General features: G+C 44.9%; 1 protein-coding gene across 1 annotated transcript; it reads left to right on the top strand.

Annotated features, from left to right (window-relative positions):
* Positions 1-51477: 51477 nt before the first annotated feature.
* Positions 51478-112981, top strand: LOC126048137 (E3 ubiquitin-protein ligase rnf213-alpha-like). Its single transcript, XM_049822720.1, has 68 exons — positions 51478-51632; positions 52728-52810; positions 53191-53287; positions 53763-53875; positions 55556-55619; positions 56218-56257; positions 56574-56642; positions 56756-56932; positions 57563-57777; positions 58413-58702; positions 62046-62251; positions 63134-63307; positions 63850-64048; positions 64931-64995; positions 65948-66143; positions 66531-66641; positions 66739-66837; positions 67060-67188; positions 67393-67594; positions 68371-68550; positions 70126-70257; positions 71174-71751; positions 72776-72941; positions 73137-73354; positions 73940-74077; positions 74608-74787; positions 75724-77194; positions 78006-78199; positions 78860-79015; positions 79970-83536; positions 84531-84664; positions 84806-84901; positions 86236-86351; positions 87909-88037; positions 88723-88787; positions 89256-89400; positions 90636-90777; positions 90999-91172; positions 91849-91982; positions 92193-92350; positions 92623-92823; positions 93997-94193; positions 95098-95218; positions 95627-95727; positions 96262-96435; positions 96988-97163; positions 97242-97338; positions 97421-97535; positions 98175-98355; positions 99548-99759; positions 100354-100455; positions 100659-100874; positions 101681-101762; positions 102154-102188; positions 102287-102381; positions 102758-102908; positions 103046-103211; positions 103378-103469; positions 103890-104144; positions 104357-104489; positions 105479-105562; positions 105814-105982; positions 106117-106312; positions 109069-109146; positions 109688-109888; positions 110090-110179; positions 110586-110746; positions 112131-112981. The coding sequence occupies exons 1-68, from the start codon at positions 51527-51529 to the stop codon at positions 112285-112287; spliced, it is 14946 nt and encodes a 4981-aa protein (XP_049678677.1). The 5' UTR covers positions 51478-51526; the 3' UTR covers positions 112288-112981.
* Positions 112982-144179: the final 31198 nt, after the last annotated feature.

The following is a 144179-nucleotide window of genomic DNA, read 5'->3' as shown; positions in this document are numbered from 1 at the left end:
AGAAAGTAAGCAGAGGTTATATATGTGCAAACACACCTTGTTTATACTCTGCCTTCTGTATAGGAGTGTCCTGAAATTTGGTATGTTCCAGACCTGTGGTTCTGTGAAAATCCTCTTTGTCACTGAGTTTCATAGCACTGAGACTCTTTTGGAAGGACACCAGGATGCCTCATTGGGCCAAACTGGGCCCATGGTGCAGCTGCAAAAAGACTGGGACACCTGCAAGGAATTAGGCAGAGCACAGAGTGCAGGATCCAACCAAACAGGACTACATCTGGCCTGCAAAGAGCTAAAAGATTTCCCCCAGCTGTACCAGCTGGTCACCCTAATCCCAGTCTGAGACAGCATGGAAGGTCTGCAACCCCATGCTGAGACCAGCCCTTGGGCCAGTCCCAGGCTAGCAGCAGCTGTTTGGAGAGGACCAGTGTTTCCATCTTGCCCCCAGTTCCCAGCTCCAGTTGAAGCCTCTCGGTCTCCGATTCACCAGTGTCTTATAAATAACATGCTGAGTCTCAAGGGCTTTTGCATTTCTGAAGCCCTCGTATTCAAGAAGGATGCTCTTCATCTCCTCTGCAACTGGGAGGAGTGGCTGGCTGTCCTCTAGGTCATGACAGACTGTCCCTTCCACTCACATGCCATGGGAGAAGGGCATTTGGAAGAATGAAAGAATTTGGAGGAATTAAACATTTACACAAGTTGGTTTTGTAAACTGAGAGCTTCAAAAGCATCAGAGTTTGATTCAGCTGTGAGAGTAGCCCCAAGGACTGGATGTTTATTGGAGCTGCTCTTGGAGGTGATGTGTCAAACCCTGCTCCCAGGGTCAAAGCAGGCGGCACAGGAGCCTGCCACACACCACCATGGGAAACGCTGACATAAGGCAACCTGCTGGCTGTCTGAGGAGCTACTATCCATTCTCAACATTTTATCCTGATTGCTGGTTCACTCATTTGCACTTGCATGCTTCCTTGAAATTCCTACGGAAGAGAGGATTGCATTAGGAAGTCATAAAGCCTGTCAGAGTAAATACGGCTCCTCTTAACTTTGCAAATGAGAACATCTCCCCCATTTTCAAAAATCTCTTCCAGTCTTATCCAGGTGTTGTGGTTTAACCGCAGCCAGCAACTAGGCACCACACAGCTGCTCACTTACTTCCCCCCCACCCAGGGGGATGGGGGAGAGAATTAGAAGGAAAAAGGTAAAACTCGTGGGTTGAGTAAGAACAGTGTAAGAGGACAGAAAGGAAGACAATAATAATGATAATAATAACAATAATAAAATGACAATAATAATAATAAAAGGATTGGAATATACAAAACAAGAGATGCACAACGCAATTGCTCACCACTTGCTGACCAATGCCCAGTTATTTCCTGAGCAGCGATCCCTCCCCAGGCCAACTCCCCCCAGTTTATATACTGGTCACACGGTATGGAATACCCCTTTGGCCAGTTGGGGTCAGCTGTCCTGGCTGTGTCCCCTCCCAACTTCTTGTGCCCCTCCAGCCTTCTTCCTGGCTGGGCATGAGAAGTTGAAAAATCCTTGACTGAGTATAAACAACACTTAGCAACAACTAAAAACATCAGTGTGTTATCAACAATCTTCTCATTCTAAATCCAAAACATAACACTATACCAGCTGCTAGAAAGAAACTTAACTCTATCCCAGGCAAAACCAGGACACCAGGTTTTTGAATTCGAGTCACCGTTAGAAACTAAAGTGCCAAAAACCTGTAATAATAGCATTTTTGTCTACTGTTTCTACCCCCATCCAACAATGGCAATCCAAGAGAGGTAGGATCCAGAGGAGAGCTTGTTCCCACAAGATTTCTAATGTTGTGAAGCCCAGGGTTTTACAAACTGCTCTGAGGATATTGAGGAGTTTTATGAGCCCACATGTTGAACCTTTTAGTTTTGTCCATTGGCATCCTCAAAAATGGCTTGCTTGGTCTAAATTTGCATTGTGTTTGATTCACTAGCTCCCAAAAATGACTTTGTCTTTGCTTCCATCTCCAGCTGAACACTATTCAGATGAATGCAGAACTGCTGAATTTAATCTCAGCATGTATCAGCTTTCAAAAACAGGGACACTTGGGAAACATTGTTCTTATTTAAAAAAAACTTTGCAGTTTCTCCAGCTTTCCCAAGGACATCTTGCTTCTGTAGGACTCACCATCCCTGTTCCCTGCATCATGTAACCAGGCTCTCTCTAAGAAGGATTACATATGCATGAAAAGCAGAGCCTGTAACCTTTCTGCATGGTCAAACCAGCATCACAACGTGCTGGCTATGGGAAATGTGGGATGGGAAGGGACTTTTGGAATTATTAGGCTCCATCCCTTGATATCATATGCCACCACATTATATAATCCTTTTCTTAAAAATATTGTATTGCAACTTAAAAGTAACTTTCTTTTTTGCTCACATTGTTCCTGTTGAAAAGCTGTTGCCAGGACTTCATTCTTATGGGTGGAAATGGTTTAATTTTCTGCTGCTATCTATTCATGGCTATACTCATTTGTTCTTCTGCTAGCACTGCCCTGCAGCTTTTCTCTTGGTAGATGTCTACCCCCTGTTGTTACACATAAATCAAAAACATTTCTCTTCTCAGTCTTTACTTTTCTGGGTTAAACAATCCAAATTCTTCCTGTCATCTTTTGTATAATCATCTCTGCATTCCCCACTTCTCCTAGGTGTATAACCTGGACTTGAGCCAGGCTGAATTTATTTTTCTTGAACATGAAAACCAATATGCATATAGGAAACAAAGTGCATATGGCTTTTACAATGCTGTAGCTATTTGTCATTTGTAATTATACTATATTGCCCCTCTAGACAACATTTTAGCAATACAAAGGTGATCTTCTTGTACAGGAATAGCATCTGTTACATCAACACAGTTGTATACATGGTGAGGAGTCTAAAACTGCCACATCCCTGGTTTTACCTTTATTTCTTTGCTATCAGAGTCTACTGTGCATCAGGTTCACATGTCTGGGTTTTCTAAATCCTCTTCAGAGGTATTTAAAAGACATGTAGATGTGATGCTTAGGGACGTGGTTTAGTGGTGGACTTGGCAGTGTTACTTTAATGGTTAGACTGGATGATCTTAAAGGTCTTTTCCAACCTAAACAATTCTATTATTTTCTTCAAAAGCCAAAGGGGTTCAAGCATATGGGGGTCTTGCCTACCGGGCCCTTGGGGAAAAATACATTTACCTGTAGAAGGGGTGTTGAAGATAGGCAGTATGACTTCTTCTGAGGAAGGAATTGGCTCAGGACAAAGCCTGGAGACTGGTGTAAATTATGTGCTTAACTTTGGAGGAGTTGACCAGATGTATTCCACCTGTGGGGATGGGAAACAGAGCAGGCTGAGCAGACAGGCTTGAATTTGCTCTCTTCTGTGGTCTACCTTTGTATTTTTAAGACAGTGGTTTGTAACTCATTTTTTCAGTATGTATTTTCCTGGCCAGCCTAAAACCATGGAGGAAGTTTTATTTCTGAGGTAGGCAGGGGGGGCTAAATATTGCCTCTCCAGGCAGCTATAAAGAGATATTTTGATTTTATACTTGCTGTATGCTCAGTTGACATGGAAAGAGAATAGTAATATTTTACATGTAACAGAAATACCTCTTTCCCATCACTGCTGTCTACATCAAACCATTGCTGCCTATACTCTCCTGTTCTCTGTTCGGCCTTCCGAATTATAATCTGCTGTGTTCATTAAGAGTCCATTAAAATCGATGGGCCATTAAAGCCTGCACAGTAAATCTGGCAGCAGTCAACAGATTAAATTCAAGGTCCAGCCAAACATATTAGAAACAGTTTCTTGCTGACCACAGCCACTCCAACTGAGACTTGTGTCTGAAAATGAAATACTGTAATCTCTCTGGCTGTCAGCTAGCCTGCTGTTATTTGTGCTAAGGCTTCCCCTGCTGTGAAGATAGCTATATTTACAGTGGTTATTTATGCAGCACCATATTATGTTTAGCTATTAATCATATGGTGACATACTCTTTTTTCAGTTGGTTAACTGGAAGAGAACACCTCGTGTATAAAGCACAACCTTCCATTCATCTTTTCTTTTCCAACTTGAATTGCCTGGTCTTGATAAAATAAAATTAAGTTTTAGAGTTTTAAACAATTTCCTCCTACCAAGGTCTCTTCTGTGGGAAAGGGCAAATGCAAAGAAAATTTCCTACTGTTTACTACTTATACCCCATATAACCCTGCGTACACTTACAGTTGTACCTCTGTTCACAGAATCAGTTCTCCTGACATGAGCAGGACTGTTCCCAGGGCTTAAGTTATGCACCTTCAGAAGCACTTGTAAGATCTCAGCCATAGATGATATTTATTACTGTGTTGTTTTCACATTTTATTAATTACACTTTACTCTTCTTATGAACTAAGTTTCCTGGGTATAAGTAGAATTTCTTATATCCTCACAAATGCAATTCAAGCTGTCTAAAAGTAAAGCATCCAGTTCAAGTGAGTTGACTAGGGTTTCCAGCAGTCAAAGAGAGAGAAGCCTGTGTAAATGGCAAACCATTCTGGGGTTTGGAGCAAAAGCTCCTTCTGGAAGTACTATATGGCTTATTCTAGGCAGCTAGTATTTTGAGGATGAAAGCAAGTGGAAGGAATTCCCTCCTATCTCACAGTTGAATATTATTTCAGAAAATAACAGCCTGCTACACAAAACAAAATAATAACACTGTAGAGGCCTTGCTTCATTTTTATAGGACAAACTAACTCTTCACTAGATTTTTTTCTTGTTTTTACATAAGTCTATTTTTAGTTCTCTCAACACTGAAGAAAACTGACTAGATGGAGATAGGGTCATAATGCTTTTTCAGTTTTAACCCAGAACTACTTATTCACCTAAAAAGAGAATAATTATCTCATACCAATTTTTATTCATTGCACAGAAAACTAATGCATATAAAAGTATGGGATAGAACAGAGATAAATATGAACAAGTAGCAGCATAGTAGAGCCATAGAATAGCTTATGGCATGACTAGAAGCAATATTTGATCATTTCTGAAAAGCTATTTCTTAAATTAAATCGCACAGGCTTTTGGGTACAACACCTTGTTTCTGTTTGGCAAAGATGTAGGTATAGCCTTATTTTATTACTCAGATCTTACCTAAAGTAATTAAAATAGACTATAAAATCAACTATCCGAACTCATGTTCAGTTAGATGGAAGCAAACAGATGAAACTGATAGTCATTTTTTCCAGGCAATTTGCAGGCTGGAACTAATTAATATAAAAATGATTACAGGAAATGTACTGTAGTATTAACCTCTAGCTTAGATTTGTTCAGGACGCTAATAAGTTATTAGTAGCTTCAGATAAGTTAACTGCTATTGTAATTTTTATGGTGACACAAATATAGCACCTTTTCTCAGTTTAATCATCTTCATTCCAATCTTTTATCCACACCCACCAGTGGGTCTCAGTTGAGCAACATGCATTTTGCAGCAAAGAATAGCTATTTAATAAAGCATTCATCAGTGTGTAGCTGCCAGCTGTTGTTCCAAGTCTGCACCCTGAGATATGGCAAAGGCCTTCATCTCTCTTTAGCTTCCGCAGGACATATAGATGTTCCATTAACTGGCTGATTGACCTGTAAAAGGGATGGTATTTCACTTGCAGTACTTATAGTATCCTGACCAGTCCTGTAATGTCAATCAAATTTCTGTCATTTGGGTTTGTGAGGGTTTGTACATGGAGCCACATATATTTCAATACGTTCTCCAGGAATCCCAACAAAATTTGTTCCAGGAGAAATTGCATGATTTTATTTGATTATTTTTTTTCTTCCTAGGAGTGTATGAGGAGCTGCGCTTGACATTTGCATTTTGTTTTTTCAGTGTGAAGTTGTAAATTAGTCCCAGATGTCTTGCAGTTTGGACATGGAGACTCATGAACTTCTGTAAACCTTTTGATGTTCTCTGTCTGTGATTAAAAGACTATAATAAATCTATCCACAAAGAAGATTTTAAAAAGCTGAAGATGCAGCAACTTCTTAAGAACAGCCTAATCATCTCTCTAAAAATATGGGCTTGCATCAAACAGGCAAACATTTCTTTGCTATAATTTCCCAGATTATCAGATTTTACACAGGGAGCTCTACACAGTGATACACGAAACACCCTCATTTTCTCTCACAACACCTGATGGCGACAGAAGAGAAAATGCTTTTTCACATAAGCTGGAATTGCTGTATCATAATGTTGTGGTCAACTGCTGAATGAATATCAGACATACCTGGGTGTAATGACTAATGATAATCTGGGAGATTATTTTTAAGACCATGTCTAGCTTTAGAGGCCTAAAAAAGGTCTTCTTTATTATCTTGTTCTAAAACAACTTCAAAACAACACCTTCAGAAAAGGCCAGAGGACAACCCAGGGAACTACAAACCAGTCAGTTTCCCTTTGGTCCCTGGAAAGGTCATGAAGCGAGTCCTCTCTGAGCACATTTGTGTAGGAAGTAGAAGAGAGTGACTGGTAGCAGTCAGCATGTTTTACCAAGAGTCAGTCATGCCTAGCCAAGCTGATTGCCTGCTATGATAAAATGACTTGCGTTTTAGCATTAGGGGAGAGCAGTAGATGTCATTTTCATTGAGTTCAGCAAGGCATTCAAGGTTCTTTCCCATCATATTCTTGTACCCAAGATGGGATGCTGTGGTAGGGATGGGAAAAAAGTCAGATGGTTTATAATCTGGATGGCTGGTTGGGTTTAGAGGGTAATGGGTAATAACTCATCTCTACCTGGAGACTGGCAACAAGGGGAACATCGTAGTGGTCTGTCCTGGAACCTGTCCCAGGGACCTGTTTCAAATCTTTACCAATGGGTGGGAGGAGGCAACATTGTTCTTGGTCATGAGGTTTGCAATGACATGAAATTGAGCTACCACTTGATATGTTCAAGGGCAGGGCCCAAGGGACCTAAAGGAATGGGCTGACAGGGACATCATGAAATTCAGCAATGAAAAATGCAAAGTCCTTCACTGGGATGGAAAGACCCTTTGCAACAACATGGGCTTGAGACTGCCCAAGGAGCAGCTCTGTGGGAAAGGTCCCTGGAGTTCCTGGTGGGCAGCAACCATGGCATAGGCCAGCAGCAAGCCCAAGCAGCAGTGATGGCCAACAGCAGCCTGGGCTGTATGAACAGGGACAGAAACAGAGAACAAGGGAAGTCCTTATTCTCCTCTATTTAGCACTCATTAGACCACATCTAGACACCACATCCAGTTTTGTCCCTCTAGTAGAAAAACACATTGATAAATGAGTGAGTTCAGGTGAGGCCCCCAAGATGATAGGGAACCTGGGCTTGTTCAGCCTGGAGCAGAGACAGCTTTGGGGTCACCTAACAGCAGACCCCAGTGCCTATGGACAGGTCCTTGAGGAGATGGAGATGGGCTTTTCACAGTCGTGCAGGGAGGCAGGATGAGAAACAAAAAGAAGCTGAAACAGGAGAGGTTCAGCCTGGATATAAGGATAAAGTTCTCCCCACAAGGACAGTCAGACAGATGTGCAGGTTGTGCAGTCTTTGGAGGTTTTCAAGCCCCCATTGGATGAAGCCCTGAGCAGCCTGGTCTGACCTCAGAGCTGAGCCTGCTCTGAGCAGGAGTTTGGACCAGAGGTCTCCTGAGGTCCCTTCCAGTCTGAGCTCTCCTGTCATCCTGTGACTTCATACTGGTCTTCTTTTGAGACAGAGCATGGGCCAGTGTACCCCCTGAACTGGTCTGTCATTCTTTTTTAGGCAGACCATCCTGCCATTGCCATGACAATGATCTTGGGATTTGGATAACCATTGACTGTTTCTTTTCTGTGGCTCCACTGTTTTCATGCTATGTAAGGCCAAAGCCCAAACAGAAACATTGTCAGGTGAAGGGCAGATGGGCCATTGGGGAAAATGAATGAGCCCAAAGTCAGTCACTCAAGTGAACAGCCAGGAACAGGCTGGGGTGGCAAGAGGAATACCTGTCCCCTGTGGCCAGGCAAATGTCCCCTGTGCATGTACTGTCTGCGTTGGGTAGGTTCCCTAAAGCCAGGTTCCCTCTGTCACCACTCAGACACTGGTTTTTCATGGGACTATTCCTAAGGACATAGTTTAGACTCATGTCACTATGAACCCTTCACAATCCTCCCTAATACTTCCTTTCAAGTTATACTGTTACATTCAGGCAACAGAAAATTCCCACTTAAGGCAAATATTAAAGAGCTCCCCAGAAACTCATCTCATTTAGCTGCTTTGGGGCTTTCCTTTTTTTGCTGTACATCCATTAGGTATTAACTGAAAAAGATCCCATCACTTCCATCAGTTGAGGACAGAGTCCTTAGTACCCCGTTGAGAGGTCTGTAAGGAGCAATTCTCATTGTTCAGCTGTTGTTTAATGTTTTCATTCTTTCTGTGAATGTAAAATATCTCATACTTAATTTTCAAGGACCTTTTTATTATTATGATGGCTCAAATCCTCACTAAAGTCAGAACGCCCACAGCACACTCAGGGGCTTAGAACGATAAAGGCAGATTACAGTTTTTTGGTGTTTTTTTTTAACCCACATGTTGTGATGGTGTGCTTTGCAAGGCAGTTCACCATGTGCTACCTAGCCTGGCCTCTGCTTCCTCTAACTTTATTTACTACATCTTATTTCATTTAGGTAGGAGGCTGGTGACCATCCATGCGCTTTTTCCTTCACCATTGTCTCTTTTTTATACATATGTCTTTCTGCAGCAACAGCCTCTCAGAAAATATGCAATATGTGTGAATTTATCCCAGTTCTGCCGCTCTGTGTGATCAGATTGACATTGGGATGGTTGTGCCAGAGTGATGCTGAAACAAGGCTGACTTTGCCAGCATGCTGGCAGTAAAGTGCAAAGTGGATGTGTCACCCCTGAGCAGATCAGTCAGGTCATTCACGGGCACAAACTCTGCTGAACTGAATCGAAAACCTCACAGACACGAAGACACTTGCTTGTGTAAATATTTGCCAGTTATGGTCTTAAGAAGTAAAGGCAGGAAGCCCTAGGGCATAACAGGAAATTTAAGACATACAGATTCTGAAAATGCCCTGGCTCTTTGGGAGCTTTGTTCTGATTCATCACTTTGTGTTTTGTACTTCATGTAAGAAGTGACAGCAATTTTGCACATTTATTTGGTAAAGAAATATTTTTTCCCATGACTTCTATTTGATTTGTTTGGTTTATCAGTAGCATCCTGTAGTCAAGTGCCTAGGAGTGCATACAGCTATCCAACTGCAATCTTTCCTAAAGACATATAAAAAAGAATAATTACTTCTCTGGCCTTATAAATGATACCCCATAGTATAATATGCCAAAAGACTTTGTCTTCCGCAGCAGAAATCACAGTGCATGCTCATATTTAGCATGTTTAATTTGTTATCTATCAACTCCAAAATTAGTAAGTTATTAGTAACTTTGGAGCTTCCTGAACCCTCTGGGACTCTTCCCTTTAGATATAAGCATCAGCCTCATTAATGCCATTATAATTTATTCATCACTCCCTAATGTTCTGTTAAATTCCTCTCTACTTTCAAAGTTAGAATTAAATATGTGTATGAACCATGTTCATTTCTGACTGAGTAGAGGCCCTCCAGGAACTGATGAATTTGACATTTAGTTGGTGAATGACAGTCAGTCCCTTGCAGCAAGCTCAGTTATCAGTTAGATTATGAATTTTGGAGGGTGAAAATTATTGGCTGTTTTTCTTTTTCTTTAGCATGATCTTTCACCACTGATGTCAAAGGATGTTGCGCATCTGATGTCAGTGAACTGATACCAGGAATTCATGTTATCTTTTATTTTCAGAAACGAACCTTATTCATGGCATAGCAGGAGATGCAGTAGGTCCCATGTTGTTTGGAGTCATTAAATCTGCTCTGGTTGGTAATACAAGAGGCATGTTATTTTTCAGCCACAACTTCTTAGGCTGTATGGGAAACGTCCATTGATCCTCCAACTCCTCTGTTAAGCCAAAGATAAGAGGACATTATAATTAATTTTGGGCTAAAATCTACCCAAGTAATAAAGTCTTAGATTGTTCTGATTTTATTAGTGTCCTGGTTTTAGCTGGGATAGAGTTAATTATCTTCCTAGTAGCTGGTACAGTGCTATGTTTTGAGTTCAGCATAAGACTGTTGATAACACTAATGTTTTCAGTTGTTGCTAAGTAATGTTTAGTCTAAAGTCAAGGATTTTTCAGCTTCTCATGCCCAGCCAGTGAGAAAGCTGGAGGGGCACAAGAAGTTGGCCCAGGACACAGCCAGGACAGCTGACCCAAACCGGCTAATGGGGTATTCCATACCATGGGATGTGACATCTAGTATATAAACTGAGGGGAGTGGGGACGGAGGGATTGCTGCTTGGGGACTAACTGGGTGTCGATCTGTGGGTGGTGAGCAATTGCACTGCGCATCATTTGTACATTCCAATCCTTTTATTATTGCTGTTGTCATTTTATTAGTGTTATCATTATCATTATTAGTTTCTTCTTTTCTGTTCTATTAAACTGTTGTTATCTCAACCCACGAGTTTTACTTCTTTTCCCAATTTTCTCCCCCATCCCACTGGGTGGGGGGGAGTGAGTGAGTTGCTGCATGGTGCTTAGTTGCTGGCTGGGGTTAAACCACGACAATTAGGAAGCACTTCTGCACACGGGCTGGCAACAGACCCTTAGCTACTGCCTGCTGAAGTCAGTGGCTCTGCTCGCCAAGGGTCGGGGAACAGCAGCAGAAACCCTGTAGAAGCCCACCTGACTGCAGCTTGGATTTCATGGCCAAACTTCACAGGGACCAGTTAATCATCCTTTTGCCCTTGTGCCTAGAGACCACATTCAGCAGGCACCTCCAATGGTGAGGAGGTGTTGGGAAGGATGAAATATGGGAAGAGGCTTGCCAGCATCCCCCTATGATCCGTCTGCCACTGCTGCAGAGAGAGCTGCCGCAATGTCGGGGGCTGTCTGCACATGCCGCTGCAGGGCAGTGGCAGGTTGCAGTGCCCTGGAGGAACCAGTTTCCCCTCTGGAGACAAGGACATGCCTCCCCATGGTGAGAGGGGACTGTAAAGACGAGAGGCCTGCCATCTCTAGGGATGTAATTTCTGAAGTGCTGAAAGAAAGCAATTGTTAGCAATTTTCTGGGAGAGAAACAGCATGCAAGTTATTGATTGATTCTTATTGTCAGGTAATCTGAGTGCAAACTTTCTGCGAGGAAAGGCCAAAGTGTCAAATACATATTTCACCATTTTTGAGAACGTCTACATCAAACTGATGACAGGCAGAACTAGAGTCCCCTCACTTCATGTAATATATGCTTCCAAAGTTCAATAGCATTGTCATATAATCCAAGTGTTTGCTTCAATCATCATTCATATCTTCTGTTAGTGCTGGAGTGGGGAAAATAATGAAAATATTATTCATAGAATGTATTAGTCCCCAAATTCCATGAATCTCATTGAATAAATTATTCAACTATTATTATCTTCCTCTTCCCCTTCACTCCTCCTCCCTGTCCCCAGGGATTTTCAGATGACTACCCACAAGGAGGAATAGGTTCAGATGCAGGTGTTGGCCCAAGGTGGAGATGCTGCAGCTGTCTTGTATGAGCCAGGTGGATGGACATGAACATGCAACGCACAGTGTGTGTGGCTCCTCCATTTCATTTTATGTATGGGACCCCAAAAGCTATTTTTGTACAAAAGCCAGAAATGACGTCAGATGCCTAGGCATAGAGAACTGAATCACATCCTGAATAATATTTAAATAAATACACTTTCTTCAGAGGCAGATAGTGTCTGAGGTGGCCCTGCTTGTCACTCCCCAGAGACTGATGGGACAGCGGCAGCTTCTGCTTGGTGTCTGCAGCTGAGCTGTGGTTTTGTTGCTTCTGGGAAGGCACCAGACAGGAGAGAAGCAGTGCTCTTCCAAATATGTTGTGGCAGTACGGGAAGCCTGTGCTCTCTAATAAATGGTATTTATTCTGATAAATTTATAAGCTCAGGGCTTAATTTTAGACTATTCACACTTATTGGTATTAAAGGTGAATTCTTCATCCCCTCCGGTGAAGGAAGCTTTAGGACAACCCTGCCGTCCCAGGTGGAAGTATCTTGAAGTTATGGGCTTCACATGTTTGCAACCAGGAAGGTACTTGCAACATTGCATGCCCTGTCCATACCAGCTGAATTGTGGGAAAAATCTGAGAGCCATGTGTACCTTATGGGGTGGAGTACAGGATCTGATCAAGAGGGCACTGACCTGAAGCTCCTAGTGCCAGTCTACCACAGGCCAGCTCTATGGGCAGGTCCCGGCACTGCTCCTCCTCTTCGTCTTGCCTGTCTAGGTGTCAGGAGCTTTGGGTAGATGCTTCTTCATAGCATCTTGTACAAGGTGACATACTGACAGTTGCACTGAGTTCTGCTCCCTCTCACAGCTCAAATGAAAGGCAAGACAGGAGGAGAAGATTCACTTTCCCTAAGCCTGTATGTCTACAGGGCAGGCAACTGCAACCCAGGCTCCCTTTGGATCTCAGTGGGGTTCTTACCTGATGAGAGGAACTGGAGAGCGTGGGGCCTTGTTTTACCCTTTCTGAAAGGTATGGACAGGACAAATTGCATCCCTGTGGCCCCTGTTTCTCTCTATTGGTTGTATAGAGACCAGATCAGACACAGACACCCACTCCTGCTGTGTGGATATCAACTGTTGATCCCATAAAAACCATGGGTGTATGGCCTTGGTCATTCCAACACCACACTGAGCCCTGTGTGTCCATGGGAGTTTCTCCACACCACAGGGGACCAAGGAGCTACAGGACAGCCTGTAGCATCTCTCTTGAGGGACTAATTCCATTTAGTCAGGGCAACTGGTGATCTACCCTGCAGGCTTGGCTGTTTGCAAATGAACCATTTCACATGTTTGCCCCTGTCATTACCACTGAGAAGGAACTGTCTAAGCAAAAAGAGTCCTTATTGCTCAGCTAATAGTTTGTGTTTCTCCCGCTCTGTCTGAAGTGTGTGATAGATGACAGCTGCCCAAGAGCCTTCTCTATCTCCCTGTAATCATCACTAGGTACAAGCATCTGTTCAACACTGCAGGTGTCAGGCTTGCAGAAGCTAAGCTGTGTTTGTGGATAGGAACACCAACCTGCAGGAGTTACATGTTGCCTTTATGGTTCCCCCTGATCATTTACAATTTACTTTTCAAAGTCTGTCTGTAACAAGTGATGTTCACCTCCTTTCAGCTCTCTGTAGCCTGGTCCACTCCCCTGCCCCTCGCCCAGTGAGGGGGGCATCCTCCTTATGCCATTTCACTTGGTGTGGTGAGAAATGAATATAACTGCTACTCACCCCAAGGCTCTGAGTGATTTATCTGAGAGGAAAATATTGATGAGACTATTTTCACCATGCAACTTGCAAAAATGTTTTTTTCCAAAGGCTTAGTTATTCATTATCCAACTATCACAAGCATTTCCATTATGCCCTTCTGCATGTGGCTGCTCTTAGGCTTTCGTCTGTCTGTCTGCCATGGTTTCAGCCCAGCCGGTAACAAAGGACCACACAGCCGCTGGCTCACTCCTCCTGCCCAGCTCTGGTGGGGTGGGGAGGAGAATCAGAAAGGAGAAAAGAAAAGAAAAAAAAAGGAACTTTGAGGGTTGAGAAAAGGACAATTTACTGGGACAACACAAAAAGAGAAATTTCAACAACAACAATGGTACTAATAAAAGAATATACAAAAACGAGTGATGCACAGTGCAACTGCTCACCGCCAGGAACCTGACGCTCCGCCACTTCCTCCACCAAAAGTCAAGAGCACGCCCCCCAGCCCGCTCCCCATTTATATACTGGGCATAATGGCACATGGTATGGAATAGCTCCTTGGCTAGTCCAGGTCAGCTGCCCCGGCTGTGCCCGCCACCTCCCAGGTTCCTGTAAACATTAACTCTATCCCAGCTGAACCCAGGACACTGTCTCTCTCCCTTCCTCAACTCTTGGTTTGCATGGGATGCTTCAGAAACTCCCATAATTTCTAATGTCGAGCATTGGTTCAGGTCAGTGGCAGTGGGGAGAAGCAGTGTTCGCATTCAAAGACGCATAAACATGTGTTTAACTTGTAGTCTTATAGATGTCAGCTTGTAATCTGCATGTAAGTGCTTTGCAGAAATAAAGCTGTAGGACAAAAGCAAGGTGAAGTGTTAGTTATGAGGCTGTGGAGATGGTGCACCAACCCAGGTCCTCTGTAATGTGGTGTAGCCTAGCTGTTTTGCCCTGACAGGAGAGTTGTCCCAAGGGAAAAGTGAAGCCAGTCCTTCGTGAGTTGCAAACGAAAGCACAGACTTTGCTTTTCAAGCTGTGATAGACTAAAATGAAATGGGCAGAAAACACTTAATAGACACAAATTCCTTTGAGTTTTCCCTCCCAGACACTGCAAGTTTTCAAAGAGCTGTTGATGGCTGCTCTGCTGTTTAGTTGTCCATGCCCTTGCTGTCCGAGCAGTGCACAAGGACCCTACAGCTAGCAGTACCTTGTTTGCCAGCTGCACGGTGCTCCTAGCCTGAGGACTCAGGGAACATGCAGAAACCAGGGGGGAACATGTTTCTTACCTCCTTTTTTAATGACTGCTCACTTCATAGCAATCCCTGCAGCTGCTTGCAGAAGGTGCACAGGATGAACAGTGCCAGCTCACCCAGTGGGCCTTTCAGTCATGACCTGTCAGCACAGGGTAGAGTTTACTGAAATGCTTCTCTCAGGCACGGCGTGGGCAGAATTGCTCATCACATTCACTCATTTCAGCCAAAGAAAGGAGACAACTTGTCTGGAGATGCCTTTGGTGATGAATGTCTGCAAAGGGGGCTGTAATCACAACCCCTGAAATGGCACCCATCTTTTTATCTCACTGAAACTCTGCATGCTTCAGTGCATGCCTGCAAGCTTCCTTCATGCTCTGACTAAAACCTACCATGAAGCCAGTTTCAGCACATTATGGGTGCCTTATCATAAGAAGGGAATTAGCCTTAGTAGGGTTGCAATCTGGACTAGAGGGCTGCATATGAGCCCAAAGAGGAGATAAAATCCCCTGGCTGACCTGAATGGACCACCACCTGGATCATGGGTGTGAATGTAAAGCAAGCGTCTTCTCACCCACAACCTCCCATCACAGGATGAGGAGCAGAGCCCACCTGAACCAGTGGAGCTGCAATGGTCAATAGTTGTCTTCACTAGAGCTCAGCATGGAGCACACAGTGAAAGAGTTTCCCCCAGCATGGCTGCCTGTCCTGCTGTGGTGCAGGTTAGGAGTGTGTTGCAAGGTGTGGGTTTGAGAAAAAAATTCCTGCATGAGTACAAGAGCTGCAAGGTCCACACCATGCTCCTCCAAGGGGACTCCCAGAGTGGTTCCTGGGAGGGAGTTGCAGGTGTGTGGTTGGTCTCATCCAGCCCTGGTGAGCTGTGATGGCTCTCTCCCTCTTGCAGCCTCCCCTCAAGCTGTGCAATATGCCCCCTGCCTGGGACCTGCCCTCATGCTGCTGGTGAATTGCCTGTGGCTCAAGGAGGTCAGCTTTGCTGCCCCTGCCGAGTCCTGCGTGAGAGCTGGGGCAGCACTGGGGCATCTTGTACCCTTTCTTTTTCCGTAAGAGCTCCGCTATCCTCACTCAGCTCAAGTGGTTTAAATCAAATCAGGATCAAAGAAATTTTTAGATTTTTTAATGACACATAATTAACTGGCAATCAGTGAACTGTACATGCAGGATCAATATCAGTAATATGACAGACAAACCACAGCACTAGATGCCTATGAAATGTTAATAAACACCTACAAATTTCAAAAAAGCACTCATAACTAATCCCCGAAAGCTCTAATCCCACAGTGTGCACTGTTATGTGCACACCGCCTCCTCAGAGGCCACGTGGGCCACCAGCACTCACTCGTCTACTGGAAGTGGGGTCTCCCCTACTCTCACACCCCTCCTGTGAGATGTGGGTGCTCCCCATCACACCAGTGACAAAGGCTCCCCAGAGCTCACACACAGGCACTCCAGGTGTGCGTTTCCACTGTGGCACTCGGTGCTGTAACCCCACCCCACCCCACTAGAATAGAATAGAACAGAACAGAACCATTTCAGTTGGAAGGGACCTACAATGATCACCTACTCCAACTGCCTGACCAAGTCAGGGCTGTCCAAAAGTTAAAGCATGTTGTTAAGGGCAGTGTCCAAATGCCTCTTAAACACTGACAGGCTTGGGGCAGCCTGTTCCAGTGTTCCACCCGCTTGGTAAAGAAATACTTCCTAATGTCCAGTCTAAACCTCCCCTGGTGCAGCTTTGAACCATTCCCACGCATCCTGTCACTGGGTACCAGGGAGAAGAGATCAGCACCTCCCTCTCTGCTTCCCCTCCTCAGGAAGCTGTGGAGAGCAATGAGGTTGTCCCTCACCCTCCTTTTCTCCAAACTAGACAAGCCCAAAGTCCTTAGCTGCTCCTTATTGGACATTCCTTCCAGCCCTTTCACCGTCTTTGTTGCCCTCCTCCAGACACATTCAAGGACCTTCACATCCTTCTTAAATTGTGCGGCCCAGAACTGCACACTGTATTCAATGTGAGGCCACACCAACGCTGAATACAGCGCGATAATCACCTCTTTTGACCAGCTGGTTATGCTGTGTTTGATGCACCCCAGAATGCAGTTTGCCCTCTTGGCTGCCAGGGCACACTGCTGACTCACACTGAGCCTGCTGTTGACCAGCACCCCCAGGTCCCTTTCTGCAGGGCTGCTCTCCAGCCACTCCTCTCCCAATTTATACTTGTGCCACGTGCTACTCCATCCTAGGTGTCAAAATCCAGCATTTTGACTTGTCAAATTTAATCCCATTAATTAATAGCCCAATGCTCCAATCTATGTAGATCCCCCTGCAAGGCAACTTGTCCCTCAAGAGAGTCAACAGCAGCTCCCAGTTTGGTATCATCAGCAGACTTGCTAATGGTGCAATTCAACTCCTGCATCCAAATTGTTGAGAAATATATTGAACAGAACTGGCTCTAGAATTGAACCCTGAAGAACACCACTGCTGACTGGTTGCCAGCTGGATATAGCCCCATTCACTACAACCCTTTAAGCTCTGCCCTTCAGCCAGTTCTTCACCCAGCTGTGAACCCACTTATCCCACAGTTGGACAACTTGTCCAGAAGGATGCTGTGAGGCACAGTATCAAAAGCCTTACTGAAATCCAGAAAAAACTACATCCACCACCTTCCCTTCATCCACTAGGCAGGTGACCTTATCATAGAAGGGTATCAAATTAGTTAAACAGGACTTTCCCTTTGTGACCCCATGTTGACAGCAACACTAGGCGGATGCTGGCTCCTCCTGGTGTCCAACAGGATGGCTGCTCTGCCCAGCCTTGGCAGAGGTTGGGATGCTGGTGGTACTTCTGGCAGCATCACACCAACTTTTGGCTGCTGCTGTTACCACTTCAAGGGCTCTCCCTGCTGCTACAAATTTTTATACTTCACTCTAAGCCTTCTTTTAGAATTCTCTCTGTAATTCCCTGGTCACTGTTCAATCCAGCTAGTTGCTGCTGTCTTTTTTAACATGCTCAGTTTTAGGCAAGTGAAGGCAGTTTGGGGTATTTTGTTCCCACATGATGTATGCACTCACCTTTCTATCTTAACAGCTGTTTTCAACTGGGCCATTCTGCCAAGACCAGGCTTTGTGAGCACCTCGACAGTTCTGCAAAGGGGGGAGCTCTGTGGATTTGCCTGCACCACCAATTGCAGTGAAACTCTGCAGCCTGTCCTACCCTGTCCACTGGGCCACTAGTCCCTGTGCCACAAAACTCTGTTTTACCTGTTCACTGACTGCTGACCTCTACTCTCTTCTTTGCTGTGCAAAAAGGGCTGTGAGACCTCTGGGGGTCCCACCTGACACCTCTGTCTCCTCCCTCTCCTCCATCTCTCCTCCCTGGCGTGGAGACCTACCTTCTCTCCCTGCCTTCTTCCTCCTCCCCAGACCTGAGATACCCATCATCCCTTCCTTGCCCATGGCCACATGTGCCATCCTTTCCAGGTCTTTAGACTGTGGCCCTGCTTCTTCTCTTCCTCTTTGGGGAAAGATTCAGTCATAACCATATAAAAGTCTCTTGGGCAGGCCTGAGCGAAGTATGTACTTCTCCTGGAAGGTGCCCAAAAATACCTTCCCCTTCCAGATTTACAGTCTTCCAGATTTCACAGAAAACAAGATAGAGTTCTGTCCATTTTTGCCCAGAACATCCTCTTTGAAGTTGTGGAAGAAATTTGAAACACTGTTGAAAAAGTATTCTGTCATAGTCAGATAGAGATGAGACACTTTTGGCCAGAAAAGCACCATCAAGATTTGGCAGGCTGAGTCAGTTCCTACGGTTTCTCTTCCCTTGAACTCCAGCCCTCCCTTTAGCTCCAGTTCCTTCAGAGTGGGCTGATTTTCAGAGGGTGATTTTGTAGTGTGTGTGTGTGTGTGTGTGTATGTGTATGTTGTGTATGTTTGTGCACGTGTTTACTTTTCTGTAATGACTGCTGTAAATGCAGTATTAAAGAAAACAGGACTACCATTCAGTTACACACTGCTAGGCATTTGACTACAGTGGTCTGCATTTCTCATCAATAATTTTTATTATGTTTTCTTAGCCTTATTCCCAACTATGTGCCTTGATATACTTTGTTCTTGTCCTGATTTTTTTTTAAGCAAATCCCCAAAAGCAAATCATAAGGATTAAATTGAGTTAGGTAGCAACAGTAAACTGAAGATATTAATAGTCCTCAACTTAGCATTTATGAGAGATGAGGATTATTTTTTGAAGTGGTACCCAGTGAATAGTCAAAACAGTTTCTCAAGTAACACTGTTAGGAAAAAATGCTGGGTATTGCCATGTGGCTTGATTTGTGTAAATGGGTCATGGAATGATTTTTCTGTAGGTCTCTGCAGCAAAAGGCATTTGCTGCACAACCTACTGCTCCTCCTCCAGTTTCAAATCAAGCAGAAGACAATTCAAAAGACTGGTTTGGGGCTTATCCTATTTTTGGATGCTATTGTACAGTTTAACACAATTTGTATTTAAAGGGGACAGATATATCTTATTTGCATAAGTGAACACTGTATGTGGCCTTCTGCAGCAGACATGTGACTAACTCCCATGTGCATCGCGACCGACTAGGTAGGCGGGTCGGCACTAGAGACTGCCGCTGCTACCGGCTGGTATCGGTTGCACTGCGTAAGTTTTGCGAAGCGTGTTCACACTGCGGCTGAGCCGTCCACCTACCTCTCCCTCCCTTTTAATTTCCATCTGTTTTATTGTTCTGCCTGAAAGGCCTCCAGCCCTTACCCTGGCCCCACTGCTGGAAAACATCAGTTGCCCAGGGATGGCCTGGAAGCAGCGCGGCAGAGGCTGAGCACCACGGCGGGCATGGGCAGGCGTTGAAGGTGCCAGTGCTGTCACCCTGTCCTCAGTGGAGGTACCTGTCTGCATGGGTTCCCTCTGCTCGCAGCGGTCCTTCTGGGCACAGCCTCACACTTCACTGCCACTTCTGCCTCTGCACCAAGGAGAAAAAAAAAGCAGCAGCGAAACAGTCCAACTCACCCCACACCCTCCTGTGCACTGAGCCTATGGCCCCTTTACCTTCCCTTTCCTCCTCCTTTGTTAGGGAAGGTCTTCTTCAGCTATGAGGATAGTCCGAGTGGAGTGCCGTTCCCCTCCTGGAGTAAAGCCCATTATTTCATACAGTCAGGGACAGCTCAGGCAAGAAAGAGCGTTTCAGTTGTTAATTGTTTATCCTTTCTTCCACCGCAGCAGGAAAATCCTATCAAAAGGAAGTTAATTATTTAAAAGCCTCTTCCATTTGAATTGCTCATTCAGAGCTGTTTCTTACACCTCAGTCACCCTGAGGCTTTTCCTGCTTTGAGCAAACCTGTCATGGTTTTATATTATTTACCAAATAGCGCTGCCGCTGACCACAAATTTAGTAAGGATCTACTGGAGACAAAGCAGGCACTGTATTACAATACAATTTTATTCTGCACTGACTTAAAAAATGTTGTATTGTGCTGAAGATAATCGCACAGAGGGCAATTATAGAAGCTGGGAGGATCAAACACCGTAATAGGGATATAAAAGGAAACTTGCATTCTTTATACGCTACTCCCCATGCATGTGAATGCTTCCCTTTTATCTTTCTTTTTACAGATGTTTCAAATTACATAGTAATTACAAATTTGAAAGGATTTTTTTCACACAAAACCATCTAATCTTAGCCACTCTCCTGAGTAACATTGGAGCAGCTTCCCAAGGCTTGCAGTTAAGTTATCCATCACTGCAAACACAGGATGGTTTTGTACAAGTTATGGTGTAGTTCCTTCTGGGCTCAGATCTTGACCCAGAGCCTTCTGCAGGGGTCAGAATAGGTGATCACAGTGGCTTCTTCTGGTTTTATTGCCTACGAAGATATAAATAATATCTTGGGCAGTGTGTACGGAAGGGTTAAAAGATGGAATTTTGGTCCGTGGATGAACACTGAGTAAGAAATAGATAACTAAAACCATAGTCAGCACAGGGAACAGATAGTTTATTGTCTATTATTTGAAATGCTGACCGTAGGGATAAGAAAGTAGAGCAAGGTTAGGGGAGGTAGTACATGCAATAATGGAGGAATACAAGGCACCACACATAATTTTGCTTACCTTGCAAAAGTCCTGCTATTGGTTAGAGAATAGTGGACGTGACTGATGGATTATGGTAATTTGCTGCATGCACAGAGCCCATGAACCAACAGAAGGGATGACTATGGCACATGCAGAGTGCCTGGCCAGCGGGCGCATGTGCCCTAGGCTTCCTATGTTGCAATTGAGGCTTGTTTCAGCACTCATTGGCCGCGAGTGTCGACACCCATTCCTCCACATATGTATAAAATACCGGAGTTTTCTGAAGAGCAGTGGGCTGGTGTACGGCAAGGTCACTGTTGCCTCCATGGGGACGCCCACATAAAGCTGGCATCTACCGACTGCTGGACTGGGCTCGCGGTGCAAGGCGGCACAAGAATGTACGATGGTTCATCTTCTTCACAGTCCTTGGGTTGGTATGTTAATAGGTTTTTTGGCTTTGTAAAATACCCTTAGCATAATGCATGTGTGTAGTTAATAAAAAGCTTGCTTTTTCCCTTACGGTCAGTGTGTGTGTGTTTACCTTCTCGGGAATCCTCAAAACCACCCTAAAACAGGCAGAAAGTTGATTGACCTGAATATTACTAAAGTATCATTATAATCTAAATCAATAGTCAACTGACTGAGAATGCAGTGAAGGTTCAGGATAATTATGCAAGTTAGTTGTCATTTATAGCTGCTGTAGAAGATTTGTCCTACTACCTAGGATAAAAAATCAGCGCTAGTGATTACAACGCAACTTCGGGAGGTGCGAAAGAGTGGATCAGTGACCAAGGAGTGCAAAAACACTGTGTGAGGAAAGGTGATTAATAGGCACAGGGAGAGCCTTCAGTTTAGATCTGAATCAATTCTGCTCAAAACCTGTTAGCAAGTTGGCAAGTCTGTGGAGCACACAGGACTGCATTTCCTTGTACAACTTGCATATGGAGACTTCCATGGGTGCATGTCTATGCATTACTGGAATTTGGTTCAACAGGCAGATAAGAGACAATGACAGATACCATTCGCTTGTGAGCCTCTTCAAGGAGAACTCTGTTGCAAAGGTAGTCAAGGCACTCAGTCCAAATCACCCTGAAATGAGTTTTTCCATTTGCTTCTATGGGCCAAGGCCCATTTATCATGTGCACTGAGAGCCACTGAAAGGGAGGAGGGCTGCGCCTGTTCCCTGGTCCAGAGCACGCTCACGCAGGCAAGCAGTGCTAGTGGAGAGAGGGAAGAGGAAGGTAGTAGGCGAGGTTTAAGACCCCCTAAGTCATCCTACTAAATTTATCCCTGTGCACTGCATTTGTAGTTAAATTCTTCCAAAACCAACTGTTCTGAAAAATGTTGCCATGTATTTTCTTTGCAGCTTCTACAAGACTGCTATTCTTCGTTTGTGTGAGGAGTTACAGGAAGTATTTTCTCACTATTATGCTGCTATCTGTCAGAATATTTCCCAGAATTGTTTTATACCATACCAGATAGGAGTGATCATAACAAATTGCCAATCTTGCACCTTGAACTTTTACCTTGCTTGTTTGTCAGCAAGGTCAAGCACATAACCAGAGCCTCTTCAAACTCTCATCAAGTCCTGTGCTTGAGACTCACTTCCATATCCTCTGAGATGCCTAAAAACATGAATTTGTCTCTCTCTCTCTTTTTTTTTCTTCAGTATTCTCAATCAGGTTCAAGGATCAGCTTTTTGGAGTATCATATTCCATGAAATAGGAATGGCCAAGAAGTTTCTCTTCTGGAAGTCTCTCCTTCTGTCTCTCTCTGAAAGCAGATTCATATGTCATATGTGACTATCTATAGACTTCTTAGAAAATATCATGATCAGAAAATAATATTGCAAGAGAGAGAACCTGTTGTTTCTCATACCTGTACTCCATGTAACATAGGCAAGTTAATCACCTAAACAAAACAAAAATTTGAATGACATGCTAGCATTAATTTCACAAATAGGTATCTCATGATCAATTTTGTATGATGTTTTTGTGCTTCTGATCACATGAAAAATGGATGTCCTTTATGTCTTCCATGATAAAGGACAGTATCTCTTGAAAGATCATTGAAAGATCATGACAATATGCCCATAGCACACATGGCATACAGCAGATGTGAATACAGGATGAAGACCCTTCCCTGTGTTCAGCTCCCCTTGCACACCCTGAAGAGGATGGCCCACCAGCTGCTGTGACCCACAGTGTCTTTGCAAGCACCAGAGATGTCTTCTGTTTGGCTGATGGAATCTTCTCTTTCTCACTTCCCTGAAATAAAGTGTGTGAAAGAAAAAAAGAGAAGAAAGATAAAGGGAACACCCAAACTTTCCATTTTCATTTGTCTTCTAGTGATTTATGTTGCCTTGTTTCTAATATTTCTTCCATTGCTAGGAACTGGCTCTAATTCCTTGGCTACTTCCTGGGAGTAATGATCAAACCAGCAGACAACACTTGTACAGGAGAGAGATTTGGTGTCTTCACTCACTGTAAAGGTATGTGTTGGTCTGGATATATACTCCTATGTATCTAAGCCTCTGGGCAGAATTGAGTTTGAAGATAGAAAAGTCTTTAATTATATTAATACCATCAGTCATTAATTAGGAAGATGATTTTCTGTTTAAAGAGAGGGATCAGAATACATGGCATAAGCTTTTGCCAGCTTATGATCTTCATGCAGGGTCTTTTTCAGTGTGATTTATATTGCAAGGTCTCTGGGGTTCTTTCATCATCACCAACTATTTTTATTTATACTGTAAACAATAAATTGTATAAATGTCTCTTTTGCTGTTATGCCACAGAAATATTGTAAATGCGCTGTGCACCAAGACCCCTTCCTGACAGCCTGATATCGCTGTTTCACTCTACCATGTGTTGCTTCTTCATTTATACATAGGTTGTTACTTGTTTGAGACAGAGTCTTTTCATGCTTGCTTTTATACAGTAGCTAACACAATGAGGGGATGGTCCCACTGAAGAAAGATGCGCTATACCATGCTCCAATTGGAAAAAGGGACAGGATCGGTACTGTTTTGTTGGGATTTCAGCTGTCTGACTTCCTAATGACTCACTTCATCAGGAAATGAGGCACTACGAATACACACACACATGTGAACCCTTAGATTAATAGAGGATGAGTTGGCAGCAAGGTATGTACCAAGGATGCTCACTGGCTCTGGATCATAACCCCTGAGCCTGATTTATTATCACTAAGCAGGGTGCCAAGAGGTGATTCTGACATACTGGGAGCTGTGGACATACCGAAGAGTGAAGAAATACTATGAAGCATCTCAAGATATGTTGTGTGCGAATGTATTTGTGGGTTATCTGGTATGCATTTTGGTTGCAGTAATGTATTTCTGTTGATATAAAATAATCAGGGTAGAATTGGACACTTAAAAGATTAATCTAAATGTGTTTTAAAAGAAAGCAGCAGTAGAATCAGCAGGGAAAGCACTTGGTTTCTTCTTCTCTTCTTCTCTGTACCACAGAAGAGTCATCTATGCACAACTGTGATAGCCTTTTCTCCCTTTGATGCTGGACTAGCAGCAGAGGAACTCCAGGGCCATGTTTCTGGACACCACCAAAGGCCAGTTTGTGTTTAGCAGTACTTATTGGCAGTTCTCTCAGCTGTGCTTTAAAGGCCTAGGCTTTCTGGGTAGAGACCAGGATCATGGAGACATGATCACCCAAACTCCACAGTTATGGCTCAATCAGGCTTTGAATGGAAGTGTTAGGGCACAAGATATGACCCAGAAAACAGCAGTAGCTGAGACACAATAATGCTTTTTTCTGTATTAGCCTCTAGCTGGAAAGCAAGGCAGGCAAATTGTCTTTGTTTAGGAGAGACTTTTACAAGATCACTTGGTTGACCAGTGGTTGACCACTGTCTTCAGCGTTTCTTGGTGGATTTGCTAATATGGCAAGGCTCTTGGACTCCACTTCTGAAAACAAGAGCCCTCAGCTAACTCAGGGCATACATTAACAGTCCAACTGATGTGTCTGTTCTCTGTTGTCTCCTATTCTGCGTTCTCTGCCCTGTGCGACGAAAGAAATACATTGATAAAGTGTCTGTGAGTGCAAAAGTAAGCTGGGAAAAAGTCATGAGAATACCAGAAATTTCTCGTTTTCTCTACCACCTTGCCCTGAAGACAATGCAGATGTGTTCACAAACTGCATCTTTTGGTTTGTCAATATCTGATGCAGCCATTAATCATAGCTCAAATGGAAAAAAGATACAGCCCAAACCACAAAGATCTACAGGATTTTTCTGCTGTGCTTTGTAATGCCCCACCAGCATGCTGTGCAGTTCTGCCACCTGCCCTGTAGATTGTGTCCACATGTGTCACTGTGCCCACAACAGGGCAAATGTACATCACGAGTGGTGGCACTGAAAAAGGAGGAATTAGTGCACACCTGCAACAACTTCCAAGTTAGACAGGTAAACTCTGAACACAGTAAAATGGTGGTGAAAGCTGTTGATCAGTTATTTAGCAGCAATATGACTTACATGCTAAATCCATCTGGTGATTAGCATCACCCTTCATCTGAGGAAGGCAGGCTCCCGTGTATTTTTCTGACTCGATTAATAATTTATTTGGCATCTGGAAGTCACCGCAAAACAGCTTATATGGAAAGGAGGATGTAAATTGTCTGCCTCTCCCAGGCACTAGTAGGTTATTATTCACAGCTAAAATACTATTTGTAAAATACTTGTGTATTTAACATTTTAAAGAGCAGCTCTGGCACTCGAGGTGATTTCAGCATTCTTGAGGTGGAGGAGGCTGTGTGTGTGTGCTACAGATACTGTCATCTGGAAGACACACTCTCATCACCAACTGTACCAGCCAAAAGAGGATTTTAGCATGCAAGGGAGCAGGGACTAGAAAAGGGGAGATTAATGGGAGCTTAGTGCCTTTTGAATGAAGGTTGTCATCCATGGAAGACAAGGGAAACCTTTCCAAGCTGGGACTCCAGTCACACACAGAGGGCACACTCTGCCTACCCCAAACAGGGTGTTGCTGGAGCTCAGGACAGAGCATATCAAATGCAAGAAAGTTTCTTACAGGTTTTACAGCTCTACAGGTGATATATTACTGTCTTTCTGCAGGTATCACTCAGTAATGACCTCAATCAGGTTGTGACAGCTTCCCCAATCATCTTCTAGGAATTCATCTGCTAAAATAGCAGTATTTTAACCTACTTCTACTGCCATGCCACTTAGTCCCTGTATGATATCTGCAGTATTTCTTCTCAGAGTTGTAATTCTATTTACCAACCACAGATTCTCATGAGTTGCTAATAGCTCTTATTGTCTTATCAAGAGGTTTTTAATAGAGGAGACCACTTAATCAACTGAAAAGGGAAAGAAAACCACTAAATGTTGTGTCATATTCAAGCTACAATTCTGTTTGTTTGTTTTTCCTTTTGAAGAGATTGAAGTTGCAGTAGATGAAAAGGGGTAGCTTCTGTGCTCATTCTTGGCTTTCACAGCCACGAAGTTCAGAGTGCCCAAGTTTATAAACCTAAATCCACCATTTGACCTACAACAGTAACAGAAACCAAATATTCTCTTCTGTTTATTTAACCCTGGCATGTGGACCGTACTCTCCTCATTGTTTACAACTTCCACGGGGCAGCATCCATTGAGTCCAATCCAGACCAGCTTTTCCCTACATCACACTATGCAGATATGTAGCCCAAGATATTGAAGAACAGTTTGGTTGGGGTGGGAGGGTGGACTAGATGACCTCTCAAGCTCCCTGTGAAGACTTGGTGTGCAAGGGTGGTGGCTGGTGACAGTGCTGACCTGAATGGCAGTGTGTCCAGACTCATGGCTATGTCGTGTGAAAAACTGTACCTTGCAGTGGCAGTCTTAAGGATGTGAATTACAGATGCCTAAACAAGCATCTGGACCCTAGGCAGTATCCCAGAAACAAAGATGACAAAGATGGGAAAGGAAGCAGAGGGGAGATGAGCAGTGAGTTTGTGGCACAGCCAAGCAAGACTTATCAAGCAGTCTGGTGGCTATTCATTTAACCATGCTGCCTCTCCTGGCTAATTTGATGGCCTGAATGAAATTGTCAGTGAGGAAAGCAGTGTGAGCATGCACAGTACGCTGTGATTAGAAAGGGCACTGCTGGGGAGAGGAGCATCAGAGCAGCCGAGCAGAAGTTTTCTGTGTAGTCCCTCTGCCTTTTCTCCTGAGAGGTACTTGCCTTTTATTTCCAGCTCCTTCACTTTCAGTTCTGTAGTTGCAGCTTGCACCTCTTCTCTAAAATGTAAAATGCAGCTACTTTCAGTGCAATGGAAGCAAAGGGACCTAATGTTCCTTCTGCTCCTGGGTGGATAAAAATGCCACAGCATTGATTCTGCATTGCAGGGCAGGGACAACCTAGCTCTCAATAACGAAAACCAAATCATACAGTTATTGAAATGTTTGGGATCACTGGTTTTCAAGATTTTTTTCCCAAATTCTCCCCATACAGAATATAAGTGCCCCATAAAAAAAATCACTGCTTGTTGGTGTTTGGCCATATTTGTAAGTCGGTTGTCAGTAGCTAAATCAAACCACTGTTGGAATGATTTAACCCTGAATACAACTGAATGCACTGGCCTTTGGCTATTCCACCCTGCTTTAAGAAGAAAAGTAATCCAAAGGTTTTTCCTAACAAATTGGAGATGATGTGGGCTTGTCCATCCCTTGCTGTAACTGTTTAGGAGCATGAATTAGAGCTGTTGTGTTCTGGAAGGGGGAACGCGGTTTCAGCAGAGGCTCCCAGAGCCATTTCACTTTGGCAGGTCTGAGAGGTGCTGGGTGAACGTGTCTTCCTTGCTGTGGAGGAAGCAAAGCAGGGGTTGGTAGCAGACCCAGGACAGTTTGGTGGCATATTCATTCTCTGTTACTCCTAGGGTGTAACTGGGGATCACAGTCAATGGTCAGGATTTGGTGTCCCTGACTCGAAGAGGTCCCATGTGCTGCCTAGGGTCAGCTCATCTCCTTGTCACATTCTTGGAGTGCCATCACCTATTTTTGTTGTCCTCTCCTTAGTAACAGCATCTGGGCTGGACATAGAGGCTTCCTGCACCCTGTCCCTCCCCAGTGCACTGGCTGGGCACAGATGTGATTTAATCTCATGAAATCTCCTGCTGTATCTGAAGGGGAAAAAAGGAAACAACTTTTGAGGTAGCCTGCAAGTGTGCACAAATGCATTGAAGAGTGTTGTGCACCTGGCAGTGTCTGGGTGGTCAGTGGGGAAAACAGGTGGAATTTGTTTAGCTTAACACAAAAGGCACAAGGTTGAAAAACCACAGCGTGCCCCTGTTCTTTTAAGGATCCAAATTCCTTTTTTTTTGGTGGCAGAAGAGCAAGAACTTAGGAAAGAAGAACAAGATTTATGTATTTAACCCCTTCAGCCTGGTGAAGGGATGAGCTGTATTCCAAAGCAGACTTTCGGAAGCTGAGAGCACAACAGTGATTGACTGCATATTAATCCACAATAAACATTTTCCAGGACAAATGGCACAGTTCAGAAGATATGAAGAGGGACAACACCCTGCAAAGCACTAGGAAGCAAGCAAGCAGATACAGCAGAAAATGCAATTATAGTAAAGCCAGCTCTGAAAAGAATGGAGACCTTACAAGCCAGGGTTACTTTAGCCTGCAGTAAGGGAAGATTAATAATGAACATAGATTGCTCAAATGAATCATATCATAATGGATGCCCCGAATGTCTTGTGATGGATGGCTAGACAGCATTTAGTGCCACTAACACCGGTGATTGAACTGGAATACAAAGCAGGTAGGAAGGAGGTTTCGGTCAGAGAAGGGCACAGGCAGCGTCTGTCAGTAGGAGGGCAAAAACCACCTCCTGGGGAACAGCCATACCCTCCAACCTGTGATACAGGGGAGAAAACCAATGAAAAGAGAACAGCCATTGCTGGGACAAGGACAGCAATGTCAGGTAGTGCAGAGACTGATGAATGTGTTCAGGAGCTACCTTTATCACCTGGAGCTTCAGTGTGGACAGCGGCAGAGTTACATTGCATTAGGAGCTTGCATGAAACTGATATTCTGCCCTGTGGTCTGCTCAATCCGAAGAGCATTTTGAATTTGCAGTTTGGGTAGAAGGCTGGGTATTTCACATTGATTCACTGTAGCCAGAGATAAGACTATTAATAGGTGCTCTGTATATAATACCTTTTTCCCAATATAGCAGTGGCTCTTCAATTTACTGGCAAAGGTAGCAGAGTTTGCTAACTGGCACCTGATAAATGCCATGTCTGCCTCCCTGGGACACCTGCCAGTAAACAAATTCAGTGCAAGCTATTGAAACATTGCTAGGTGGTGAACAAATGTCATGCAGGGCTGGCTGCCTGGACCAGAGGAGCCACAGAATTTCAGAGACTGCCCCCCACTGCATGCCACTACCAGTCCCACCGGGGCCAGTTGTGTTCTTCTCTCACGTCTCTTCCCCAGGCCATGAAAAGTGTAGCTGACCCAATGGAAAAAAGTCAGAACCTGTGAAACTGGTAAGAGCTACAAGAAAAGAAGAAGAAGAAGGAAAAAAAAAAAAAAAAAGAGCATAGCAAATTATTTCCTGCACTGATGATAGGCACAATCTGAAAAAAATGCAGAAAACCAAACAGAAAGAAAGAGGCTCTCATTACGCTCCTTGCTGGGTAGAAGCAATACTAATTAAAAAAGCAGCAGGAGAAGGGGCATGCCACAAAATCTCACTGCAAAAGCATGGGCCCTTTCTTCTTTTTTTTTGCCAAAATTTTTATAAGTTTTCAAGTCCTGCACATCAGAAGCTGTAGGTGACAAACTCAAATAAGTTGCTAGACCCTGTCTTCTCTTTTGGGATCAATGTTTCTGCAAATGTGAAGCTAGAAATGGAGACGTTCCCAGCTGCACCATGATTGCTCTTCCCCTTCTGACTGCACCATAGCCTGTTGGCAACTGTAGCCACTGCTAATGGGGAAAGAAATTTAAAAAGGCAGAGTGTATCAGCAGTCTTTGGATGCCATTCCAGTGACAACACATAAAATGAAGCCAAGCTCACAAAAGTTGGTCAGCTCACCATGGACCTCCAGCAACTGGTACCTGTGTCAGCACACCACAGGGGCAGAGGGAGAGTGGGAACAGGGAAAGAAGGAAGGAAGGAAGAAAGGAAGGAAGGAGAGGGAGGGAGGGAGGGAGGGAGGGAGGAAGGGAGGAAAGAAAAGAGCAAAGAGGAAAGTATTACTCTACTAAAGACATGGGAACTGTTTGTTATACAGTGTCATAGATACACCAGTAAGCAGCATTATTATAAGCAACCTATTGCCCTAACAGGCTCTATGATTAACAAATGTAACTGCGAAGCATCAATTCCCCTGTTAAAAACCGTCCAATAAGTGTATGACCAAAGTCTCACTGTGGTCCTGCAATATGTGTGAAGTAAGCACAGCCCTTCAAATGTATTCTTAGTCTGATGCAACCTTTCCTTCTCCAGGCACTGACTCTTTGTCATGTCTGCTGTATTGAAAGTATGAAAAAAAATAGCAGGTCTGAAAATTTTGGTCTGAAAAGCAACTCTACCAGACTATGCACTCCTATATTCAGCAGATCTGCCTCTCTGTCAGTCAGATCCTCTCTGAAGTGATTAAAACAAGCTCTCACTCACAGGAGAGCTGACACAGCCCAGAAAATTATTTACATAATGCAGAAGGAGAAGAATTTATTCATTATGTTTCTGCTGTGATTAAGACTGTAATATGAGCTGACCACTCAAATATTCTCCCCCAAACAATCGAGGTCTAAGCCTGCGCTCTCAGTTTGGGGAAGGGGCCATGGGACCTGCTTCCCCGCAAGATACCACTGTCATGTATTCTCCGGCTGCAGGGCCAGGCCAGTGCATCCAAGCTGTAGGGTCAGGAGAGGGAGAAAAGCCATAATAAATACCTGCAGTTTGGGCTTGGACATTGTAAACACAGGCAAAGCAGTAAACACTGTGAGCATCTGGCCTGGTGCATGTAGTCTGGCTATTCTGAGCCCTGTATATAATTAAAGAGCACCTTATATTTCATATACATCAGAGCTATGCAGCAGCACAGGAGCTGCTTTCCAGGTAGCACTCCAGGCCACTATCTTTTCTACAGCAGCAAACAAGCCCATTTGCCTCAGGGGAATAGACAGCAGTGCCTGGAGGGACAAGCACGCAGAAAACTGTCTCACCCAGATCATAAGTCTTTATTCATCTTCAGCTCTGCTCGCCAGAGCAGGTGAGTTTCACATCTTTAAAAGCCCTTTGCTTCAGTTATCTTTTATCATCCTGGATATGTTTATGGGTTTCCGTGCTCTTTCTGTGCACACTTAAATTGAATTTATTCCTGTGCTTCCTCTCTCCTTTCCTTCCACTCCTCCCCACACCTTCCCCTTCAGAAAGCTTGTCCTGAGGAGACTCCCATTTGGGGGCAAACCCCTTGTCTGATTTTATGAGGATGTTTGTATGTATACACAGTCTCTGCAAGTCTGGGTGTGTTGGCATGTTCTACATGTCCTATTTTACTGATTTTTGAAGCTTAGAGCTGGGTTTCCCCATCCTCTTTTGGGATCCTAATATGCAGTCTGAATTTCAAGGTTGTAAAGCTCTCTAGAGATCTCACCGAAATCTGAAATAAAGCCCCCGGGAGCATGGTCTCAGAGAATAGAATAGAATAATTTAGGTTGGAAAAGAGCTTTAAGATCATCAAGTCAAATCGTAAACCTAGCACTGCCAAGTCCACCACTAAACCATTTCCCAAAGCAACACATCTACACATCTTTTAAATACCTTCAGGGATGGTGACTCCACCACTTCCCTGGGCAGCCTGTTCCAATGCTTGACAACCCTTTTAGTGAAGAAATTTTTCCTAATATTCAATCTAAACCTCCCCTGGAGCAACTTGAGGCCATTTTCCTCTTGTCCTATCACTTGTTACTTGAAAAAAAGAGACCCTTTCCCCTGAGCCTCCTTTTCTCCAGGTTAAACAACCCCAGTTCCCTCAGCCGCTCCTCATAAGACTTGTGCTCCAGACCCTTCACCAGCTCCGTTGCCCTTCTCTGGACACGCTCCAGCACCTCCATGTCTTTCCTCTAGTGAGGGGCCCAAACCTGAACACAGGACTCAAGGTGCGGCCTCACCAGTGCCCAGTACAGGGGGATGATCACTGCCCTAGTCCTGCTGGCCACATGATTTCTGGTACAAGCCAGGGTGCTCAGCAGAGGTGTAACAGAAGAGACTTTACCTCAGACTCATTTCTAGGTTTGAATTGTTTCACTGTAGCTGCAAAACACAGTAGTAGGGTCTCTGTGAGCCTCCCAGCTATAAAAAAAAAGATGATGCCTGTTAGTGTTGCTATAGAGCCAGTGTGGCATTTTAGGATTTAAAGAGATATGCAATATCTCAGAAATTTTCTGCCTGCCCTAGGGAGCGAAATAAGCAATGGGGTGCTGGAGCCCTTTGTCAGGGATGGGAAGGGTTAGGGGCACAAGGCTCAAGAATATGCTGACGCCCCTCTGCTGGCCTTGGGTTTTGACTACAACTATTTGGTAGCACCTTATACCAAGTAAAGATGCAAAAAAAGTTCAGGAGCCAGGCTTCCTGTGGAGAGAGGTTGTGGAGGGCTGCTGAATACGTACACAAGTCCTGGCTGAACAAAGGGCTGCCTAGCTTTCAGTATCAGAGGAGACACCCGATTTCAGCTGTGGGAGAGCTGCCCAACAAGTAATTGCCTGGAAACAGAGCCTCTGTAAGCACTGTGGGGTTGTCAGACAGAAAGGAAAGAAGGGATACAAGAGATGGGAAAGGTCACTGAGCGTATGAAAAACAGTGCCGTTTTGACACACAGGATTTGCAGGTCGCAGAAACTGACAATGTCTAATGAGGCAATCCAGAGGTTGAACAGGGGACCGAAGGTCTTCTTGAACTATTAATTACCAGTCACCAGGGTAGATTCTTTCAGCTCCTCTAAAAACATAACTGTCCTTTATTTCATATTGCAGTAAGGCTGAGTTTAATACTTTTGTTGCCGAATTACTTTTTTTGGCTTTGTTGCTTTTACATTGCCAAGACTTTATTTCTGTTCAGCAGCATGTACACCTCACCTTGTTGCATGCTGTACTAATCATGCTTTTATTATGTATTTTTAGATCCTTCCCACAGTGTGCAGAGATCTGTGGGGCTTTTTTAGCCCAGAATATCAATAAAGCTTACTGCCAAAGCTCCTGGTAGAGGTACTGCATCTACTTACTCTGATCGTCCCTTGAAAAAATTAAATTGTTGCAATGTGAGTGCAGAGCAGGGTTCAAGGTCCACTGCATATGAAAATGGAATTGATTACTCCCAATGAACAGAGGCTTGCAGCTCTTAAGAACATTATACGATAAATATGTTGGCACATACTATGCATTTGGCATGCTAAGTAGTTTACTGAACTACTCCCTGCAGCATATTTTAATGAAATGCTGACGGTTTTGGCATCTTATTGGATAACTGCATTCAGTGGCATTGGTCACAAATGGCAGATGTTAAGGAAGGCATACAAAGTACTCCATAAGACGGCAGCTCCTCCGCGACTTTCTGCTCTGTGTTGCTGCACTCTTGGAATTTATCATGGTCAGCAGTTAGAAATCAATAAGGAGCACATGGCATTCCTCCAGTTTGGCATCTAGAAACTTCTGTCTCTAAGCTCCCACAAAAAAAATTGCATGGAGAGTATTTTTGCTAAAGAATTTGGCCTTATCTGCTAAAGGGATGCCATTAGCATCCCATGTTAGATGAGGTGTGAGAAAGAACAACTTGCTGATGGAAGGGCTCTGCCTCTCACTCAGGTCCTACTTTGCTGGCTGGTGCTTGTGGCAATGCAGCCGAAGATGGAGGGAGGAGGGGAGCTGCAAGGACCACTCCTGACTCCAGCAGTCTCTGAGATGTGGACAACACTGGCACAGAGCCTGGGACTGGCCCTACATCTCCACTGCTTTTCTGTCTCTTCTTTTCTCTGCCTGAGGAGAAGGTTTATTCATGACAACAGGATTAAAAAAAACTTTAATCACAGGTGGGGGTTTTTTCAGCTGTAATAGTTCCACAGTGGAAGTAATCAAACTTTACAGACAGTTCTTCCTATCTTATATCCTCACCTGCTCCTAATCCTACCATTACCTGAGGTCTCCTGCTAGAATAATATTTTTCTTAAGATTCACTGCATCAAGACTATAAACAAACAAACCGATAGCACCTCACCTCTCCCAGGATCACAACTCCCTTCGAACAAGAAAAGGCTAGAGAAGTGGCCCTGATTCATTATATTGTTGGTGCCACCCAGTGATCAAAGACTGGAAGTGGCACTGCAAAGGCACACGCTCGAGAAGTCACAGGCGACCAATACCTCTGGTGCATATTCTGCAGCTGTAACCACACTGCCAGACCTGTTGTGACCATGCACTGTCTGAAGACCAAAGTGCAGGGAAGAACCAGGAGATGAGGGGTTTTTTGAATTTCAGATGCTGATTGAGATCACTTGGCATGAAAATGTGTATGGATGGGCGACAGGTATTTAGTATCTACAGTAACTGAAGATCTCTCAAGTTATTCTCCTCTCAGTATGCAACTTTATGCACTGGGATGCCTGGCTGGAGCGCATTCACTACACACTGAAATGTAGTGACATGTGATAAATTCACATGTGTGCCTGGTCCCATGTCTCAGGTGAAGGTCCCCATGCCGAGGATGCCTTGTCACAGGGGCCCCCTGTGTGCAGGCAACATGGTGAGGAAGGAAGGAACCGGGCATCTCAGGCAGAACCTGTGAGGTATTAAGTAAGAGCCCATACATGCCAAAAAATTAACAGCTAGGTCCCATTCCCAATAACTGATGTGCCTTTCAGATGGGCTAAAATCTTTTAAAAGGACATGGTGTCTTTCTACACAGTCTTTAGTGACCACCTCTCCCATAGTCAGCCAGAGATGTGCTTTAAGCAGGAGTCTTTTCCAGGTTACTTCCACCCATATGTCTCCATCCAAAGGCTCATCTGATGTTTACCTAGGTATGAGGAGAGTGACTGTGGAGGACACCAGTTGGTGTTCCCATGTGCGTTGAGTGGGGTTTAGGACCCATATTGACAGGAAAGGCTAAAAGTTCAGAAGCCCATAGGAAATACACTTAGGACTTCTGGTATATAAGTCATGCCAATTTTGGTGACTGACTTACCCTTAAATCCAGCCTGGCCTAACTCTGTGAACACTTGCATCACTTGCAGCACATGCACCGTTACAAATTCAGGTTGAAGGAAAATGGAGAGCATCACCTTGGCGATGCAGAGTGAGAGTCCTAACTTCATTCTTTTAGAAGTACAAACAGCATATTTCACTTTTTTGGGAACATTGAGCAGGGGGATTGTGGGGGTGCAGGTAGTACAAATACTGGTTGCAAAAAAATATGTTATGACCTCTTTATACAAAAACTGTTACTGGGTAGAGTCTAAGTCAGGCTATGAAAAACGAAGAGCATCTCCATACAAAAAGGAAGAGAAAGATGGCCTAGTGATATCCTGCAACTTGCCACCGAATCAGGTGTGGATGGTACTGACAATGGTCCAAAATGGACCAGTCCCCCCTAAACGTGACCTTCTCCAGCACAACACATATTCCCATCCGAGATGGATTATATCTATTTTTGGTAGACACCTGAGCAGTTTATCTCCTTTCTGATGTTGGCAGCATTGTGCAGGTTGCTATGCCAGTTCACTTCTCTCTGAATTGAACTGAGCTACCCCCATGAGACATTCCTCGCAGACTGTGTTGAGCCTGCGAAGTTAGTTGGGCTTCAGATTTACATCCAGTGAGAAAGTGAGGCATTTCCTGCCTCAGTGTCGTTTTGACCTTGAAAGACAGCTGTAAAGCCACTCTTACAGGAATGAGTACACAGATGCCTTAGGGAAGAAGTGTCAAAGAGGGCATTGAAAGACTGCATCTTTTCCCAGCAGTACTTTGTCTGATTTTGGTGCAACCGCTCTGCATTTCATCCATCAGAGAAAGGAGCCAAGCACCAGTACTGGAAACCAAAGCTGCTGATATACGGCCACAGAGCAAATGCATTATACATCCTTGTTAAGAAAGGATGAGCATGAGAAAATATCTGGGCAGTAGCAAAGGTCGAGATTTTTCTGAAAATCAGTGGAACTGCAGCTCTGAATTAGGGTGCTTCCAATATTAAGGGCTATCATTCACACCTTCTGAAGACTCCTCATACCCTTTTTCTTAGTTCTTTCATATTACTTCCTCAGTTCTGACAGATGGAGCCATCCACTGTGTTCACCTGTCCAGACAGAAGCTCCCTTTTCTCCACCTGAACATTCTGCTGCACTTCCAGGTCTTCTGGATACAGATTGTCCTCTTGTCACTGACTTTGCTAAATAGTTTGCACCTTTCGCTCCAACTTAGGCCTCTTCCTAAATACAGACCTTTTGATCAAGAAGCCATAACTTTCCTTGTGACCCACAAAATCATCCCAGTAGGTTTCTTCTCTATTTTTCAGAAGTCCTGTACTTGGATTGTCCTTGCTTGGATTTCACTTGTTGAACTGTGGTCTTAAACCAGCTTCTTCCACAGACACCATGACTTCAACTTTCTCTGATGGAACTAGGCAACTCTAGTAGGATATAGTTCTTCCTCTGAGGTGTTCTTCTCTTTTCCTGTTTAGTGCTAAGAGGCAATTTTCCCTGGAGGGTTTCAAGGATCCTGGTCCCAAACATTAAGGGGATGGTATCATCTTTAAGAATGATTTTGGGGATCTGTCATCCCAGATGCAATGTTACCCCACTGTCATTAGTTACCCTCATATGCAGTTTCAGCCAAGAGGAGTAACACAGGACCTCCATGCACACCATCCAGAGTTTTGCATCGTTAGTGTTTATTGATATGAGACGGATAAGAGATGTGGGTTGGTGCACGTACATATGTTTCAGAGTATCGTGGTGACTGAGTCACTAGAAGAAAGTATTCCTTCCTGAGCAATCAGTTGATAACTGTTTGCCTAAAAGTATGAGAAAAGACATCTGACCTGAGAGAGGAGCACGAGAGTCTCTAAGCTTACTACTGCCCACTCCCCAGATCTCAAATCTAACTATTCCCCACCTTCCTTTTCCTTTGTTCCATATGAGTCTCTGCTCTTCCAGTGGCCATCATCTGCTCCTGAACACCAGGGACTATGGCAGACCATGCTGTACAACAGCGTTTGTCTGGCCTATTGCCCTGTGACGGGCCAGACCTCACCTTCACTCACCCCTTGTCAAAGGACTCATGCTGCTCATATGGATCAGCTGTCCCAAGTTAGCTGCAGAGGTGAAAAGACATGTTGTGGCTTCTGGATCACTGTAACCGGTTTATTCTTGGATTGCCAGGGCACCATAAGGTCTGACCCATTCATTCACACTTTTCAGTCACACTTTGGCCATAGATTCTCACTCTGTCCAGTTAGCTGATATCTCTTTCCTAGGCCTTAACAGAATAATCCCAGAAACAAGCATTGCTGGAGGAAGACATGGTTTTGTCGTGTGTCCACTTTGCTCTTTTAGAGGTTGTTACATAGTGGTGACAGAAGTTAGAGTGGCTGTTTTAGTATGTTTTACAATTTTCCCTTTTTCATTTATACTGTTTTTGACACAAGCCTGTCTCAGCAGTAACTCACTGCACTGCCAGCTGGCAGCATGTATAAGCCCCGGTTTGCAATCACAAACCCTGGACAAATGGACAGTCATGGGTTACAAGGTATGGTTTTGACTGAAATGCCTTACATGCAGTTTGTTAATGCATGGACACTGGCATAAACTCTCAGCTGCAGAGGGTCCTTTTCCAGTCCTGTTCCCCAGAAGGATGCTGGCAGCAGCACAAAGCAGCAATAAATCAATCAGCCAGCCAGTCTGTAAGTGCATTGCATAACCAGGTAAATAAACAAGTACTAGAAACAATAAAATACTGTAGCTATTTTCACCTTGTCAGGCCAAGCCATTCCAGACAATCAATAGGGAGTATAGGAAAGGTCACTGACTGCCTGAATAAATCTCATCAAAAAAGAGCGGCCAAACAGCAGTAGCTGCCTTTGAGAAGAGAAAGCCATGGCCTTTAACAGAATAAATGCAACATTACAAAGTGGCAGTGAACAAATATTAAAGCATAAACACTACAGACTGCAGAAAAGTAGGATATTCAAAGCATTGACCTTTTTTCTCAGTTTCTTACAGCTACAGAGGTCTCTATTCCCTTTTGACACATGGAAGAGAAGGTTTGGAGGAAAACACTTGCTGACCTAACCTGATGGATGCACTTGTAAAGTAATAGCTTTACATATGTTTTGATGTTCTGAAGAGTTTTTTAGTTAAAAAAAAAAATAATATATCTAAATACATTTAAAGCCCTAAACATATTGCCCAGACTAGCATATTTTTACATAGGTCAAGTACTGGTTTTAAGCCATTTCAGGAGAGATTTTGAAGTCACCAAAGACACCTTCACTGAAGCAAATCCCTCAGGAATCAAGTACTACTAAAGTCAGTCTCTTGCCTAGTGCTTAAGAAAAGTTTGGCTGACCACTTTTCCCCTGCCCAGAGATGGTGATGCTGACCACAACAGTCACACACCTTGGTAGATGCACTGGGGAAGGCTAACACTAACAATAATGCTAAGAAAGCTACTACTTGCCAGCCTGTGTTCATTGAAAAGGTACAAGCTTCAGCTGTGAACCATTCATTGCTGATCTTAACCTACTGTCTGGCACAGCTGCTGTCTGCTGCTCCATGCCAGTCCAAAGCACGGAACATTTATTACCCTGCTGTGTGTTACAGTACAACCACAGTCCAGAAAATCTGCAGCTTTATGGAAAGCTCCGTGTCACTGTGGCTCTGCATGGGCCACACAAGGGCCTGCAACATGGCAGCAGGTGCTGCTATATGATCATTTACATCTTCCAAGCACCCTCCAGCAGAGTCCACGATTCTGCTTGGGTGTTAGGCAGTAGCCACCAGCTCTATGTCCATCTGTGCTGCTAAAAGCTAAAGTGATTGTCTATTAGACTCAGACGTTTGTTGACAGTTATAGACAGGCATTACAGTTTCTTTATGTCCATAAACATGCAGAGACCAGACCAGCGATCAGCCCTGCCCATTCAGTGTGCTGAACCAACAGTAGATTGGTATCTCTGAGTACTTAGAATAAAACAATTATCATAGCTGTTTCATCTCTCTCTGTCAACATCAGCAACAAACTATTCCTCTGACAGGGTGAAGCCTTGATGAAAATCTGAGGGAAAAGGGGAACCATGCTATCTGAGCTGGGTGTCCAGGTGTCGTGGTTTAACCCAGTAGGCAGCTCAGCACCACACAGCTGCTCACTCACTCACTGCCCCCACAGTGGGATGGGGGAGAGAATCAGAAAGGTAAAAGTGAGAAAACTTGGGGGTTGAGATAAAGGCATTTAAACAGGTAAAGCAAAAGCCACACATACGCAAGCAAAGCAAAACAAGGAATTTATTCACTGCTTCCCATGGGCAGGCAGGTGTTCAGCCATCTCCAGGAAAGCAGGGATCCATCACACGTAACACCATAACTCCAAACTTCTCTCCCCACCAGCTTTTTTTTGCTGAGCATGACATCATATGGTCTGGAATACCCCTTTGGTCAGCTAAGGTTTGCTGCCCCAGCTGCATCATCTCCCAGCTCCATGTGCATCCCCAGCCTACTCGCTGGTGGGGCAGCGTGCAAGGAATAAAACACCTTAGTGTTGTGTAAGCATGGCTCAGCAATAACTAAAACATCCCTGTGTTATCAACACTGTTTTCATCACAAATCCAAAACATTAGCACCATACAAGATACTATGAATATATTTAACTCTCAGCTAAAACCAGCACACCAGAAGTGCTCAGTACTTTTTTTTTTGTTACCTTGTTAAACACTTGGGTTTTAGTAAAAAACTTATACTAGCAATAGTTAAAGCCTTTAATGACTCTATAACTGTGAAAACAGGAGTTAGTGAGGGTAAATATGGCCAAACACCTGGCTTTTATTTAGGTACCTAAATGGGATTCTCTCCCTCCCCCCCCCCCCCCCCTTATTAGCAACATTATTTAAGTAAACAAGTAATTAACAGCAAATTACAGGAGTACACCTGCAATACACCTGAGGATAACTTGCACTAAGTGACAAATAATCTTCACAGAGACAAATTAAATTAATTGAGGTAATCAGGTATCACAGGCACAAAAAAGGGGTGAGCTGCGCTGTAGTTGTTGCTTGTGACAAACACAGTCTCACCATGTTGTCCTGTGACTGTATGTGGGACTGAGGCACAGAGAGAAGTGTTTTCAGCAGCGCTCAATGAAGTGCTGATGACATTTGAATAAGGTGCCTGTATGAAACCTCTGAAGCCTTCATATGAGGAAAGCCTTGGTCCTTATTGAGTGATAAGTTGCTTGCTGTCCTTTAGCAGCAAGTGCTTGCTTGTTCTTGGCAACCTGCAGGAGGGAGAGAGTGCTATCTATATCTGTGCAGGCTAATGCCTCCCTGCAGAAGAACTCACTGAGCCTTTGGGCTAACAAAATATTCCCCATGCCCAGTCTGAAACATTGGGTGAAAATCATTAAAGGGGATGCACTGTTGTCTAGCCAATAGCACTGTAGGCCTAGTGGACCCTGGATAGGTCAGGACCAGGAGCATTTTATGCCTCTCAGGAGAAGGTCACCCTGGGCTGGGAGGTTGCCATAGCAGGGTAAGACATGTCACCTGCCCAGTCATGGTGGAAGTGATGCTATCTGGTGAGTGAGCAACTTGCTGGGTGGGGGAATCTCTGTTAACATATAGAAAGTGCAACATCAGGCAACAGTTGGATCTGTTATTTGTGTGTGAGCATGACTACAAACAAGGTGAGCAGGTCCTGAGCTACCTACGCACCAGCTGTGTAGCTCCGATTTATACCATCTGGAAGGACCTGAGCTGGGCAGCACCAGCAGTAACTGTACACTCTCTTCTGCAGTGAAAAGTGGTGCCAGGAGTGTACATTTGGGCAATCACTTAAGATTAAACATGGAGAAATATTAACTGTGCTGTAAACCCCAATGACAAAAGGAAAATGTGCCCAAGTATAACAACATAAGCATAGGCCAAGTACCCTCAAAGTGACTGTCCTGGTTTCAGCTGGGATAGAGTTAACTGTCTTCCTAGTAGCTGGTACAGTGCTATGTTTTGAGTTCAGCATGCGAAGAATGTTGATAACACTGATGTTTTCAGTTGTTGCTCAGTAGTGTTTAGACTATGGTCAAGGATTTTTCAGCTTCTCATGCCCAGCCAGGGCACAAGAAGTTGGCACAGGACACAGCCAGGGCACCTGACCCAAACTGGCCAACGGTGTATTCCATACCATGGGACGTCCCATCTAGTTTAGGAACTGGGAAGTGGGGGCAGGGAATGGCCGCTCGGGGACTGGCGGGGTGTCGGTTAGCAGGTGGTGAGCAATTGCCCTGCGCATCATTTGTACATTCAATCCTTTTATTACTACTGTTGTCATTTTATTAGTGTTATCATTATCATTATTAGCTTCTTCTTTTCTGTTCTATTAAACCGTTCTTATCTCAACACAGGAGTTTTACTTCTTTTCCTGATTTTCTCCCCCATCCCTTTGGGTGGGGAGGAGTGAGTGAGCGGCTGCGTGGTGCTCAGTTGCTGGCTGGGGTTAAACCATGACAGTCCATTTTGGCGCCCAACACGGGGCACAAATGATTGAGATAATGACAAACCTGACCAGAGCTTGTTAAAACAAATTTGTTATAAGCATTCATTATATTGGTCTAATAGTCGCTGGTCATTATGTTGATTTATGTGTTCCTAGAGGTTTTGCTCTGATTTTTAAAGTGCTGTTATGTATCACCTCGCTTGCTGTATGTAGTCCCTCTTCTGCTGCTTATCATCTGTGGGAGGTGGATTAAGGTTTTCACTTTGATGTATTGTATAACACTGGTTTATGGTATGCTAAAGTCATCGGCTGTGGGATTAATCCAGTATTTGCACTCAGCATTGTCACCTTTATACTGTGGGAGCCATCTGTGGGAAACTATTAATAATTATACCATTTACCTTTCCTCCTTGGAAAGCCAGTCTATGAGTGGGGTACCTTTCTTCCCCTCTCCTTTCTCCTTCAGTCCAGTTACAATGGTGTTTGAGAATTTTGGAAAATTTGAATACTCCTGGAATGTTGGGACTAGCACGGTCCTGGCCCTACTGCTAGGAATTAACATGCTTCTGAATGTGGTTCAGCTCTCGTTTAAGGTTAAACAACTATTTAAGAAGATCACCCAGAGATCTGCCCCAAGGCTGGATAATTATGAGTGGCAGGGTGTGTGGGGCAGTATGGGCAAGTACCTAGAAAAGTGGGCACCTCCAGTGTTTTGGAAATTCACCCCTGAACAAGTGCAGAATCCAGAAGAACAAGTTAAATATTTGGAAAAGGTATGCTGTCACCCCAGCAGCTCCAGAGAGATACAAATCACTGCAATGTGCTGGGGCCTGGCCCATGCCTATCGAGCCCTGTTTGACACCACTCAGGACCCTCAAGGGGAAGAGAAGGTCTCTGGACCTAACAACAAAACGATGAGCACTGTGGTCACCCAAACTCTGGCAACGGGCGCTGCGGCCCCTCCAGCCCCGGCAACAAGAACTGGGGCTACCCAAACCTCAGCAACGGGCACTGCGGCCCCTCCAGCCCCTGCGACAAGAACTGTTGCTACCCAAACCTCAGCAACGGGCACTGCGGCCCTTTCAGCCCCTGCGACAAGAACTGTTGCTACCCAAACCTCAGCAACGGGCACTGCGGCCCCTCCAGCCCCAGCAACGAGCACTGCTGCTACCCAAACCTTGGCAACAGACGCTGTGGTTATCCAAAACCCGGCGAGCGATACTGCAACTGAACCAGCGGACCAACATGCACCAGTATCAGTTGCCCCTGTACATAAAAAGAAATATACAAAAAAATCAGTTCACTTAGCGAAGGATGAAGGTGAACCAGGGTCATCACGAGAACAGGAGGAAGAGGCAGAACCAGAGGTAATAACCCGGTCCCTATCCTTGAGTGAGCTGCGGGATTTGTGAAAAGATTTTGGCCACTATATAGGTGAGCATATTATCACCTGGCTCCTCTGATGCTGGGACAATGCGGCTAATAGCTTGGAATTAGAAGGTAGGGAAGCCAAGGAGCTGGGATTGCTTGCCAGGGAAGGTGGCATTGACAAGGCAATTAGAAAAGGGACACAAGCCATCAGCCTCTGGAGGCAACTCCTGTCAAGTGTGAAGGAAAGGTACCCCTTTAAGGAAGACGTTATATGTCAATCAAGCAAGTAGACCACCATGAAAAGAGGTATCCAATATCTGAGGGAATTAGCTGTGCTAGAGACAATTCATCATGACCCAGACAACCCACAGTTACCCAAAGATCCAGATGAAGTCCAATGCACACGACCCATGTGGCAGAAGTTTGTATGGAGCGCACCATCATCCCATGCCAACACGCTGGCAATAATGACCTGGAAAGACAAAGAGGCACCAACAGTGGATGAAGTGGCTCGCCAACTCCGTCAATACAAAGAAAATCTCTCCTCCTCAAACCATGACAGTGACCTGCTCTTTGAAAAGGTATTGCTTTTTGCCATCAGAAAAAAGATCATCACACAGAGACTACACTGAAAATGCCCTAAGGGAAGGAAAAGGCACATTGGTCAATGGTAAGTGCAGAGACAGAATAATTCAAATTATAACAGAGGGGAAAGAGTTTCACTGTTCTATTCTTAATATGCCGAAATGATTTAACAGAGACTTTAGTTACATGAAGGATTTAAGAGTTTATTTCTCTTTCTTAAGAAAGAAAGATTACTGATGAGATGCAGCCAGGGGAGCATGCCACACTAAGACAATAACCTTTGCTAAAATACTTGGGAGAACAGAGCTACAGTTTGAACTCTGCCCATTGAAAACAAGATTAAAGGTATTGCTCATTACAACTGCATGGTAAGAAAACAGAAGGACTTGTGTTGATATTCACAGGGCTAAAAATGGTTTGCAGAATTAGAAATTGAGATTTCTGTAAGTTTTATGGGAGTGAGGAAAAATCTACATGGCTGCAGACCAAGCATGTCTCCTCGGTCTCTGCATGCACAAACAAGTAAATTGCACCCACAATTTATCAGATTAATCCCTAAACTTGGCATATGAATTTTGCTGATTTCATTCTGAATATTTTGCAGAACTTTAGGGAGTGTTGTAAGCATGATGTCAGTGAAGAATTAGGAGAGAAAATACTGACAATAAAATAAGCTTCAGAACAAGCTATGAAAATTGCGTAGCACAGCCTGCACAAGATCTTTCAGGAACAGCACCAAAGTGTCTCTGTCTGAGCTCCTGTACTGCTTGAGAGGTGCCTTAGTGCACACATATGTACGTAGTACTGTATTACCTGCATGTGCTGTCAGTCTCTCAGAATTGAGGTGCCAGAAACCAGAAGCAGGGGCATTTAGCTCCATCTTCTAACCTTACCCAAAGGAGGCAAGAGGCTCTAGAGTTAAAATGTGTCCTCTGTGCCTACTACATAACCCTCACATAACCCACTGGTACAGCTGTGCTGTGGGCCAATTGCAAACCTGTAATTTCCTCCTGCAGATGAAGCCCCTGGGACAATTTACAATGCAAGCAGTTGCTCTGGCTTGCTTTCAGCATTTTGAATCAGATCCTGTCATTGTTTTGCACACATCCATTTTGCGCAGCGCTAAGAATACAGTGTCTGATGGCCTGAGGCAGAATTCCTAATTTGTCCAAATAACATTCAGCATAAGCTCCATATGATAATTAATCAGTGGTCATTAAAGCAAGAGATACCTGTGACATCTCTGATGTTTATTAAAGCCTTTTCATGGCATTTTAATCACAGCATTGCCATGGCAGGATTTCCTTTTATTTAAAACAAATGTTGTGCTTTGCAAAATGTTTTAGGGTGGGTTTCTTTCACATTCCTGAGAGTCATTCCTAATGATTCTTTCTCTTTCTTAATAGTTTAGTAAAATGATTGTGAAAGCAGCACCATGATTAAAATAGTCCCTAGATCAGGAGCCTCATAAATTTCAGATGCAAATGTTTGGCTTTGTTTACACTTTGGTACAGACATTAGGCAGCACTACTACACCAGAACATTCACTCCCCAGAAAATGCAACAGGGCTAAGGCTCTCTGAAATAAGAACAGATAAAGTAAAATAAGAAAAGAAAGGCAAGGGGACACAAAATCAATGACATCAGGGAATAAAAAAAGGAACATCAGATTTTCCAGAATTGCAAACTCATGATTTAAAGCACAATGATTTTGAATTCTACACTTGTATCGAATCAAGAAGGATTTGATTTTTTTATGAGGAAAATGAAGGGTTATCCTGCTGCATGTTTCCGTGTCTTGAACACCAGTTTCAAAAGCTTATTTTCAAGAGGCATCATGGGGACCAGATCCTCAATGTTATTTAGTTATGAAACTTTGACTGAAATCACCAACAGTAAAGGGAAAGGGACGGAAGCCGAGCAGTTGGCTGTAGTGACTCCTCAGCCCTCTCGGAGACTGGTGCGAGTAAGAGGGGCCTAAGAATTGTGTCTTCTAGACACAACTCCTGAGTAGTGAGGACAGGGAATCTTTAAGATGTCTGGTGTGTGGAGCAAGAACTGGGCTATTCAAGAGAGCAGAGGGTAAACTTTACAGGAAGTTTAAACAAGGTAGTTTGTGTTATTTCTGTCCTGTTAAACTCTCTCAAATTTTCCTTCAGGAGGTCCTATGTTCACACAACAAAAAGTGAACACAGACATGAGTTAATACCTCTTCACTACTAAGTCAAAGCAGTTGCTTTCCATCAAGGGCTAAAATGTAGCCACAAGACCAACTTTATCTCATGACCTGTCATGGCATGCTAGTACTCTTTAGCTTTCTAACATGGCATGGCAAAGCAAGATGCTAATTACAGTGGCAAGCTAAGGGGAAGATTTAGAAACATATCGAAACATATATATAATTTCTACACATGCCTTTTCACCTCTATGTTACCGAAATCCGGAATAAAACTCCTTAACAGCAATGAGAAGTTAAGAAGGAGGCACTTCGTTTATTGCAGCGCTGGGGACATGCGGGATCACTCCTCCAAAGGCATGTCCAACTTAGTATTAAAATCCATCAGGTTTTGTAGAGTTTTTCTGTCAGGTCATTGTTACGTAAGCTCTCTACATAAAAATGCATACTGTGCTCACTCTTAAATTTAACCTTTATAATGATTGGTCCTTTGATTATATAACCTTATCAATATTCTTACTTAAAAACAATCATTGGTCAGTTACACTTAGCTCTACTGATTGGAATCTTTGATACTCAAATTAAGATGGGAAGGGTAAGGTGGTTTTGAAGCAGCAAACTGGTGTCCATGATGGTTTCCTTAGTTTCTTGAAACAAAACATAGAAAAACCAGTAACTTCCTGGTGAGGTTTCTATGGTTAGCTATTTCAAACTTTAACAATGTTAAGGTTCCTATAGTCACACATAACACAGTTCCTAAAGTTTCTATGGCTACATTTCAAACTTAACAATCCTATACATTATGCGTCACAATTTTACTTCTTAATCAAACCTAACTCTTCTATGTGGTTAAATTTTGATTTCTTTACCAGAATATTTGCAACATTTACACATTTATTTTTTTCAAGCCTCTCCTGATCTAGTTTTTCTTTCTGCACTACAGTATCTGAATTTTACAGGTTAACCATGTCTCTCATGTGCATCATACCAGCTTCAGCACTTTTTGACATTATAATAGTATTATTTTACAGCTTAAAGCTTGCACTTGGTTGCTACACAAAACCAATCCTCCAAAGTAAGCCCAAGCATTGTAAGTTTACAGAAATGCCATGTCTTCAGGAGGGATATTTTTCTAAGAAGCAAAAATCACTTTACTCTTTTTTTGGTAAAGAACTAGCTGCGGCATATATCATCCTATCCACAATTCATTCGCTTACATCGAATGATATGGACCTCTCAAGCAGCTAGTTTATTCTGCTTGTACTGCAGAGCTGAAAACCTTTTAAGGGCTGACACCCACTAAGACCCCATTTCAAGAAACTGCTATTTCAGTCAGATAATCTGTATCTGTTGCCATACAAATCATTCCCCAGGGTATTGCTTTTGGTGGTAAGATAAAGTGGCAGCTCCTAACAAGATCAGCAGATAAGATATCAAACTACATAATCTCTTTTAGCTCAAGGGGCTCAGACTTTTTGTAAGTAATTACTTTAGCCCATCATCAGGACTAAATAACTTTGCTACTTGAAAACCCCAGAAGAAGAGCTCCTCCTACCTAACCCGTGCCACATACACACACACAAAAGGATTACTCAGGCAAGAATAATTTGAGTAAATAAAAATGACAGGCCATTCAGCTGATGTGCTCATAGGCTACTATACCTGCTACTTGCTATAGTGATATGGATTTTAACATGATAACTTGGAATATTTCCCTATTCTTAAAATTTGGTACAGTGATGAAATAACATTAATGTGATAAAGCAAATGTCAATTTAAAGTTAACAGAGGCAGTACTCTCCTAGATATTGTAGTTTATGTTACAGAACTAGGTTTGTCTTTGTTTTTTTGTTAAGGAAACAGGCAAAATATATCCTGTAATATCTGCTGCTCTGTTTGCAGAATCCCTTGATGCATAGAGCTTGTGTAAAATGATGTATTGTAATACTGATTTCTGTGCTTCTCAGCAGGATTTAGGGCTTTGAACACTGAAAACTCTACAGGGGGATTTGAGTTTTCCAGTGTCTTCTTTTGATGAGCTGGTTGGTTGGCTTCTTTAAAAAAAAAAAAGAAAAGGAAAAGAATGAGGCTTAAATACAAGCTTTAGAATAATGTAAAACCTAAAAGGTAAACCAAGAAAGAGCTTCAATAGAGTAACACAAAAATACATTCAAAGAGAACATTATAATGCTCTGTTTTTGCTTCAAGCTCAGCATTCTTCCGTTCTCACCCTTGTAGCTGTATAAAGTAGCAAATATGGGGAAAAAAAGTCAATGCTGGCAGCTTTTGAACTCTGTTTCTTATAAGCTGTTTTCAGTGACAGGCTGGCAGGTCCTGTGTGCTTTTCCTGAACAGTCTAGAAGATGCCTTTTCTCTGAGTTTGGCTGGCAGGTACAGCAGATCTCATCCTGGCAGAAAGTACCAGAAGCGGTGGTTGTTCTGCTGGAGGGCACTTGTGAGTCCTGGGACCAGGAGTAGGTCTCAGCAGCCAGCTCTGCATGTGCCTTTCACCACCTGTGGGCCTCGGGGCTGGGCGCTGGCCACCCCACATATGGGTACAAAGCTCAGAAGTGCAGAGGACCTCCTCAGGCTGGGGGCGAAGCCTGAGGAGCTCAGCATGGAGACCAGCCATCCTGACCGAGCAGTCAGCACTCTGAGGTGAAGCATGAGCTGAGCTGGGGACTGTGGCAGTTTGCCTGTTCAGTGAGGTTGGATAAGGCTGCAATGGGGAAAAGATGCTCGCCAGCAACTGCTTGACAGCTCAGCATCTCTGTTGTCGTAAAAGGGGGAGCAAGCGTTGCACAGTCAATGTTTGCCCATGGGCTGCAGTCCTCCTGGCCCTGTTTGCACATCTCCTTGGTTCATTGATATGTCAGTCTCTCCCTAGTCGTCTGAGACAGCAGTCTTATTGCTATGCTGATCTTTCATCCCACTGCTCTTCGCCTTGCTCCAAACATGCTTTCTATGGGTAGGGTCCTCCTCCTGGACAGAAGAGGTCCAGCTGCCATTATGCTCTGCTGAATTTACAAATGCCTCGTATTTAACTTGCCTGCTATTCTCCCTCAGGTCTTGACATAGTGTAGGGTTTAGGGTTATTCCATGCAGGACCCAGACCACAGGACACTAATATGATGATTAAAGTCACCAGTTTATTGAGCCTAGCTGATCATTCTTATACAATTCTCTAAGTTGCTTAGAAGCTTTGATTGGCTGCTGCATGCAAGCATTTGGTGTCCATGCGCACAAGCATAAAATGTGATTGGTTATATCGACATTGTACACGCATATAAACATAAGATAGTTAGTTATACTCACTCTGTACACGCGCATTAACACAGGACATAATTGGCTATATTAACTAGAGCATGCGAAACTTGTCTCAGTCTAATTGGTCAAGATAAACTGCCGAATTGAGGTTGTTTGTGCCAAGTTCCCTTTATCATGGAATGCGCACCTGTGTTTTTCTAATTGGGATCTTTCTTTTTCTGTCTTCTTGTTCATTCTGTTCAAGGCCTTCTAAAGGCGTCTGGAATGCTCTTGCAACCATGAGCTACTTTCAGGCCCAGTAAATAACTTCCATATAATTGACCCCTACAACATAGTTTCTTCATTCCAAGTCACAGAAGAGAGAATGAAGTAAACCTTGTACTACAATGACTGGGGCATGGACTGTGGGTGGGGAGGCTGAGTCTGGACAAACGTATCTTCTGTCTTTTTAGCAGGAAGCAAAGTTGAATTTTCTGAATTCACAGAGTTATAGCTTCATATGACCAAAACCAATACTATAAAGGTCTAACTTCAATAGACACCTGGGTCCCCTGTGGAGCAACCCAGGCACCGTGTCACCCACCGTGGGTGAGGATGAGCTGGGTCACTCGCTGAGCAGTCCAGGGCTATCAGTCAGGACCTCGAGGGATGTGCAGCGGAGGCTGCACATCAGGGCTCCCTGCAGGAGCCTGAGGATTGCCCCTGAGCAGCCCCAGGGCCTGATGCCCTCCTGATGGCAGCCTTGCTGGTGGCCTTCGGCATGTTCTTCAGCTGGCACTGCTCCACCATGCTGGGCAGTGGGACATTGAGGTCTGGCTTTTGGCCCCAGGTGCAAGGACAGAAGGTCATGGCTGCAATCTAGAGCATCCCTTGGGCCAGGAAGGGGCTGAGGGACCCTGGGCCATGAAGAGATCTATGGGACAAAGACACATCAACAGTATCTGGGGACTTGTGTGGAAGGACCACATGGGACATGTGGCAGGGACCTCATGATCCTGGAGACAGCCAGAGCTGGGGGGGAGGAGCAGGGGGAGAGAAAGCCGAGAGGTCCCTGGAGGCACAAAGGTATTTGCAGAGCTGAGATACCCTGAGGATCCCTGGGGCACAGAGGGATAGGCATGTGGGGCGGGGGAATACCTGTGGGGTAAGGAGCCCTGGGGCCACAGGAGGATCTGTGGTACAGAGACACCAGCAGGATCACTGGGGAACCCAGGGGAATGTGGGAGGGGGGTGAGAGCCGTGGGGCTGATGCACCCCAGGACCTCTGGGGCAGGGGGAGACCTGTGGGGCTGAGGCACCCCCCACACGACATCTGTGCCAGGGAAGCACAGGGCTGCCCCACGGCATGGCAGGGCGACAACACACCCCAGCGAGGCCTCACACCACTCTGGGCCCTATCTTTTGTTCTTGTTGGGGTATTTCCTCCTCCACCCTGTGATGGGAAACAAACAGCGCTCTGCTGCCTCTTGACTCTTTGCTTTCACTTTCCACCCATTTCCAAGAAATAGCGGCCAGCAGACCCAGACGGCTATAAGAGGCAGAGACAGCCCAGCCCCATAGGGAGATGCACCTGAGGCGGCCACAGCACAAGGTAGGGGCTGGGGCAGGGTCCTGTCCGGGGGGTTTTCTCAGGTCTTTATGGACTTTAAACCAAAGGGAAGTGGGAAGCTCTGGGGGAATGTTTCTGTGGGTGCTTTCCCTCCGCAGAGTGTCCAGGGAGCCCTGTGTCTCTCCTGTGCCTTGACCCACTCTTTCCCACACAGCTTGGCCGTGGGGCTCACCATGCAGAGCCTGAGCTGCCCCCGAGCTGCTGCCTCCAGCCTCTGGTCTGGCCAGGCACCCAGTGGGGCAGAGGGAGCCTCACCGCCTGGGTGAGGGCAAGGGGAGACCGTCCCTGCCTCGGTTTCCCCTGTTCCAGTTCATAACCATGCCAGAACAGGGCGCCTGGTCTCCCCGTGCACCTGAAGCAGGGACAGGAGGCTTTTGAGGGCTGTTCGAAACGTGCCGCTCTCACCCCTTCCTGCATTGCAGGAAAAATACTTGGTGGGAAAGAGGAAAAATTAATTGCCTTTTGAATTGTCTTCTAATTTTGCTGTTTCAGAAGAAAAAACATAACTGCAAGCACGGGGAAGGGATTGAGCATGTTTTAATCTTTTAGAGACCAAGCTGCAGAGACAGAGGCAAGCAATGCACATTATGGCTGAAAGCGGTATCGGGGAGGAGGAAAAGAAGGACACCAGAAAATGGGTGAAGCGGTGCACAGAGAGAGAGTCCAGGACAGAAACTTCAGCTCTTTTTCTTTTGCTTTTACAAAGCAGAGCTGGACTGAGCTGAACTGAGTTTATGTGGAAAGTCCTAGTCCCTAGAAGTTTCTCAAAATGTGCCCATGAAGTCACATTGCCAGGCAAGGGTGTAAAAACCACCTGATTTTTCCATGCTCCTGAGCATTCTCAGAGGTGCTGGCAAACCCCTACATGGCTGGAAGAGGGGTTTGAAACCAATGAGGTTGTAACCACTAAATGAGGTTCTCATCCTCATTGCATGGGGCAGGGGGGGAGAGAGGGGGAGGTAAAATGACCAGACCTGGGCTTCTCAGGCTGGTGTTTGTTATCTTGTAAACTTTCCTTCAGACCTTTAGCTTTGAAGTTTCAAGTCTTGTTGCTGAAGTTTTCTCCTTGACTGCCCAGGTTTGAGCGGCTGCGATGGAGAGTGCAGAGAGCGACAGAGAGGGTGAAAGCAGAGAGAAACCTCATCCTGTGCCTCCACCTGTCCAGGAAGGCAGCAGCAATGTGCTACTTGAGAAAGGAGGTAACAGAAAATGTTGTGGGTGGAGGCGATGTAAACAGCCACCAACCCATCTCCGGTGTCTCTAACCTAGCAACTTCCTCCTCTATAAAGTAGGGGAAAGCCCAGTAAAACTAACTATAAAAGGGTACTTGCCTATTGAAGACTTCCAGCTCCTGTAAAGGAGGGTGAACTTTATCCTGTATTTAAAATACCTGAATGTTATTTATAAGGAAATGTATATAAATGTGTATAAAGCTGATCTCCCATCAGTGCTACTGGAAAAAAAGGCTGCTTCACTTGGTAAAAGAAAAAAGAAGAAGATGGCAAACTGTCCCTAGGCCCAAAGAAAAGCTGTCTGCAAGAAGCAGCAGGTCACACTTGTGTGACAGCCAGTCTCTTACTTTCTACGCCAGGGATTTAACAGGGAGTCTGCAGAAGTAGAAGCAGAAGATGCTGCAGCTTGCGCTAAAGGCTCTGTAATAAACTTTGTCCGCAGTGGGGGACAAACAACCGGGAGGAGCAGTGGGGAACAAACAATGGGGAGGAGCAGTGCTGATGTGCACATTTTTATGGTGCTGTCAGCAGGCTGGATGGCCGGCTGAGCATTACATAGAAGGCACGGTCTGCTCTTACCACACGATTTTGACACAGGCAAGTTTGTTCCTGGGTGGTTTTCCTTGAAAGGGGCATAAAAATTGGCAGAATTTCAGCAGCAGGAATCAGAGCTTCCTGGCTTCATAAAACTTGGTACAAGCCCTGCCCCAGATCAGTCCTTCTTGTCTTCTTTTCCATGTGCTTCTCTTTTATCCTTTTCAATTACATTTTCTTTTGCTGCACTATTGTTAACTTGTCTCTACAAAATCTAGCTAACTGGCTTGGATTAGATGTGCCAGCTTTTAGCTGGCTCATCTGAGTCCACCCACTAGGGTGGAAATCTGGGCTCTGTGACTGCTGGCCCAGCTCAGACCTTTCAGCAGATTCTAGCTGGAAAAGGGGAGCATTTTAAAAGCAACTGATGCTCCTTCATCATTAGGAGCAAAATAAGAAGGCTTAGCATCATTGTAGCAAATATGGTGAAGATAGACACTGCTCAATATATGCATTTTCTTGCACCAGGAATGGAATCTGCAGCACCGAAAAGCAACAAGCAGCAATCTCCCTGCACAGAACATCTGACAGATACCGTGCTTGCATCCCAGGTATAAGCTCTAGGACTAAACGTTGAGACAGGAACCCTGTTTCTCTAGGTCCAGGGTGGTCAAGTTACATGATTTCTGAGCATCACTTAGCCAGGATCTGGAGCTGCAGGCAATCCAGGGACCTGTCCTGTAAGACCTGAGCTTCACCCTGTTTGGTGTCCCACAGAGAAGCTGGCAAAATGAGTGGATGCTTGCAGGTTGTACAATACCTTAACCACAGCTGGCTGGAAAGGGGCTTATGGCAGGGAAGGGTAGCTGGGAATTACACAACCACATTCATTAGATCCTCAGAGCTGGAATTCACAGTCCTTCCCTCTGAAACCTGCTCCCCCATTATCTTGTCTGAAGAGTGTATCCTGATTTCTGAAATATTCCCAAAGGGAGGCTGTGATACCACTTCATCTCCGGGACGGGTGAGAAGCGACCCCTCAACTGCATATAACAGCAGCTCCCCGGAGATACTGTCCACCGATTCAGGTATGTTGTAACTGGGGAATATCTTGATGAGACAGAAATGGTTAGGAAAACCCAGGCAAAAAGAAGGTCAGTATTCAATCTTGAGGAGTAGAAGGGCATTTCTACTCTCTCCTATATATTACTGTGCTGCTGCTCCCCTCACTGCCTGTGTTGCAGCACCATTATTCACTTCCTGACTCCCAAAAAGTCAGTGTGTGAGACAAAAGATGGGGCCAGCCCTGGGATTTGTCCTTTCGAGGGAACACCCCTAAAAAGTGGCTTGGTTGAGACCCCTCCTGGATGATCTTTGCTCTACCCAGCTCTCTGACAAGTTAGTCTGCAGCTCCCTGCAGTCAGTGTCATGGACTGCAGGGCTTCCTGTGTGCCTCTCTGCTGGCCAGCTGGTGGCTTTGGGTCGTAGAGGGAAGGGTGGGCACCAGTGATGGGATCAGGTGGAAACCTTGATCTCACTTGGTGCTCACCTCAAATGCTGTAGAGGAAGAGAAACTCCAGGCGCGCACGACAGGTGCAGAACTCTCAGGAGATCATTGTGCTGGACAGAAATCAGCCCCGCAGTCCAGAGATGACACCTCTGCCAGAGCTACTGAGGTGAGAGTTTTTAATTGATCATCACTGATGTCAAATGAACATAGTCACGCCAAAAAACTTGTGACAGAAGTCACGCAGAGAGAAATTCAGGCTTTACTTAGGGCACTTTCCTGTTATTGGTGATTGAAACCCTTAAACTGACATATTTAATGATAAAGAAGAGATTTGTCTCTTCCTGTCTCACTCAAAAGGCCCCATTAAGAAGCCTGAGTATGGTTCTTGCTTGCTTTTCCAAGGTGGTGATCCCAAATAGATGCTGTGCCCCAGCACTGGGCTCTGGGAATGTTTTTTGGGGTGAAAGAAGCAGAAATAAAAGGGTGGCTCTGACAACAACACAGAGCAGCTTGTAGTCTGAAGAGATCTCCATGTGGCTGTGTCCACCCAATATCCAGTTGTTTTATGTCTTCAGGATAGTTCTGGGAACTTTTTATTTGCCTTTGCCTTCTTTATCACCATCATCATGGCAAATGAAATCAGGTGTCTTGCTTCTTTTTCTTCATCCATATAAAACAAACAAAAATTTAAAATTTGAGGTCTGACCTATTTTTTTGCCATGGAAGAAATCCATCATGAGAAAACAGTTTGGAGAAAGACAATTTCTGCCAAAAGGCCATTTGATTTTGTTCACATAAAAAGAAAAATCTTCTCTTGAAAAGTCAAGATTTCCCACTGAATTTGTCTTCCTTCTGCTGCTGATCAACCCCACTGCCAAACTATAAAAGTTCTGGTCTAACAGATGGTATTGATGTATTACAGTCTAGGAGCAGGGTAAAAATTCTGAGTGCAAGTACGCCTTCAAATTTCAGAACTTCTCGTGAACATTTGGGCATTACTGGATTGGGCTAAAATATCCTAAGAGCCTGGGATTTCTGTGATACCAGTATTCCTGCTTTGAGACAAACAATATTACGCCCTACACTGTTTATGTCTTTTTTTTTTTCCTGCTCCAGTAGGCGTTATGGCTGTGGCCAGGCCAGGAAATGCTTTGCTTTGACATGTTCTCAAATGCTGGAGATTCTCCAAAAGCCCTTTGGCACTGATGGAGACCTGGGCGGATGCAGCACACAGCAGGGAAACTCTAACTATGGCCATTAGTACACATATTCTTCTCCTTTCTATGGCCCAGCAGTCCCACCCTGGGAGGAGACCCATACCCAACAAGACCCAGCATATCAACAGCAGTCTGCTTTGTCAGTGGAGAGGGAGCATTATTTGAGTGCTGGTCCCAGTCAAGTAGGGCTATCAGAAACCCAGGACCCCTAGCATTCAAGGAAGCCAGAACACCTTCTGAGTGGGAATCACACTGCAACTGTCAAAGAGCAAACTCAGTCATGGCTGAACTGCTTGGGGACCCCTGAGGACAATGGATGAGGGCTGTATTTTCCACCCTAATAGCATGTTGGATAGCATTGTTCTTTTGGGTGTGGGGGGTCACTAGCACGCAGTTTGCAAGGTGACACCCTGAGTTCACTTGCAGTTATGCTGAGATGCAGCTCTGCTCTTTGCACTCATAATTTGCTGTGTGCAAAGCAAAAGCCATGAAAAGAAATATTGGAAGAAAGGCTGAATGGCTTCTTCTGCTCTGCACCCTCCCTGGCCCTGTGCCCCTTGTGTCATTTGGGCTTTTTGGTTTGAATCATTGCTGGGGGTCTCTTTAACTTTAAAACTTTATTTTCCAAGAAAAAGATCCTGGGTCACCAGACAAGAGACGAACCAGTGGAGCAAAGAAACTGTAACAAAAGAGGTACTGACAAAGTGTATTTTAGCATTCCCATCTCTGCTGTAATGCAAATCTGTTGCTGACTACTGTGAAGAGCAGGCCTGAGTGTGCAGGGTCTGGCTGGGAGTCAGAGGCTCCTGGCAATGCCACATGTAAATTGTTTGAATGCCTAGAGGTACTTGGCTTGCTATCATGAACTGCCCATGGAGGAGAAAGACAATTGGTGAGAGAAGCCTCAAAGCTGATTGTTCAACGTAATTGTACGTGTTGTCCTTCCACTCATTGCCCCCATCCATAACTCCACCAATGTGGGGTGTGCTAACTATTGTCCTCAGGCTGATTCCCTGCTCCCACCCTCACCCCCAGCAGCACAGATTGCTCTATGACCCTATCCGCAGGAAAGCTGTACCAAGCATTGGTGGAGCTTGGCAAGATAGGTGGGAGGTCACACAACAAGTGGGCTGGATTTCTTGGTTCAAAGACCCAGAGAACCATACCCAAGCTGTGAGGATTTTAACTTCAAGAGCTTCTCTCCCATTCCCAGTATGCAACTGTCTTCTAGTTTTTCTTGGTGTGGTGCATTTTCTGCTGATGTTAACCCAAGCATTCTCCTCACTTACAGATGACCATGAAAGCAAAGAAAACCTAGGACACAATAGCAGGTTTGTTGATGTGGAGATCTAAGCTGTGGGATTTTCCCATCAGACCTCAAGGAGCTTGCTGGGAAAAGAGCTGTCTTTGGGAAGAGATGTAGCTTTAGTACTCTAAGGCTACTCCACCCTTAAACTCCTTCCTCCACCAGCAGATGGAGATGGAGACAGGTAGAGGCCCTCCAGGACAGGAGTTGGTCTCTTTGTAATGCCCCTTGCTCTACAGCATGCTGTCTGTATGGGAGTTATTCACATAGCGGCTTGATACTTCCATGCAGGCAGCTGGGACCACTGTAAATGCTTTATGGTAATCAGGATATTTGTACAGGACTGGAAGAAATGATGCAGAAAATACTCATCTGCCAGGAGCTGCAGCCAGAGGCTGGAAGAAATGCATGTGAGTGTCTGAAAGCTGCCCTGAAGTCCTGAGGTGGATCAGGTGAAAATAGCAATAGAGTGGTGTAAGGGGGCTTGATGTTGGCATTACAGTATTTCTTTCCCTTCCAATAGCTGCCTGGAGAATCCGTATCTGTCCAATGAAAGACTTCGAACAGAAGAGACAATGACCCTAGAGTTTGTTGCTGTAATGTCAAAAAAATCCAGGTTTTCTGAAGAGTTATCCAAGATCTGTGTTGCTTTGTACAAGCAACCTGGACAATACCAGGAATTTGCTGTTCTTAAAAAAAGGTAAAAATGATACATAAATGTAGGTTGATATCACATTTTTGGAAACCCTACAGCTCACCCCACATTTAGGGTTCCAGCCTGGGCTTCAGCTCCAGACAAAGACACCTAAACTTAGGTGTCTGTAGGAGTTACAGTGTTAAGTCTAACCTCTGTAGGTCCTGTGTCAGATCTGCCAGATCTGCCAGGAGGTCTAAAACATTACGGAGCTTCTCAAATGTCACCAGATGCCTTGCATGAGAGAATATAGAGTCAATAGAGTCACCTCAGTTCTGGTACAGCTGCAGCACTCAGCAGGAATATTTCTAGATATATTTCCCTTTTTTTTTGCAAGGCAGCTGCAAATTTGGCTAGAACCAGGGTTGCTCACTAGAACCAGGGTTGTTCGCTTCTTACCAGTTATTTTTATTTCTCTCCTGTCTCATTAACCTTCAAGCTCAGGTCAGAACATCAAATATTTATCTGCCATTATAAAGGCCAAAGGCATTTTGTTGAACTTTGCATTTTGAATGTGGGTGTTGGTTGCTCATTCTTGCTGCATTAACTGATCTGTACAGCTAAAGTCCACCTGGGGTTGAACCTGATGGAAGGTCCTTATGGTGTAGTAACTAATTAATCTTTATTCTATTCTAGAAAAAACGTGATCGTGGGCCATGCAATGATCCCCATTTCTGACCTACAGAGAGGACCAATTTTTTATAAATATGCTATCCTTAACAATGTGCTCTCAACTGACTGTGACATGAGATTATGTGATTTAGAGCATATTTATGGAATGGACTCCAAGAATATAGAGAGTCAATTACATCGAGTCATAAACATTCCCAAGGAAGAGATCAAAGCAGATGGTAAGTGTTGTACTTTCTTCAAAGGTAGGACTGGGGTGAAGTATGACCAACAAATCTTTGCACGCAGCAGATGAATATAAACTCTCCTTTGTTTTGCTTCGCAGTGGGGCACCACCTGCTTCCTACAACAGAAGCATTGTGATGTGGGGATTTTTGCACATAGGCTTATAGGGTGTTTTTTTAATACAAACAAATTCTTTATATAACACAGATGGCAAGTGTTATATATCACAAAGGAGAGTGTGTAATGAAGCCTTGAATCACCTTTGCATCTACCATCAGGATTTCACTTGCCATTCCAGAAAGGTGCAGGTGAGCTGGTGCTCCAGTGTCAGATCAGCCACCCTGTATAGATGTTTTGAATATGCCAGGATGACTCAAAAAGTAGTGGACACCTATTATTGGGGCAATTGAATCAGCCATGGGCTATGCATACCAGGCCCATCTAAAGTGCAGGTGAGATATCTAGGGCTGAATTTAAATATGCATGGTGAGTTTTGTGCGTTAGTGGCTCAGTTATGGCTCAGCTGGGCTTGACACTCATATAAAGCAATTGGTCTCATTAGCTCAGGGCCAGTTTAAGACTCATCCTTTAAAGTTTGAAGGTTCATTCACAAACACTGATTCATCCCCAGGAACATGGACCATCTTTGAAAACATGAAGTGCTATTTTCAAGAAAAAAAAACCCAAAACATCAAATACTTGTCTTCCTTCAAGTCATGGTCTTCAACAATGCCCCAAAACTCAGTCAACTGTAGTATCATAGAACACCTTGCAGATGAATTTCTCCGGCCCATCAGGCTCCAGAATGGCTTTAAGAATATAGAAAGGAAACTGAAGATCTACACGGAGACCTTCAAAATCTATCTTGGGGATGCTGCAAAAGGCGAACCCTATTCTCCAACTGATCTTACTGAGCAAGTGGTAAGTATACACCAAGCCAAAGTAGCAAGCAGCTCCCAGGTAGGCAGACCCCTGAAAAGAAATTTCTGCAGCTACCTCTAATTCCACATAGGTCTCTGAACCACAGCCAGAGAACATCAAACGGCTAGACCTTTTATTCATTGCTTTTTCCAATTTCTGAGTTGGACCCAAAGCCTGATGAGGTCAAAGGAGGTCTTCTGTTGGAATCAGAGCCAAATGGTGTCATTTGCAGAACTAGCCTTGAGGGTGGGTCATGGAAAGACTACCTTGTTTTTGAGAATCCTGCGTGGAAAAAAAAGAACTTCATATGCAGTTTCTGGCTTCAAAGCCTCATTTCAAAGTTTAAAATTAGATTCCCACTTGACTTATTTCTCAGGGGTATGAACCAAAGGTAGGATTAAGTTTAAGGTTGCAGACACCTAAAATAAAACTAGCATACTGAAAAATAACTAGGTGCATACATGCTGAATGTCTTGGCTCCTGATGTAGGTGCTGAGAAGTAGTCAACAGAGTCACTGAAGGATTGGAGAGAGAGTCAACCATTCAGTAGGCACTGATGTTTAGTCAGAGGAACAGTTTACCAGTCCTTATCAACTGCAATGATGGATCCTCTCTGGGCTGGAATTGCTTCTTTCAGGTGTTTACTCTCCTGAGCTGAGTACTACTTTCAGTGTGAACAGGTCCAGCTGAGCAAGCCCCCCCTCCCCAGCTCCCGTTATTACCAGCAGAGATCCATCTGCAAGTAGTAAAGGGGAGGATGTTTGACTTATCCTAAGGTGGACAGGTGGAATTTTGCCCTGGACACATCCATCTCTTGCCATGGATTGAGCAGGATTCCTGGAAGAAAAGTTGAAGTCAATATTCTCACTGTTCATGGAAGTGAAACCCTGTCCTGTAAATGCAGTAACAAGGCAAAATCTCCATGGCTAAAGGAGATGACTGATGTCCACTCCCATCCCAGCCTGACTTCTCTCTGAGATGGTACTAGGTGTGGCTGGGATGAAGTTAACTTTCTTCATAACATATGGTGCTGTGTCTTGCATTTGTGGCTAAAACAGTGTTGATAACAAATGAATGTTTTGGCTATTGCTGAACAGTGCTTGTGCACCATCAAGGCTTCCTCTCTCCCCTGGCTCCCCACAGTGAGTATGCTGGTGGTGGACAAGAGTTTGGGAGGGGACATAGCCAAGACAGCTGACCCAGATTGACCAAAGGGATATTCCATACCATATGATGTTGTCCTCAGCAATAATAGCTCTGAGAAATGAGGAGGAATCAGGGATGTTCACAAGTTACGGCATTTGTCTTCCCAAGCAACTGTTACGCATGCTGAGGCCCTGCCACCCAAAAAGGGGCTGGACATCTTCCTGCCAATGAGAAGTAGTGTATGAATTCTTCTTTTTTGCTTTGTTTATGTGCACAGCTTTTGCTTTCCCTGTTTAACTGTCTTTATCTCAGTTCATGAGTCTTCTCACCTTCCTTCTGTTTTCATCCTGGTCCACAGGAGAAGAGATTAAGTGAGAAGCCTGGTGGGTGTTTGGCTGTTGGCTGGGCTCAACCCACCAATGCTGTTTAATGAAAGCCCTGTTTGAACTGAGGTGCCACATCCACCTGGCATGGTCTGGGGCTTGCCTCAGAGGGAGTCAGCAGGGTATATCCAGAAGAGGACTGGGTACCTAGGATACAGACATCTAGGTGGGGATGTTGTCTTACACTGTGGATGTGTCCTAATAGGTCACACATAGTGGAAAGCCTAAAATACACCTGGGCTACACAGGATACAGAGCAATGCCTTGAATTCATCTGTAGGGAAATCCCAAAGAGAGGAGTTGAGTGATAGGTGCTGCATCTCTGTTTAGGTGAAAGTTGTTTAAGTGCCCTTTGGGTTTCTCAGTCATGGAGTCATACTCCTATACTATCGGGTCACAAGTGGTGTTCCCCAGGGCTCAGTATTGGGGCCAGTTCTGTTTAATATCTTTATCAATGATCTGGATGAGAAGATCGAGTGCACCCTCAGCAAGTGTGCAGATGACACCAAGTTGAGAGGGAGGGTTGATCTGCTTGAGGGTAGGAAGGCTCTACAGAGGTATCTGGACAGGCTGGATCCATGGGCCAAAGCCAATTAGATGAGGTTCAACAAGGCCAAGTGCCGGGTCCTGCACTTGGGTCACACCAACCCCATGCAGCACTACAGGCTTGGGGAAGAGTGGCTGGAAAGCTGCCCGGTGGAGAAGGACCTGGGGGTGTTGGTTGACAGCCAGCTGAATATGAGCCAGCAGTGTGCCCAGGTGGCCAAGAAGGCCAACACCATCCTGGCCTGCATCAGAGATAGTGTGGCCAGCAGGAGCAGGGAGGTGGTTGTTCCCCTGTACTCGGCACTGGTGAGGCCGCACCTCGAGTCCTGTGTTCAGTTTTGGGCCCCTCACTACAGGAAAGACATGGAGGTGCTGGAGCATGTCCAGAGAAGGGCAACCAAGTTGGTGAGGGGCCTGGAGCACAAGTCTTATGAGCAGCGGCTGAGGGAACTGGGGCTGTTTAGTGTGGAGAAGAGGAGGCTGAGGGGAGACCTGATTGCTCTCTACAACTACCTGAAAGGGGCTTGTAGTGAGGTGGGTGCTGGTCTCTTCTGTCAGGTGGCTGGAGATAAGACAAAAGAAAATGGCCTCAAGTTGTGGCAGGGGAGATTTAGGTTGGATATTAGGAAAAATTTCTTTACTGAAAGGGTTGTCAATCATTGGAACATGCTGCCTGGGGAAGTGGTTGAGTCACCATCCCTGGAGGTATTCAAAAAGTGCGTAGACAAGGTACTCCAGATCATGGTTTAGTGGGCATGGAAAATGATTGGACTCGATGATCTTGAAGGTCTTTTCCGACCTAAATGATGCTATGATTCTATGATTCTACTAAGCTAGGCCTCTGAGAGAATCTCCACTATTCCTTTTGATTCTCTTTGATTTCCCAGCTCAGCTGGGAGACTGAAGATCTGTTTACCTATACTTCATCTGTGGTAGGGCTTGAGCATCCTAGAATGGGTGGCCAGTAGGCTCCTGCTGCCGACGTGGATTCAGCACATAAGAACTACTTGGTAAACTTGTGACAGCAAGGAAAACATTCTCCCTGTGGTAGTGCCAGGGTAATACAACACAATGGAAGCTAAGAAATTTGTTAGCTGTTGCAAAGACAGGAACCTGTCTTTAGGTAAGTGGTCTAACTGCGAGTCTTTTGCCTCCAAATAATGATTCTTAGCAACTTCCATCCTCCTTCCTGAACCCTTCCCAGCTCCTCAAGTAAAATTGTCTTGTCTAGCTTGGTGAAACTCACCTTCCTTATTCTCATTGTCCAGTTGCACAATAACATGATAAAGTTCATGGACAAGATTGTTGGATACCTGGAAGAAGTGGAGCATAAAGATGATGGGCTGCTTTTTGCTTTACACACTTCATTTTGTTATGACATCCCACTAAGCAAAGGGTTAATAATCAAGGCTGAAAAACTCTTCCAGGACATTGGCCCGTTTCAAGGCAAATTCAAGCATCTGAGAGGAAAGAGGTAATTAAAAGTGTCCTCCTACTTTCTTGAGTTACAGATCCTTCTATAGTCATTCAGTTCATTGGGCCATTTTCTCTATGGAGCAATTATGTGAAGACAGAGGTAGAATGTGGTGCCCCAACCCTTTTTCCCCTTCACTTCAATGCTTCCTAGCTATATTTCTGCCACTGGCTGCATAACCTGTGCAGCCTGTCCCTTCTGCCAGGTCTCCGATGGAAGGAGAGCCACGGGTCTTATTTTTGGCAGGGACTGGCTTGAGATTCAGACCCTTGCATTTATGCACATCTGTAGGTGTCTGGGTTTCTGTTATAATCTTTGGAGATCCAAGACTCAGCTGGGCATCAGTGTCATTTTAGATGTCATGTGCTAACTCACCAAGCCTCCTGCTGACAATTTGAAAGGATCAGTATCTCCCAGAAGTTCTGGTTCATATCTGAAAACCCTGCAGGTCTGTCTTGGATGTCCCAGACATTTCAAAGAGAATTAGACACTTTTGTGTAGACCACTGAATTGAGCCCTATATAAATGGATATATATTAGACCACAAAGTCAGATTACTGTATTCTCTTATGCTGTTTTGATATAACCTATAGCATTTGTGTTATTTTTCTTCTGATTTTCCTTTACTACATAAAACTTATGGAGGGAGACTGTTTGGGGAAAGCTGGGGTGGGATTCATTTGTTGTACATGAATGTCTGCTGATAAGGTCCCTAGAACCAAGCTCTCCCTCTCTCTCACACACCTTCATGCAGCTACATGTTGGCAAGATGAATGTCATTGGGTTGAAGGGAAAGCACACAGCTCCCACTGCCATCCTAGGGGGTGGTTATGGGAGCTCTGAGCACTAATGGAGATTTTTGGTGGTTCTCTTTCTTTTCAGCAATTACATTTCTGCTGTGAAGGAAATTTGCTTAAGTAATAAAGGCAACACCTTGTGTATTTGGCTGATTCCATTGCTGTATGCAATCACAGAGAAGATGGAGGACCCCTTTTTTCCACAAACCATTCACTTACAAGACATGTCGCAGCTAAGAAATGATGAAGAGAAGCAGAGGTAGGTTTGAAAGGGAGAGAGCATTCAAGGCTGGGTCAGGGAAATAAGCAGTTGTACTGTTAGAATAATTTTTCATTGCTTTTGCTTGTGGACTTCCAACGACCAGAAACTTTGTGTTTCTTCCCTGAGATGCAAGCCATTGCCTCTCGCATACATCCTACTCCTGCCCTGGGCTCTACCCAGGAGAAAAGGAGGATGTTTGAAGGTGAGCTGGAGGAAGGGGAAGACTGAGCTGAGAACTGTGCAGCCTCATTCAGACAGCCTGTTGGGAGTGAACTACCCCTAGATCCTCATTTGGGTGTTGTTTCACAGGGAGAAAGGCGGACTCACTCCAAAATATCCTGTCTGCAGGCAAACTGCACAGGGAGCAAAGGCACATATATGCACTCACACAAGATGGTGTCCCCTGGACTGAAAGTCTCAAACAGAGAATTTCTTCTTTAAAAGCCTCAAAAACAAAAACAAAAAAAAAAAAAAAAGAAGGCACAAAGTGCCTCCTGATGCTTCAAAGTGCATCTGCTCTTGATGGTCTATTTTTATAGGAAAATCCTGGCAATGATAAAGATTCACAAGTCATTCATTGAAAGCTGCTCCCCACTGGCAAAGACAGTCTTGGAGATGTTGTCACTGAAGAATTTCACCAAGGACTCCATGCTGCAAATCAAGCTTCCACCTCAGCTCCTCCTGGATACTGTGTACCAACGCATTGTTAATGTCGTCGGTAAACCATCCCAAGTGCATGTAAGGCAATCAGACAATACACACAGCAATAGATAAACTTCTTGTTAGTGTTTCTTTCCTAGCTTATGGAAAGTTGTGCAACTTTGTACAGGTGAGCCAGAAAGTCTCCCTGGCTCCTGAAGAAATTTTCAACAAATCCAAAGGGGTTGAATCATAGGAACCTGGAGTGAGAGCTCAATACCCATATTTTGAGAGAACTGGCAAAAGAGAAAGGGCAAGGGGATCTCACTGGTTTTTGCCCTGGTTGAAAAATGACTAGCAAATGCTGTATCAAGTGAATTTTAATCAGAATCTTTAAGCAATTTTTATATCCTGTCTCCAAAAGCAGTACCCAAAATGAACTCTGTGGGGATCAAGCAATTGGAACTTTGTTTAAAGATGGAAAGGATGAAAGAAGGAAGTTAAAGTTCTAACTTGTATTTGGGAGGGTGATTATTTTTAAATTTAAATTGGACTTGTTTGTGGGAACCTACTTTCTATCATTCTCACTTATGTTTTAACTAGACTGTTGTAATATTCTCTGAGGCCCTGGAGAGGAATTCCACTTAAAATCTAATTCTTGGTGTTTCTTATAGGGTTTACCCCCAACACACTCTGATTTGTACTTGAAAAAATCTGAGCTAAGCCCTCCCACACCATCCTCTGAACTCCAGACATCTTGGATACAGCTGGCTTCTGTGGGATTTGAAGTGACTGTTTTAATAGGAGCTAGATCTGCCTTTCCATCTGGAAGCACTGGGTTGTTTTTTTTAATCAAACATTGGCAGAAAAAAATTCTCTGAAGGTTTCACACTTACCAGTTTTCATAGGAGACTGCCTCAGCTCTAGGAATGGATGTGTTTTCACAGTTGTTTTCAGTGTATTTTTTTACCCTCTATTCAGGAAACAGATTTGAATGGAGTTTTGGACAACATTGCTGAAAGGATGGCATTCTGGCTCAAGGACTTGTAAGTGCTAACCTTTTGAGTGGAGGTATACTAGGACAGCTCTGTGGAGGAGGTGGGAAGGAATGGCTAGACTTGTGGTTGAGCAGAACAAGGGAGGTTGTAGTAATTTTCTTTGTTAGTTCTATGTATGTGTGTATGTATGTATGTATGTACATATGAGACCCCACCTGGAGTCCTGTGTTCAGCTCTTGGGTCCCCAACATAAAGACATAGATGTGATGGAGTGAGTCCAGAGGAGGGCCATGAAGATGATCAGAGGGCTGGAGCACCTCTCCTATGAAGACAGGCTGAGAGAGTTGGGGTTGTTCAGCCTGGAGAAGAGAAGGCTCCAGGGAGACCTTATAGCAGCCTTCCAGTACCTAAAAGGGGCCTACAGAAAAGATGGGGAGGGACTTTTTACAAGGGCATGTAGTGGTAGAACAAGGGGTAATGGCTTTAAACTGAAAGATGGTAGATTTAGACTAGATGTAAGGAAGAAATTCTTCACTGTGAGGGTGGTGAGACACTGGAACAGGTTGCCCAGAGAGGCTGTGGATGCCCCATCCCTGGAAGTGTTCAAGGCCAAGTTGGATGGGGCTTTGAGCAACCTGGTCTAGTGGAAGGTGTCCCTGACCATGGCAGGGGTGTTGGAACTAGATGATTTTTAATGTCCCTTCCAACCCAAACCATTCTATTATTCTATGTCATAATCTTTTAAACCCCTCTGGGGCTGAGGATTATCATGTGGGAAGAAGGTCCACAGGGGAATCTGTTCTGTCAGACAGTGTATATCCATCTCCTGTTGTAGGATTCAGCTCCAAATTCAGACACATAAGTGGCTCTGGTTGGCTGAGATTGCATAGTATTGTCCAGCAAATGAAGGACACTTAAGCTCAAGGTTGTGTTGACTGTTTTTTAAATGCTAGTGTTAGAATTAGCACAAGAGGTGTACAGTGCTTTTCTGTGTCCACAGGTGCCTGCCAGGGGGTACAGAGCAGCTGATGAAGCCCGCAAATAAGGAGGATATCATGTCATGTGTGAATTCAACATATGCTTTGCTTTTATTTTCCTTAAAGCATTGGCATGCAGTGCCATTTAGCTTGATAATGTCACTGCTACGGATACTTGGCATGTTTGCTGCAAAATCAGATGTGTTGCAAGTAGATCAGGTAAAAACAACACCCGTAGCTTTCATGAAGACATATACCCATGTCTTTTTAGCTGAGAAGGGCCAAGACTTCAGGTTTGCTTCACTCAAATGTGGCCAGCTACAGGAGTGACAGCAGAGCATGTATCTACCTTTCTCAGTTACTTATTCTAACCTTGTCAGAATTTGTGCTAGGGTGGACGAGCAGGGTTTGCATGGACAGAGCGGTGCAAACAAAGCTGGTAGCATCTCAGAGTGTGCCAGCCATTTCTCTTCTTGAAGGCCCTTGACAGTTGTGGGAAGGACTTTGTTTTCACTGTGTACACAGCAGTTAAGGATCAAAAGCTAGAGTGAAAATCTGGCTCTCCTTGCCAATACTCTCCTTTTTTTATTTCCCAATAATTTCCAGCAGTTTATATCAGAAAGGTACAATGAGTTTGCATTTTACGTCAAGAAGTGGCTGGAAAAATCCTTGCCCAGGCCACCCATGGAAAATAGGCAGTTCCTGAAAAACATTGATGTGAGTAGCAAGAACCCATACAAGGGATAACCACCCACCCTAGAAGGTCTGTCTATACCTTGAGGCCCAGTTGACCAGCTTTGCTTTTCTGCCACAGGTGTGGAATCAGCTGTTCTTGTATGAGATCCTCTGTGTGGAATGGACCCAGAAATGGCAAAGCCTGATAAACAGCATGGTTGAAAGTTGGCTGGCAAAAGTAAGTTATGGTTACTTTACTTCAAGCAGGGGGGTGATGCTCAGACTTCTCCTGACCCCAGGATGTTCTGTTTTGTCCCAGTGAGTGTTTGGATGATGGGAGCTGAAGCAGCCAGCTCCTTGCTGATGTAGAGGGTCATAACTCCTCCCCCTTTGTAAGAACCCAACGATATTTTGCAAGGCTCCAGGAAGAAACTGCAGCTTAAGCATTTCCTTCCTGCAGGTAGATGGCAGAAAACTTCTGGACTTCTACTTGGAATTCATGAAGAAGGACAACTGCTGGCATACAAATCTGGAGACCTGCTTTACAGATTGTGTCATTCAAAGTATTAAATACTTTGAGAAAAGTGAGGTACAGAGTTTCTGTCTAAATGCCACTGTCCCTTCTTGCACAGCTGGAAGTTTCTACCTCCTGCCACACCGAGTTGACCCACTTTGCTAGCTGTGCTTACTTGGCCTGCTGTGGGTTAATGGAGTGGGAGAGGAATTTTCTGTAAAGGTACAGGTTCTGCAAAGTGTATTAACAACTAAGAGGAGAAATTTCATGTCCTTACAGGAACACACATTAGCAAAAAATATTTCCAAACTCCTTAAGACAGACAGGTCAACTGTTGGGAAAGTGCTTTCTGCTGTTGTTGAGAAGATATTCTCAGATAAGATGAGGACATTGGAAGAAGTAGACAGATTTGACAGCACAGGCCCAGCTCTCGAAGAGGTGCTCAGCTCTTCTGTGACCTATGATCTTTTCTCTGCTGTCAGTAAGTTTCCCACAGAGTGGCTTTTTTTTAAATTCTTGTTTTGATGGGTTCTGAAAGCCAAGCAACATCTAAGGCACATATCACTAAAATCACAAAGTTCAGCCATGGAGCTGGGCAAAGTTTGTGATCAAGTCCTTTCTTTTGCTAGAAGGGAATATGAGTTTTCATCAGCTCTGTTCAAAGATCTGCCAAGTTTGTTGCCAACACAAAATAGAAGAGACAATATATTCACATACCCTGGAAAAATGATGTTTCATTTCAGAAACTAAGAAGCATCTCAATTTCTTTTTCCAGTCAAAATGGTGTTTTGTTCCCATTCATGGGAGGTGTTTAATTTTTTAAATGAAGCATATTAAAAAAAAAATATTCCCTGAAAATGAAAAAAAAAAAAAAATAACAGAAATGCTAATTGTGAAGCACCCTAGAGGTTTGTCTCCTGCATGAAGGAGGATTATAACCAAAGCTCGGCCAGGGTCCTCTAAAGATACATTTTGGTTTTCATGTACCTGAGACAATTGAAAAATGCTATTTTACATTTACTGGGAACAAAGCAACATTTTTCCCGTATGCTGGTGTTGGCCACTTAATTGGAAAACAACCAAATCTGTGCATTCCACAAACGTGTCTGTAACAGATCCCCTTGCTACTCATGGCTTGGACGCAGGGTGCTACAAAGCTGCTAACTCTTCCTGAGGATGTATGTTAAAAAGAAATCCAGTGGGGAAACTGCTTCTTTGAAAGCACTGCTCTGTCACTAGATTTCATCTATTTTACAGAAAAATCGGAGCACAAGCTTCAAAATCAGATCAACGAAAAAGCAAAAACCCTTCTTTCCCAGTTTTCCCATTTCTTCTGCTTTTTGAGGCATCAAGTTTTCTCAGGAGACATCCCCTGCAACATACTGTCCATCATCTTGCAGCATCAAGTGACATTTCAGAATATACTGTGCATGTGCGGTAAGCTCACAGTTTCCAAATTTATTTCCCAAAACAGTAGTTTCATGTGGTAGAAAACACATCTATTGGAAAGGTATCTAAAATACAGAGAAAACAAAAAATTCTCTGCAAGAGAACAAACACAAGGGCAAAAAATATAAAAGTTGAACACGGGCAATATTTTTAAGCCCTGTTAACACTATGAAGGACAGAAAACAATACTATTCCTCTGTACAAAGGATAGCAATTAAAATATTGTGGTGTTCTTATGATTTATTTATAGAATTGTATTTGTGTTTTTAGAATCATAGAATGCTTTGGGTTGGAAGGGACCGTTAAAGGTCACCTAGTCCAACCCCCTGCAATGAGCAGGGACATATTCAACTAGATCAGGTTGCTCATAGCCCCGTCCAACCAGACCTTGAATCTTTCTAGGGATGGGACATCTACCACCTCTCTGGGCAACCTGTTTGGTGTTTCACCACCCTTATTGTAAAAAATGTCTTCCTTGTATCCAGTCTAAATTTAACCTCTTTTAGTTTAAAACCATTAATCCTTGTCCTATCACAACAGGCCCTGCTAAAAAGTCTGTCCCCATCTTTCTTATAAGCCCCCTTTAAGTACTGACAGTCTGCAATAAGGTGTCCCCGGAGCCTTCTCTTCTCCAGGCTGAACAACCCCAACTCTCTCAGCCTTTCCTCACAGGAGAGGTGTTCCATCCCTCTGATCATTTTTGTGGCCCTCCATCAGGACTCAATCCACCAGGTCCATGTCTTTCCTGTGCTGAGGACCCCAGAGCTGGATGCAGTACTGCAGGTGGGGTCTCACCAGAGCAGAGTAGAGGGGCAGAATCCCCTCCCTCGACCTGCTGGCCGCTCTGCCTTTGATGCAGCCCAGGATACGGTTGGCTTTCTGGGCTGTGAGCACACGTTGCTGGCTCATGTCCAGCTTTTCATCCACCAGTACCCCAAGTCCTTCTCAGCAGGGCTGCTCTCAGTCCCTTCATCCCCCAGCCAGTATTGATACTGGGGGTTGCCCTGACCCAGGTGCAGAACCTTGCACTTGGCTTTGTTGAACCTCATGGGCCCACTTCTCAAGCCTGTCCAGGTCCCTCTGGATGGCGTCCTGTCCCTCAGATATGTCAACCGCAACACTCAGATTAGTTTTGTGGTTTTAGGGTTTTTTTTTCCTGTTGCTGTTTATTCTGGTTACAGAACAACATTCAAGGACACAGGCCAGTTTCAAAATCTGCCTAAATTTTACAAAAACCTGGAAGAAATCTCTTCTAGTTTCTTATGCAATAATAAACTTCATCCATGGGTCCCAGAGTGTTTTGTCATGTTTTGTCAGTGATCACATCAGAGTGATCAGATGTCAGTCAGAGTCACTTTGTCAGTGATCACATCAGAGTGGCTCTGGGTTGATACTGCTGCTTTTAGATCAAGTGACACAGCCTTTATGCAAATTCAGGCATGCATTTTTAAACAGCAGTGGTGATATTTCTAGTAGCTCTTCTCTCTCTCCAAGTGATTTTCTTTAAAAATTCTTTATATCTGAGGTCTGGGCATGGGGTTTTTTGTTTGTTTCTTTCCCCAGATTCCTCTGTCTCCAGCTGTATAGCAACAGTGCTGAAAGTCAGAAGGGAGGAATATGAGCAACTGGAAGAGCAGAAGAAGCAGAGATGCTCATTTCTGCGTCTATGCAGCAGCATAGATGATGTGATAAGAGGTACCATCCCATTCTATGTGAGAGGATGGGATTGCCTATGTGGTTCTTAAATGGGGAGCTGTCTCCCAAAATAAAGAGCTGGTAGCAAATTCTCCAGGAAATGGTGCTGCATGACTGTCTAGAGAGTAAGCAAGGAGCTCTTTGAGGAAAAAAGGAATTGGGAAAGTCTGGTAGAGGCTTATACATGGAAGGAGTTCAGAATAGTGGGAAAATCTGTCTCATGGGGGAAGATTAAACAGTGCCAGGTATTTCATGTTTCTAAGAGACATTTAAGGTTGGATCACCTACTTTGAAAAATGTTTGTAGGGGGAAAGTGCATTTCAGACAGGACAAACAATTTCAGACAAGATCTGGGACCTGAAAAGAGGAGGACAGAGCCAGTGAAAGGGAGCAGAAGTGTATATTTGTTGGAAAGACTCCCGCAGTGAGCTCTTCCTGCTGGACAGTGGGCCATACACGTCCCAGCATTGAAGTTCTCATCCCAGCATTGAAGTTCTCATCCCAGCATTGAAGTTCTCGGATTGGGTGCAAGAATCAACAGAAGTGATTCTCCAGCTGGGGGGTGGGGGTGGGGGTGGGGAGTGGCAAATGGTGGGGTAAGTCTCCTCAACCTCTATTTCAGGGCCAAGTTGTTTTCTGATAGTACAGACACTACCACAGTTTCAAGGCCATAGTTTGAAGGCTCCCTTCCTCATCATGGAGCAATTGATTTTGCCCACCATTTGTTTTGGTGCTGATCTTGGATTCAGTTTTTCCCCCAAGAACTTTGCCACAAACCAATACACACCCCCCCACCCCACCCCCCGCACACCCCTCTTTGGTGTTGCAATCAGGTTCAGAATATTTCTATGCTTAGTGGGTAAGTGTCTTTCTAGCTGAAGAAATGCACTAATGTTTTTGCTTCCACCTTGTTTAGTGGATAGAAGGGCTGTGGAGAAAAGCATCAGAAAAAGAGGATGCTTTAAGGATCAGATGTCTGTAAGCAAATTTTCGGTGAACGGCAAGAAGAAAAGTCCTGAATTACATCTCCTTGTTAAATACAGTGACATGATGAAAAAAATTCATAACTTAAAGGAAAGTAATTATTTTCAGAGACTGTGGAAGCAAAAAGCAAAGCAAATCAAAGCCACAATCCCTGAAGAGAAAATTCTCTTGATAGAAGATGTGCAAGAAAACATTTATAAGCCAGCCATTGCTGACTTTCGGAGTACCTATCTGTCCCTCAAAGACTTTTCCATCACCTTTGGGACTGTGCAGAGACATTTTGGGAAGCAGTTAGCAAATGAGAGTGAACTCACAAAGGAGTTTAAAATTATGGAGATGTGTGAAGGGAAAGGGAATGGAAAAGCTGCCTGGGTAGATGCTGCAGTGGAGAAGATTAAAAACTACCTAACCCTGTCTACAGTGGTGAACACTGCCAAGATGATTGATGAACTGCGGAAGACACTTGAGTTTAATGGAAATTTTCAGATTCTCAACGATCTAACAAAATATGTATGTAGGACACACATGGATATCTGGCTTATACTGAGTGCTCTTGTGGCTTCTGTGTTGGCAGGTGTGAATGGGGAACCTCTGCTTTTGAGCGTCTTAACTTTTAACTAAATCATACTGAACACAGTGGATGGAATTTTTCTTCTGGAATATAAATTCCACTGTTGTAGCAGTCTCTCTTTTAGCTTGGCACCTTTATACTGGAGTAAGTGGAGTCAGAAACGTGATTCAGCTCACCCTTAATCAGGCTCCTGGTTGTCTGCAAATGAGGTCCCAGTGCCATTAGAGATGCCCAAAGGCATCTGAGGCAACTGTGTGAGGCCAATAGATGCAGGCATCTCTGTGTGTCAGCAAACAAATTCTGCATCAAGTGATTTGGAATAGACAGGGAAGTATTATCTTTCCCAACCTCCATGGAAAGTTTCTGGCAGGATCTGGAGTTAAAAACTCCAAGAGTTAAATAACAGATCCCAACCTAATATTCTCTACCAACTCCAGCAATTCTTCATTTGCTTTCCACATGTTCTTTCTTGCACATCTCCAAGCCTCATTGCTCCAATCCTGTAAAAGCTAAAATGTTATATTGTCATGACCTTTCTATTATAGTAGCAATGATGGGACACTGCATGGGTAGCTCCCAAGGAGCAGCTGGATGTTCTGTAACTTTTTGTACTTTGGATAGCTTTCCATGTTTTGGACAGGGTTCCCCAGAAATTTAAAATTGGAGCAGACCTTGTAAATTTTGTGGAAAGGTCCTTTTAGTGATCAGGACTTCAGTGCAGATGTCAGACAAGTTTTATATCATGACTCTGTGCCTATGCTGCAGGGACTTGTACTGAAATAACCAGACTGGGTTTATGAAATGGATTGGATGAGAGGAACAGAAGTTTCTGGGGAGCTGGCCCTTTGGAAAAGACCCTGAGTGGCTGACGAAATTCTGATGTGTGGGGTGGAGGCAGAGCTTACCTTCTGTCTTCTCTTACCAAGAGACACATATCAGTATGTCTTGGGGTTTTTTTTGCAGGAAGAGCCAGAATTCAGGAATAAGAGACTTGATTATATGACCCAGGACTTAATGAAGGTGAAAAATAGTTTGAGCAACCTTCCAGAAGAGATGCTGGACTTTTTGAGGGAATTTCTTGAATGCACAAGGAAAGGCTTTGTCTCCTGGATCAAAACCATAATAAATGGTGAGTTGTACCAGGATGTAAAAGAGTCATCAGATAAGAGAGGCAATAGAAAGGGATCAGTTAGTCCCTATCTGTCACAACAGACAGAGGCATTGCATGAATCAATTATGTGAACTCCTGAACTATGAGTCAAACATGAAACTCCTCAGCTATGTGTTTCATTTTTTGATTTTTTTATTTGTCCTTTTTTCCTAGACAAAACAGAAATCCCTGTATTTGTGGACCTGGCATCAATTTCTGCAGGTGAAAATGACATCGATATTGACAAAGTGCGGTTCTTCCGTGATGCCATGGCTGCTTCAGCACCCATTATATTTGACCTGAGACCTACATCTGGATTTGAAGAGTTCTCTGCAGCCCTGTCATTCATCAGTGAAGCCACTGCAAAAGACAATAATCTGCCCAAAAAGTTGGTGAGTCTACAAATCCCATGTTCCAAAATTACTTGGACTTGTACTAGAAGAATGAATTGCCAAAGTCTGGTGCCATACTCTAGGGGAGTTAAGACATCCAAGTGGGCATAGTGGATATGACATAAAACCTATGATAAATCCTTGCTGTTTGGTACTAAAGTCCAGCTGGGACACCTTAAAAGACCTTACATGCCTATATGAGGGCAAGTGGAGGAGACCCATTAGGTGTCACATGCAGAAGAAAGTGAATCCAATGCTCTGTGTTTTAGGAAAGTCTAGTCTACCACTGTCTTGCATAATCCTCTCCACAGAAACTACAACATCCTACTCAGGGTACCATTTAACTGACACCATTCCTCCAAATTGCCAAAGGCTGGCAGAGAACAGCAGCTTCATAAAAAAACTTATTCACTGGCTTTGGCTTTTAGAAAGCTAAGATAGACGTAGATTTGGGTGCAACAGCTGTGCTTTGTCTCTGCAGGTGAAGCAGGCACAAGAAACCCCACTCCTACCAAAATTGTCCTTACAGAGCTGCCAACTGATTATTAGGTTTCATTCTGTTGTGTTGGTTTTTTTCTTTAACAGAAAGATTCTTGCAATAACAGAGAGTGGATACAGATGGTTCATGACTCTCATGGCTCCATAGAGTGTTCCTCGATCTCTCAAGCCAGAAACATCAACAGCAGAGGGATTTTTATCATCTCAGCACCTCAGAAATGCAAGGTAATGGTTCTCCACACTTTTAAGAGTGTTGTCCCGGGGGGTCATCATCTGCCTAAAGAAATTAACATTCTTGAAATCCATTTCCAAGGAGTATATCAGATAGCCGGTAGATCACTAGACAGATTTGAAAGAAGCACAACCTCATGTCACATTTTCCATTAAGCCTTGGTCATTTTCAAGGAAAACCAAGCTTTTTTTTGTCCCCAGGGAGGAGAAAAAGCAATATTTTAGTACAAAAAAGAACTCATGTGATCACTGAGAAAGTAAAAAAAGGAAAGGGAAAGCTTTAAAATGAGAACTGCTACCCCATTGTTCAAGTAGAGTGGTGCTTGCAGCATACCCTGAAAGAGTGAGCCCTGCACAATAGAAGAGGGAAGGAATGTTCCACATTTTAAGACATGGGAAAACTTGATGTTTGGCTGTGATATGCAGGGATGTACTACTACTATTCTTGAAGGCCCATTGCACAAGGATGGGGAATTACACAGGGAAAAGGCAGAGTGGGGCTGATCCTCTTACCTGCTTTCCAGGCTGCCCTTGAGGACTGTGTTTCAGTGCAACTGCTGCAGGACACCACAGAGGAAGCATCTCAGACAGATCAGAATGCTAAAGAATACAGCCTGGCTCAGCTCACAGAGCTCCAGAACAAGCTTATGTTGATCACCACAAAAACTGAGCAAGGTAGAGAGGAGGCAAACCGCTTCCTGGAGGTAAGCCACAATGCAACAACAATATGTGTTTGGAAAACAGTGTCCATAAGGCTTGGGAGTTTTTGCTAGAATTCTTTCATGGAGACTCATCCTTGACCTTCAGCTCTGACTTTTCAGGAGCAGAGGTAGCAGACTCCCAGATCTCATGTGTAAGGCAAATTATAAATACAGCCATTCTCTTGCAAGCTGATGGTGGAGTGTGTAGAAGTCCAACTCTCTGAGGTCTTGGCTTCACCTGCATGTTAATGATGTGCATATCTCCACCCAAGCAAGCCATCTAAGCTCCTGCTGTGGTGAATGAAGAGAAACAGGAAACTCCAGGGGTGTGATGGCGGTCACCCCAATGTGGGCACCCACCACAAGCCAGATGCTTCACATACCAAAAATGCCTTTTCCTTACTTCCTATACAAGCTGTTTAATCAGAAGGTGTTTGAAGTGAGGTGTTCTCTTACATACCTGAGGAACCACCTCAACTGCATGCTGTCTGATCAATTGCAGTACCTCAATCAGAGATGAAGAAACCTGACAAGGGCCAAATATCTCAAAGGTGGTGATTCTGAGGGTTCAATACAGCTCATCATAATCTTTAGGGGTGGGGTTTGCTTGCTACCTGAGACAATGGAGCTGTCCTTCCTCTATGGACCTCCTTCCCCCAGTAGACATGTGCTATTTACCATGGAACCGGTATTTTTGAAGAGTAGTAGAAGTCTTCTAGGAAAACATGCACTTCTAGAGCATGTCCTTGGCCAAGGAATGTATCCTGAGAAGAAGCTATACATAAAAATTGAGCCAAAACTTTTTTTTTTTTTTTTTTTTTTTTGTTGTTTAACAGGTTTTAATAGATCTGTGGAAGAAAATGTAATGTAAGAAGTATTCGGTAGTTGTTGAAAACACATGATAATCCATTTCCCTGTTTTGTGTGTGGCATGTTACAGATCCTGGAAAAAGTTCAAATGGTTGGAAAGTTGTACCTGCAGCTTCTCAGTGTTGGAAATATCCTCTTCATAGACTGGAAGGCTGACATCTACTGCAATGCCCAACACAGAATAAAAGTTTACGCAGAATTTGGAATTGCTGGCATCCTTGTTCAGAGCACCAGACCTGTCCTGGAGGAGCTGGATGGCCTTTGCAAAGCAATGGAGCACTGCCTGGTAGAGTGGAAGAAATATTTGGAGACTCAGAGGGACACCTACTATCATCTCAACCTGTTCACTGCACGCCAGCTCTTCGATTTATGTAGCAAACTGGCCAAAGCTCACAATAGTGTAATAGAGCCACAGATTCTTAATATGCTTTCTGTCATAAAGCATGACGTTAAAGCAGAAGATATTAGAAAAGCCCTGGAGCAAGCCCTCATGACACCAGCTGACCCTGTCAACACATCAACAGGAGACAAGAAGTCTGTTACCTGGCATGACTATGTCATTCGTTTTCCCCAGCTCATCAAAAGCCTGGCTGAATCTGGCTATGATACTTCAGTGGCAAAGGCAGCACTGCAGAGCTGCCTTCCAGACTCTGACATTACAGAGCAGAAGCTCATGAATTTTGCCTTTAAACGACACAATGACAAGGAAGAGATTGAAAATCTGAGCAAATTATATGATGAGCAGCGAGCAGCCTTCCTGCAGAAGTCAAGCAAGTTTAAAAAAAAGAACATAGTTGTTGACCAGGCAACTTTTAGCACCCTTGCAAAAGATGAACTGGCCACTTCCTTTGAGAGTTTGCCATCCATCTGTGACAAGGTGAATCTGCTCTGGGACGCTTACTGTAAGAAATTCACTGGCCTTGTGTCAGACAAATACATCAGCCTGGATGTCTTCGGTGAAACACTGAAGCAATTAGCAGCTCTTGAAAAAACATGTGTCAAGAGAAGTTTACCAGTAGGGCTTGAAGCCAGCATACCTTCTCTCATCATGTGTAAAGAAGAGGAAATGTTACTCTACATGCTCTCCATTTACAGACACACCAAGACAGCACCTCTCCCAACATATGATGAGGTCCTGGTGTGCACACCCAACACAGAGGAGGAAGAAGTGGAGCTGATTGTTAGGAGAGCTCTTTCATCTGATTCTCAAAACCAGAAAATCTACTGCTTGCTGGGTGCTGAGAAATTAGCATACAAAGTTTCCAAACAACTGGAGTCCCACTTCTTCCGCTTGCTGCAATCTTCTACAGTCCCTGACTATAGGTTCATTATCATTTGCAATGCCAAAGCTCACAATTCTTATGTTATCACAGCCTTTGACACCTACAAAGTTACTATCCCATGCTACTCTATAACAGAAATCCAGGCATACCTGAGCACACATCTCAAAGTGCCTTGTGGGACAGCCCCTGTTGCACAGGCCTTCGAAGAACCCTATCAGCAGAACGTGAAGTTCATATTTTCAGATCAAGCAGGAATGGGTAAGTGTTAGTAGTCCTACTGTGAGTCATGTCTCAAACCAGGAGGCCTTCAGAGGAATGTGGCATGCAATGGAGAGCCCTCCACTCGCCTCACATGCTTAGTTTTGGGTGGTGAATTTTAAGAAGGATTTTAGGCCATGTGGAAAGAATCCAAAGGGGAATGATAATGCAGTCTAGAAAACATGATCTCTGAGGGAGCTACAGTTGTCCAATCTAAAGAGAAATAAATAATGGTGTGGGACTCTGGGAAAGAGCAAGAAACAAGACTTTCTCCATGCGATAAACTAGGTCATAGGGATGGGAGTCAGTTGCCTAAATAAGCCCAGACGTCCTCTGAAAGACCATAGACTAGCCTAGCTGGCCTCCACCTGCCATCCCAGAATGGAACAAATGTTCTGTAGGCCCTTTTCAAGCCTCAGCAGGATGTCTTATTCTTCCTACCATTTCTGAAACATTTCAAGACATGTCTCTTTAGACAGTAAGGTTTTCTGACATTTTGTAGGGCACATCTGAAGCAAGTTGGTCAGGATCCAGGCCTTCTGGCTATGTCTATATTGGTAACCTCAATGGGGCTGGAGTGGGGGCATGAGTTATGTCTTGCAATGGGCCATACTGCTAAAATTGTGAGCACAGGTTTGGAGGATGTCCCTTGTGGCTGGAATCTGGTCCCATGTATTGTTCTAAAGAGGCTGTTGAGAGATGGCGACTCAGTTTGGAATGAGTTCAGATGTCTGGAGAAAGACAGTCCCATGCATGTGAAAGGGCAGACTGACTCCGAGGGTGAATCTTGGCTGTCTCTTCTGTTCCTTAGGGAAGTCTCTCTTCATAGACAATACCCTCAAAAAGATCCGTGCCCAGCCGGGTGATTCACCAGTGGTTCACAAAACTATTAGGCTGATGGAGCCAGAGATTGATTTCCAGTTCCTTCTGGAAGAGCTACTCTCTGTTGAGGAACTTCCGACTGAAGCTCAGCCAACTGTCTTCCATATCGATGTGTCACCAGTGGTGAGAGTCTTTGTCTTGGTGGTTGAACGTGGAGTGTCCAAGACCTCATAGGCTTTTTTAGAGGAGGGTATTTTCACAGCCTTTTGGGCTGGCTTATTCTCATCTACAGTAGTAGCAGCAGGTGCTTAAAAGTTAAAGTGAACAACAAGAGTTCTGGGTAGAGTTTGGAAGCTCAGGTGCCTGCATTTGCCTTGTTCCATGCCCACAGGTGAGGAAGCTGTGTGAAATGGGTCCCATTTCATAAAAGCAATCTTTCCTCCTACAGTGGTATCAATCAGAGTGTAGGGCACTGAAGGATGGCAGAATTCAAACCAAGTGATCAGACATAGAACCCCCATACACAGGGAGAAGAAGGGGTGGATTCTCCATCTCACGTCCAGTCTGGTACCTCTCTGGAATGAGCTGTATTTAAACAAAAGGTAGTGGGCTTAGGGCAGACAGTGAATCCAGATGACCTAGTCCTACCTCAGAAGGCTGCAGAGCACCAAGCATCTGATCATATTAACAGTTACAGCTGTCTCAGTGTGTGATAGAATAGCACAAGAACAGAAGAAAAGCTGTAGCCTGGCTGCAGGTACTACTACGTGCCATGGGTAGTGGATTAAGTATGTTTTGGTAGACATTTCTTTCACCAGTTTTCAAATGTTTCTTCCCTGTCAGGTGTCAACAGGTCTCTACCAGCTGCTGGTTGAGCTATGCATCCTAAGACACATCCAGAGTCCCAGTGGCTTAGTCTGGAAGTGCAAATCCTCTCATCTTTACTTGATTGAGTACCTGGCAAAAGGAAGAGGTCTTAGCAGAACAAGGAAACAAGAGGTATTGCTTTGGGGATAGTGTGCTCATGTCAGAGGAATAGTAAGGGAGGATGTTAACATAACTAGGTCTGCACCTGCAGTAAATCTGCTAAAATCCAAAGTCTCTTTTAAAGCTGCATGTAATTTTTGGGTCTGTCTCTCCACTGGAGTAATGGCTCATCTACGTAGAAACAAGCAGTCCCAGCGTGTGTCTACTCTGGAAAGGAAATGTAAGATGCTGTGCGGGGTCTGGGGTTTTTTTCAATTCATTCCTAGTGTGACATAGACATCCCACATGTTCAAAAACTAATAGAAGTCTCCTATATGAGAAATGAAGGAGGACATTCTAAAAGAGGAAATTAGGGATGTGATGCAGAGTTAGAACATCCTGAGTGGCCTGGAGAGGGTGAATGGGGAGCAAGCATCCACCATCTCTTCCAACACAAGAACCAGGAGCGTCAAACAATGTTAACAAGATCAGCTTAGAAAAAATGGAAAGGGGGTGATTCTTCATGGTATGGGTCATAAACCTCTGAGGGCCCTTGCCGAAGGGGGCTCTGTGTGCCCCCTTTGACAGGTTGACACAGGTGCAAGGTGAGTCTGGCCAAGTATTTGGAAGGGAAAGCCATTGTGGCTTGCTAATTAGAGAAAGCAGATGAAAATGGAGAGTAGCCTGTGCTGAAACCTGTCTGTTTGGAATATCATTTTCTGGGTGGAAATAATCATGCTTGCTGTATTCTAGCTTTTCATTGGACATCAACTCAGCAGCAGGACCTTACAGGTTATGGTCATGCCAGTACGTATTCATCTAGGAGCATGCATGCAGGCTTGGACAAATTTGATCTACATATGATTTTCCCAGCTTCCTGACCTATTTGTGTGCAGAAAAAAAAAGCTCTTGAACTGTAGGCAAATGCAGAAGGTTGGGTAGCTGTCCTCATTGTAATCTGTGCACTCCTTATTGACTCTCTTTTAGATGTCCAGTGAAACAGAAGAAAAGTTCCTGGATCTTTTTCCTGCTGTGAAATGTGTATCACCAACGCGTGTACTTGACTTGCTGGAACACCCCAGCTCTGGGCGTCTTTCTGAAATGAAAGAGGAGCAGTTTGACAGAGACAAGTTAAAGAGTGAAGCTTTCCAGAGGTCTTACCAGTACCTCAGCAGATATAAGAGGAAGAAAGACCTTGACCGTTTCCTTTTCATCCCTGAGAGGACTGAAGGGACAGAGGAAGAGTGCCTGAAGCTCTTACTGGAGTTCTGTGGGAGACACAACCCTTCCTGGACTGAGCTTAGCAACTTCACTCATTTCCTAAACTTCCAGCTAAGCAAGTGTGAGAAATCAGTTTTCTGTAGCCCAGCAGCTGGAGAGGATTTCCAGGGGTTTAAAACATTTGTGGTAAAGTTCATGATCACCATGTCCAAGGACTTTGCCGTGCCCTCTCTTGACATCTCTGATGAAAGCGTGCCAAGTGCAGAAAATGATGAGGAGGAAAACAGCATTATAAGACAGTACCAGCTAAGACGAAAATGGGAACAAGAGTCCCACCCCTATATAGTCTTCCATGCAGACAATGACTCCATGGAGTTCTTGGGTTTCCACATCAGCAAGAACTTGGATGCTATTGATGCCCATTCTCAAGTTGTTTTAGAAAGGAATGTTATCACACATAAATTATACCACACTTTGAAAGCCCAGCATGTTCCTTTCAATAAGAACTTTGAAGACTTGCCCAGAAAAATGCAGCTGGAGGCCCTCTGCAGAGTTTTTGGTGTGAGCTACACCCAAGATCCAGATGAATCATATCAGCTGACACTGGACAACACCATGAAGATGCTTGCCATTCACCTGCGGTTCCAGTGTGGGATCCCTGTAATCATCATGGGTGAAACAGGTTGTGGGAAGACAAAGCTTGTGCAGTTCATGTGCAGCCTGCAAAAGGCAGGCAGGGACATTCAGAACATGGTGGTGGTACGTGTGCATGGTGGCACTACCTCCAAGACCATACACAAGAAAGTTAGGCAGGCAATTGAGCTGGCACGCACCAATGAAGAAAGGCACAAAGTGGACACCGTACTCTTTTTTGATGAAGCCAACACATCAGAAGCTATCTTTGCAATCAAAGAGGTGCTGTGTGATCACAGTGTAAATGGAGAGAAGATTCTCACTGACCGTTTGAAAGTAGTAACTGCTTGCAACCCTTACAAAAGGCACACCAAGGAAACTGTAGAGAAACTTGAAAAAGCTGGCTTGGGGTACCGAGTCCGGAGTGAAGACACACTGGAGAAACTAGGCTACATTCCTTTGCGGCAGCTGGTGTATCGGGTCAAGCCCCTTCCACCTAGCTTATTGCCTCTTGTCTGGGATTTTGGACAGCTGAATGAAAAGACACAGAGCCTGTACATCAGAGAGATTGTAAAGTCCACCATGAAGAACAAGATTGCCATTGGAAATTTGGATGTCTTTACCAGTGTCATTTCAGCCTCCCAGAAGTTCCTCAGGAAGAAGAAGGATGAATGCAGAGTTGCCAGTCTTCGGGATATAGAGCGCTGCATGGGCATTGCACTCTGGTTTTATAAACTAAGAGACCTGCTGTTTCCTCAGATTGATAAGAAGAAGTACAAAAAGGAAGAGAAGCCAATCTTAAATGATGCACAAAGGGCCTTGGTCCTTTCAGTGGGAGCTTGCTATTATGTATCTCTGGAGAGCCGCAAAGATTACCTGGAGGAGGTCGCGAAATGCTTTTCTGTCCCTGCATCCCTGCTGCAGCAAGAGATTGAGCTTTGCCAAGAGGTATTTCTTGATAACCTCTCTATTCCTGAGGCAACAGGCCGCAATGATGCTCTGAGGGAAAACATCTTCATGTTAGTTATGTGCATGGACCTACGAGTTCCACTCTTTCTGGTTGGGAAGCCAGGAAGCTCAAAATCCCTGTCTAAAACCATTGCTGTGGATGCCATGGTGGGCAGGCTGTCCCAAAACCAGTTGTTCAAAAGATGCAAGGAGATCCAGCTGATGTCTTTTCAGTGCAGTCCCCATTCAAAGCCAGAAGGGATCATCTCCACTTTCCGACAATGTGCACAGTTCCAGAAGGGGAAGAATCTGGATGAGTTTGCATCCGTGGTCCTCCTGGATGAGATTGGCCTTGCAGAAGACTCACCAGAGATGCCACTGAAGACGCTGCACCCTCTTCTTGAAGATGGTTGTGTTGATGATGAAAACCCAGAATCTTACAAAAAAGTTGGCTTTGTGGGCATTTCAAACTGGGCCCTAGACCCTGCCAAAATGAACAGGGGTCTTCTAGTGTTACGGACTGACCCTAGCAAAGAAGAGCTAGTTAAAACTGCAAAGGGCATCTGTGCTGCGCAGCCTCACTTTGAAAGCATTGAGGGTTTGCTCCCTTTGCTGGCAGAATTCTACTGCAAGGTGCTAAAAACACAAAAGAATGAGTTCTTTGGGCTCCGTGATTTCTACAGCTTGATCAAAATGATACTGTTCTACACCCAAGACAAGAAGTGCAATTCTCAAGAGGAGATCATTATAAAGGCCATTCAGAGAAACTTTGGAGGCTCCAGTGATATTGATCCTGTCGAGCTCTTCCAAAACTGCATCAGTGAGGTGTATCTTCCCCCTGACTTGGAAACCAGCCACACACTTTGTTTGCTGAAGGAAAATATGGGCAGACAGCGAGCAGGACTCATGTCTCGATATGTCCTGCTGCTGACAACCAACCACGCAGCTTTCCACATCATCCAGATGACACAGCTTATAGATACTGAGAACTGTGAAATCATATTTGGCTCTGGTTTCCCACAGGACCAAGATTATTCCCAGGTATGCCGGTCTGTCAGCAGAGTGAAGATCTGCATGGAGACAGGCAGGCCTGTTGTTCTTTTAAATATACACAACCTTTATGAGAGCCTTTACGATGCACTCAACCAGTGCTTCGTTAGTCTGGGGGGAAATTACTATGTGGACCTGGGTCTTGGCACTCACAGAGTGAAGAGCCGTGTGAAGGACGAGTTCAGACTCATTGTGATAGAGGAGAAGAACGTAGTCTACACCCAGTTCCCCACCCCACTGCTGAACCGCCTGGAGAAGCACTGCTTGGACATGAACACCATTCTGAACCGGCAGCAGCAACAGCTGAAGCAGGACCTGCAGACCTGGGCCAGGATGTTTGTCTTCACTGACAGCAAGTTCTCCAATGTTTGGTCCACCAAGCTGAACACCAAGGAACAGGATGTCTTCATCGGTTTCAGCAATGACACATCTGCAGCTGTTGCTTTGCAAAGCACTCAGAGTAGGTCCTGGGGAGACTTTGAGCCCTATGAAGAGCCAGTGTTCTCTATTGCCAAAAGGAAACTTGTTCAGGGTGCAACCCCTGACTCCATCCTGCGCCTTAAATACTCCCTTGTGGATGATGCTGAGCAGATCCAAGACTTGTACTTCCACAAGCAGAAGCACAACAGCCTTGTCAGCATTTTGAGAGAGACAGTTAACTGGCAGCCAAGGAAAGAGAGGACTGCTGGGCTCTGTCTGCAGGTACGTGTGCTTCACTGTAAAGCAGTGAGAGTGGTCTTTGTTTTCCCAGTGAGGGAGGTTGCAACACAACCGCCATTAAGCCACTGGATAATTTCCACTGTTTAACAGTGATGGGCTTCTACCTGTCCTCTTTGGCTCCTGCCCCATCAGTTGTATCACACATGTGCCTGGCTTCTGCCTTATGGTCCTCTGCACTCCGGGTGGGCTCCGCTTCTCCTCTTGACCTGAATGTGGTGTATCTGCTAACAGACAGGCAGTGGGTGCCAGCTCCTAACTCTGAAGGCTCTGGAGGTTCAAGGCTAAGATAGCCAGTGCATCATTCATTGCCTGCAGACAAGTGACAAGCACCACTGGTGATGCTGTGGGGATCTCACCAAGCATCCAGCAGGACTTTAGGTGGTTCAGGCAATTCTGTAGGTCCTGGGTCATGCTCACTGCCCCTGACATCTATTATCAGGAGTTGTCCATGCCAAAGAAAGCATCCTGATCAGTTCTCCACTGACCGTCACAGGAGCTCAGGAACCTGTGTTGCATACAGATACCTAAAAGGGTATCGGCTGAATCCCCAAACAGCATCTACAGTACTGGGAGCCCACAGCCTTGAGAGAGAGTCTGTCCAGTAGAGTCATATGTGGGGACCATTGTGCTAGGTCCATAACATTGCATGGAAAGGCTCTTCCAGCCCTCAAGGTTTGCAGTGCTCATGTACATTTCCCAGCAGGATTCCTTTGGAGTCACTGTCTCACAGCATCTGAGTCATTGCTAAGGATGCATCTCAAGTTTAAGTCACTTGTAGCACTAGGAATCAGGGTTCTTCTGGTTGTTAACTCTGCTCCTACACTTCTTCCCTGTAAGCAGGGCACATTTCTGTGTCTTGCCTTTAGGAAGCACTTTAAAAAGTCCATAAGGGGATCACTTCAGTTTTCGCACCCATTAGGAATGGTAATACAACAATTACGATATTTCCCTGGAATTTATTCCCCTTTCACTGCAGGTTTCTACACATGCAAGACTTCTAAATGAGAGAGATTTAGAAGAGATAAAGAAGACACTTAACCTTCAAAATAAAATCCACTGCCTCTTTCTAAGCCAATTTGACACCGAATACACTTTCCGCCAGGAACTCAGGTGAGGAGAGATTTCCTTCTCACATTTGTTAATTTTACAGACTAGGGTTTTGGGGAAAGAGGGCAAGGGGGGAGTAGGGAGACTGGAGAACAGAGGTGGTTTTACAAATAGAACAATAACAGACCATTTCATTCTCTGCAGGAATTTTTTTGCACAATCATCAGAAGAGAAATTGCTCCTCATCCAGTTTCACTTTGATGAGCCACAGAGCAGCAAAAGGCTTCTAGCTTGTGCCAAGTAAACAACCTTCTTTCTTTCTTCTTTCCTTCTGTATTTCTTTAGTCAGGTGCAAAGGTAAGGAAGGATGCAGCAGCCAAATAGCCATGGGATACAGCATTGGTTTTAGTGACCTGTTCAGTGGAGTCATTGGAGATGTTCTCATATATCTTTATGTGTATATCTGTGCGGGTGGGCTCATGACTATGTTCTGTAGCTTAAATTTCCAAGCCTCTGTTTGTTAAGATATTAAGATAAAACATCCCCAACATCTCAGCTTTCCTTTGTCTAAAAGAGCATCTTCTTCATTCTGGGAGCATGCTTTATACATCCTTCCCACATTAAAACCACCTTCCCCTAGCATGACTGACTTACAGCACAAGGTACTCCAAACAGGGCCTAACACCAGATGAATTTTTCCCTTTAGTCATCAAACCAAAGCACCTAAACTGACATCTCGTGCCATTTAAGACATCCTAGGGATCCAAGACACCTCTTAGGGCTGGCTGATAGGACACAGGACCTTCAGGAGACTTAAGCCCTTCTTGGTACAAGTGAGGGCTGAAGTCATTGACATTATATGAGGTTATGCGTATCGTCTGAGTAGCATTATATGAGGTTGGTCTCAAGCCCTTGAAGTAAATTAGTGACATCCTCCCCCAGCCAGACACATCCTCTCTCAATATAGTCCCTCTTACCCCTTTCCTCACTCTCCTGCATTTCCTGTTCATATCCTCTCTTCACCATCTCAGCTAATGTGCATGTTGTCTCCTGAAATGCTTTCTTCTGGGTGGATTTGTGCTTTTCTAGAGACGGACTTGAACTTTTCTGGTCCTACTTCTAGGAAAGCTGTGCTGGGTTTTGGCCTGTTTCCCCGCAAGTCCTGGATTGGTCTACGTTGTGGCTTTTGTTGTGTAATGTGTCTGTATGTTTGTGGCAGATATTGCTAATATTATTCCCGTGATTGCCAGAAGGAACATATGATTGAGCAGAGACCTATACATACAACAAAACAAATTCAGATTAAAGATTCAGTATTCAGCAGGGAGGGAAATTTGTCATGAAAGAGTTTGCTGAGGCGTGTGACTTGGTCATTGTTTGGAGAGGGTGTAGGGGAGCTATGTGGGCATGAGTCTTGAAGTAGCCAGCACCAAACCAGCTCTTGGCCCACCCAGGGCTTGGCTGAGCTGACCTTCTCTCTTCCCTTTCCACCGCTGCAACACAGGCACACCTCAAGCTGTTAGTCTTTCCAAAAGCTCTACCTGAGCCCTGGAAAGGCAGAGGGTGGCTTTGGGAGACTCTCTGCCCAACTGACAAAGAGAATGGACTTTTTAGACTCCCTGTCCTGATTCTAGGTACTGTATCATAGATGAGAGAAGGAAATCAACAGGCACAGGCTCATCACATGTTGTGCTGGCCACTCAAGTCCCGCGAGTTCTGGGAGGCTGCGGCTACATGGCATTTGACGGTGGTAAGGCTGAAATTGCTATTTTGGATGAGGGTGAGAGTGGGAGGGAAAGGAGAGGTTATGCAAAGCCGAGAAGAAGGATCCAGAGAACTACAGACCAGATAGCCTCACACTGATCCCTGGAAAGATGATGCAGGAAATAATCCTGGAAACCTTTTCCAAACACATGAAAAGCAGCAAGTCAACATGGATTCATGAATGGGAAATCAAGTCTGACCAACCTGATAACCTTTATGATGAGATGACTGGCTTGGTGGATGAGGAGAGAATGGTGCATGGTGTTTATCTTGACTTTAGTAAGGCTTTTGACACTGTCTCCCATAACATCCTCACTGACAAACTAAGGAAGTATGGACTAGATAAATGGACAGTGAATTGGACTGACAAGTAGCTAAGCTGCTGCACTTAGGAGGTTTTGCTCAACAGCACGAAATCCAGCTGGTGGCCAGTCATTAGTGGTGTTGCCTCAAGGATCGATACTGGGGTCAGTACCATTTAACATATTCATTAATGACCCGGATGATAGGACAGGGTGTACCTTCAGGAAGTTTGCTGATGATACAAAACTGGGAGGAATGATTGATACACTGGAGGGTTACACTGCCAACCAAAGGGACCTGGACAGGCTGGACAAATGGGCTGACAGGAACCTCATGAAGTTCAACAGAGAGAAGTGCAAAGTCCTGCATCTGTTGAAAGACCAGTACAGGCTGGTCACTGACCAGCTGGAAAGCAGCTTTGCAGAGAAGTACCTGGTGGTCCTGTTGGACATCAAGTTTAACATGAGCTAGCAATGCATCCTTGTGGCAAAAGCGGCCAACATAGCCTTTATTAGGCAGAGCACTGCCAGCAGGCCAAGGAAGGTGATCCTTCCCCTCTACTCAGCACTGGTGAGGCCACACCTGGTCTCCTGTGTCCATTTCTGTGCTTCCCAATATAAAAGAGACATGGACATACTGGAGCAACCCTAGTGAAGGGCCACAAAGATGATTAAGGGACGAGCATCTTTCTTATGAGGAGAGGCTGAGAGAGCTGAGACGGTTCAGCCTGGAGAAGAGAAGGCTTGTGGGATCTTATCACTGTGTATACATGCATGATGGGAGGGCATAGAGAAGAATGAGCCAGATGCTTCAGTGGTGTCCCATGACAGGACAAGAGGCAATGGGCACAAACTGAAATACAAGAAATTCCATTCAAACATAAGAAAAAACTTCTTTAGGTTGAAGGTGGTCAAACACCTTTTGGGTTATAGCATCATTCTCTTCCCTAGTTAATGGATAAGAATGACAGTTAGGGCATTTGTGCCCATTAGCACTGGGAAGATGGAGAGGGGGGGAACAGAATGATAAGAGAAGCATGTCCTCCCTCAGAGCAAAAAGAAACAGGAGGTGGTAAATCTTCCATCTCCCAATATCTTATTATCCAGGCTGCTGGTAGGTCAGGGCAGCCAAAGTTTATTGATTTTTCTGGATGGGTGTGGTGCACCAAGGAGAGCAGGTCAACTGCTCACAGCAGTTATGTCCGGTATTACTATTTCTGTCATGCTTACTGCCTTGCCAGGTGAATGGATGTCGATCCACTTGGATGATATGATGCCCCCAGAAAACTTTACAGCCAATCTAGGCCATCTCGCCAAAATGACTATTGCTGAGATTTTCATGACCACTTTCCAGGAGCATCTCCCAACAGGTAACCAGCCACTTGCTTTTCACCCACTACCTGCACAGCTCCCTCCCTTCCTCTGTCCCATTTGCTCCTCCTACAGCTTTAAGTACAGCTAGATCAAGTGGTCCATGAAGGCACTGGCTCTGGGTCTCAGCAGGACTTCCTTTACTTGCTGTTTCCGAAGTCCTCACAGCATTGCATTTTTTTCCTCCTGGTCTGAAAGCTGTGACTGTAGGGTAGCAGGGTACCTAAGCTAGTCTTTCAGTTACAATAGCAAATTGGCTGTGCTGCTGTGGCATTCAGCATACAGTAGACACACTCTGATTCCCAGCAAGTCTTTCTGCCCACCTTGCCCAAATAAAACCACTAAATATTCATGATCTGGTGAGTTCAAAGCCAACTCAATACATCCTTTCCATTGTTTTCAGGATGTATGGACAAGGGGAGGCAGGAGTAGTTGGGGAGGAACTCCATTTCTTGTCCTGACACACCCACATTTCCTATGGGGTGCCAACCAAAACTGAGATCTGGTTATTGGGCAATTCTCCCCAGAGGGGAAAAAGCCCAGGCTGAAATTTCTGAGATTGACAGCTTTGCAACCCTTTGTTGATTGTTGAGAGACTCCAGATGCTTCCTTTGGATAGAGGTATCTATCTTTCAGGTTTCTACATTTTTTACAAAGGAGTCTTATGACTGATTGTGATTACAGGTTCTCCAGAGGAATCTGCTGCTCTTGAAGATCCAGCCAAGTCTAGTCTTCTTCCAGAAGGAAATGTATGATTTTTTTTTTTATTTTTTTTTTTTTCTTATTTCAGCTGCCTGACACTACACAGGGACTGGTTTAGGAAACAATAGATTTCATAGGCATTTAGGGATCCAGTTATGCTGGTCCCTGGTTCAGATAGTACATTTACCACAGGAAAAAGTAGTTGCAGGTCTTTGTGAGTCACACAGTGAGGGTGAAGTTGTCCCCACCCTATGACAGACCAGCACAAGGTCAGAGTAGGAACATTTAAGCCTTTTGTGAACTTTGACAAAGCATGAAATCCCTTTCCCCATTTCTCCATCCCTTGCCAGGGTTTTTAGCACTTCTCTGCAATGTTGGGATTGATTTACTAGGGATGGCATGGTGAAGTAGACACACACCTGCGAGTCCATTGTGTCAAGTTAAGTAGGAATTGACAGAGCAAATGCAATGGAGTGTTAGGCAATCCACTGACCTCCAGTCTTTTCCATTCACAGCTCCTCAGCATGGACTCTATGATCAAACAGAGCATCCAGAAAGCTGTGATCCAGCTGGAGGACAAGGCAGACAACAGTCGGCGTGCCACTGAGAGAATCATGATCATTCACAACTTGCTTTTCCAGGATCATAGTAGAACCACATGTAAGTACAAACCAAGGCCCAGAGGGCTGGGCTTTTTCATTTACACATTGCTGCATCTTGCACATTGCAAACCATGGTACAGGGGGAACAAGATGAGTGGTTTAATGAACTATCCTGGTGCCGGTCTAGGCCAGCATGGGGGGAGGTCCCAAAGGAAAGAGGACTAGGTTTTCTCAGGGCCTCTTCTTCTCTCCATGCACCCCATGTTGTGTGTTCTCAGAATCTGTACTGAAATATCCAGCTCTTCACATGACCTTTGATGGAGACCTTGGCAGAACAAACTGAGGCAGAGGTCACTTTATACCACCATGACTATTTTGGAGTCCAAAGCCACCCAACTGATTTCTACATAGAATTGATACAAATTATTTGTGCAGGTGATGTGGTGTCTTGATAGAAACCTGTAGCTTCAGCAGAATGGAAAAGGTCTGGTTTCATCAGAAACCAAGCACCAAAATCTTTGTAGGTGCATTTGGAAATTATTCTTTCCTGCATATGGAAAGACTTTGTCACTATGGTGCATGACTTGCTCTTCTTTGAACAATAGGTTCCTGTCAGGTGCCTAGGATGTTTGTTAATGACTGAAAAAGAAAAGAGATCATGTTGCCACTTAAAAGATGTGGTGCGTCTGGAAAGTCCTTGTGGTCACATGGCAAAACCAGAATTTAATCTGTACTAAATTTTGACTATAAGAAAATGTTCCTCAGGAAAAGGTGTTTTCTTGTGATTGCATAGTGACACCTTCATGCCTCAGCACAACGCAGGATTAATTTTGCTTGTCGTTATATCAGTACTAAAATAGAAACAATCCCATCAATTTTATTTTATATTGATACCAGTGTCATACAGATAAGAATGGGATGTTAAGCCTTCTGCAGCACTGTGACTATTCTCATGACATACAATACTAAACATTTCTCTATATCAATATGAATATCAGAGTACTTATACACCAAAGAGCCTAATTATTTTTAACAGACTGAGACAGAGAAGTGGATTTTCTTTCTTCTGTCAAAAATGGGATGTCTTTACTAAAAGTTGCCTCCAAAATCAACTCATTAGAAATAAAGAGGAAAGGGAAGAGACTAGAATATAAAGACCCTGGATTTTATTGTGGAGGAAAACCAAGAACTTTCACGGAGGTCACTTTCTATGACTAGCTTTACTTTGACTGAAAACTTTGCATGGGAACCCTTTTCATTCAAATGTTTTCATAAACTTTTTTTAATTATTAGTTTATAGTCATTTTATGACTGTGCTGAAAAGGAGAATTTGCCATCTCCTACAAGAACGTGAGAAAATAAGCCTTGAACCAAGGGACTGGGTTTTCCGCAGAGCTGTCTCCAGTGAGTTCATCCTTGAAGACACTTCATTCAGGTACTTTTATCTGTGCAGCCCTTTCCAAATTTCTGACAGGTCTGTTTCTGAGAGTGTTAAAAAAGCTGTGGTGTGTGAAGCACGATACTTAATGGGGCTCAGATATGACAACCAGAAGGGATATTGCTATCTGGTATACAGAAATAGATGTGAGTGTCTGATGAATAGAAAATTGGTCAGGTACAAGGAAGACACTTGACAGGCCATGTTATCACTTCTAGGCATGCACTCTGGATGCATTTAGAAGACATCGTGGCCAATTTATTTGCTCAAATTCTCGCAGTGGTGGATGCAAACAACAACCTGGATCATCTCTCTCCACTGTCTCCATTCTCAGAACTGTGGCTTCAGATGTTTAAAGAAGAATCCTTCTTGAGAATTAAATATACCAGCAAGTAAGACACTTGGTGGAAAAATACAGTATGTACATTAGGAGAATAAAAACCTGCTTTCATAACACAACCCTCTACAGAAAGAAATGGTCAAACAAAAAGTCTGAAGTTACAATAAGCTCACGTAACTCATAACTTATCCATGATAAGTCCTTTGTGTTGTGACACTGGAATCAGAACTTTCCAGTACTCTTAAACCTTCAGCAACCCAGGAACATTAGCAAGGAACTCCAGTTCCTTGGAATAGTGATTAACACATGGTAAAGTCAGAAACAATAGGTCCAGAGTTTAGAAACTTGAATTTGTGTTCCCTAAGGTCAGAGCCAATGAATCCCCTCCCCAGCATAAAATGCATTTAGTGTCCAACTGTCACATTTTAATTGATCAGTCAACTTACTCTGAACAGCAACTGTGGTCAGAGACAAGACAAATGTTGTCCGTCTCAGTTGCCTTTCCCCTGCTGCAGCCTTTTTTAGCTTTCAGCTCCAGGTGACAGGAACTTTTTCTCCTCCTGCCTTGTTTTCACTGCTGCTGAGTTTTTTACAAAATATCTTTCTCTTCTTTTTAACCTTTTAAGCAGAACATGTACTAGTGGCAGTCAGAAATTTCTCTGTGATGCTTCAGTTCAGTACACAGAGAGCAGCATATTATGTGATTGCTTCATTCTGTGCTTTTTAAGGAAACAAGATGCTAAGATTTCTGTGTTGTCAATGACTGAAGACCCCAACACATCTGTGTTTTGCCAGTTCCCATTCAGTTGGGTTTTGAAGGCCTACCTGGAGGAGCTGTGGGAGAGAGTCTATAATATGAAAGGTAACATCAGACTTTTCAAGCAGGTATTGTTCTTTAACCCAGGGAGGCTGATCTCCAAAGTTTCCTGCAATAGCCAAAGCTGTGGTAGGAGCAACCACAGCAGTTCTGTTCCCCACACAACCATAATGACTCAGAACATCTGTTGTGCACTCCTGTTTTCCTGTCAACTTCTATTTTCTGGGTACCTGACATCTCTGTCCTTTCCTCTAGGTCATCCAAAAGTGCCTATGAAGGAACCAGCCAAGTTGTTCCAAACGCTGATCAAGGATGTGTTGATGCCAGATGGCAGTAATTCAGACATGATGCAGTGTTACACAAATGACTTTCTAAGGATGACTTTTCCTGGGCAAGATCTTTCTGTCTATGAGGTAAATGGGGTTTGGTGGAGTACAGGGTTTAAATGACACTGGCTTGAGTCACAGGGCTACAGATATCTATCGTTCTAAGAACAGGGGGAAAAAATAGCTTCTCATGTTCTGCACACTTCCCAAGAGCTGTTGGTGCTCAGTCTTAATTCCACCTTAAGAAAAGTTTTTTTGATGTAGAAACTTGAGTGGACTGCTTCAGCAATGCTGAATGTCATCCTCAGTCCCCTGCTGTTTGTTTGGAACAGAAATAACACCTTTTATTTTATCCACAGATTCTGTCAAAAGCTCTCCTAGTCAATGCGAAACAGCTCTGCTCTTCTGTGGGGCAGGAGATAAGTTTTTCCCCCATTTGGCTTCATATAGAATATTTCTACCTACGAGAGGAGTATCAACTCTTTGTTGACTTGGTAAAAAGTGATGAGACTGTAATAAGCGAGCTGCAAAAAATGTACGAGAAGGACCCACCAGAAACGGTGAGCAAAAGGGAACAGCTGGTGTTTCACAGAGCAAAGTGGCACAGCCTGTTTCTAACTGGTCACTAGCAAATACTCAGTGAAAGTGTGTAAGAAAAGAGTCAAGTCTTCAGGGGATATTTCCTTGGAAGTATTTTCCAGCTTCCAGTAAGTCTTAGGGAGTTTCTGAGCTAGTGATCATATCCAGCTCATTCCCTACCAAAGGACCTGTCCTTCATCCTCCTCTACCCATTTTTTAAATTACATTTATACTTTTTGGTCTTCAAAACTTCTATAATTTAATCTGCACTATGTAGAAAAATATTACACAACCTTTGGCTTGTGTTCTGCGTATGACATTGATGTCTTCTTAGACGCTCAGACCTTATAGATGATGGTCATAGTACTTAACTTCTGGGGTGGGGTCCAAGTCTGGATTCAGACACTATAGGTTACATGTCTACAGGGATGTGTCTGCATTTGCAATGGTTGTCTGATCTCCTGTGATTGCTAGTGAAAACATGAGCTACAGAGACAGTGGAGAGTGACTCACTACTGAAGGGAGAGGTGCAGTTCAGTTGCCTACAAGTAGGCATCTACTGACATTTCAGATCCTGTTTGGCCTCCAGCTCCTGCTGCAGTAGGGCATGAGTCTCTTGTAGGTCCTATGCCCTATCTGCTGGCTCTGTACAGATGTCTCAGACATCCAAAGCCATTTCAGCTGACAGCAGAGACCTACAATCGAGCAACTGGATCACACCTAAATATCTAAGTCTTTCCAAAGAACAATTCATTCAACAATCTTAAACATCTCTCTGTGAAATGGAAGAACTGTTCTTTGGAAATACCTATTTCTCCTTCCTGAACGTCAAGGGGACTGAAGGCAACAAGTTTAGAAGCTTAGAGCTGAAAGTTTCCCTGTGGAAGGAAACCAGTGGTCTGGTTCATGTATTCAAAGAGTATTCAAGACACAAGTGCAACATAGAGTTACACTATGGTACAATTATGGTTTCTGTACTGTTCTCACTTCCCTACCTAATAAATTTCTACTATGGTATTTGTTGCCATGAGCACCAAGCTAAGGTTTTCAGAGAATTCCCCATCACAGACTCCAAAGCTTTTTTATTCAACAGGGTGCAATGGGGCTAGGTCAGCTATAAAGGCTATTTTTTTCTTCTCTCTTTTCAAATACAGTTTCAGTTTGTCACTCTTGACACCTTGAACATTCTCCTGAAGAAGGTGCAGCCCACAGATAATCTTCTGTCATTTGAGGCCTGTACAGAATGGCTTAGAAGGGTCAAGTCCATTAAGCCCTGGATGGAGTGGATCAGTATGGACAATTACCAGATTCATCTTTGCCAGAAGAAAAGGGAACTCCTGAGGAGTGTGTTGTAAGTCTGACCCTTGTCAACAGCCTTATCTTCGTCTTTCAAGTAACAGGTCCTCTTTCAGACAAGCCAAAATTTTTTCCTTCAAATTGTTGGCATCTGTTTTCCAAAAGATTCTGCCAGCTCTCACCAAAAGATTTGAAAACTACATTGCTTGAAGCTTAAAAATACAGTCTGTGGAGAAGGATTGCTCATTGCCTACCCTTTTTCCCTGAAGCTCCTAATCCGATGTTTCAATGAGTTCAAAGACTTCAGACAAATATATGGGGCCGTATCTCACCTCTTCCATGAGCTAGATGTCTACACTGTGAAATTAATCCATCCTTTCCTTGGGAAGCCATAGTAATTAGTTTGAGAACCTTGATCTCTGAAACTGTTGTCTCCTTCCTAATCCTTTGCTTGTTCTGTTGTCTGATTATCACAAAAACATTCACAAAATCTCCCCAAAAAGTTGTGTTAAGAACTCTGCATTTTGGTCATGGTCATGCACCCATCATTCCTTTACAATAAGACCTGTTTCCCTGAACGTCTGACTGTATGCTTGATCATGCCCAGGGTGCTTGCTGTAATAGAGTAGGTATCTACATAGACAAAACCCAGTAAAGATTCAATAACTCAGTTTGGTCTGGGGACACTCCAACAAGTGACGTAGACAAGACCATGCCATATTTTTCTCTCCTTGCTTAGTCTAGTCCTCCAAAGCTAGCCCAGGAGTTCTTGTGTCCTCAGATCATCTCACAGTACCTGGGACCTGTCACAGAAATCTTGATTGGAAGGGACCTCAGAGGTCTGTAGGCCAGCCTCCCATTTAAAATTGCACCATTGCCAACAGTAGAGTAGGTCAGCTGTGGCTTTCTCTGGCAAGTCTTGAAGCTTTGTTCAACATCCATGTGTGTGTCCTTTCCAGACACCAGTGGACCTGCACCAACATTGTCTACATGTTCTTTGACCACCTGCTGCACAATGAGACACAAATAGATGAGAAGCTTCTGAGACTTCTTGTGAAGCAGTTCATCTTCACCTGGAATGTATGTGCTCATGTAGTGCTTGCCTGGACAATTTATAGCCTTGGAGACCAGCAGAGTTTGGAAGGAGCCTTATCTTCCAGGGATTACTCTGATGCCAGCTTGAGGGAGGGCATAGAAATGGGAAGAGGGTGGAAACACCATCCAGTGCAAAAAAACCACTGAGATTTCAGACTCATCATGAAAGCCCCACAAAATCAGATTTTTATTTAAAGGAAGGTTTCCTTGAAAGCTTAAGACATATTTCAGGCCAATTATTCCTGGCATTACATGAGGAAAGATACGTGGTGGGTCTGTTTGATTCTGGTGTTTTATTATGTAATTTTGTGGTGCTGACATCCCATATGGTTCCTCTTTCATATGCCAAGAAGATATTTCCATTGAGCTTTCACCACTCTTTCTTTCCTACAGTGCCTGACTGAAACACAAAATTTTGAGCCAGCAGAAACTTTTGAGTTGGTGACAGAAGTACTCAAGATATGCAACCAAAATGCTGACACTGTGTACCTTGTGTAAGTCCAAGCCAAAAAAAAAAAGCTGTTCTGGGGACATTTTACATCAAAACCATTTTTCTAAGGGGTGGGGCAAGATTGTCACTAGTCAAAGGGGATGAATCTCCTCAGGCCAAAGTCTCCTCCTGGAGACTCCTAATGCCCAACCTCAGAAGGCCATGGAGCAAAGTCTTTCCTATGCAGTGTTGTGCCTGGCTGGTGACAGAGACAACCTGGAATTGAATGCAGTGTAATTGATGTAGGTATTCACAGGCCCAGTGAGGCTGTGAATAACACCCACCCCCCTCACCCAGCCATGCTTAGCATGATGGGCCACATCTCTTAGATGGGATGGTCCTTGGTGGAGCCACCCCCTTATTAAACTAGCAGGTGTTGCCCTTATTCTCTGCTCACCAGTAAGGCTAGTTAAAAATGACCATCCAGTTTTGATGCCCACAGCAAAAGTTGGGCATAAGAATCCCATGCCCACCCTCAGGTCTGGCACCAGTGTAAAATCAGTCCTGAGTTGTGTCTTTCTTTGGTGGCATCTTTCAGGAAGGGTGTGAAGGACTGCAAGAGCTGTCTACTGGAGATCACTGACCCAGCAGAGCTGCCCTGTGGCCACATTTTCTGCTCACAGTGCATCTGTGAGTGGAGAAGCAAGCAGTGTAAGATCTGCAAGGCTAACTTCCCAGAGGACTACACACCCACAGCTACAGCGGCCACAAGGTATCCTGTAACTAGTAAACTGGTTTTGTTGTTTCAGTCTCTATCACTTTGTATAAAATACTGGAATAGTTACCAGAGCAGAGGCTACACAAGTGGTGTTAACACGTGATCTCCATGTAAATGTCAGTATTTACCATGTGTAGCAAACTCTTGGTGGTGAAAGGATTCATGTGAAGTGATCTGGGGTCAGTTCCAGCACTTCTACCTCCATCTCAACAGGCAGTCTATCCAGGCATAGATCCTACATGAGAGTCCATTTGTCTTTGTCCTCTAGCTATCTTGAGTGGAGATAGGAGAGAGGGAGAGTACAGGGAAGAAGAAAGTTTGTCCTTGGCATTCAAGAAAAAAATGCTATAGTGGGTTTTCTGGCTGTTAACTCCCCTCTCTATTTAAAAAGCTTATTTATTCCCCACAGTCTAGGTGTACCTGGTCTCCTGGTTGCATTCAGAGAAGCAGAAAACAGAAGCTGTTTCTTTGCTTTGTTGGATTTTGATGGTAGATCTTGATTTTATTCCTCCCTGTGGTAGATCTTGATTTTATTCCTCCTTACAGGGAAGCTGTTGCATGTCACAACAAATTCAGGAGGAAATGTAACTCCTTCTTTGTGGAGTTTGTTACCACCTGTGTCTTGGGAGACAGAGGCACACCATCCCCAGAAGTCATCACTCGACTGATCCAATTTGTGGCCTGCAAGCCATCCAGCCCTGAGCACCAGGCAGTAAAAAGGGGTAAGAGCCTAATTTCACTGGGACCCTGACCTGATCTAGTACTGAAAAAAAATAATGAATGTCATCCTTCATTTTTAGTGTGCAAGTCAAAAAGTGAGCTGTCACCCTTTGAAGAGTGCATGGACACCAGTCCAACAATCAAGTCCTCCCTCTTGAAACTGCTCCTGCGACATGGGTTAGAATGAGCTAGCTCCTAGCCTGATCACTGACCCACACGGGCTACGTGGATGCTCACATCCTGTCTTTTTTTGCCATAGGTTCAACAACATAAAGGTTCACCTGGAAACATACCTTTCTGAGATGGAGGAAAAGATAACCATCAACAGAAGCAACTGGAACCATTTCTACTTCATGGTGGTGCATTGTCTGGAGGTAGGTGCAAACATCTTGAGGTGTTCCTGGAATTCACACTCAAACTAACATTCATTTCCTGTCCTGCCCTTTGTAGATCACACTCTTCATCTCTCCCCCCACTGGCTCCTGAGGGTGTCTGGAACAGGCTGCTGACCTGCCTTGCTTATATGCCTAAGCATAGTCTGGAAGAATCCAGGCCTGAGTTAATAAGGTCCAATGTACAGTCTGAATTTTGGAGCTGGAGCTCCTGGAGTCCAGGGGTGCCCATGGCCTGATTTGTAAGCTCCCTTGAACCTCCCTTGAGCACAGCTGATACTCTGAGCAGAACTGTCCCTGGTCTCTGGTCCACTTTGAACCGGTACACCACAGATATGCACAAGCACATCTGTTCAACATGTGATTCTCGACCAAGTGAATCAAGAAAGGAGGCAGTCCTGTCCTGCCAGAGAAGCAGAGCTGTGGCTACCCTCAAAGGTGGTGAAAAACAGTATACCTGCAAAGCAGGTCATTGCTGGGGACTTGAAATTCACAGGGTACAACATCACAGCAGAAATGAGCTCTACATCTGGTGAAAAGGCTTAGGAATGAAGAAGGGACTATCCAGAATCTATGGCAGCTTTGGACTCTTAACGTTCCCTCTCTCTTTCTGTTGAACAGGATTTTATGTATCCTTCGCAAGATGATGTCAACCAGCTTGCTGAAAGCTGCCTCTCTACTGCAGACCTTTCTGCTTTCTGCTTGCCCAAGGCCTCAAAAATTGACACCCTCCAGTTCATAGCCCGTCTCCGGTTCTCCATCAGCCACGTGGCCACTGTGCTTGGCAGACAGGTCCTCTGTGGTGAGTCATTCTGCTAGCTGCAGAGAGCATGAGAGTTGTGTTTCCTCATAAGCAGGTTTAGAACAAGGCAAACATTCACTATTATAGGAGGTTTCTGAAGGAAAAAAAAAAAAGAGAAGAAAAAAAAAGATGAAGTTTTGTCTAAATTTAGGGGGTTTAACAGATGAATTTTCAAGAGGTGATTCAGGATCAGAAGGGCTAATTTATTTCCTTTAAAGCTACATAATTTTTAACCCTCTTATTCTGACATTATAAAACTATTTTTTGGCAAGATTGAAACTGAACGGGTTTAAAGTAGCTAAACTTTGTATATAAATATGTTGCATCCAAAGATGTGTATGTTGCACCCAAAATGTATATATTACCTAGAACTTGTTGATTTCCTCTGAAACCATTTTCATTTTTCTGGATTATTTTCTCAGTATTGAAATATCCAGGTTTTGTTCAGAGTTGAAAGAATCTTACCTGAATATTGGCATTTCCCCTGAATAAATAGTTCACCAGACTTAAGGAGTGGTGTGCAGCAGTGTATAATAATTTAAGTGTATACAGGTAGGTGCATGTGCTGGCACTCTGTTCTCCTATTAGTCTGTTGAGAATTACAGGCAGAGTCAATGAAGTTCACACTGAACACGTGTGAGTCTCCTGGTTGAGAAGCGGATGTATTGCATTTTAGACTCTGTTGAGTCACTTTCTTACATCTTTGTCAGCTTTGAAGAGTGTCCAAGTAAAGTCTGAGTGACAAGACCAAGACAATCTTACCTCAACCCATATAATCAACGGAGATCCAGGAGATCCTTTATAAGGCCAAGATGTAAAATAGGCCAGATAATTCCCACTTCTCTCAGCTACCTAGGACAGAGCCATGAGATTGCTCTCTACCTTCTGGACAACCTTTGAGAGCTTTCCTCTCTGATTTAAGATAGATGCTAGAGACAATTACCCAACCAAGATCCTGTAAGGACCAAAAATGGGAAAACAGTGGGCCATTCAGTCCCATTATTCACTGCCTAGTATTCAACTTCCCTGCACGCTGTAAGTATTAAGAAGCCCAGGATACTATGGTTGCAGGCCATATTTCTACTCTTGGGGAAAAAGTGTTATTGAAACCTAAGCAGGTGGTGTGTTTGCAAAAAGGACCTATGATACACGACTGCATGGGAGTGAGTCTAATAAGAAATCTCTCTGGTAGCTGCAGATCCAAACATACTGTCTCCTGGTGGGAACAAGCAAGAGGAGCAAGACCTGGTGAATGCAATGAAGAAGCTGGTGGCAAATGCACAGACACCATGGCCTCAAATATTCCTTATTAGAAATCTCTATAACAACTATGGGTTCATCCCAATGCAGAAGATTCTTCAGGCAGAAAAATGGATTTTACCCAGAGGGGTTGAAAATTCACAGGTGAGCATCTTCTAAAAGCCCATCTACAGGTCACTGAAGTTGTGCCACTAAAGCACACAGATGCACCCAGGCTTTTCTTTGCAGCCAGCTCTGAGGGTGTACAGCTGGCTAACTGGAGCCCTGCCTGTTGAAATACATCTTGTATTGTAGCCTGTGTGCCTTATTAGAGCCAATGGGATAGGAAACACCCAAATTAAGTAACAAAATATTTCTTCTTGGGGGCTTTCTTCCAGTCTGGGGAGAGACATAAACTCCTCTAGAGAACATTTCATCCCTATACCTGCTTAGCATGTGACTGTTCCCCTGGAGGGACCTATTTTTGTATTTGGAAGATTTCAGAAATGAAACCATTGCACAGTAAAATTCAGGCAGAACAGATTTCAGAGCCCATATCTCTACAGCACCCCAAGCTTGCCCCCATGATAAATATACAGATTTTAAAAGATGCAAAACCAGTTTGTAATATTCACAACACAAAAATAGCATGATCATTTGTGAGGGGTCTACCTGAATGCTCCAGTGGGCTTGAGATTGCCTTCTAGATGCTGGTGGTATCTTCATTACCATAATATAACTTCCGTCTGTGTTTCACAGCATATGGGTGCCTGCTCAAATATAACACTGATGTTTTCGGTGCTGGACAGAGCAGAAAATCTAATAAAGAACAAAGATCCCAAGGAAGCCCAGAGACTGATTGTGAGTATCCATTGTATCTCCTACAGAAGATTTCTATGGGTTGTTTCTAGAAAGCTATAAGAATTTCCCCCTGAGTTGGAGGCAAAAAGGATTATCACATTTATATAAACCACCACTTTTGAAGCCTACCAGTGAGCCCCTCATCAAGAGGTGTCTTATGGGTCTCCTTAGATTCCATCTGGTTTGTTCAATTTCTTTCCTAGCCTGTCATAAGACAAATGGAAAACATCCTCCAAACAGTGTTGCTCCCCGAAGAGCCTCTGGAAAACAAGATGAAAAAGGTCGTGGATGCTCTGTGCAGACACAAAAACAAGGTCTTGATGGAGGTGGTGTTTCACACTGCACTTACTCTGGCCCTATCCCAAAGTCCTCTCGCTCAACTTTTCAGAAATATCTGCTTTAAGCCTCATGTGGTGAAGGTAAGTTAAGATGTAGGGATACAGATACTTCTCTTCATGACAATACTGTCGGGGTGGGACCTGCTTTTGCACAACCAGCTCTGTCAGCTTACAGCCAGATTTGGTTTGGGTCAGTTTGCAGCTTTCTGGGTTGTTGCAAACACCATATGGAGCCTTCTAGTTCTTCTGCTTCCTTCCGGACAGTCCACTGAGAGCAAACTGAGACTGTCCATCACTATCTGCATTGAAAGTGGAGGATGCAGCCTGCTGAAGATGCCCATCTCTTTCCAGTAAGTCTAAGGGAGCCTGAGGGCCTGCCAAGTATTAGTTGTTGACTGAGCTTATATGACTCAAATCCTAACCCAAACTTCTTCACTCTGACCACAAATATGCCAGCTGTCAGGTAAACTTTTTACTAGACTAGGCCCTCCCTTGCATCTATGATGCATAAATTGTTCCTGTTATTTGAGAAGTGCAGAAAGCAATTGAGACGTGCATTGCCCATCTCTTGGCTGTGAAGACAATGGCAGCGTCCAGATCCCGCTCCTTCCCTCTGAATCTTCAGTTTGGTAGGCAGATACCAAAGAAGTGATGAAGATGCTAACTTGGGCATTGCTGTTCTTGTAAGCCCAGCCATCCCCAATGCATTCCCACTTGACGTAATGCTGTGTCCCTTGGTCTATGTCTCAGTCAAGCTTTCATGTACCCATTTGCACCTAATGTGTTTATCTCAAGAACTGTTATTTCTCCAGTAGATGAGAAGCAATCTAGGAAAATGGTTACATAGTTCCTCAAACCCTTCTTTACACCTGTGTTTCCTTTCTAAGGGGTCCTACCTTCCCACCATGCCTGGAGACCTGCTTTTTGACCAGAAGAACTGGAAAATTGGTCAATATGATACACCTTGGAGTAAGTGCTGGGGAAATTTTACCTCAGTCCAGCTCAGCTGCTCCTATATGGATGGCAGACACAGGGAACTTGCTATAAATGTGCCCTGAGACAGACTGGCCAGAGGATGGAGGGAAAGGGGGAACAGGTGGATGGAGGGAAGGGTGGATTTCTTTAAGGCTACCTCTGTGCTTCTGTTGAGTACTTTACCGATCTCCTTTTGGCTGCAGCAACCCCAGGTCCATTTATGGCAAACTCTGTGAGACCAGATCCCAACAGATGGGAAGAAGGTCTTACTTGAAAAAATTCTGGGCTGTTGCTCTCCTAGTGAAATCTGGCTGTGCTTGTATCATGGAAGATTTTGTAATTGGGAGATGATTGACTGATTAATCTAATTCCCTTTCATACACAGGTTGTCAGTGTGGCACATACTGGATCGTCACCAATGTAAGTGTCTTTTGGCTTTTTGTGATGCTGAAGGTCTTCTGTATGCTGTTAGGTTTTCTGCCCTACATCTTACACTGCTGTTATTTCTTTACCTACAGTGTGGGCGTCCTGGGGAAGTCAAACAATGCGCATGTGGTGCCAAAGTTGGAGGAATTAATCACAAACCTGAGAGAGGTTTTGTGAAGAAGGAAATGTAAGTTGATGCTCCCTCACCTACAGACGAAGATTGATGAACAGGGCTGTGGCCACTTGACCCTCTTTCCATTCTCCAGGCACAGGAGAAACACTGTAGCTGAGTAAAGCAGGGTCTTTGTGACCCAGGGTGCAATCATAGCAGGAAATCTTGGGCATACCTACTGGGGGGAACAGAAATGAAAGAAAGCATAAGTGGCATGAAACAGCTGGAAAGGGCATTTCTTCAGCAGCAGTTCACCCCTTCCAAAAGTTTCATCTCACCCCAAGTTCACATTTGTTCTGTCCCAGTGATGGCCAAGCCTCTGTCAATCTTAACTTATATGAGAGGAGCCCAGTCATTGAGACTGTAAATTGAATTACATTCCTTATCACAGCACAGAGGATAAATCAGGAAAAGGATACATCCTTGGGAGCCCTTCAATACGGACAATTGAATTGGAGAGAGACCTGTCGCCTGCCTCTGTCTGTCTTGCAAGAGCTCTGCTGCATTCATCCATGCTGCTGGGAATCTATACAGATAAACAGGTGAGACAGCTCCTACTGCTTTTCTCTCCCTTACCTCCTGTTTAAAGCCTGCAGCTTCCACAAGATGAATAACTTCTGGCCTACCCTGGGAGTAAGCTTTCTTCAGAGCTAAATTAAGAAGCCACCCTGTCTTCCAGGCAATTCTGAGTCTGATGGCAGAGAAGCCAAAGGATGTGGCAAAATTCTTCTGGGATCACCTTGAAAAAGATATTGAATGCCTGGCAGAGGCACTTAGCAGAAACACAGAGGATGCCACAGTGACTGTCCATCTGTTTCTCCAGCACTTGAACAACTGTACAACAGGTAAAGGTACATTCCATGCATAGGGAGGGTACGAGCAGGCTTACATCACGTTGGTTTTCACACAGCCACTGGAAGTGGTGATTCTCATCCCATGAGTGCAGCTGTTCTGCACAGACTCCAGTGTCTACTGGGTGAGGGTCCTTAATTTGCTTTGCATTTCCTACAGGACAAAACACGGCCTTGAATATTTTGCTTAGGCAAGAAGACCGAAGACAGTGGGAAACCTGCTTTAAAACCCTGACTCAGCCATTCTTCCAGGTATGCAAGGGACTGGTCACTGTGTTTCCAGGTATCCCACATACAAACTACCACTTTGCTAGGGATGAGGTGCAGAGCCCACATGGGCTCTGGTGAATACCCAGACACATCCCATGAACTGGGACATTCCCACATACAATAAACAGGTTTATCACCTCTTTTTTAAGATACTTTTTCTATGCTGATGGAAATCCCCATTACAAAAAATGGCTCTATGCCTTGGAGGGCAAGAAAATTCCCTGTTGACTTCTTCTTGGGCAATTTTGTTCTTGTCCCAGCTTCATTCTTCAACAGGAAGCATTTACTGTCTCTTCCCTTTCTTCAGAGCCACCATTGTCTTCCCTCATGAGAAGACTTGTAAGTCCTCCCAAACCTTTTTGTAACAAAAGGCAGCTCCTAACAACCCTTCAAATTCTGCAGGCCTTGGACCAGAGCCTTACTTCTGTCAAGCAGCAGAGGATGAGAGATCCTCAGGGCTCCAACCTGCTCCTACAAATAGCTTATGGCCAGATGACTCCTTTCAAAGACCAGCCAAACCTTGGACTGATTGGCCTGTCCTACATGTGGAGATTTGAACAGAAGACATCCATCCAGACTCTGATGCATCTCCTTCAGCAAGAACACAGAGAGGGTGAAGGAAACCCCTACCCTGTTCTTCTGGAGCTCATGTCTAAGGTTTGCTGTAGAAACATTCCTCCTCCTTCAAAGCAGAGACAGGCACCATGTGGATTCACCATTGTTGGTGTCAGTGGGGCACCAAGTTGACTCATTTCCCTGTATTTCCCAGTACAGTGCCCTTCTCCTGAATACCACACAATGCCAGACACAATCCTGGTTCCTCAGATAAGTGCAAGGATAGCAAAGTCATGCTGAATTTTCCCTTCCAGCTCCAAAACATCCAGCATGTCCAACACCTGCCTGACATTTTCAGTCTGCAGAAAGCTCTGATCCACTTCTTCCAGAACAGCCATGGAGGGGAAATGTACTCAGTACAACAGTTTCTAGACCAACATGGTTCAGGTATGACATGGACCTATTCCGATCCCAGTAAACTGACCTCTACTACTCCTCAACACCCACATACTCTGCTCTAATGTTACAGCAGGACCTGTGATTTCTGTTGCAAGCTGTGAGGGAGCAGATAACACAAGACTGCACCGTGAAGGAAGATGAGCCAAGAGCTAAGGGTGACCATAGCAGTGAGCAGGGTGCAGTCCCACAGTATTGGGGCAAGGCAAGGGTAGTGATAGAGCCAGTTTCTGTCAACAGACAAGGGATCACACCACCAGAGAAGGTAATAAGACCAGGAGGAGTCTAGGAAGTCCAGTCAATAAGTTATGAGAGCAGGACACAGGGCTGCTTACAACCCAGGCACTGTCCTGAGCTTTCATGTGTCTCCTGGGCCCATGGGGAAGGGGCAAGGCAGAGCCCCCAGGTCAGGCTGCTCAGAGCTATTAAGGCCTATTAGTGCCCTCAGGGCCCTGACACAAGTTCACAGTGGTGACTTTTTCAATCATCTCCATCTTTATGGCCATCTTTGTGGTTTGGGGGAGAGGGTAGAGATCTCTGAGACACTGGAATGACCTCTGAAACATAGGAATGGGTCTTGAGCAGATTGCCTCCCAACCTCAGAGTAGGTATAGCCAGCAGGACTTGAGAAACTTGTAGAGACTTTTCCTGATGTTTCACCCATGAATGGGCAATGTACACAAGACAGGTTTTTAAGACTGTAAGCAGGTGTATTAGCATGGTGCATGTGAGCTGGAATTCGGCACCTGGCATTCTTAATGCCAGATATGGTATAATATGGGCTGGAAAATAATTAACTCTGGTTAAGCTTGGAGCCACAGCTGTGAATGGCAACTAAGGCCCAGCCTAACACACTTTACTGAGCAGTTGCATACCCTGAGATATATCTTTCAAGGAGACAAAAATAAATCTTTTTCAATTCCTTTTTCTTGGGAGCATGCATTGACACTGCTGTTTTTCTCCCCTCTCTGTGCCTGAAGAGGACCAGCGTTCAGCTTTCTGCCGAGCTATAGGGACCATCCAGAAAGTCTGGAGCAATATCAGAATGAAACCACTATGCTCAGGTATTTTGACTTCCCAGGTATTGTTACTTCCCTTTCCTAAGCCATTGATGAAGGCTAGAGCCCATGCCAGTTGCTGAGCTTGCTTTGTTTTGACCCTCTAGCTGAATACAAATTAAAAACCCTTCCAAAAATTCAAAACCTAATAGAAAAAAACTCAAAAAGGTTTTAACAAAGGCTAGTCAGTTTTCCCCTTGGGAGAATTCTTCCTAACACCACATGAGGCAGAAGAGAAACCCTCCATTTTGTTACAGATGTCAGAGTCCCCCTGGACCTGTTGCAAAAGGACATCGATGCCAACACTGCTGTCCTGAAACTCCTCCCAACTCCACTTTCTATTGGTTACCTTGTGACGAGGCTTCTCATACAGCTCCAGAACAGTTGTGTGGACACAGCTACACGGATCACAAATGAACAGCAACGGTACATTGCAAACCATCCCTCTGGAGCAAATCAGGACTCGTCTAAGAGCTGCACGTGTCACTGATTGCAAAGTGGGATGAGGTAAGAAGCAAGCTGCTATCCTTAACAGCAAAGGGTAACTTCTTCTTTCCCAGGATCATCTCTGCAGAAGAAGTGAAACCATCTTCAGTGCTGAAGATAACTGAGAATGATCTGATCACTGCGACACTGGCCAACTCCCAGTATGTGATAGAGGAAGACGGCACCAAGACAACCCATTTTGACTTTCAGACACTGCAACGGCAAGTGATCCAACGTTTTATCAGTGGGAGACCTATCATCAAAGTTCAGGTGAGCTTAGCATGATGCATTTTCGGCACAAGCCAAGTTGCAGTCCTCCAGGCCAGCAGAGTGTGTAGGATTTTACTTCCATCACCTGGTACTCACCTCTCCAGAGCTGGAGGAAATACAAATGGGGTGCCTGTGCGTTTGGCAGCATCTGTCTGCATTCCTTGGATTGTAACAGTTGTGTGGTCAAAAAACACACTGTGCTTGGCAAACCTTGGTGGTGTGAATGGCAATGTGCGCCTTTCTGTTCAAAGCCTGCAGGGGAAGTTGGCCTGGATTTTTCTTATAACCAAGAAGGAGTCAGGCACTATCTAAAAAGACTCAAGAGAGTAGAGTTCCTGGGCATAGTATAGGGCTGGGTTCTAATGTGGGTCCATGTTGGAGAAGCCAGTCTTCTGCTGTGGTATTCATCTTCACTTACATTAGCCTTTGGCTTTCCTCCAGAAGCTCTCAGGGGACCAGGTTTGCAAACGGTTATTCACATCTGAAAAGGCAGGCCAGAGGTACATGCCTCAAAAAGTAAGTCTTGCAGGACAGCAAGGAACTTAGGTAACTAAGTCCCTTCAGCCCCTTTAAAACTTCCCATAACCCTCAGATGGTTATGTAAACTTCAGCTGGGGTTCTCCTATGACTGCTGGTTGTCCCAGCTATTTCCTATGTCAGAGGAAGGGCCTACTGGGTGTTTGGAGTTGTGAAATGTGAAAATCTGGCCACAAGGTAGTGGGAAAAAGGGGTTAAAGGGCATTATAACATGGCTGTCATGTAGTGATTCAGGTCCACATGCTTGTCCTACAGTAGTAGAGGAGGATAAGGAAAGAAACTGACACACAGTCACAGAGAAACTGAAAGAGTTTGGCTGGAGGCACCTCTGAATGTTTCTGGCACAACTGTTTTCTCCAAGTAAGGATAACTTCAAAGCAAGAGCAGATTGCTCAGGCTGTTGTACAGTTGAATTTTGGAAATCTCCAAGGATAGACATTCACCACCTCTCTGCTCCTCTGATGTTTTAGCACCTTCACCATGAAAATGTTTTCTGCATGCTTAAGTAGGAGATCCCTGGCTGCCCCTTGTCATTATTGCTTTCACTGCAATCCCCCTTTTAGTAGTGGAAGGGCAATTAGATTCTTCCCACAGAGTTCTCTTTTACAGGGCGAACAATCCCCTGCATCCTGTTCTGCAGCCCCTCAATCATCTTGTTGGTCTCTGCTGGACTCACTTCAATTCGTCAATGTCTCTTGTACTGAGGAACCACAAATTGGACACAGTACTCAAATGTAACATCATAAATGTTGAATAGATGGAAAGAATCACTTCCCCCAAGGTGCTGGCTACACTGCTGCTAATGTAGCCTGGTGTGCACATGGCCTTTTTCACCATAAGAGCACACTGCTGACTCCTGTTCAACCTGTCTACCAGGACACACAGGTCTTTTCTGCAAAGCTGCTCCAAGCTGCTCTGCTCTCAGCCTATGCTGTTGCATATGATTGTTCCATCCCAGATGCAGGATTTTGCATTTGCCTTTGTTGAACTTCATGAGGTTCCTGTTGGCCCATTTCTCTAGCATGTTGAGACCCCTCTGAATGGCAGCCATGCCCTCTATCATATCAGCTCTTTTGCCCAATTTGGTATCATCCACAAACTTGCTGAGATGTCATGTCAGTTGTTGCTGAAGTATCTTAACAACATCAGCCAGCTCCCTCAGCACCATTGGATGTGTTCTGTCTGGTCCCATGGACCTGTCTATATGCAGCTGTACTGGGTCTGGCTGAGATGGAGTTAATTTTCATCATGGCAGCTCATATGGTGCTGTGTTTTAGATCTGTGACCAAAACAGTGTTGATAACACACTAATGTTTCAGCTATTGCTGAACAGTGTTTGCACAGCATCAAAGGCCTTCTCCATTTCTCATTCTGCTCCCCCCAGTGAATAGATTGGGGATGTGCAGGAGGTTGGGATAGGACACGGTCAAGCAGATGACCCAAACTAAACAAAGAGGTATTCCAAGCCATATAACATCATGCTCAGCAATAAAACAGGGAAGAAGGTGTTTTAGGGAGGTTAGTCACCTTTTGCTCGGGAAGTGGCTGGGCATCGGTCTACCCATGGGAGGTGGTAAGTGGTTGCCTTTGCATCACTCATTTTGTTTACTCACTTTTATTCTTCCTTTCATCTTTCAGCATCCCACTGAGGGTAAGGAGGGGAGGGAAGTGAGTGAGCAGCACTGTGGTGCTTAGCTGCCACAACAGCAACTTATCTCAGTGGTCCCTAATTTGGTCCTCTTTTTTTGTGACATGCCTTTAAACTTTGCCAGTAAACACAGAGGACTGAAAGCAGGCCTTTACAATAAAGAGTGAGGCAAAGAAAGCACCGAATATCTCAATGAGTATCTTTTTCATGTCTCTTCATCAGCATGTCCCCTTCCTTGTTGAGCAGTGGGCCCAGTTTTCATTTGGTCTTCCTTTTGCTACTGATATAGGAGCCCTTCTTGTTGGCCTTCACATCCCTCAGCAGTTTCAACTCCAGATGAGCTTTGTCTTTCCTATCTCCACCATGCATGCCTAGGCAATATCTCTATATTCCACTTGGGTAGCTCGTCCCTGCTTCTGCCTTCCCTATACCTCCCCTACTAGGCTGTCATTGCTACTGGCCCTGCAACCAAGACATGGGTGACTGTGTCCTACTGCATGGTCATGGGTTTCCCGTTTGGCCTGTACCAGGTGATACTTTCTGTCTTCATAGCCACTTATTTGCTTTCCAGACGGCTCCATCCTTTACACTGAACAGCATGAAGACCCTGCAGCACACAAAAACAAAAGTGAGAGAACAGCTGCAACAGGTACGAAAAGAGCTTACCATCCTTTTTTCTATCCAAGCTTTCTTCTGCCTTGTAATGCTTATTAATAAGCCACCCCAGGGGACAGAGAGCTCAGCAGAGAATACGGCACCCGCAGGATGTGTAAAAAGGTCCAAGTCCAAATCAGGCAGGTGGCTGGAGCCTCACAAGGAGCCAATTTTCTTTGCTGGCTCTAAAGTGAATCTAGGCAACTCACTCAGATGGACTCACCTATACAAGTGTCTAACCCGGGGGATATGGTGAGCACAGCGTGCCATTCACTGGCATGGTGGATCAGCACAGGTGGCAGCTGTAGGGTTATTGCTCCTGCTTGCAACTAGACTGGGGAACCCATGTCCTTGTAGTGTCTCTGTCTTTCCCATGTAGACCCTGCACATCACCCATATATCTTTAGCTCTCCCTCTGATAAGAGGACAGGACTGGTGCCAAAGATTATACAGTCATTTTGCTGTACAGGCACACTTGCAGGACCCAGAACTCATATGTCAGGGTCACAGTCTGGCTGTATTTCTCCTGTTGATAGGAATCACTAAGTGTGAACCAGCTGAAACGGATCATGGCAGAAGCCCGATCAGTGAATGCTATTTCCCAGACACTTGCCACCTTGAAAGTGGCTGCTGAGTTCCTGGCTGTGACTGGTGGGGACCCAGAGCGCCAGTTGTCTGAGTATGTAAAAAATGAGCTGAAGATGGATGCAGGTGTGGAACAGTTCAGAGACTTGCCGGTAAGAAGGGCACTTTCCTTGTACTAAATGGGAAACTGGCTGAACATTTCCATCCCTCATATCCTCCCCTAAGGATTAAGACATCACCTTTTAAGTCACACACTCTTGTGAGCTAACCCAGAACATGGCCAACTCAGCCATGGCCTTTCTGAAGAGCAGCAACTGGCTGACTGATTGCCCATCTGTTTTCTCCTCCTCCAGGTGGTACCAAACACTCAATTAAAGCACATCCTGTCTCTGTGGCAGACATTGTCAGCAAAGAGATCTGTGCTGCTGGTGCAGATGAATCAGGTGAGGGAGACAGCCCAGTTCACAAAACTGTCTACAAGAGCTAGGGGAAGAAACTTCTTGAGAAAGTTGATTTTCTGTGGAAAACTTTGGAATTTTTTAGGAAAAAAAATAGGAAAATTTTGTGATTTTAATATCTTACCATTCAGCAAGAGCCAAGCAATATTAATCTACTTAAGTCACATAAGACCCTTGGAAAAGGGCCATCCACAAGATTTTGTGCTAGAAGCAGTGGTGCTTTCTGGCATGGGTCACACCAGCAGCTGGTGCTGTGGTCTCTGGTGGGCCTGGCATAACAGCCAGAAACAAAGAGGGTCCCAGTTCTACCTCTTCTATCAAATGTAGCCCCCAGACAGTCTTTGCGGGGAGTCCCAGGCTGTCCTCTTGCTGATGTTGTTTGTCATTGCAGAATCCCTTCTGCCTGGTTTCTGAGCAGTACCACGAAGAGTTGAGTGCAGAGCAGGAGAAGGCTCTGACTACTGCACTCTGCACAGTTAACCTGGATTTGTTCCTCATTGAGCTCCACGAGATGATCATTGTGCCTCTGGATAGCTTTGATCCACAGTGGGGGTAAGAGCAGATTTTTCCTGGTTTGTTCCAGGGGTAGATGCCAACTCTTTAGACCCAGATGGAAGGGCTCTTGAAGTCCCTTTTAAGGTGGGCTCTTGAAGCTTGCTGGAGAGAAGGGCCATGCCTTCCAAAAGTGGGAGTTACTGTGGCTGTGATGAGCATCATCGAGTTTTTTTGTGGTGCCCAGTTAAAGAGAAGTAGGAGCAAAATACAGCAAAAACCCCAGCACCTTTCATCTGGCATGTCATGGGGAAGCAAGAGAACCACTAGAAATCATACCATCATGGAGACTTAGGTTGGGAGGGCCCTCTGGAGGTCTCTAGTCCCCCCTTTTTGTTCAAGCAGGTCTGATTTCAAAGCTACAGCAGACTGTTCAAGGGCTTGTCCAGTTGTGTTCTGACTACCTCCAAGGGTAGTGCCACCACCACTCTGTATTGTCCCAGGGCTGCACCACCCGTGTGGAGAATATTTTTTTCATTATGTTTATTCAAGATCTCCACTGTTGCATCTTGTGCTTGTTAATTCTTGTCTTTTCACTGGGCACTCCAAGAAGAGTCTGGCTTCGTCTTCTTGACACTCTCCCACTACATAGTTAAAGATGCATTTGGACTTCCCCTTTACCTTCTCTGCTGAAGGCTGAGTAACCCAGTTCTCTACCTTCTCTTCATATGTCCTGTGCTCCAGATCTCTAATCATACTGGTGGTGCTCCACTGAACTCACTCCAATAGGTCAATGTTTTTCTTGTACTGGCAGCACAAAATCGGACGCAATCTTCCAGATGTGATTTCACAAGTGTCAACAGTGGAGAAAAATCACTTAACGAGCTGGCTACATTCTTGTTAATACAGTTCCATATGTGTCTGGCCTTTGGGGGAAAAAAAAAAAAAGGATCATGTAAGGGAACAGAAAAGGTGCCCCCTATACAGGACCAATGAGAAACCCCAATGTGCCAATGTGAGGATATGGCCACACCACCTCCCTTTCCCTGTTTCTTGCATGAGAAAGGTCTCCTAATGCCACAGTGACAGCATGACAGACCCCATGAAGGAGGGAGCTGGGGATATATAAAGTTGAGTACAGGTAAGTTCAGCAAGCTGTGTTATACCTGAGATGGGAGAGGTGGTCAGTGAAGCTGAGAGCTCAGCTTTGAGGAGGCCACAACCTCTGTTTGGGTGCTGTTGACAATGTCGACCAACAGTTGCCCACACTGTTGTCTGATACCACCAGAGATGCCCCAGAAAATACTGCCTGGCTTCCAGCTGCAAGGCCATCTCAGGGGTGCCAGCACAGAGTGTCATTGACTGCCAGTATTGCCTGCCAAAGGTCAGGGCGTTTGGATACTCAGCATACCAGACACTTAAAATTATGATCTGTCACCCACAGGCTAAAGGAAACTTTCATATCCTTCCTGGAAGACAGGCAAGATGATGCCTCCATTGCAAACCTGACAGGCACTTTGAGTCCAGACCTACTGCTGAAGGATGTTGTTTCCATCTGGAAGACAGCTGTGAGGATCAGCAAACTTCATAGCCCTACTTAGATCCAGGAGAGACCAACCTAACTCTTGCTTAGTCCCCCAGGAATTAACTTACCTGCAGCTTCTCCAACCCACTTGTCAGCACCCTGAGTGCTTTAATTGTCCTGACCAACCTCACCAAGGTTTTTCACCCATGCACCCACTGTCCACTGGTCCAGGAGCTCCACTTAAGCTCAGCCCTGGGCCTTCTGTCCCTGCCTGAGCTATGTTGTAGGTGCATTGGTGTCCAACCCTGTGCCCTGACAATCCTGATTTCCTCACTAGCCTTCCTGCTTTGACCTTGGACCTGTCTCATCACCTCACCTTGTTTGATGATCATTGGGCAGTCAATAGAATCTGGCTCTGCCCAGGTTCTGTGGGACTGTGCCTGGTCAATGGGGACACTCTCCTGCCTTTTCTGGGGTCACCTTCTGTTCCCAGCTCATTTTCATGTGTGGAACAGCCCCACGCCTCCTGCTCCCTGACAAAAAAAATCTCCCCACCAACCATTCAGTTCTTTGCCAATTTATTGCATCTAAGTTTCAGAGCAGGTTACCAAAAAACAATCAGCTGGAAAGGGGGAGGGAAAGGGAACCTCATTTAATGCTTAGGACAGTATTTGTGCTTTTTTCCTAATAGTTGTGATAGCATATTCAAGGCAGCAAAAGCAATGTAAGCAAAAATACACCTAGAAATAAAAGCAAAAGCAAGAAACAGAGCAGCTGCAGCTCTGCGGCATGGATGAGCAGTGGTACTTCCACAATAAAGACACACTTCACATCTGTAGTGAAAACCCATTTTATATCCATATTTGGGGACTCTGCACCTTGAGAGAGATTATAAGTCACCCCTTCAGTTGGCCCAGATCAGGTCTTCAGTTTTGTTCATCCTGACATAGAAGCGTGTGCTGTGCTTCCTTACTGGTCCCAACTTTGTTTTCTTTGGTATCCTCCAAATCAGTCCCAGTTCCCAAGATTGAATTCCTCTGGTGATGAGTGGTTGACGATTGGTGAGTAATTTATAGCCCTGGGCCTTCAAATATAACCTTGTGCCTGTATTTTCAAGGCCTCTGCTCTCATCCCATGCCTGTACTCCACTGCATTTTTATTCTAGGGTCATACGTACTTTATCCTGCATATAGTAACTACTTGTTACTAGTATTAGTCACTATATATATATGTGTGTGTGTGTATATATATACACACACAAAAATATACATGTATATGTACATACATGTATATGCATGCATTTATATATACACACAAACATGCACATGTATAAATATATATACACACATGCACACACAAAAACTATTGTAATGGTAGAACAACACAGTTATACAGCACTAAAGCTCAGACAAGTTTAGGTGCTATAAGCTTGTGGAGAAAGGAAGGAAGGGATGGATCCTTCTGGCGCTGGTGCAAAGCAAAACCTGGGCATCCCCCTTTCCCCACCATAACTTTGCAGCTGAGCAGCAAGAAGTAGAACAACTGGCTCATCTTCTTTCACGTAGGCAGTGGAGGATGACACAAGAGGTGAGACAGGCTTTTATGGAATAAACCAGCTGGGCTCACCCACAGTGATGTGTTCTTGGAGCAGCTCGGTGGAGACTTGGATGTGGGGTCTGCCACAGGGCTGGGGGTTGAAAGCCAGGGGCCTTGATGGATCGCCAGGCTCCGAAACTGGCCAAGACCTCTGGTGGGAACTGGGACCGTGCTGAAAACTGTTCCAATACAGAGATAGGATGTGAGAACAAAATGCAGAAATATTGTTGCTGTGGTATGCAAATTCTGTGCTTGAGATGAGAAACTGCTTTTGCTTAATTAAACTTAGGTAGGTGAGTAAGGCTAAAGTAAGGTAATTCTGCCCCCCAGAAGCATAAAATGTAAATCAGATGCTACCACTGTGGACCATGCAGTCAGGAGGGAGTCTTGCAGCATAAGACATCCTTCATCTAAAGAATTGTATCAGTAATCCTGTAGTAGGCCTAAAATGCCCAAGTAACAGTGTCAGAAACATTGAATTTGGGTATGAATGTTACAGAGTTGAGACCAATGAGTAATTAAGGATCGTTTGCTTGGGAGGACTCCAAAGGGCAAAAAAAGAGGTGCAAAGGAGGAAAAAATGTGGGTTCAGGAAAAGGAAAAAAATGGGCTTACCAGGCTGGTCCACAAGACTTGGTGTGGGAGGGTGCAGCAAAGATGCATAAACTTATAAGGAAGGTTAGACTTGGTACCTTAATACTAAGTGCAGGAGGAAAGGCAATAGAATTGCAGTTTAATAAGTGCTTGATTTATAAGATTTCTTTGTAGTAACATAATTATGATCAGTACTAATACCAGTAATAAGCAATAGAACTGTCACTCTGTATTACTTGCAGTGGCATAATTGTCAATTAGTCTACTAAAAAGTGGTGTGTTTATAAGGTAGTTAAGGTGTTACAAGCTTTTTAGAGGTGTGTTTTTCTTAATTAATAAACATCATTACTATCTCAGTCCACTACCTCTCAAGCCTCCAATTGAAAGGAGAAGAGTTGGACTTGGGGCGTAGCTGCTTTCCACCCTTGGGAAGAACAGGAGACAAGGAGAGGCAATTTTGACACACGGTGGACCTTCCTTCGGTGAAAAGGGGCTTTTAATAGGGGTAGGAAGCTGTAAACCCTTCACATGGGGCTTCTAAGGCCCTGTGGCCAGACATACTCATGGCATAGCAGAGAGCGGGGGTGACAGGAGCTGCTCAGCACAGTTAAAGGGATGTAATGGGGAGAGATGATGTCTCCATTTGTGAAAGAGGGAACAATGCTGTTGTAGGGCCATACCTGCCCCTCTGCTGTTTCCTTCAACACAAAGATAAAACTCTACAGCCAGATTTGGATTGGAGAGCACGTGGGGTGGGTAAGCCAGCATGTTTGGACTGCAGTGCTCCCCAGACAGTGGCCTTGGTATTTGGCCAGTCATTTCCTCCTCCACGTGAATGGGAAACTCCTTTTCCATTCCCTCCCAGCACAAGGTCTCCCACATTGGTCAGATTTTCCTTGGATGAACCCTGGTGAAGACAAAGACTGACCATACCATGTAATGTTGCCCAGACAGCTAGCTGATGGGATCTCCATCCTTGGAGTCATTGAACGCTCAGTTGGCCATGGCCGATGCCAGCCACACTCAGATGCTGGAGGCCATCAGTGAAACCTGGGATGGGGCTGAGTTCTTCAGCTTCATCCATCCATCCATCCATAGCTTCATGCGGAGCTGACACAGAGCCCTAAAGTCCCACAGGTATTGCAGGATGCCGGTCAAGGTGTGCCAGGACAGGCTGACAGATTGGGAAATGGCTGAGACTTGGCCACCACCTATTTCAAGGCCTTTCTTTGCAGCCAGGTATGGGTTGAGGAGAAGGAGGAAGAAGAGGGAAGGGTGGAAATTTATATCATCTGTCAGAATTCACCCAAGAGGAATCTAAATTCTTCCAATCTCGCCCTAGGCAGACAAGTTTGGTTTTAGTAATACATCAAAACTTCCGCTTTTCGCTTTGTGGCACATTCCAAGCAAAACATAAAGCCATAAATCACAGAGCAGTGGGATGATTGATTTAACTTAATAAAGGGAGATGGTAGGAGGAGAAAGTAAATCATACAGATGGGCTTGATTTGTGGCTACAAAAGCCATGTGCCAGCCTACATACACAGACAAAACATACAACTTAAGAGTTCTCTCTGCCCCACTACAACTCAGCCCTGTTACTTACTGCACTCCTATAATCCCCGCTGCTCAAACATCCTGCTGATACACACCAATGACTGCCAGTTCTTTTGCTCAGAAGAAACCTTTTTGTTCTCTGCAGGAGTGAAAAATCTTGGTGACATTCCTAGTGTTCACCGGTATATGTCTCTGCTCGGTGTGTTACAGCTTGCACGGTGGACCACAGCACCCATCCTAAAACTGATGTTGCTGGAATTAGGAAGGAGACATGGCAGTCCTGGAGACCTGGTACCAGCAGCCTCTATTTGTTCACATGAGCTGAGCAGGGGATCACCAGAGTTCCCTGACCTGCGGCTGCTGCACTGTCTCCAGCAGCAGCTGGGGATGTAAACCTCTGTCTGCAATCCCAGTCCTCACGTCCTTACCCCCTCGGGGCCAACGGCCTGCACCTGAGGCCCCAAAGCCCAGCTCTGACACAGCCCTCATGGCTGCGTGGCTGTGGCTCAGGCTGCTGCAGGTGTTGCACTGTTGTCAGGAGAAGCCAGGAGACACCTGTAGAGCAGAGCCAGGAAAGGACACAAGGTGACACCACAGGCACAAGGGTAGGGCAGTTGAGATGGCATTGCTACCAGCTCAAGGGTTCATGAGAAAAAACCCATCATGGGAAAGTATAAAACCCTCAAGAAGCAAATGGGAAGATGGAATAGGGAGACTCAGCACCATTGAGAATGTGACCTGGGGCTGCAGAGATCAACTCTTCTCCCCTGAGGTGGTGCCCGTGCGGCCAGCAAAGGCGCTGGGGTGCCGTATGGGGGTGGTGGGCTCCCTGTGCTCAGCTGGGTAGCTCGTTAAGCCCCAGCTATCCTGTGTGTATTAGCTAGCAAATACTAGCTTTGCTCTTTGGAGCTGTGTGTGTCCTGCTTGCAGCACCTCCTTGCACGTGCAAGGAGCGCTCAAAAAATGACCCGGGGAGGGGAGGCTCACTTCCCAGTGGGGCTCCTGTACTAAGCACCGCAACCTAGATACAAACAAGACTGCTCACAGGGGGACGGACAGGCTCTCCCATCCACAGCAAAGTTTAGGATCTGGGTCATGCAGCATGAGCCCAGCCACGGCAGCTGGTGAACTGCATGGGCGAAAGTGCTGCAGGGGAGGCAGGAAAAGCATTTACAGTCTGCCAGGAGGGCAGTAAAGTCAACACTTCAGGTTGCTGGCTATGGGCTTTGTGGAAAGTTGCAGCTACATTGACTAATCTAGTAAAAGTGATAAAGGGAAGGCTTAGAGAGAAAATTGCATGTCTAGAAAAGAGAAAGATGGATTTAAAATAAGAGACTGAATTGCTGAAGGAATTGAGGCAGAAACGCATGTGCCTCTGCAGCAGAAAACTTGCCATCTGCACCAGTGGGGGAGTGAGACCAGGCAGGATGCGATGGACAGCTTACAAGAGCTAATGCAGCAGAAAATTGAGATCAGGATCCAGACCAGCAGCGAGCACCTGTGAAGACAATGGCAAGAGAGACTCAGCATCATGGATCTGATGCTTCGGTTTGCCAGAAGATGACTGAGTCTTTGGAAGAGCTGTGCAGCAGCAGGCTGTGGCTGCAGCCCTCCGAGAGGGATTCCTGGGGGAGATATTGACCCCTGGGCCAGGGAGGGGGCTTGGTGGTCTGATCCCAGGCTGGCTCATGCGGAGCCACCAGGTTACTCCCCTCCCGTCTGACTGCTCCTCGGCAAAGCGCTGGACCCTGCCCCTCCTCATGTGCCTGTTCGCTGCTGGCGCACAGCTGCTGCTGAAGGGATGCAGGAGCCAATTTCAGCCAGACCCATGTCAGAGCCTGGAACAAGCCAGAGCTGTATGACAGCTGCTAGGACCCTGTGTGGATACTACTGTACAGGGGTGGTGGGATTTGCAGGAGCCCCAGGAACAGCCGTGAGTGATCGTAACCCCACCACAGCACCATCCAACCTTGTCCCAGTGTCAGCAGCACTGGGGGAAGAAGCTGGGGGAGAACACCATAGCCTGCTGTGGGCAACTGCGGAGGCACCGCTGCTGTCCCTAATCATTGTGCAGTTGCTCAGTTTGGAAGAAGAGAAAGCTGAGGAAGGACTGGGGGGGGGGGGGGGGGGGGTAATCAAGAAAGCAGGTACTGAACACAAGATCAGATTTCATGCAGGAGGGACCAAGACAGCAACCTAATGCTGAGATTCAAAATTAAACCTGCAATGATGGATGGATTGGTACCAGCTGCTAGGGCAATTACTGAACCTGTAAATCAACAGCATTTGACTCAGCTCTAGCTTAAGAGGAAAGCCATTCAGGCAGAACAATTTTACCGGGCACAGATAAATATAAAATGTAAAGAGAAAGAAGAGACTGTGAAACAGTCCAAGTAGTAACATTCGCCACTAATTGTTTGCTCCATAGAAAACAAGGTTAATGGAGAAAAGCCAGTATTTCATAGTTGAGGCAAAGGCCAGTGATTTTGCTGGAGTACTGGAGACAGAGATGGAAAAGGGAATTTCAGCAGGTCATGGAGCTGGGGACTGAAAGAGAAAATATAAATGCCAGGAGAGTGGCACCCTTTAGTGCCTTTTAAGAACAACAAGCTGAATTAACTAAACCACAAGAGCTGGAAAAGGAACAAGTGGTAAAGCCTGACCCAGACAGACCTGATTCTGCACAGTAGGGATGCCCACCTCCTCAAAACCTCCAGCTGCTCCTGCCCAGATCTGTCCATGCTTTACAGGGGGCAACCAGCAACTAGAGCGCTGATCACAACGAAGTGAATACACATAGTCACAAAATGCTAACAGCTGCAGGAGCCTCAGCTGGGTCAATGCAAGAGCCTCTTGGGGGGGCCCAGAGAGCCACCAAGCAAAGCAGCCATGACCTATACTGGAAATGAAGTAGAAACACAGATTTTAGGACTGTTTCATAGTCAGGTTGGGCAGCCAGTGCTTTAGGGATCCTAATGCTCTGGCAACCTGTGCTCTGTGTGTAATGGTAAATGTGGAGAAATTCTTGGAAAACAGCCAAGCTTCAGTTACACCTTCTGTAGATGGTATTTTGATCCATGGACCCTCTTGTGCAGCCATAAGAGCAAATACAGAGATAGTGCTGCAGGTAACAGAGGAAACTGGCTTTCAGTTTAGGTGACCAAAGACCCAACTGGTACAGTGGGAACTTAAAGACCTGGGCATAATTTTAGCTCAAGAGGACAAGTTGCTGATAAACAACAGGTATAGAGCTCATTGAAGCACATACACACATGCCCAAACATATCAGGATTATGGGCCTTGCAAATAATATTTAACTTTCCAGAAGTTTTATTCCAATATAAGCAGGCAACAGCCAGATGCTGACCATGTCCCTCAAGGAGAAGAGATGGTGGTCATGAGGCCCAGACTAGGCAGGGGCACCAAGGTGGCTGAAGGAAGATTTTGCTCAGGCTTATGCACTGGCATACCAGTGGATAAGCACAAAAAACATACACAAAAATTAAAGTAGTCTTCCATTCAGCTCCAGCAGCTGAAACTTGGGCTGCTAAAGAAATATTACAAAATGAGAACTGAGAGAAACTACTTGCTATTTTCATACATTTGCCAAGCTATTGCTGTCTGGCCACCAACATGGGAAAACAAAGGGTCGTGGTCAGGAGATGGCAAGCTAATACTACATGTTGCCCTCTGGGAACAAGTGGCCCAAACCCTAAGGAAAAGAAATGGTGATAAACAAGCAATGCATGTGTAAGCCCACCAAAAGTCAGACAGAAAGAGGGGACTGAGGTAACAAAGTGGATGCATTAGCAAAGGCTGCAGCCCTAAGAGCCGTGGGGTACACAGAGACACAGAGATAGAGCAGCTGCTCCAAAATGGAACAATGTTTTAGGAGTCAAGCAATAATTTCACATAAAAGGACATTCCCAAAGCTCTGACTCAGTGGGAAGAGCAAACTGAACATCAAAGGAAGCCTTGAGAAAGACAGCCCTGTCGTACATGGATCTTCTTCTCACATGACCAAGAAATAAGACACCTCAGTAGTAGTGCATTATTAGTGAAGTACCAGATGAATATCAGCTAAAGGTATTAAGTATTAAATAGCTACATATTCAAATAAAACAAACTGTAAAAACAAACAAACAAAAAAAAAAATCAAGATAGCTATCCAGCTAGGTTGCAACTTAAAAAAAAAAAAAAAAAAAAAAAAAAAAAAGCAGGGGACTTGGAAAGCCCCAAAACCACAGAGTGTAACGCAGGAGGGCAGGCTGTGTGCCAGCACTTCAGTGAAACCCCACAGGGGCTTTCCAGGAAAGGGCAAGGTCCAGTTCTAACAGTGGAAATTGTCAGCCCTACAATGTAGCACACAGAAATATCAAAACAAAGAGCAAATCCATCTTGGAAGAAGAGATTTCATCAATCATAGTTCAAGTTTTGGGAAAATGCACTAAAAAATATAATAACCATCTTGATGGTTTTTGTTTAGTTGTGTTACAGGGTGGTCCAAGAACTCGAAGCAAAGCAGCTCAACTTAACTGATATTACTGTTGACTCCAGTAAATCCTGTCAAGCAGGTGTGTAAGTATGGAAAGAATCTAGGACAGATAAGTAATAAATAATAAAATACTAGGATTGAATTGGGACAGAAGTAACATTCTCAGATTGTACAGATAGCTATTAGATGAAATTTATACCTGTCTAGTAACCAGGGCTTAACCAAGGCAATATACATAATGGTTCAAATGCAGATGGTTAACTGAAAAACTTAATTGGTAACTGATAAACTTAAACCTTAATCAGTTTTAAATCAAAATCCCTTTTAGAGGAAAAGAAGAAGGGTAAAGACACCGATTTTTAGTAGTATCGAACACCCTAGCCACCTATTTTTAATAGTATTGAACACCCTAGCCATTAAAGATCTCTCTTTCCATCCAAGCTGCAACAAAGCATTAAGAAGCAATGTTAAAAGGTCTCTGCAGTAAGACTGACTATGCCTAGAAAACACAAGGACTTCAGTTGCTGTTGTTCTGCTGCCATATAATGTCACCCTGGCATTACTGCTTGCTTATTTATGCCAAATATAAAAAAAATTTGTTTACTAGTGGAAGAAGATGGAACTGATGGATATCAAGCAAATAGAGAACAAAAGCAATCAAAAGATCACAGAGAAATAGTGCCTTGTGGGCTGGAATATTAGCTCATAAATTAGAATAAGATATTTGCTTTGCTGCATGAATGAACTTACAATAGAATAACTCGCTCTGTGGATGATCAGTTCTGGTGCCATCCCCTGTCATTACAAGCTACTGGAGTTTATATAGATTACTGACGTTTGCATAGATTATAACAATGTGAGACAAATATATTTTATATATCTTCTAGAAAATACATAAATGGGAACATTGCTGTCACTGAAGAGCAAGTATTAAATATCAGTGAAACCCACTTTTATATGTCTGAAGTTGTTATGCAGTATAATGTTTTGCGATATGTACACTTTGATTTGTATATGTTCAAGCTGGAGAGAAAGAGTCACAGCTGATGTCTTCACGTTGTTAGCACTAAGCTTGCTCTGTCAGGTAAAGAAACACTGTCAGGTTTTGCAAACACCCTCCAAACAGTTCACACAACTTTCAGCTCCATCATCCACCACGCCACAGTTCCTCGAACATTGCAGCAGCCACTGGTACCTCCAGCTGGCTGCGGAGAGCACCACATAACAGCATGGCTCCAGACCTGGGAGCAGAGCAGCATCACACCCCACACAGACGAGGGAGAGGGGCAAGGCTGGACCTGTGGAGACCCTTATCCCAGCCAGTGGCTGCAGCCCCTTAGGCAGAAGTGCCAGGGGAGGCTTAGCCTGGTACCAAGCCCTAATACTACGTGTGGGGATGGCATCCACGATCAAATGATAGCAGGTGGTGATGGCATCCATGATCAAATGGAATCAGGCCGTGGATGCTGGGAGCTGCAACCTCTGTCCACAGCCCGAGCTGTCACCTCCTCACCGCACCCCCGGACCAACCGCCTGTACCTGTGGCCCCAAAGCCCAGCTCTGATACAGTCCTTCTGGTTGCATAGCCACAGCTCCGGCTGCTGTGGCCGTGGCAGTCATCAGGAGAAGCCACGAGACATCCGCAGAGCAGAGCCAGGCAAGGACACAAAGGTGACACCACAGACAGACAGAGGCGGGGTGTTGACGCGGCATCACTACCAGCTCAAAGGCTGGGGAGAAAACCCCAACATGGAAATGCGCGGAGCTGCGTATGTCCTGCTCGCAGCCTCTCTTTGCATGTGCCAAACGCTGCCCAAACAGGGTGAGCCGGAGGGATAGTAACAGCAGCCAGCAGAAGTGACAGCCAGGCTGAGGTCACTCTCATTGAAGCCCAGGTCCCCTGTCCTTCATGGCACAGTAGATCTGGACTTGAGAGTGTGCTGCTGGAGGAAACCCTTACACCTTAATTCAGCCTTGACTTGCGCTGGCCTTTGAACCTACAGAGAAAAAGAGAGGTTACAGATTTTGTTTGAATTGGGAGATAATTCTGGAATTTTTTTTGAGAATACGAAAGTTTCCAAAAGATGTGCCATTTCTGCCTCTACACGTGGTGTTCACTTTGCCTCTGTTCAGCATAATCTCTTTGAACATGTATACGGGTATGTATCTTGGAATATACGAAGGTGTGTTATACGTATCCTGCTGCACCATGAAGAAAAGACACTATCCCGTTACCATGGTGTTCATTTACACAATAGTGGCCAGTAGCCAATATTTTAGCAGGTTCAGACAGCCCTTTCCTGTGTCTGAGAACTATCCACAGAAGTCATTTTTAACCTGTGACTTAATGGGAAAGGTCTAAAAGCCCTGAGACTACCCCTGGCCTTCTCTGCACTGTTGGGAAGCTGTTCACAGTTGCTCTCACCCTCCCAAATGCTGTCCTGTCTTGAGCCTGGTCTTCTACTTTCCTCTTCAGTATGGTGTGTGAACTTTTTCTTGTATCTAACTGAGGTAAAAAAAGTCTGTGCAAGGTTTGTGCTTTGATCTTTCTGGATGTCGAGGATTTCAGACCTTCTAGCCATGGTGGATGCATAGCCTGGGGGTACTGCCTGAGACTTCACAGCCCAGCAGAAGCAAAGAGGGATCACACAGACCTGGCAGGGCACGCTCCCGTGCTCTCTGCTCCCTGCCCAGCATGATACACGGCTAGAAGGATATCAAAGGAGTTTGAAGATGGCCATGTCAGGAACCTTGGAAAGGTTTTTCACTCTGCACAAATTTATTTCTGTAATGGTAGCTCCAGAGGTCTCAGAGTTGCTCTGTGAACCCTAGAAGTGCAGAGGTAGAGACAGCCCCTGCCCGCAACAGTCTATGGTGTGAGTAGACAAGACAAATTACAGATGACAAGAAGGAAATGTGATTATCCAAATTCTGCAGAAGGGGAATTGAAGCTATTTAGATACACACAGGGCAAAATTTTTTAAAGGCACAGGTAGGATCCAGCACTCAAATTCTAACTGATGGTCAAGTGCCTGATCCAGTACATGGTCCAAAATGCTTCCCTGAAATGACTTGCTCAAGGTCACAAAGAAAGTTTGCGACAGCGCTAGGTACCTGTCCCCAAGCTCCTGAGTCATGGCACTTTAATCACAAGGCCACCCTCCCTTCTGAAGAACAGCCTTTCTGCACCGCACTTGCATTCACCTGAGCACAAATCATTTGTATGCGTATTCTCAGAACACCATTAAAAAGGCAAGTGAATACCAAAGCAAAAGCACAATTTTTGTTTGAGCTAACACTGACGAATACTTCTTTGCAGAATTTGCCAAGCTCTAGTACTGATTAAAAATAATTAAATTATAACATTCATTTCACATTTATCCTGCTATGGTTGCTGGAGTGTTTCTAAGTGGGCAAACTTCCCTGTGATCATGTCATTTGGTTCTCATAGTGCTGCAGGCTGAACAAGGGTATAAATATGCAAAGGCTGCTCCATTTCGCTGTTGCATGGATACTAAGCAGATGGATAGATTAACAAAACTCCTTCTTAGAAAGCGAGTGCCCTTGTCAACACAGACTGCACCCATCTGGCTCAGTTCTGCACCCGGCTTGGGCAAAAAGATGAAGTTCATATTTAAGCCCTATCCCATTTTTCTGAACACAGTGATAGCAGTAACAGCTTGGTGCGCTATTTCTCTTTCTGCAGTAGCACATTCCGAATCCCACTGGACGATCCCCTCTGGAGCACAGAAGGACACTCTGCCACCACTTGCCTCCCTCCCCCTTCTACAAAAAATGGGTACAGCCAACCCATGCACCATGTCACCACCACAGACCACATCTGCGGTGGGGTGGCTGGGCCGAGACTGCACCATCCAGTCACCTTGTGAGGGTCCGGCGGTCTCTCCCACAAGGCGCTGAAGGCATTGCTGGCCCAGGCATCCACCATCCCTGTTCAAACAGTGGGACCAGACCTTCCCTAAATGCCCACTGCCCAAAGCACCCATCCACGAACTGCAGCAGAGACCAGGACTCAGTGCTCAGACTAGTGCCCCACTGGCAAGTGGCTGGAGGTCATGTCTCCCCACTGCTGAACTGAGTCGGTGCCTCTGTGAGCAGCAGGACCAGTGTGTCCCAGTATCCGGCATTTCCCTCTCAATCCCAGCCACCGGGCTGGGTTGTCTGGTGTCTGATAAGGCAGGACCTCCTTGGGTTTTCCCCTCCATAAGAAACCAAGCTTCTCCAGCTATTTTCACTCAATATGTGCTGACATTTCATATTATTTATTTGATACATCTACCTTCCTGTCCAGCGTGGTTGAAACTGGATCCAAAGGTTACTAGGGGGAGAAGAACAGAGAGAGAGCAATGACATGATCCCATAAACCTCACTTTGAGAGGAAATTAAGCCAAGAAACAGTGAATAGTCTATCTGAATAGACAGCCAAGAACAGGCATAGTCCCAGTGTGGATCCACTGGCTTTGTCTCCTACACCAATCCTCCTCTCACCATCCTGTGTGAAAACAAGCACAGTACAATGACCCCAAAATAAAAGCCAAATGCATTCTGAGAAGACAGAAATTTGGCCAAGATGGATGGAGAAGAATTTTTCTGATTACAGACCCCACTCTAATGCAGGTCACAGCTCTGAAGGAGTGACCAGGACAAGCATCCTGTGGGAGCTGTGCTGGCAGGAATGAGAGCAGGGGGTGCTCCCATGGCCAGCTCAGCTCCAGATTCAGGCACTGCCTCCTCAGGAATTAGCAGGAACTCAGGGCAGGTACCCAGCTCAGTTTCAGCTCTAAGCACACACTCCATGGTCTGGGTGTCTTCATCAGCATCCCCCATCCTGCAGATCTGACTGAGAAGGACTTAATGAAGCATGTTCACAAAACTGTGAAGTCCAAGCAAAGGAGTGAGCATAAAGGGTTTTTTCCATCAAGGCCAACTGCCACTTTTGGGGAAGAAAAAAAAAAAAATCAACCTTTTTGTGCAGTTCTCACTTCCAATGAAGAATGAAAAAAAAAAAAAAAAAAGCTTCAGCTTTGAATGTTAATTTATTATTTTTTATATCCACTCATTTGGTATCTTTCATTGCCTACATGTAAAGTCCTTGTTCTTAACTTGCAGAGCACTTGCTGATGCCCTACAGACAGGCAGAGCTCCAGGACCCCCAGCTCTGAAATGCTGCGTTCAACTATGCAGATGCTTCTGCTCTTACAAGGAAAAGGAGAGCTGCACCTGGGAGCTGGCTTGTCTGAAACCTGCCACCAACAGTTAAAATCACTCCAAGGCAGGTAATTAATTATGGCTCATTCCCAAAGGCAGGGCATCATTATCATATTCTAGAGCCCCTGACTTACAGTTGTCCCTTAATCACCTTTTCTGTGGAAGATGTGGGGAATTTGTGCAGAATAAGCACTTTCTTTCAGTAACTATTGGCCTCGGTTTAAAGCGATGAATGCTCAAATCACTGGTATTGAGCTGTTTATGAACAGACAGAAAGGCGCAAGAGACATTACAGTAATAAATATTCAGCAGGTGCCTGGAGAATAAGAATATAAATATGCAAAATTGCTCTGCTTCATGGGTATATTAGAAGGCATGGGGGAGTGAAAATCCTGTTCTTTTTATTGCTTCTGAGGGGATTTCTCTTTTTTAATTCAGTAATTTTGTTTCTTCTCAGGCTTTCATTTCAGCAGCGCACAGAGGATGCAGGACCGTGGCCTGTGTGGCAGCGGGTCCGGAGCCACAGCTGGCACTGGGAACCACGTACCAGCTGCCATCTCGCACCAGCTCCTTCCCCAGCCCCCTTTTTGGGGGCTGCTCTGCCCCAGGGGTCACACAGAGGGATGCTGGGGTGGGCACATGTCACTCCAAGGAAAAGCCAGCCGCTAGAGACAGGGCAGAGCCGGCGGGGCTGAGGGGTCTGGTGTGGTCCTGCCTTAATACTTAGTGTGGTCTCACATCTGGGCATCTGCCATGCCCCACATCACATAAATCTCTGCAAAGCTCATCCTTTTCTTCCCAGGCATTAATAATGTGGAAACTACTGAAGGGCAAATGTGCTTTTAGTGAGCCGGGAGTGCCGTGGCTGTGTAATGCTGCTGCAGACAGCTACAGACGTGGTCTTCCTCTTGGGATTTCTTTTCCCTCTCACCACCTCACATATCTCAGTTATGCAGAATAAGCACAAGGGTGCCTTTTTCTGATGTCTCTATAAATTTAAGCATATGCAGCTATTCCAAACCATGCTGTGAAATGGGGGGGGGGGGGGGGGCGCGGAGAGCAGCAAACCCCATACCCACTGTGGGCACAGGGGTGAAGAGCAGGACTGAGCAGGGCATCCTGACCTGTGCAACATGGGCCAGGTCTGTTGCTATTCACTCTCTTTGCACTGATAGCTGTTCAGTCACTGCACCCTCAAAAAGCCATATGTAACCTTGAACCCCTGCCAGGGGACAAAATGAGTGGCAGGATCACTTCTCCAGCAGGGAGGGGAGACAAACAATGTCATCCCCGCTTTGTGCTCTCAAGTCCAACTGATTTCAGAAGTTAACTAAGGCTTTCCTTTACATGCTGCTCGTGCTAACAGAAGGCACTAACTGACCTTGCAGTTTTTCTTCAGAAATTCAACTATTACTCACTTTAAGTGTTCCTGGAACATGCGCTTGCTGTCTTTCTGGAAATTTGTAGATCTTCTTCTTGCTTGTATGGAATAGGGCTGCTGCTACGAACTCTGCAGAACCAGGAAATACCCATTATGTGCTTCTCCCTCAAATCCAAAAAGTTTCATTTCTGCCCTGCATGGGGTCAGGTTTGTGATCAGCAAATACATTTCTCTACTTCTTAAGATATAGTTTTAAGACTGTAGTCAATGTGCAAAGCCCTAATTTGACAGCCAGACCCTGCAGTGTAGTCTTTCTTTTCTTTTCCAAAGCTGTCAGAAAATGCCCTGTAATTCCAAGGAAGGGAGATGACCCCAGCAACCTTTGAAATGTGCCCGTGCTGCAGACAGATATGTCAGTACTTGAGACATGTAAGTGGTCAGTTTTATGGGGCTAATGCCGGTAATATGATTCCCAAAAGACCAAGGAGAATTTTGTTGTTTTAAAATGCAGACACAGAGCAAAATTAGAGTCACAGAATAATTTAGACTGCAATGGACCTCTGCCGGTCATATAGTCCCGTATCCACTCAAAGCAGAGACAACTTCAGAATAATATTAGGTGGCTTGGAGCTTTCAGAGTTTGCTTTTTTCAGTGAGTAATTCTTGTCTCTTCTGACCTCAGACCCTGAAATTACTATTCCACATCTTGCCTAAAACCTCTGCAGGCACAGGAACACTGCACAGGCCTCTGGACTTTAGCACTCTTCCTTCTCTCCATCTGCAGCATCTGCATTGGCACATCTCAACAATTTCAGTTTCTCCTGTCCGTCTCCCTCTCCTTTTCCTTCTCCCTTTCTTCTGCATGCTTTCTGGTGACTAGGGATTGCTTAAAAACCTGAGCAAGATACTGTCTGAGGCTGGGGGGAGTAGGGAGTAGCACTAGAAAGCCACCAGGGGAAAAAAGAAAAAACAAAAGTGTAACTGTGGAGAATTATTAATATTGCCTATTGCCCCAGGCCAGTTTGAATGATGGATTAAAATTCCCATCCTTTCCCTGAGGATATGGGATACAGGGAGCAGTGAGCCCTGCAGCAGGCTGGGGAGCAATGCTTGCGCTGAGGCCATTAGCTGGGTTTGAGGCCACGAAGCGCCCGGGCCGGACCACAGCATCTCCGGGCCGGACCGCAGCATCCCCGGGCCGGACCGCAGCATCCTCGGGACGGGACCGCAGCATCCCAGGGACGGGACCGCAGCATCCCCGGGCCGGACCGCAGCATCCCCGGGACGGGACCGCAGCATCCCCGGGACCGGACCGCAGCATCCCCTGGCCGGACTGCAGCATCCCCGGGACGGGACCGCAGCATCCTCGGGACGGGACCGCAGCATCCCTGGGACCGGACCGCAGCATCCCCGGGACCGGACCGCAGCATCCCCTGGCCGGACTGCAGCATCCCCGGGACCGGACCGCAGCATCCCTGGGACCGGACCGCAGCATCCCCGGGACCGGACCGCAGCATCCCCTGGCCGGACTGCAGCATCCCCGGGACCGGACCGCAGCATCCCCTGGCCGGACTGCAGCATCCCCGGGACCGGACCGCAGCATCCCCTGGCCGGACTGCAGCATCCCCGGGACCGGACCGCAGCATCCCCGGGCCAACGGCGTGTGCGGGCGCTGCCGCAGCGGTACCGGTCCTCCACCCCCGGCTATGAGAAAGGATGCGCTTAGGACGGGAGCTCCTCCGGCAGTCAGTAATACTCACACAGCCCGCTAGACGGTGCTGTCCTAAAAGCTGGGAAAAAAAAACCCTGTTAGACGCCAAATCCGCTTTTGCTGCGAGATGCCCTGCATATGCTGAGCAGCGGGAACAACGCCCGGGGCCGCGGGAGGACCAACCTCGCCGTCCCTTTGCCCGGAGATCCCCACCCGAGCACCCACCCGTGAGACCCGCCCAGGTGCAGGCACGGCTGCAGAAATGCCCCTGCTTCCACCCCAGCAGGCCCAGGGATCCCGGGGCACCCCGGCAGCAACGCTGGTCCCGTGCAACAGCATGTGGGTGCTGCGGGTGCAGCCAGACGCATGCACTCTGTAAGAGTGCCAAAAAAATAACCACATGAGCAAAATCTCCAAGGAAGTGCTGATGTATTTCCTCACTTGGCTGCACCCACATGCCACAGGCACGAACATACCCTGTCCCAAAGGTGGCAGAGGACAATCCCCTTGGATGGGGTAGACGTCAGCCCCAAATGCAGCCCAGCTCTTGACCCAGGGGAAGCCAGCACCAGCAGTGTGAGGAGATACCCAACCTGTCCATCCCGCTACACAACTCCTGGCATCTTATCCCATCCCTCCCTCACCTGGTGAAATGAAGGGCTCTCGCTCCCTCCTCACACAGGGTCTGGCTCCAGGGCAGGGAAAGGGTTCCACATCATCCTGGCAGCACATCAGAGCTGCAAGCACATGAAACATGGTTATCAACCACTTCATGCCAGGTATTTCCCACTTCGCACCAAACAAGATGTAACACAGCCTTGGCCCAGGTGAAGACCCTCTGCTCCCTTCTCCCTGAGCCAGGCTGTTTGGAGGGGCTGTGTTTCCCAGGATTTATCGTGTCTCTTCCTCAATGGCAAGTGGCTGTGCCACTGCCAAGAGGCATCCCAGGAGATGCACTGCCCTGGTAAGGCATCACTTAGCCAGAGAGCACACCTGAGAAGGAAAATGGAAGGGTTAGTCACCCAAATTGCTACTCCCATGAGGCACAGGTAATTTCTAGACCCTCAGAAGATACGCCATCCTCACTGTCAGCAAAACCTCCCAGAGCAGGAATTAGGGAGCCAGCACACAGCAGCATTATCTTGGAAACGTTGCAGTTGACTCATTGGGTTATTTCCTTTTTGCTCGTATTTGGCACTTGAAGAAAATATATACCATTCACACAAATCTTAATCAAGTTACATTAAATTTGCATGCTTTTATGTGGTGTAAAGGTCCTTTCTTGCATTTTTGTAAGTGTGCAATTCACAGAAATAACTGCCGTGCTCTGTACCACACACCCATCCCAGTTACAGCGACTTACCCTGTTGTCCAAAACTCCTAGGTTTTTGGTTGGTTGGTTGGTTTGGTTTTTAACATGGCACAAGCAAACAGCAGTGGAAACACGGAGACCCAATGAGTTAGAACATGAGGTTTTCTCTCCGAACCAGATCTTCACATTAATTCCTAGAGAAAACCCCCTTTTATGGCTCTTTCAGTCCAGATTACAGCATCACCCCATGTCTAAGGAGGAGCCAGCACAGCCCGCAGCTTTTGCTCAGACAAGGCACAGCCACCTAACACAGTGTCCAGAAGGGGCCATGAAAAACCCGTGTTTCCTGACTTCAGCCAATATGTTTCTCTTGCTTTCCCACTATTTCCCTCCAATTTTCCTTGGCCTTGGAGCAGCCACAACCAGGATACTCCAAGCTGCTGTGTGAACCAACCCTACAAGAAATGGCATTACTGCAGTGAGCACAGGGCACACAGCTCTCAGGGCAGAGGAGGAAGAAAAACTTTTTGCTCAGCCAAGGAGCTATCAGTTCACATCGCCTTAGACAGATGATTCAAAATGAACTTGGGTCTTACCCTGAGTTGTGCTGTAGCTAGTGAGCTCAGAGATTGTGTATAGGAAACCCCTATTAGCAGCCCCCGAAACTGCTTTTCCGGGAAAACATTTGGAAAATTGGGTCATACTCACTAACAGTCTGGTGACGACCAACACTGCGCTGTTGCAAATGAAGTGTTCACCAAAAGCAGTTCAGCCAGTGCTACTGACAGGTCCAAACGGAAGATCAGGGCCTGAGGCTTTGTCTAAACTCAGTTAAGAAACCAAATTAATTAAACCAGTGCATAACCCTGAGCAGGCCATCTTAATCTGCTGTGCCTTAAGGCTTGTTTACAGACAGTTTTATGCTGCATTGACCATTCCTGTATAGTTTCTTTATATCAGTGTAACTCATCTGAGGAGAGACCTCATTATATCTCACCAGGGGATGCCCTGATTTAGCTAGAGTGATTTCCAAACAGAGTTAATGAAAACACCACAGGCATTGTGTGTGTGAATTCAAACAACTACCCATTTGATTTAAGCTAAACTAGGTTTAGACAAAGATAAGCTGTCCCTACAATATTTCACTTTCTCCAGCTGAGAAACAAATGGTCTCATTAGTAAGTGAGACTGTAGGACGAGATGTGCGTTAGCTCTAGGCTGCCATGAGTAGGCTCTGAACACCGCTAGCACATTAGCTTAAGCTGTCATCAGCGCAGTGTGATTACAGCACGAACGTACTGAGAACAAGGCCAATTCTGCATGTCTCCTTATTTTAAATCATCCACATACTCACCTCAAACCACTTGCAGTTCATTGGTCAACGACATTATTGTCAAGCAGCAGCACCTCTTATCTTTCTTCCCCTGGGGCATCGCTCCACGATTACATGCTAACAGCCATAAGCCACTACATCCAGCACAACCAGGTAGGAAGATTAATGCAGAACCATGTCTGCTTTAATGAATTCAGCCTCTCCCAGCATGGGCACAAGCTAAATGTGCCTGGTCTTGGCACCAAAGCTATGAGATGGCCTTCTTAACTGCTGCATGACTGCATGCCCAATGATAGACACCACCCCAGAGAGAGGCCTGCCTACAGTGAAGGGCTGCATAGCTCTGTTGCTACTGGAGAAATCTGAAACCACATAAAATCAGTGTCTATGGAACAGTTTGTTGACTTCTGTTGATTTGACTTGAGTACCAGAGATCAGGCCTTTGCTTCTGGCTCTGCCACCAGCTCTCTGTATGGTCCTAATCCCCTCCTGTGACTTGGCTCCTCTTCTGCCTTTTTGTCTCCTCTTCTGCCTTTTTGTCTCTCCTGTATATGGAAGTCACAGGTGTTTTGAGGCAGGAACATACACTTCGTCCTCGGAGGTTTTCAAGCCACAACTGGATGAAGCCCTGAACAGCCTGGTCTGACCTCAGAGCTGACCTGCTGTGAGCAGGAGGTTGGACCAGAGGGCTCGCGAGGTCCCTTCCAGCCTGAGCTACCCTGTGGTGCTGTGATTCACAGCAAATAGCACATGGAGTTGGTGTGGTGTTGGGAGAAAGAGGATGGAAAAAGGCTTCAAAGAATAAATATTTTTGGTTGTAAGATCATCCTTACTACAAAAAAATACCTTCTGCATTCTTAAATATATAGAATTCCTCAAATTAAATGGAAAAGTCTACCAGGATATTCAACAAGGTATTTATCTCACAGAGTGCTTTGGGGAGCAATAGTAAATGAACAACAAATTCTGTCTTCTGGGAGTTCAAGCCAAAACTTTCATCTTTCTGTTAAAGTTCAAACTTACTTGTCTGTACAAAGACAGAAAAATGAAACTACAGCTTCTTCAGCTAAGTGCAGATTAGGCCATGAAAGTTTGAAATTAGACCAAAATAAATGAAACAATCACAACACAATCAATTCATTTCCTCTGAAGACTCAGAAGAATAGTATCAGTAACCATAGCAACACTGCAATGTAAGTATCATTTTTAGCTTCATGATGTAGGCTGCACAAAATAAGACAACACATTTTGAAAGTTTTCGTCACAACCTACTTCAATTTTTCATGGGTTTATTTTAGTAACAGAACATCTATCTAGGGTTTTTGTAATTGTTCTTAAAATTTTCACTGAGAGATGATTGGTTTGCTTTCATTGTAGCTCGCAGTGAGGAATTCAGTGGAGCCTGAGCTCTTCTGCCTCCCACTGCAGCCTCCTCAGCACCAAGGAGATAACTCCAGTCCCCTGCCCTCATCATCTCTGGACCTGAAGCAGAGTTTAAAATCCCTGTTTCAACCTGTGGAAGAGGCCCAAACAGTATTTCTGAGCACCACACCCCCAGCCAGACCAACGGGTCCCAAGTACCCAAATTGGTGGCTTCCTGCCACTCCTCCCTCAGCTGGAGGACAGCCTGAGTTCATGCATGAGGGCTTGTCCTGTGGGCCCTGAGGCATCAGGATGTGGCCGATCAGAGCCGAGTGCCTGGGGCCTCTGCACCATAGTCCCCGTAGTGGCTGGGGCATGACTGGCCCTGCCCAGCACAGCACCCACCTGAGAGGAGCCCTCACAGCAGGATGCTCATCTCAGCAACCTCTAAACCCCATGTACACCAACACGTTGGACGCACTGTCTCTGGGAGATCAGTGTGGGCCTTGGGAGACATCAGGGCCCAGGCATCCTTCGTTCAAAGGGGCAGAGGCCAGCAGAGAAGGTTGCAGCACAGACCTCTGTCTTGAGCAGAGCTGCAGAGGTGATGGTGCTCTATAGCTCCAGAGGATGTCCTGCAGGGCACCTCCCTGTCCTGAGATATGGGACATACCAGTGCATGCTTGTTATTGCGATCCCCAGCCAGGTCAACTTTTAGAATTATTGTATTTACCTTAAGGAGTCTAAATAGAAGCAAAATAATTTATCAGCAGTCCTCGCTAACCAGGGAGGTCCCAGCTGACTGGAAGTTAGCAAATGTGACACCTGTCTACAAGAAGGGCCAGAAGGAAGATCCAGGGACCTACAGAACCGTCAGTCTGACCTTGGTGCCAGGGAAGGTTATGGAGCAGATCATTTTGAGTGCCATCATGCGGCATGTACAGGACAACCAGGTGATCAGGCCCAGTCAGCATGGGTTTATGAAAGGCAAGTCCTGCTTGACTAACCTGATCTCCTTCTGTGGCAAGGTGACCCACTTAACAGATGAGGAAAAGGCTGTGGATGTTGTCTACCAGGACTTTAGTAAAACCTTTGACACTGTTTCCCACACCATTCTCCTGGAGAAATTGGCTGCTCATGGCTTGGATGAGTCTATGATTCGCTGGGTTAAAAATGATGGCTAGGCCCAAAGAGTTGTGGTGAACGGAGTTAAATCCAGTTGGTGGCCAGTCACAAGTGGTGTTCTCCTGGGCTCAGTATTGGGGCCAGTTCTGTTTAATATCTTTATCAATGATCTGGACAAGGGGATCAAGTGCACCCTCACTAAGTTTGCAGACGGCACCAAGTTGGGCAGGAGTGTTGGTCTGCTTGAGGGTAGGAAGGCTCTACAGAGGGATCTGGACAGGCTGGATCCATGGGCCAAAGCCAGTTGGATGAGGTTCAGCAAGGCCAAGTGCCAGGTCCTGCACTTGGGTCACACCAACCCCATGCAGCACTACAGGCTTGGGGGAAGAGTGGCTGGAAAGCTGTCTGGCAGAAAAGGACCTGGGGGTGTTGGTCAACAGCCGGCTGAATATGAGCCAGCAGTGTGCCCAGGTGGCCAAGAAGGCCAACACCATCCTGGCCTGCATTAGAGATAGCGTGGCCAGCAGGAGCAGGGAAGTGATTGTTCCCGTGTACTGGGCACTGGTGAGGCCGCACCTTGAGTCCTGTGTTCAGTTTTGGGCCCCTCACTACAGGTAAGACATTGAGGTGCTGGAGCGTGTCCAGAGAAGGGCAACCAAGTTGGTGAGGGGCCTGGAGGACAAGTCTTATGAGGAGCGGCTGAGGGAACTGGGGTTCTTTAGTCTGGAGAAGAGGAGGCTGAGGGGAGACCTTATCACTCTCTACAACTGCCTGAAAGGGGCTTGTAGTGAGGTGGGTTCTCGTCTCTTCTGTCAGGTGGCTGGAGATAGGACGAGAGAAAATGGCCTCAAGTTGTGGCAGGGGAGGTTTAGGTTGGATATTAGGAAAAAAATCTTTACTGAAAGGGTTGTCAATCATTGGAACAGGCTGCCTGGGGAAGTTGTTGAGTCACCATCCCCCGAGGCATGTAAAAAACCTGTAGATGTGTTGCTTAGGGACCTGGTTTAGTGGTGGACTTGGCAGTGCTAGGTTTACGGTTGGACTTGATGATCTTAAAGGTCTTCTCCAACCTAAATGATTCTATGATTCTATGAAAAGAGTTTCTTTTTTTTCAAAATAAAAGCCTCTTTAATCAGTTAATTAGCCAAGTACATTAAAAAAAAAAAAAAGAAAGAAAAAAGGAATTAAGTAAAGGTTTTAGACAGCAGAGAAGAAACACCAGTCTTCACAGTGCAGAATCACTTTCACCGAAAGATTGGACTGGACTGAAACTGGAAAAGAAACTGAATGAAATTCTGTGAGGTCCTGACATGTTACTGCTTTTATGCAACTAAGAGACATTTGTTTCATTTGTCACATGTCACTCAAGAAGGAAATGCTATTAAATGAAAGTACAGCTATGACCTTCCCCAAAATATTTATCTGATACTTCCCCACCTCCAGCAAGAGATTTAATAACTCCCACAGAGGATTCAAAAGTCTTTGCAATACCTCTATATCCATGACTTCATTGTTCCCCATCATTTAATGAGTTATTAATCCATGAGCAAATGTGTTCCTTGATCCTTGGCAACTTACTATCTTTGAGAGCCTTTAGTGATGGATTTTCCTGAAAGCTTTCTGGAAACCCAAGTACATGAACCAGATTTCCTTAGCTCTGTGCTCACTGCCTCTTAGCTACGAACTGTACAGACCTGCTCGTCCTTCCCTAGTCTATGTTTGTCCCTGAATCTGCTGATCCTCCTTATTACTGTAGTTCCCTTCAGTTTGCTGAGGGTAGCCCATGGATCTCTGACTCCACCTGTAGAATCCAGGTGGAAAATCACAGCCACATTTGTCAGCTTCTCTGTCACTGGGGCAGCTTTAATCAACAGGACTTTCATAACAACTTACTATTTAGCAACTTCAAAATAGCCTTTAAATTCTTTCACAAAGACTAAGCAGCTTCCACTGGTTTAAGCACCATGTTGTAAAATTTTAGAGTACTCTACTAATTTTAGAGTAGATGAAGCCCCAAGCAGCCTGGTCTGACCTCAGGCCTGACCCGGCTATGAGCAGGAGGTTAGACCAGAGAACTCCCGAGGTCCTTCCCAGCCTGAGCCATCCTGTGATCTTGCGGTGGTCTGGTTTAGGAGTGATCCTCCAACATTCATGCCCTTAGGAACACCAACCTCCTTCACTAAAACAAACAATGCAAATAATTCATGTTCTTCTTCTTTTATAGACCCATACTCTTTCAGAACTTCTTTAGCAGTTTGAGTGTTTATAGACTCTGGTAGGTTTCTTGCTTCATGTGTGTTTAAGAAAGGATATCTTAATTTTTATGCCTTAAGCTCTGTGTTTCTTTTTGGCCTGCTTTACCATGATTTTTTTATTTTGCTTCCCAGAGTTAATGTCTATTTCTACTTTTCTTTTTCACTAAGTTCAGTTTTTTAAGGATGGCCTTACTCCACTCTTGAACCACAGTAGTTTGATGGTGGCATTTTTTGGTGGTCTTCCTACAGATGCTAGTGAGCGGTATCATGCATTTGCTCAAGTCTCTGATATTTTCAGACAATTCTTATGTCACCTATGAATACTTCACCATTTTGTCTGTTTCTTTACCAATATAATCATATTTATATTGTTGTTTGTTGGGTTTTTTTAAATTGAACATTGCAGCTTTGACAGTAATATTTTAAAAGCAGGCCAGATTCAGTGGAGAGCTGCTGCTCCACCCGTCTTTTCCCTGACTAGCTCCTCTATGGTGCAGTCTAAAAATGTATTCCCAGCATCATGGTGCAATCACAGTGCAGGTACTTAATTTATATGAAGAAACTCATGTACCTCATTCTTACTAGGTTTTCTGCATTTGTCATCTCTCTGATTTCTATTAGTATCTTATAGTCATTGTCTCCATCCATGTTGGTCTGAAGTATAGTCTTAACACTGCATTTTTGCTATTTAGGTCTGGAATTTTTACCCATGGTGACTGTGTTTTGAGTCACACATTTAACCTATTTATCTGATTTGACTGCACATCTTCTTTAACACATAGCACCACTGTTAGTGGGCAGCCACTCTTTTTTTTTTGTAATATTTTTTTCCTAGGTGTTACAATATCCCAATTATTATTGTTTTTTTCCTTTCCAGTTCTGAGGTGTCTGCTACATCAACTTCCAAATTTAAAAGCAAACATACCTGTTCCCTGATTTCAGCTTTTAGACTTCTAGCATTTCAATAGAAGCACCTGCCCCTTGATACAGTTACCTCATATGTGTGTATGTGTGTGTGTGTGTGTGTGCGCGCGTGTGTGTGTGTGTGTGTGCATGCACACATGCATGCATCTTGTTTAAACAGGACTTTTTTCTTCAGGCTGATCTTCACTGTTTCTCTTCTGAGCTATCAGTCTCTACACTACCATTCATCTGAAGATGTAGTTTTTCATTCCTTGACCTCAGAGGACATGCTTGAGGACATTCTGGAGAAAAGAAGGCCGAGGGGAGACCTTATCACCCTCTCTACAACTACCTAGGAGCATTTCAGCATAGACAGTCATGGGAAAAGGCAAACCACCATGCAGCTACTCCTTACAAGTCTTTGTAGAGGTATACAAGATCTCCCACTGTTGCTTACAGCTGGCATCACAAATCCAGTTATCTACATGCTTGACAACCGAAGTATCTTCCATTTTAACTCACCTCTTCCCATCCATGGGGAGAAATTCCCCATGGCACTCCCAAAGGGAGTATCTCCAGTGCAAGTGGGTACAGAGTGTCCTCAATGGGCAGAAGGGCTCTACAAACAGGATAATTTCTCCCTCTGACAGCTTGCTGCCTTTCTGCCATTAAACTCTTCTCTCCTGCGGCAGCCTGGGTCTGCTGGCCTAGAAGTGAGATTTTTCTATTATTTGCCTCAAATTCTTGATGATGAAACTTTTTCTCTATTCCCAGATTCAGTTTTCATTGAAATAGTTTTCTTTTTTCCCCTTAGCCTCACTAGAGAGCAGTTTGTACTGAACTGAGTCCTTTTTTTCCCAAATGGAAGACTTCTCGCCTCTGATAAACTAGGATCCTCCATGGGGATTTGAATCTGCAGTATAATGAAAGTCAAACTATATCAATTACATATAATCCTACAGAAGACTGTTCATGTACCTGAACAAAGAGAATATGACAAAGCCCTGGAAGTGTTTAGCAGATTTGAGAGATTGTATAACAGCGAGAGGTGGTGAACAGTGGGTAGCATTTATATGTGCCCTGTGAATCATAAGCTTCTTCAAATTAGGGTTTAACACTGGAAAGATATCCCAAAAGTACTGTCTGCTTGTCTTCAGAAGCAGTGAAGGAGCATTCTTCAAACAGATAGCTACAGACCCTGTTATTTCACCAAAGAAATGACAGGGGAGGGAAGGGAAGAGGCACAATTACTGTAAGGCATTATGAAAATGAGTAGAAAAAACATATAGAATCATAGAATTATAGAATAGTTGGGGTTGGAAAGGACCTTTAAAGGTCATCTAGTCCAACCACCCTGCAATGAGCAGGGACATCTTCAACTAGATCAGGTTGCTCAAAGTCCTGTCCAACCTGACCTTGAATGTTTTCAGAGATGGGGCTTCTACCACCTCTCTGGGCAACCTGCTCCAGTGTTTCACCAGCCTCATTGTAAACAATTTCTTCCTTATATCTAGTCTGAATCTACCTTTTTTAGTCTAAAACCATTACTCCTTGTTCTATTGCAACAGACCCTGATAAAAAGACTGACCCCATATTTCTTATAAGACCCCTTTAAGTACTGAAAGGCTGCAATAAGGTCTCCCTGCAGCCTTCTCTTCTCCAGGTTGAACAACCCCAACTCTCTCAGCCTTTCCTCATAGGAGAGGTGTTCCATCCCTCTGATAATTTTTGTAGCCCTCCTCTGGACCCACTCCACCAGGTCCATTTCTTTCCTGTGCTGAGGACCCCAGAGCTGGATGCAGTACTGCAGGTAGGGTCTCACCAGAGCAGAGTAGAGGGGCAGAATCCCCTCCCTCGACCTGCTGGCCGCTCTGCCTTTGATGAAGCCCAGGCTACCGTTGGCTTTCTGGGCTGTGAGCACACATTGCAGGCGAAGTACCCATCAGCTACTAGCAGCAGCAGGGAAAGAAAAAGATGCATTGAAAAGAAGTGGTGTCTGATGGAGCTCTCAGATTTACCCATCAAAATAAGAAGACTAATAATAGGCTATATGTCTTTCCAAATACAGGTACTTCTGTTTAAGAGATACTATTTGGAGTCATAGGTGATGGGTTTCTTCTTGCTTAAGCCCTGGATATGAGATTATATCATAAGCAGCCTCAATCAACTTAATATCACAACTCTATTCTCTGAACTTGATAACACACAGTTTGTGAAGATGAGGCCCCTGCTGCTTCTGTTTTGAGATATTCAGACTTCTTAACATGGCATTTGGAAAACTGGAATTTTGTTGTTGATCATAAGTGCAAAATTGTGTCACTACAGTTGGCATGTGAGGGGGAAATGGGCAGAAGATATTGCAAACATATCTATCAAAAGGGAGATCATTCCCTGCCATAGGTAGAGTTTTACATATTCATTGGAAAGGAGTTGAGAAATAATTCTGCAATGAAAGACTTCTTGGCACCAGATAAAAGGGACAAATACATAAACAAACCTTGAAATCCCAAGTACGTATATTTAAATTCTTACTGGTGTTGCTTGCCAGAGCCAAATTTAATATTCAAGGTCAAAAGAAAACTTGCACAGAAAATCTCTATCTAAGCCAAGATTGCTCATTAATCTGATTGATAGAAAAAGTAGCACAGGAAGTAAGAAGCATGCCTTTTTCGTCCTAGACATAAGATCAGTACATTTAGCAGTCAATGTTTCTGGAGTTTTAATTCAACTAAATGAAAGGAATTGACTTTTAGAGTTTGGGAGTTGGAACATTTGTCAAATCCAGCAATTTTAGACAAGGTGTCAAGGTGCATACTTAAGAAATAAGATGTCCCAAATGATTTCTCAGCTTTGAAAGGTACTGGCCACGATTTGCATTTTAGTTTTAATTTGATCATTCCAAAGACTCCTAAAATGCTTTGTAACCATAATGAAATGTAGGGCACAGTTGGTAACAATTGCCCATTTCTTAGTACTTCTGTTATTTTTTTTCCTATTTAAACCAATGACCCTGGATTTGCAAAGGGAACCCAACGTGGAAAATTAAGGTTCTTGATGCCATCAAAAAGAAGCTATAGGCTCATATAACTGAAAACCAAAGTCCTTTTAAGAGATTCAAACCTCACTCTAAAATCTCAAAAATCAGAGGTGATAATCAAAATACAATCCATTGTATATGATTCATTGGACTGGAAAATAAATGTTAAAATCACACTTAGAGAAAAGTTAGTATCAGATAGAAGAAAAAATTGTAAGCTTTCTGCATTTGGCAATCTGTTTTCACTATTCAACAGTCTCCAGAGGTGCCAAAGTCCAAACTAGCCTCTCCACTAGTACCTTTAAAACTAAGACCATTTTATTTAAAGTTCTGGAATAAAAGATATTGATACAAGTAATGAAGTACAATTAAAGCAAATGCAGAAAGAGTAGCAGTGATTGGTAACGATATGCACAGTGGTACTTGTCAGTCTTGAGGTCTGCTGCAGATGAAATGAGTAAGATAATAGGCTGAGTACCGTGCTAAACTATGCAGAAATTAGTAACCAGAGCAGCATTAGTTACTTAGTGCACAGATAGAAAGGCATGTAATTTTAAATGGTCTCTCCAGGTCTTTCAATTCATTAACACAATTTTAAATGTCAGGCTTATTACTGAAGCCTCAATTTTACTGACAATAGGCCTTTACTTAAAATCACAGCAGATGCAGCAATTTTCTAACTACAGAGCAAAGCGCTCCAGAGCTATTGCAAATGTTCCTACAGATTTCAGGCTTTGGAGGTATTCATGTCACATAACTTCAGCTGTCTAGAAGTTAGGTATCCAGCCTCAGTTAATGATTAAGTTCCCTCTTTAGTCAATGGGGGAAGTGAATCACCCTTTGAAATGCCTTTTCTCTGCCTCTCTGGCCATTGATGGAGGCTATTTCATAAGCTTAGCTTCGACCTTACTTCTAGGTGACTGAAGTTAGGTGAAGTCTGCCTGCCATGACTTCAATGCTCCACAGGTACAGACCCCACAGAGGGGCTCTCGGAGGTGCAGAGAAATAGCCTGGGTGAAATTGCACCCTGGTGGCATTGATTTCTCCAGCATGTTTGCAGTATTTGAGGGGAGTCTGCTGCTAATCAGTCAGCAGTTTGGGGTACCTTGGTCTCCTATATTTGGCACTTTGCATAATACCATGTTGCCAACACTGACTGTATTGACACTAACCAGTACATGTGCAAAAAATAGATGGAATTAACTGCATAATGGAAATACTTGATTTAGAAATAACTCTTTGTTAGAAGAAGCCAAGTTTCAGAGTTAATAACATAGAGGGAAATCAACCTAGTGACGTAGATGAGATATATAATCAGTGAAGTTGTGTTGATCAAAACAGCGCTTTAATAACGTCTACTTTTTAAACACTGTCACAAACAAATCAATGGATGTCAGCCAATTTATCATTCTCTGTGGTTAGAGATTAGTTCCTGGGAAATGACTGCAATATCTTAGCAAGATTACACAGTATTAAATAATTATTCAATGCGAAGTAATGCTTTTCACCAGCACTGCCAATAACCCTGAACGTTGTTTTGCCGAAGTAAAGGATAAAAGTTCTGGTCCATAATTCCATTATTTTTCCCTCCTTTGTTCAAATGTGAGGACGTACTCTGCAGTCATAACAGGGTTCATCTAGTGAAAGTGCCTTCTGGGTTTACCAGCCAATGCCTCTGTCTCAAGGTATGGTTACCTAAGGAGATAAGGATAGTTAACCCTGGGTAGCAAGCAGATGCAGATTATCCATGTACTTAGAGATGTCTACGTGTGAGTTAGGCACCTAGGGCCCACTGTGGTCAGTGGAGATATAGGACTCAGTCCAGATAGGTGTTGAGTGCCATCTGACATGTCTGGTCTCCAGCTGCTACTACAGAGGGCATTAGTCTCCTATAGGTCCTGTGACACATGCACCAGCCCATGTGGGTGTCTTGGATACTCAAGGACATGTTGATCACCACTAGGCACTGTATTGGGTTTGTGTGGTGTGGGTTTGGTAGCAGGGGAGGGGCTGCAGGGGTGGCTCCTGTGAGAAACTGCTAGAAGCTTCCCCAGCTCCAAGTCGGACTCACCACTGGCCAAGGCCAAACCGATCAGCGATGGCGGTAGCGCCTCTGAGATAACACATTTAAGAAGGGAAAACCTGCAGTGGAGACGGGAGTCAGATGTGAGAGAAAACCCTATGCAGACACCAAGGCCAGTGAAGAAGGAGGGGGAGGAGGTGTGCCGGAGGAGGGGATGCCCCTGCAGGCTGTGGTGAGACAGCAGGCTGTCCCCCACCAGCCCATGGAGGTCCACGGGGGAGCAGTTGCCCACCTGCAGCCCATGGAGGACCCCATGCCGGAGCAGGTGGATGCCCCCGAAGATGGCCGGGACTCCATGGGAAAGCCCGCGCTGGAGCAGTCTGTGCCTGAAGGACTGCAGCCCGTGGGAAGGATCCATGCTGGAGAAGTTCATGGAGAACTGTCTCCCGTGGGAGGGACCCCATGCTGGAGCAGGGGAAGAGTGTGACGAGTCCTGCCCCTGAAGAGGAAGGAGCAGCAGAGACAACCTGTGATGGACTGACCACAACCCCCATTCCCCATCCCCCTGCACTGCTGGAGGGGAGAGGAGGTAGAGAAAATCAGGAAGAAGACGGGGGGAGGAAGGTGTTTTAAGATTTGGGTTTACTTCTCATTATCCTACTCTGATTTGATTGGTAATAATTTAATTTATTTTGGGTTTTTTTCCCCAAGTCAAGTCTGGTTTTTGCCCATGACCATAACTGGTGAGTGATCCCTCCCTGTCCTTGTCTCGACCCACGAGCTTTTCTTTATATTTTCTCCTCCCCATCCCACTGTGAGGGAAAAGTGAGTGAGCTGTCGGGGGATGCAACGAGTCTACGGAATTCCTGACAGTTCGAGAACAGCGCGACCTTGAGCAGCTTGTAGTATATCCTTGAGAAGTCTGGAAAGATCCGAGAAGACCAGTACGAAAACAAGATAGTGATAAGAAGAACCATCCTAACAAACTCACCAATCATGAATTGTTAGCTACTAAGACAATCATATACTAACATATACTCTGAAGAAGGGGATAAAAAGGTGTGTTAGAACAATAAAGTAGCCATTTTGCCTGATCTATTACTTGTCGTGTCCGTCTCTACCGCAACAGCGAGCAGCTGCATGGTGCTTTGTTGCTGGCTCGGCTTAAAGCACTACAGGCACCTACGTGCAGACAACGGGATTGAATCCTGAGGAAGTACAGCTAGCAGACCCCAAAGAACAAGTCAGTTCACCCTGACACATTTACCTACGTCTTGACTCAGCTTTTCATACACGAGGGTTTAGTGCTGTTTGGGATGCCACGGGACACCCAAGATGTCCACGCACAGCTGGCAGACACCCCCGTGACCTTCAAGGAACCACGGCCTGCTGGAGGCCAGGCAGCTTAAATGACATTATGTGTAGGCACCCAACCAGGCATGCAGGTCTCTAGTGCCTGGCTGCTGAGCAGCTTCCTCCACCCCAGGGATGTCTCAGCTGCGATGCCATTACCCACAACGGGTTCCTCAGCACTAGAGCTCTCGGTCCCCTACATTTCGGTTTTGTAATCTCAAACTGAGTCCTGCCCTGAATGCTGGACAATTACATCTTGTCTTTTACTATCTTGCTGAAGAAGCTGGAGTGGCCTCTGCAGAGTTTTGTTTCTCAAGGTCTTAGCAATACTCATGGGTCCAAAAGGCCTGGAGAAATTCTCTTTTCCACTCTTTTCACAGGTGCAGGGAATGCCAGGAGACGTTGATAGTGCCTGCAGCTGTCACACAGAGGACTCTGAGGTAAACTTTCCCCGGTGTCACCTCTCCTCCTCTGACCTACCCTCCTTTCCCACAGTGCATTAATCAGATCAGCCTTCACTACCCTGTCCCAGTCCCACCTGAAAGGCATCTGCCTCTTACTCCACATGCTGCAAAATCAGGGTGCAGAGGAGGAACAGCAAAATACAAGGAGGGAAGGGACAGCATGTTGAGGAGTTGTTTGAGAGATTGATGACTCTGCTAAATATATTCTTATGGTAATCCCACTACATGTAATAAACTG

This window comes from Accipiter gentilis, chromosome 19 (assembly GCF_929443795.1).
Source record: "Accipiter gentilis chromosome 19, bAccGen1.1, whole genome shotgun sequence".
Classification (NCBI taxonomy): domain Eukaryota; kingdom Metazoa; phylum Chordata; class Aves; order Accipitriformes; family Accipitridae; genus Astur; species Astur gentilis.
The sequence above is the reverse complement of the archived record's forward strand: the minus strand, read 5'-3'. Positions and strand labels throughout refer to the sequence as shown.

What these genes read in the sequence shown, in the direction of transcription:
- LOC126048137 (XM_049822720.1), top strand. Translation starts at nt 51,527, where the DNA reads ATGGAGAGTGCAGAGAGCGACAGAGAGGGTGAAAGCAGAGAGAAACCT. An exon ending in GCAGAACAAGGAAACAAGAG is followed by an intron (nt 79,016 to 79,969) that starts GTATTGCTTTGG and finishes ACTCTCTTTTAG; the next exon opens with ATGTCCAGTGAAACAGAAGA. An exon ending in TGCTGGTGCAGATGAATCAG is followed by an intron (nt 110,180 to 110,585) that starts GTGAGGGAGACA and finishes TTGTCATTGCAG; the next exon opens with AATCCCTTCTGCCTGGTTTC.